This window comes from Taudactylus pleione, unplaced genomic scaffold, assembly GCF_031769625.1.
Source record: "Taudactylus pleione unplaced genomic scaffold, aTauple2 ptg001724l, whole genome shotgun sequence".
NCBI lineage: Eukaryota > Metazoa > Chordata > Amphibia > Anura > Myobatrachidae > Taudactylus > Taudactylus pleione.
The window spans coordinates 921442-1065620 of NW_028286121.1; the positions used below are offsets into that span (position 1 = coordinate 921442).

General features: G+C 47.7%; 5 protein-coding genes across 9 annotated transcripts; 2 read left to right on the forward strand and 3 right to left on the reverse strand.

Annotated features, from left to right (window-relative positions):
- Positions 1-2023: 2023 nt before the first annotated feature.
- LOC148439523 (uncharacterized) lies at positions 2024-12655 on the reverse strand. Of its 2 annotated transcripts, none has more exons than XM_088464635.1 (23): positions 12555-12655; positions 12027-12085; positions 10240-10332; positions 10016-10143; positions 9776-9922; positions 9140-9196; positions 8146-8295; positions 7956-8052; positions 7514-7731; positions 6883-7039; positions 6522-6730; positions 5511-5628; positions 5230-5435; positions 4837-4951; positions 4578-4747; positions 4130-4227; positions 3925-4028; positions 3737-3787; positions 3214-3394; positions 2590-2689; positions 2405-2495; positions 2236-2328; positions 2024-2157 (listed from the first exon to the last, which is right to left on the reverse strand). In XM_088464635.1, the coding sequence occupies exons 1-23, from the start codon at positions 12587-12589 to the stop codon at positions 2048-2050; spliced, it is 2787 nt and encodes a 928-aa protein (XP_088320761.1). In that variant the 5' UTR covers positions 12590-12655; the 3' UTR covers positions 2024-2047. The 2 variants fall into 2 exon arrangements, with proteins under 2 accessions (XP_088320761.1, XP_088320760.1); XM_088464634.1 differs by having other exon boundaries at positions 2024-2160.
- Positions 12656-16956: 4301 nt separating this feature from the next.
- On the forward strand, positions 16957-30645 carry RANGRF (RAN guanine nucleotide release factor). 2 transcript variants are annotated; one of them, XM_088464637.1, is made up of 5 exons: positions 16957-17045; positions 18210-18326; positions 19309-19465; positions 28927-29021; positions 30141-30645. In XM_088464637.1, exons 1-5 carry the CDS (start codon positions 17029-17031, stop codon positions 30259-30261), a joined length of 507 nt encoding a protein of 168 aa, XP_088320763.1. In that variant the 5' UTR covers positions 16957-17028; the 3' UTR covers positions 30262-30645. The 2 variants fall into 2 exon arrangements, with proteins under 2 accessions (XP_088320763.1, XP_088320762.1); XM_088464636.1 differs by lacking the exon at positions 16957-17045 and adding an exon at positions 17161-17310.
- A 16941-nt stretch (positions 30646-47586) lies between these two features.
- Positions 47587-89342, reverse strand: LOC148439525 (uncharacterized). 3 transcript variants are annotated; one of them, XM_088464644.1, is made up of 9 exons: positions 89061-89342; positions 84436-84570; positions 75329-75469; positions 69186-69296; positions 66468-66578; positions 64265-64375; positions 53404-53517; positions 49577-49644; positions 47587-47831 (listed from the first exon to the last, which is right to left on the reverse strand). In XM_088464644.1, exons 1-9 carry the CDS (start codon positions 89098-89100, stop codon positions 47790-47792), a joined length of 873 nt encoding a protein of 290 aa, XP_088320770.1. In that variant the 5' UTR covers positions 89101-89342; the 3' UTR covers positions 47587-47789. The 3 variants fall into 3 exon arrangements, with proteins under 3 accessions (XP_088320770.1, XP_088320771.1, XP_088320772.1); XM_088464645.1 differs by lacking the exon at positions 89061-89342 and adding an exon at positions 88867-88923; XM_088464646.1 differs by lacking the exon at positions 84436-84570 and having other exon boundaries at positions 89061-89337.
- On the forward strand, positions 89202-104057 carry SLC25A11 (solute carrier family 25 member 11). Its single transcript, XM_088464647.1, has 8 exons — positions 89202-89383; positions 93458-93610; positions 94689-94895; positions 95271-95361; positions 100229-100319; positions 101174-101273; positions 102577-102628; positions 102842-104057. The coding sequence occupies exons 1-8, from the start codon at positions 89316-89318 to the stop codon at positions 102995-102997; spliced, it is 918 nt and encodes a 305-aa protein (XP_088320773.1). The 5' UTR covers positions 89202-89315; the 3' UTR covers positions 102998-104057.
- A 35-nt stretch (positions 104058-104092) lies between these two features.
- On the reverse strand, positions 104093-112224 carry GP1BA (glycoprotein Ib platelet subunit alpha). Its single transcript, XM_088464643.1, has 3 exons — positions 112215-112224; positions 108136-108647; positions 104093-106731 (listed from the first exon to the last, which is right to left on the reverse strand). The coding sequence occupies exons 2-3, from the start codon at positions 108625-108627 to the stop codon at positions 105430-105432; spliced, it is 1794 nt and encodes a 597-aa protein (XP_088320769.1). The 5' UTR covers positions 108628-108647; positions 112215-112224; the 3' UTR covers positions 104093-105429.
- Positions 112225-144179: the final 31955 nt, after the last annotated feature.

The window sequence follows — 144179 nt, forward strand, 5'->3', positions numbered from 1 at the left end:
GACCGAGCCTTCCAGTCTCCCACTGTAAGGAAGCAAATCCAAACAGGGTTGTCTTAACAGCAGTGTGGGCCCTGGGCAAGGCAATGCACTGGGGACCCTACCCGCTTATGGCAAAAAAGTAAACAGTCAATAAAATTAAACCCTCCTGCATGCCCATCAGACCTCCCACACATGCAGAGAGACTGTCCGACTGGTCTGAAGCCAGTGGATGAAGTGAGACTGATAAGTACTTGTCACGGTGTGGGGGGGAGGTTAGGTCAGAATACAGTGCACCGGCAGCCAGCTTATAAAAATATCAAATTTACTAACTGGCCACGGCTACAGGGGGTGGGTTGGCGGGCTCCTACAAGCTTAGGGCCCTTGGGCAAGTGCCCAATGGAAGAGAAGGCCCTGAATCCAAAGAAAGGGTGTAACAGTGATTTGATAAGCAGCATGGCAACCAACATAGGACTGTGTCCTGAAGGTCTAGGGATAGAGTTGTATGTATGAAGAGATTAGAGAAACCCAGGATAATAAGGAGTACATTATGCCTTGGCAGTGATCAGTTGGGATAAGCACAGGAGAAAGCTCTGGTGAGGGAACAGGATCACGATGAGATCAGAAGAGGAAGAGAATTTTGTTGGATCAAATAAATTAAGTGTCAGAGGGCTCAGGGAAGGCATTGAGCAGGCACAAACTTGTTTATTCCTTCAAGGAGAACCCAACATAAGATTTTATGCATAAATCTAGTACATTGCATGGGACGGGTGAGGAGATTGAAATGTATTACAGCTACAGATGTCATGTACATCATAAGTGGTAAGGTTATGACCAAATCAAGATGGGAAGGGGCACGCTAGTCTGTATAGACTTGTATTATGGTCATGTTGGGGGGGAGCATCCCAATGGTAATGGGTTTGGCTTTAAAGATGAAGTTAGTATACTGAGCAAGTATCGGTATGTTACCCCTGACAAGACCCCAGCATCGGGATTCTGACAGCCAGAAACCCAACTGTTTGTATTTCATACTGATTCTATTGGAGGGGGTGTAGTGCCCTGTGTCTGTATACAGTGTAATATAATTGTATTATGGTCATTGTGGGGGGGGGGGGGGGGGGAGGGTGTAGTGTTCTACATCCCTATACTGTAGAATGCATTATGGTCAGGACATATATTACAGGCTGCATCTGACCTGAAATGTTCCCATATAGGGCTGTCACTGACAGAAACTTTCCCATAGCTACCTCCAAGTTCACAAGCTGCAAGATTGGGTATTTAAAGTAGGGGGAGCCACAGGGCTGCACAGCTGTATTAAAGGAGGGGAGCTCAGGGGCAAGTTACTCTGGGCCCGTGTATCCTTTAATCAGTTGATTTTGCTGGGGCAGTCCTGATTTTTATAATTACTGCCCCCCCCCTCCTTGGGCTGCATTGTCTTGTGGGGAGGAGAGTCCCTCATCTGCTGTGCACATAAGGGAGGAGACCACCCAGCAGCATAAAGATCTGCAGTTCTGTACTAGTAGTCTTCAGAATTTGTTCACATTTAAGTCACCAAAATTACTCACTGACCACATGGGTGAGTAGAAGTCATGTCATATACCTGAGCTGGGAGTGGGTTTGGGAAGTATGCCAGAATCCATTAGCCAGCCCCCAGGCTAGTAGGACCTGGGGTGGGAATTTTGCAGAAGGCTAGGTACTGCTGTCAGACCCACAGTTCTGGGCAGTAGAAATCCCCCACTGTGTGGATTGATGTGCCAAGACTTTTTTTATGTAGTTTGACACCTTGGTTCAGGGGTAGAGCTACTAACAGTGCACCTGCTAGGTGGTCTGGAGGATGTAGAGCTTTTCAAAATGTTAGTGAGTAATGACTACACAAGTGGAGCCAGTTTCACTTAGGACTGTGAGGAGACTTGGAACACATGCACTGTTGGTAGCTCTTAAGGGCCAGGTTTGGCTACCCTGCCTTAGTAACTTTAAAACACATGTTCCCCAGGCACCAGCCGACAGACCTTGTGAGCCCATTCAGAGTCATTAAAGACAACGACCATTAGAAAACACAATTAAGTTTTATTTAATTTACAAATAAGCGGACAGTGAGAAAGACTGCGCCAACAGTAAGAGCGGCAATTACTGCGAGTCCAAGCCCCAGGGCCCAACTCCACGTAGACCGAGAGCGCCCTCCTGCTAGGGAAAAAGAGTGGAGAATTAGTCACCTGAACACTGCTGCCTCTGCTGGAGATAAGACAGTATTACACTTACCAACATGCAAGTTGACTACTCCATTGTTTTGGGCAACCACATGCATAGGACCTGCAGACACCACCTCAGATAACACGGGAACAGTTCTTTGATCTGTAGGAGAGCAGATTGTAAGCCTGGTGCACCAGTTTATAAGCCCAGCCCATAGAGCATCATGAACCGCACTCACCCATCTCTTGCTTGGTTTGGTTGCATGCTTGGCAGCATCTTTCCAATTCTAATCCAGAGTCACAAAGCAAGACCTTACAGTGTATGTACAGCTGGGAAGGAGAGAATGTTAGGGCTTCCCAACACCTTTCACCTCCCCCCCCCCCCCCCCCCCATTCCAGCATTACATGTGCACCCTGCCCTTACCTGACCATCCAGGGCTCTTACAGGAGTCACCAGGAAGCGAGGAGACAAGCCCAGCAAGGTCTGGACTTCAGTGGAAAAGGTCCCTGCTGCAGCAGCAAGTCTACAGACAGGCAAGAAATACCATCAGTAACATTACAAGAGCTATAGCCAGGAAAGTGGAGTCTAGTTTCAAATGTGATCATTTATAGACCAATTCACTTCAGCGATAGGTTCTAAATCACTTAGATCAACCAGGTCCTCAAGTCCATTTTTCAGGCGCTTCCCTTGTTAGGGAGGTGGCCAACAAGTTAAAGAAAGCAACCCCCCACCTCAGTGATATGGTCCTCCAATACCAGCAGTTACAGCAACTCTACCACTGTATGCACCAGTCAAGTATTACCATAAAGTATGGGTTGGAGATTTAAGTTAAGACTTGTTGCCAAGGAGCTCTACCAGTACACTCCTTTGGGACTGCACATGTTCTAGACATTACATGTTATGTCAAGACCACCAACCATGTCCACTCTTTAATCACCCCCTCCCAAAAAAACCTATGATGATACCATCCACACAAGACCCCTGCCAGATTTGTAGTGAGTCATGTACAGCTACAATGCAGGCTCAGTCATGTGACTCTCCACCTACCCATCCACAATCAGGTCCCAACGAGAGATACTCTCCTGGCCATTGTAGGTTGTAGCCCAGCAGTCCTGCAGCTTGAACATGTACGCCGGGCTCTGCACATCTGCCTGGAAGTGTAGGTCACCCGCTGGTTGGACAGAAACCGGGTAGTCACCAGGCTGGTAAAATGAGGCGAATGTATCATCTGGAAGAAATAGGCAACTGGTCAGATCAATGAAGGAGAGATGCATGGGATATACTCAGTCTTTGATCTGGTATTTTCACGGATCAGTTGGCTAGTTTCCCAGTGCTTTTGATCAATGGTTGTCACCACCATCTTCAGATAAAGATGAACTATGACAGGTGGACACTTATTAATTCCCACAAGAACGCACCCGCAACTGCAGAAGGTTTGGATCACAGGCTTACAGCACAGCTCGGAAGCTATTAACTGCACATTACTCATGCAGCAAATCCAATGCAAGGTCCATGAGCATAATCCCAGTGCCATCTGAGCAAGGAAGCCATTTAAGTGTTCTGCTCTTACCTTTAGCTACTCTTAGCTCTGCAAGTGTGGTCCTGGCTCTTCTCTGCAAGACTGAAAATAAATAAATGTAAGCCAGTTTCAAGTATTCATAGAACACAACTGTACAGTACTCCCATATGGGTGGTAGTCTAACATGCAATATTGTTTTAGAAAACACATTGCCAAGTATGTCCTATTTCAATAGTCACCTTTTATTGGCGTTTCCGAGAGTCCGTAGGATGCAGGTGCAGTCTTGTACACAATTCCAATCCAGTGGGTGTCCCGTATCGGGTATCTGCAACGCATAGTCAGCCTAGAACAAGGTAAGGAGGTGTTCATGAGCCAGTGCTTTACCCATGTGTCAGGAAAGGGGAGAGGGGCAGGGGAGGGGGGTAGGGGGGAGTGAAGCATCACCTGTATGTGGAATCACGGGAAATTATTGGTTGTCCTGGCAGCAGCACCTGACGATCAAATGTCACCTCATTCTCATACACCAGGTAATCACTGTCAAACTGGGGAGATAGAACAGATAGCGTTTGCTACTGGCACCCATGAGCCTATAATGGTGGCACTCTAGACCTACCCAAGTCAGTTTACCAGCAACGACTAAGCAAAGCCATAGAGGCAGCTTGCCCACACCAAACTTAATGAAGCCAGTGTAAAATAAACCTAGCCTCTACATCAAGTGTTGCCCAGATGTGCACCAGGATTGGTCACAATTAGCACCTATGCTATAGACCCAATGCATTTGCAAGCCTGGGGTCATGTTGTGGCTAACTATTAGCAGAGTCCCACCACCACTGATGCCCAGTGAGAGGTTACAGAGCTGTAGGCAGTAGCATGACAGAACCCAAGCATTCACCTGGCGGGTGGTCCCACACTGGTAGGCTGCAAACTTGAAGAGGGCTCTAGTCTCTGTAGCCTCCTGTGGGGTGCAGGCAGGGTCCTTCAAGTGGGCTTTACGGGCATCAAAGCTAGGTTTCGTAACCGAACTGTCAACAATGACGATCATAGATCCATTTAAGAGACAGACTGCGAGAGAGAAAAAAACATAACGTAATGATCAGCAGGGGTTGAATTTGGGTGCATTGGCATTGTGTCTGCTATGGAGAGCAACTCACCTGGAGACACTGGAGGGAAGGTGCAGTGGACAGAGAAGGAGCTCCTTACTTCAAGAGTCTTGTTGTCTCGCAAGCTGAGGTCTAACCTCACTACAAACGAGTCAAGTGTGGCAACCTGGGAAAACAGATCATAGTGCTCTGGGTTATCTCACCAGTGTCTGGGACAGCAGCCTACCCTTCCCCCTCAAGCATACATGCCACTAGAAACAAACTTGGCTGGTTCAACACAAATGGTGATGTACAGTTTTATCTGTACATAATGAGCAGATTTAACATTCAGATAAAGTGTCACTCCTTATGGGTCTATTCTTAGCTCACAGACAAGAGTATCCTAGTAACACATTAGCCCTTTTATTTAAGAGTTAGAGAATAGCATTATCTGCTCATGATTACCTCATAGACAAGGCCAACAGCCCTGTTGGGCACCTCCAGGTAGAAGGATTTGGCAGAGTCCCTCACAGTAATGTTCTGAGATGCCACCAGAGAGTCACTTAGAGGAAGGTTCCTGATATATGGAATCCAGTAGAGGTCCATATTACCACGCATCATGTTAATAATTAAACTGTTCCTGCTGCAGTCACCCGTGAAAGAGGGGGGCACTGATGGGAGACAGGAACAAGTCAGGGAGAGACCAAATGCCCACAAAGCCCCACACAGACAGGTCCATTACCTACCGACATCTTCCAGCACATGTTCTACCACATTGGAGTATGAGAATTCCTTGTTCTTTGTTACAAGAAACATGATGTATGTCACATGGAGAATGTATTTTCTCAGGTTGCCACCAAGATACTTTAGGAAGGGATAGAGACAATTAAATAAAATTCAGACATAATAGTGCAATAAATCAATCAAGGAAGTATTTCTAGAAGCAGAATTTACTGACCAGTATGTACGAGTGTAGCTGCATGACAGCCATAAAGGGACACGAGTACTAGTCCCTATGACCATCAAGGAATAATCATCCCACATGGCTTGGGATTAGTAGTTTGCGCCAGTGGTTCCCAAACTTGTTCCTAAAGGAGTCTTAACTGTCAAGGCTTTGATATCCATGATTAAGCACAGGTGACTTAATTAGCACTTCGATCAGATTCTACACCATTTGTGCAGGAACAGATCTCTCCAAAACCTGGGCTGTTCGGTAAACACTGGTTTGTGCCATAATGAAGCTGTGCCTAGCAACTTGTCCCAAGATTAGGTGTAATGTTTAGTGATTAAGAAACATCACTTTCAAATGTAACCAACAAAGGCAAACTACCCTCATTAAAATAAAGGTCTTGCTCGATTTTCTATAACATGACCTAAATACCTGGGGGTTTTGCCTGCACACCAACCCAGTTATAGACTTGTGTAAAAAGGGGTTACAGAAAACCCTAGCCTCAGTCTCCTGGTTCTGAGCCAGGATAAAGGTGAGGTTTATGTGTAAGAGGGGTACAATGGTGGGCACCTATCCTGGTGGCCTACATTCTTTATGAGAGGCCTTGACCAAGGTCTGAACATGTGAAATGGAGACGGTAGTGAGTGCAACACAGAAGCTGTGGGTTTCAGCCACTTCTATATGCTTCATGACAGTCACCTATGTTCCAACTAGGGTGTTTGCAGAGAGGCACAAGCCTGCATAGGGCAAAGTCTCCAATTTAGGGTGCATTTACAATATATGCCTGCACTAAAATCTGTGGTCTTACCTGCTGCTCTACAACGGGGTCGGAGAAGGGCACAGTCAAGTAAAACACATTGGTGTTGTTGGGATTGGTCACACGTGTAGTACTCATCTGTCTGGGTCCCAAATCGCTGAGGGCCAACAGCACTTGGTAGATGACAAAAGACTTTAGGTCCACACTCTGATAGAAGTTCCCCAGGGACACATTGAAATAACGGTTCTCTTTGATGGTGTCTAAAGGGACAGAAGAATGTTCAGATTCTTACAGGATGACTTGGCAACAAGTCCATCATCTACTCATTTCTAAGAATAGGACCTTCTCCCCTCCCAAATCAGTAACACTCTTCCCTCAGTCTACACTCCTGTGCCAAAGAGTTAGGACTCACGGTCCAGAAAGGTGAGAGGTATCTTCTTCACTGGGGCAGCAATTTGCTTGTAGGCGGTGTGGGTCGTGGAATCATCCTTTTCAACTCCCAGCCATTGCCGCTGTAGCAGGAGGTGTATATTGTAGGTAGTCATGTAGGAGCCATTGACAATATCGCTCTGAGAAACCAAGAGAGAACTTTAGAAACTGAGTTGTTTTTTTTTTATGTCACGCTCATACTATAGCTTCTGTTTAGCACATGGGAAGTGGTGTGGGCTTAGATCCTTAAACACTGTATACAGGTGTTCTGAGTATAGACTCATCCAACTTGAATCTTACCCAACCTCATAGCAGATGTTTATCAAAAGTTGTTCTGCAAGTACAGGTTGTCAAGCAACATCTGGCACTATCACCAGTATTAACTATTTGGTATGCTGAACAGCCAGCATCTACACAGACAAACAAGAACTACAGAGTAAGTGGTACAGCAAGCACAGAATTCACCTAAACATACTGCATCAAGAGGATTTGATAGACCCCCTTGCATGTTGGAAGACTGTTGGTACCAGGACATTGTTTATGACCATTTGCCAATGCACCTGCTTAGGGTAACCATACAGCAAAGTATTCTGCCGAATTGTATCTGCACTGACCTCCATATAACCGCCAGGAGCACCATATGGCACAGTCACTTCCACCGTGGTTGAGTCACTGCGCAAGATGTACGTATTCTCCTCAACTTCAGTATCATTTAAGAGACTTGTATTAACCCCCATGGCGAACTGGCTGTTTGTGATGTTCTCATTGATCAGAGGGCTGAGGATGGCAGGGGACAGCCAGGAGAGTGCCTTCTCTGTAAACACTGGAGGGTCTGCCGGAGAGAGTACAACCCTGACTTGTGGAAGAATTGGCAAGTGGAGAAGTTGCCCACAGCAGCCCCATTTTGGAAGAGTGACTGGTAGATGGCGATGGGTTTCCGTGGGCAACTTCTCCACTTTAGAAGTTTGATGCATTGCCCCACTTGTTTGTACATATGCCATCCCCATGATTTGTAGAGAGCCATTAATTACAAGCATGATATGGCTGAACACTTACCATTGGGGCAGGCAATGGTGGTGTCCACGAAGAGACGGCGTAGAGTTTGCCTATACAACATACTACTTGAAATCAAATCGAGGTGAAAGTTTCCAAGCTGTAAAGACCATAAGATTGTTTTAAAGGTTTGCACACATGGCAGAGACCACCCGCCCCGACTTCGCAACTGTCCCATTAACGGCCAACTCACCGCAAAGATTTGAGTCTCAGAGGTATTATAGGGAGCTCTTAACACCACCCTGGTCAGAGTCTCTTTGACACCATAACCTTTGTTGATGGCTTCAATTGGAGTAAAGGCTTTGTTAGACAGCCACACTTGCCAGTTCTGGGAGATGCTCTCCTGAATGGGGGAGAAAAAAAAAATAAATAAAAAAAAATGATAAAGGCTCTGAAAATGAACCCATGGGAGTAAAGCCTGCAGACAAGGGTCCCTTCCAGTCACTAAGCCTTTAGCAGATTGTGAATTATTTTTAGATTAGGGGGAACATACATGTTCTACAGAACACTTGACCATGAAGTTCATCAGGTAGTGGTAAAGCTGGCATCCCCTGTATTTAGAGAAAGAAACTTCCCTCCTCCCTTCACCTAAACCCCCCCCCAGATTTACAGAAACATATGAACCTGAGCGTTCATGTGGGTATAACAGTGCAGTATTAAGTGCTGGAAATTTGGTGAGCTTTGATCAGGGTTGTGTGGAAAAGGCAGACAGGGGAGGCAGTGCCTCACCCACCATACACTTTAATCCAGAGTTTTGACCAATTCAAATTTGAAGATATTTATAGTCTCTACACTTTTATATATTTTTTTTTTATTGTAAAAACTGAAGAGTATGCCAAAGTATAACAGGAAAGGCCCTGCCTCACCTGACCGCACTTCACTGGCCTCTAGAACTACACTAGTGGGGCAACTGACTGCAACATGCCACATTCAATGGCCAGTTTGTGACACCAGCCTGCTTTCCACCCCTCTAATGAAACAGTCCTGGGGCAGTGTTACATCCCACAAACACTGCGAGTTGATCGGTGTTAATCATAGTTAACTGAAGTCCTCTCCCATGACGGCCAATGCTCAGACTGGAACATAGTTATGCTCTTTACTGGCCAATGGGTCTATAATTGGTTGGCTGGATCATGACTTTCTGGACACATTTTATGGTTCCCTCCATTGTGCAGTTCATCACTTACCACAGAAGTATAGATGGTCTTCAGGAGGTCAGATGAAATCATTCTCTTGACAGACACCTAGTATGAACCACAATGCTGTTTAGGCAACTCCCTTCTAGACATTAGATCCAAGCATCCAGTCAGTCTACAAGGGCATAATGGACCACCACCCTCCAAGCATGCAATAAGATTAAGAGGCCCTGAAGCAAAGCCAGACTGAACATTTTGTTAGGAGGGGGGGGGGGATTATGGAGATAAACATTCAACTTAACCTTGGCCAATTAGAGTGCATGGAAGATAAACTTGCAAGACAGAATTTATCAGTCATTAGGATAGAAGTGTAGACATGTGTAAAGCTTGGTAATATTTCAGGCCTCAGACGGCTACCCTTGTGAAGACCCAGTGTTAGTCTTTTCACACTAGCCCAAGCTGTAGGACTGACGTTGTTAGATTCCCCACCATGGTGGCCCAGGAGAGGTCAGTCACTCCAGGCACAAGGGTGCCAGTTTCTCACATCTGCTGCTGGAGCTCCTGAACCCATATACACCAACAGCCATTGTGATGGGTATCTCACAGAATGTGTTTGCATCGAGTCAAGTTGTCTAGATACTCCATACCACCACATGACATCCAACCGAGAGGTTGTTCTGAACTCACCTCCATGTAGTTTTCCTCACATATGATCTCCCTCTCATCCCAGGGGTCACTAGGACTAATACTGCAGGACATGGACACCGGATAGACAACAATCGTACCAGCAGCATTAACCTTGAACTGCATTGTGATAGCATAAGTCTTGTCCTCCTGCGGAGATCATTCTGATGTTAACCACAGAAAAAGGGAGGGGGGGGGGGGTGTGTGTGGAGGAAGATAAAAAAGTAGCAGAGGGATACATACAGTGTTCTTAATCCAGCAGCCAAGAAAAGATATCCTGATTTCCACATTGTCATATACATCATTGGTGATTGTGTAGCCACACTGGGCTGCCCTTCCTTCAGTCATTCTATCCATTTTGCCAGTGTCAGCTGTGATAGATGAAGTTAGATGCATCAAATTTAGGCACCTTTTAAGACATTTGTTTGTTTTTTTTGGTTCCTAGTATCTGGATGCCATCTACTTACTCAACACATCCAGCTCCCATGGACTTGACCCAAAGAAATCTTGGTCCACCCAGAGCCAGAAGATGCGCTCCAGACAGGCAGTCTTCAGCACGCCTGCAGAAAATAATGGTGGTCAGTCTCCCGTGATGCTAGAGTAGAGACCAACCCAAGGGTCCTCCTGAGCGCTTTAAGACTGTCACTAATGTAATCCTTTGACCTCTTCCTTAACCCAGTAATTAGTTACCAGGAGGGTCCTCTAGAGGGAGCCATCCCAAGTGAGCCACTCCAGCACACAAAAATAAAATACACACTAAGGGGTTTATGCATCAAGCAGTGAGAAGTGTGGATAGGAGTACCAGTGTAGAAGTTGCCCATAGCAACAAGTCAGCTCCTATATATTTTATAGACTACTTGATAAATACTACTTCACGGTCAAATGGAATGGTTGCTATGGGCAACTTCCCCATGCTTGATACATAAACCTATGTTACACAAGCTGACCCACATGGTAGACAACATCCACCATGTAGGAACATTTGTCACCTTCTACTCCAGGAAGTAGAGTACCAGACTGATCATGGCTTTACTCTGACAAGAAGTCCCTACAGGTTATAAGAGACCCCCATACTGCCAGCAGTCCAAAGTCTGGTTTTAAATCCAGTTTGTGGTGAGGGAGGAAATCTGAGTTACTATTGAGCAATGGCCCAATCAGATTCTAGTTTGGTGGTAAAACCAGTAGGGCAGCAGAAGTTAAAGTTACCCTTGACCCAACAAAACTTAGCTAGTGAGAATACCCTCACATCACCACATGTAATAGCTGTTACTGTACTGAGTCAATAGAAATGGACTTCAAAGACCAGGCCCACCCCATGAGAACGGCAGTGAAGTCTGCCCATAGTGTCAGTTCTCATTGGCACCATTTCTATATGCCAAGGGCACCACAAGTACAAATACCTCCACAGCAACCCCTAAGCTGAGCTCTTGGAAAGGGGGGGGGGGGGTGTAAGCCCACCTGAAGTAACAGTTTAACCTGAGGTAGCCAGAGAGAAGTCACATTGACTTCTTGCACCTCACCCACAGCTTGTGTGCTATTAATGAACAGTTCTTATGGCTTCAATGTCACCGATTAGGTCTGGAAGCAGTGGTCTTCTGCTCAAGTTGGTTCACTCCCAAGTAGTGTGGCCTGTCCTAGTCAAGCTGCTCTGTTAAGGGTCTATTTACTAAGGCTTAGTAAAATGGATCCCCTAGACCAAAGATGGGGGCTCCCCAGGCCCAGGGGCCATATAAGGCCCATGGAATCATTTGGTCTGGCCCTTGGTGCTTTTTTTCTGCTAGCCTCATCTGGCTAGCAGGGTTCCTAGAATGGCACTCTGCACACAAAATCTATGCAGCAGTGCCACCTGGAGCATCCTTAGGACACTTCAGAGTCATAGCTCCCTGGAGCATCCTCAGGATGCTCCAGGCTTTGCTGTAATCAACAATTACAGCCCTGCCCCCATGTGGGGACACACACACACAAAGTTCCCCCACCCCTGCCCTAGACCAAAGAGAATTAGCTCTGCACTCTGACAGGCACCTCTAGTACAGATATTGTAGGTCAAATAGCTGAAACTTCGGGCAGCCCACTGTAATATCACTAACCCAAACCTCTAGATACTGGGGAGGGGGCCAGACAAGACATGCTCCCTATACATTCACCATATTTAGCTCAGTTATACCATAACATACATTAGTCCTATATAGTAGTGGGCTAACAAGTATTTAGGCAGGTATAGTACACAGTCAAAAGAGAGTTAGGAGAGACTTACCAGTGGGGAAAGAGGCCGCTTGTACAAGGTACGGGCCCACCGCACACAGGAGCATAGCTCTGAAGTCAGGAGAGAAGATCTAGATTTTAGTACAATTAGACCCAGACTGAACGGGGCAAGAGCCCCAGGTCCCACAACCTAACCATTCTCCCAGCACCAGTTATATGTCAAATAACAATTTAACTCACAAAACAATCCCCCCCCCCCCACCCTTAAAACATTAGGGCTGATAGAAGTAGAGTGCAATTAAGAATCAATATTTAACTAACCCCAACAACTAGTTGATGTCACCCCTTAGTGTCTGTTACACTTTGCCCAACTACCCACATTAAAGAACCTGGGCATGGACACAAGGTGGCATTACTCAGATTACAGATTAGGCAGCTATAACAGCAGGAAAGGCATGCTAGCACTTGTAGTACCACAACAGGTGGGGAGCCACAGGCTGCTTACTTGTGGTGCATAAAAGTTATAAAGATAAAAACAGAACATACTATTTAAAAAAAAAAACCCCTCCAAATTACTTACCCAGTGAGGAGCGTACACATGGTTCCAGTGCCCATTCAGGCAACAATGCTCCACTCAGACTAGCAGAAACACAGAGAGTGCAGACATACTCCACGTCTGCTAGGTCGCTTTATATAGCAGGGTCTACAGGCTCACCTGAGGCCAATTACCCACTAATTAGGGACAATTATACCTCCTCCCGCTCACTCATTTTCTCTATCTATCTATCTATCTATCTATCTATCTATCTATCTATCTATCTATCTATCTATCTATCCATTCCAAAAGATCCCTAAATTGGGAGAACATGTATATTTTTATCTATCGATGATTGCAGGATACAGCCACCATCGCTGGGGATCGCAGGTGCGGGGAAGCTCGCTACCGCACTATTATGAAGAAGCGCTGGCCGTCCTCCTATGCTATAGCAGATGCAGTACAGAGGAAAAATTAAAGCTTTTTTTTTTATTCAAATAGTTTTTTTTTAAGTTAAAATTATGTATAATTTTTATGTTTTAATGATTATTTTTATTTGGAAGGAATCTGTATCTGGAAACTCTAGACAGGGCTACACATTTGGCGCGTGCTGTGAAGGGTCCCCAGCTGGCCGGAAATGCGATAATCCACTGAAATGTTATTGTTTTATAAATAGCCCTGAAAAATCTGTTTTTATCGTTGTCATCTTGGAAATAGCACGTGGGCCTTTTCAGGGGCATTTGGTAATAGACCCCTTGGGATTGTAATCATCGGTAAGCGTAGGCAGATAATGGGTGTAATAAAGACTGCGGTAAATCAGACAATTTATTGATCCAAGTCAGTGACTAGAGCATTGGGACATGCTCCCACAGGAATGTAGTGAGTGACACCACACTATCCTGTACCTGCCAACACCGGGACTGGGGTGTGGCACAGTGGGACATGGCAGCACCCCTGCAATTTTAATACCGGCAGTGTAACACCTCCTAACCCCACGTTCCTCCTTTTCCCTATCACAGTACAGTCTTCCAAAATGGGGACTGTCCAGCTAAAAGCTGGGTGGCAGTCAGTATTGCTGTTGGCACCAGAAGCCTAAATCCAACATGGGCCCGATCTGTGTGGAGTTTGTATATTCTCCTCGTGACTGTGGAGGAGATGTATCAATCCTTAGAGAGGCATAGAGTGGAGAATTTGCTCATTGCAACAAGTCCGTTTCTAGCTATCATTTCTCTAGCACCATCTATAAAATGAGAGTAATGGTGCATACACACGATCAGATTTTTCCTTCAGATATGAACGATAACGATTTAAAAATCGTTCAGTCGTTCATATCTGAAGGAAAATCGTTCATATCTGACATGCCTGAACGATGGACGATCAACGATGCGCGTTCCCGTTTGTCAGATAACGATATCTGACATCTGATGGGTTTGCAGTCAGACTTGGACGATTCCATTCATTTTAATGCAGTCAAAAATTGTTCAATCGTTCAAATCGTTCAAAACTTTGGTCAAATCGTTCAAATCGTTCAAATCGTTTAGTCGTTCAGTCGTTCATCTGACAAATCTGACAAGTCTGACAAATCTGACCGTGTGTACGCTCCATAATGGTGCATACACACGATCAGATTTTTTCTTCAGATATGGACGATAACGATTTAAAAATCGTTCAGTCGTTCATATCTGAAGGAAAATCGTTCATATCTGACATGCCTGAACGATGGACGATCAACGATGCGCGTTCCCGTTTGTCAGATAACGATATCTGACATCTGATGGGTTTGCAGTCAGACTTGGACGATTCCATTCATTTTAATGCAGTCAAAAATCGTTCAATCGTTCAAATCGTTCAAATCGTTCAAAACTTTGGACAAATCGTTCAAATCGTTCAGATCGTTTAATCGTTCAATCGTTCATCTGACAAATCTGACAAGTCTGACAAATCTGACCGTGTGTACGCTCCATTATGGTGCATACACACGATCAGATTTTTTCTTCAGATATGGACGATAACGATTTAAAAATCGTTCAGTCGTTCATATCTGATGAAAAATCGTTCATATCTGACATGCCTGAACGATGGACGATCAACGATGCGCGTTCCCGTTTGTCAGATAACGATATCTGACATCTGATGGGTTTGCAGTCAGATTTGGACGATTCCATTCATTTTAATGCAGTTAAAAATCGTTCAATCGTTCAAATCGTTCAAATCGTTCAAAACTTTGGTCAAATCGTCCAAATCGTTCAAATCGTTTAATCGTTCAGTCGTTCATCTGACAAATCTGACAAGTCTGACAAATCTGACCGTGTGTACGCTCCATTAAGCTGCATACACACGTAATGGAGCGTACACACGGTCAGATTTGTCAGACTTGTCAGATTTGTCAGATGAACGACTGAACGATTAAACGATTTGAACGATTTGGACGATTTGACCAAAGTTTTGAACGATTTGAACGATTTGAACGATTGAACGATTTTTAACTGCATTAAAATGAATGGAATCGTCCAAGTCTGACTGCAAACCCATCAGATGTCAGATATCGTTATCTGACAAACGGGAACGCGCATCGTTGATCGTCCATCGTTCAGGCATGTCAGATATGAACGATTTTCCTTCAGATATGAACGACTGAACGATTTTTAAATCGTTATCGTCCATATCTGAAGAAAAAATCTGATCGTGTGTATGCACCATAAAGATTTTCTGTCCAACCATCCAACTAGTTGATTGGTTGGAATGAAAATCTGGTAACGTATGGGAGTAACTGATGATCAGCAATTTGCTCCTAAATACCAGAAAACAGATGAAAATGGTCGGTCAGACAAGTTTGTTAAATGTTTGATCTAAACAATTTGTTCAAACAAGTTTTTGTCCATTTTCCGGCGTTTGGGAGCAAATTGCTGATTGTCATTTGCTGTCATACCTTACCAGATTTTCATTCCAACCAATCAACTAGTTGGCTGGTTGGACAGATAATCTTTACGTGTGTACTGTAACCAGTAGCGGCTCCAGGCACGGGCAAGCCGGTCCGTCGCCCGGAGCACCACTGCATCCGGAGGGCGCAGGAAACGCCCACCAGGTAGAGGAAATATTTAAGCTCAGGAGGAGGGAAGGGGCGGCAACTCCATACAGCGCTGGGCGCAGCGCAGCCTAGCGCCGGCCCTGACCGTAACCCAACTTTAGAAACTCTGCCCCTCCCCCGTGTTGGTTTCTTTCTGGTTTTCTAGTTTCCCACCACACACCAAAGCCATACTGGTAGGTTAAGCATCTTAAAAAATGAACCCTCTGTTGCCTTTGTGTGTCTGTGTGGTATAGATTTAGATTGTCAGCTTCCCTGTGGCAGGAACTGATGTGAGTTATGAATACATACTCGCCTACTCCCCCCCGGTATGTAATTTTGGGGAAACTCCTGAATTTTGTGGCGCTCCCTTGCTCTCCTAGAAGTGTAGGCCAGTCTCCCCGATCACAACATACAGCGTAGCGCAGGGCTGCGATGGCGCCATCTGCACCTCACCCCTGGGGACCCACACTTTTCGGGATCCCCTGGATTTGTGCCCCCAGGCAGTCGGCTGAAAATATTATCTGTACAGCGATGCACTATATAAATGCAGGGTGATAGGGGGAGGAACCTGCCCGCTACCCAACATCAATGGAACTACCTGGCAGTGGCTAATGTGCTGGTGCCATGCTATGGCATGTCACCATGGTAACAGTCCTTTAAGGATGCACACTAGCGCAGGCCTGGCCAACCTGTGGCTCGCCAGCTGTTGCAAAACTACAAGTCCCAGCATGCACTGCCACAATTTTGGCATTCCCCAATTGCAAAACTGTGGCAGGGCATGCTGGGACTTGTAGTTTCGCAAACAGCCAGAGAGCCACAGGTTGGCCAGGCCTACGTGACTAGCGGCATGGAATCAATGGGGAATATAATGTAACAGCAGCAGTCTTCCTGCGACATAAACCATGTGACCCACAATGATGTCACTTATAATATATAGGGTATGTCTATTTTCCGCTTAAGTCCAGGGTCTGACCTGAGATTTGGAACACAGGGGAAGATGTACTAAGCTCTGGGAAGTTATAAAAGTAGAGAGTGATAAACGACCAACCAATCAGCTCCTGTCACTTTTCAAACACAGCTTGTTATAATGACAGTTAGGAGCTGAGTGGCTGGTACTTTATCATTGCTGTGACAGCTGCAGACAATGCACTTAATTGTGCCCATTCCACAGCTCATGGTGCTTTGATCAATAAAAGCCCAATACTGAAGGCAGATCATTCTGACTTGATCTATTATTATTTTTATTATTATCTGGTATTATACTTATTATTATCTAGTGTCCCCGGTGTTATTTCAGAGTGACTTATAGCCCCCCTCCCCCCCCCCCCACTCCATTTAGGGCTTTGAAGACCAACAAGCCATTAACAAAGATGGCCGCCCAACAGCAGTAACAGGGCCGAGGTGCGCCTGCGCAGCGCCCTCACTTAAGATGGCGCCCACCTAGGCGCATGGATGACCTCAACAATTTGGTAGGGAGCAGAAACGTGATCATGGTTTTGTGCATGCTGGGAGATGTAGTCTTTGTGCTGGGCTGTACGCCCGGAGCATGCTGGGAGTTGTTGGCACATGGCCCTGATGGTAATGTCTAAATCCCCTTCACGGAGAGGACCCTTGCTGATGGTGCACACACTGACACTGCAGTCATCCTCAGAGCATGGAGTACGGTGCTGTGCAGCAGCCGCTATTCGGGGGTGCCCTGTCCGCAGCCATACCCCCCTCCTGCCAGGATGTCAGGTGGGAGGATTAGATTGCCAGCATTACCAGTAATATGTCCCTGATACTGTTACACTCTTCCCTCTTGTGGTGGGATTAGATTGCTAGCTCCTGTGCTCACCAGTAATACATATCAGGCACTGGTGTAGTCCTCCTAGTTTTTGCAAGGAATAGATTGCCAGCTCCTGAGGTCACCAGTGATATTTCTCTGCTGACACTGGTATAGCCGTCTATCATCATGTGCTGGGATTAGATTGCCAGCTCCTGTGGTCACCAGTAATATATATCAGACACTGGTGTAGTCCTCTGTCATGTGCTGGGATTAGATGGCCAGCTCTTGTGGTCACAGTAATGTACTATCTGACCCTAGTGCTGGGATTAGATGGCCAGCTCTTGTGGTCACAGTAATTTGTACTATCTGACCCTAGTGCTGGGATTAGATGGCCAGCTCTTGTGGTCACAGTAATCTGTAATCACAGACACTAGTGCTGGGATTAGATGGCCAGCTCTTGTGGTCACAGTAATCTGTAATCACAGACACTAGTATAGTAATTTATCATGTGCTGGAATTAAATGGCCAGCTCTTGTGGTCACCGTAATAAATCTGTAATATTTGACCCTAGTGCTGAGATTAGATTGCCAGCTCTTGTGGTCACAGTAATACATCTGTAATCTCTGATACTAGTATAGTACTCTATCATGTGCTGGGATTAGATGGCCAGCTCCTGTACTATAAATTGAATCTCTGCACTGCTATAGTCCTCTGTCATGTGCTGGGATTAAGTTGCCAGAATTTGTGCCCACCAGTAATATGTAATCTCTCGTTTAGCTACTGGGCTACCTTCACTCTCTGTCACCCCCTCCCCACTATCCTGCAACCCCCACCTCATTTTAGTGACTGCCCTGTCCCCCCCCCACAGTGACCTGCGGGAGATCCCGGACAATCAGGAGGTGTTCATCCACAGGAGCACCGACCAGAGCATCATCGTGGAACTTCTGGAATATCAAGAGGGGATGTCGGACCCTGATGCTGCCCGGTGAGGGGTACATGTGGATATATAAGACGGAGGGGATAGGAGGAGGTACACATGGATATATGGGATGGGGAGGGGTACACATGGATATATGGGATGGGGAGGGCTACACATGGATATATGGGATGGGGAGGAGGTACACATGGATATATGGGGAGGGGTACACATGGATATACGGGATAGGAGGAGGTACACATGGATATACGGGATAGGAGGTGTACGCTTGGATATATGGGTTGGGGAGGGGTACACCTGGATATACGGGATAGGAGGAGGTACACATGGATATATGGGATGGGGAGGGGGTACACATGGATATATGGGATGGGGAGGGGGGTACACATGGATATATGGGATGGGGAGGGGGGTACACATGGATATATGGGATGAGGAGGGGTACACATGGATATACGGGATGGGGAGGAGGTACACATGGATATATGGGATGGGGGGGGGTACACATGGATATATGGGATGGGGGGGGGTACACATGGATATATGGGATGAGGAGGGGTACACATGGATATATGGGATATGGAGGAGGTACACATGGATATATGGGATATGGAGGAGGTACACATGGATATACGGGATGAGGAGGGGTACACATGGATATACGGGATGAGGAGGGGTACACATGGATATACGGGATGGGGAGGGGTACACATGGATATACGGGATGGGGAGAGGTACACATGGATATACGGGATGGGGAGGGGTACACATGGATATACGGGATGGGGAGGGGTACACATGGATATACGGGATGGGGAGGGGTACACATGGATATACGGGATGGGGAGAGGTACACATGGATATACGGGATGGGGAGGGGTACACATGGATATACGGGATGGGGAGGGGTACACATGGATATACGGGATGGGGAGGGGGGTACACATGGATATACGGGATGGGGAGGGGGGTACACATGGATGTATGGGATGGGGAGGGGTACTGACTGTTTCATCTGTCCCTGGGATAGGTACCACTTTGAAGATGTAGCTGCGAGTAACGATGCCCAGGGGAGGGCAGAGATCGTGAGTGTGGAGCCCCTCCCACTGGCACAGCTCTCTCTCACCAGCTGCAGTAGTGCATGGGCACTCACCGGCCACCAACTAGTAGCCAAATTCAATGAACTGGTAAGTGGCCTTCTAGTACTTACTATTGCTGCCTGGGATAGTGTAATGCCAACAAGCGCTACACTAAGACATGTATATTCTAATGGTAGCAGTGGTATTAAAGGGGCGCTATCCATAAAACTGTATATCATGATAATAGTGCTCAGTAATACTGTACACCAGCAGTAATAGTAACAGCATTAATAAGCCACTAGTGATAATAGTGCCCGGTAATATACCAGCAGTAATACTAATGATATTAATAAGCCACCAGTGCCCGGTAATATACCAGCAGTAATAGTAACAGCATTAATAAGCCACTAGTGATAATAGTGCCCAGTAATATACCAGCAGTGATACTAATGATATTAATAAGCCACCAGTGCCCAGTAATATACCAGCAGTAATAGTAACAGCATTAATAAGCCAATAGTGATAGTAGTGCCCGGTAATATACCAGCAGTGATACTAATGATATTAATAAGCCACCAGTGCCCAGTAATATACCAGCAGTAATAGTAACAGCATTAATAAGCCACTAGTGATAATAGTGCCCGGTAATATACCAGCAGTAATAGTAACAGCATTAATAAGCCACTAGTGATAATAGTGCCCAGTAATATACCAGCAGTGATACTAATGATATTAATAAGCCACCAGTGCCCAGTAATATACCAGCAGTAATAGTAACAGCATTAATAAGCCACTAGTGATAATAGTGCCCGGTAATATACCAGCAGTAATAGTAACAGCATTAATAAGCCACTAGTGATAGTAGTGCCCGGTAATATACCAGCAGTAATAGTAATGACATTAATAAGCCACTAGTGATAATAGTGCCCGGTAATATACCAGCAGTAATAGTAATGATATAAGTAAGCCACTAGTGATAATAGTGCCCGGTAATATACCAGCAGCAATAGTAATGACATTAATAAGCCACTAGTGATAATAGTGCCCGGTAATATACCAGCAGTGATAGTAATGACATTAATAAGCCACTAGTGATAATAGTGCCCGGTAATATACCAGCAGTAATAGTGATGACATTAATAAGCCACTAGTGATAATAGTGCCCGGTAATATACCAGCAGTAATAGTAATGATATTAATAAGCCACTAGTGATAATAGTGCCCGGTAATATACCAGCAGTAATAGTAATGATATAAGTAAGCCACTAGTGATAATAGTGCCCGGTAATATACCAGCAGCAATAGTAATGACATTAATAAGCCACTAGTGATAATAGTGCCCAGTAATATACCAGCAGTGATAGTAATGATATTAATAAGCCACTAGTGATAATAGTGCCCGGTAAAATACCAGCAGTAATAGTATTGACATTAATAAGCCACTAGTGATAATAGTGCCCGGTAATATACCAGCAGTAATAGTAATGACATGAATAAGCCACTAGTGATAATAGTGCCCGGTAATATACCAGCAGTAATAGTATTGACATTAATAAGCCACTAGTGATAATAGTGCCCGGTAATATACCAGCAGTAATAGTAATGACATGAATAAGCCACTAGTGATAATAGTGCCCGGTAATATACCAGCAGTAATAGTAATGACATTAATAAGCCACTAGTGATAATAGTACCCGGTAAAATACCAGCAGTAATAGTAATGATATTAATAAGCCACTAGTGATAATAGTGCCCGGTAATATACCAGCAGTAATAGTAATGATATAAGTAAGCCACTAGTGATAATAGTGCCCGGTAATATACCAGCAGTGATAGTAATGACATTAATAAGCCACTAGTGATAATAGTGCCCGGTAATATACCAGCAGTAATAGTAATGACATTAATAAGCCACTAGTGATAATAGTGCCCGGTAATATACCAGCAGTAATAGTAATGACATTAATAAGCCACTAGTGATAATAGTGCCCGGTAATATACCTGCAGTGATAGTAATGATATTAATAAGCCACTAGTGATAATAGTGCCCGGTAATATACCAGCAGTAATAGTAATGACATTAATAAGCCACTAGTGATAATAGTGCCCGGTAATATACCAGCAGTAATAGTAATGACATTAATAAGCCACTAGTGATAATAGTGCCCGGTAATATACCAGCAGTGATAGTAATGACATTAATAAGCCACTAGTGATAATCGTGCCCGGTAATATACCAGCAGTAATAGTAATGACATGAATAAGCACTAGTGATAGTAGTGCCCGGTAATATACCAGCAGTGATAGTAATGACATTAATAAGCCACAAATGATAATAGTGCCCGGTAATATACCAGCAGTAATGATAATGACATTAATAAGCACTAGTGATAATAGTGCCCGGTAATATACCAGCAGTAATAGTAATGACATTAATAAGCCACTAGTGATAATAGTGCCCGGTAATATACCAGCAGTAATAGTAATGACATTAATAAGCCACTACGGATAATAGTGCCCGCTAATATACCAGCAGTGATAGTAATGACATTAATAAGCCACCAGTGCCCGGTAATATACCAGCAGTGATAGTAATGACATTAATAAGCCACTAGTGATAATAGTGCCCGGTAATATACCAGCAGTAATAGTAATGACATTAATAAGCCACTAGTGATAATAGTGCCCGGTAATATACCAGCAGTAATAGTAATGACATTAATAAGCCACTAGTGATAATAGTGCCCGGTAATATACCAGCAGTAATGATAATGACATTAATAAGCTACTAGTGATAATAGTGCCCGGTAATATACCAGCAGTAATAGTAATGACATGAATAAGCACTAGTGATAATAGTGCCCGGTAATATACCAGCAGTAATAGTAATGACATTAATAAGCCACTAGTGATAATAGTGCCCGGTAATATACCAGCAGTAATAGTAATGACATGAATAAGCCACTAGTGATAATAGTGCCCGGTAATATACCAGCAGTAATAGTAATGACATTAATAAGCCACTAGTGATAATAGTGCCCGGTAATATACCAGCAGTAATAGTAATGATATTAATAAGCCACTAGTGATAATAGTGCCCGGTAATATACCAGCAGTAATAGTAATGACATTAATAAGCCACTAGTGATAATAGTGCCCGGTAATATACCAGCAGTAATAGTAATGACATTAATAAGCCACTAGTGATAATAGTGCCCGGTAATATACCAGCAGTAATAGTAATGATATTAATAAGCCACTAGTGATAATCGTGCCCGGTAATATACCAGCAGTAATAGTAATGACATTAATAAGCCACTAGTGATAATAGTGCCCGGTAATATACCAGCAGTAATAGTAATGACATTAATAAGCCACTAGTGATAATAGTGCCCGGTAATATACCAGCAGTAATAGTAATGACATTAATAAACCACTAGTGATAATAGTGCCCGGTAATATACCAGCAGTGATAGTAATGACATGAATAAGCACTAGTGATAATAGTGCCCGGTAATATACCAGCAGTGATAGTAATGACATGAATAAGCACTAGTGATAATAGTGCCCGGTAATATACCAGCAGTAGTAATAGAGATTATATAATATTCTGCAGTGTCACTAGAGCATCATAGTACGTCTCTCGTACGTCCCATAGTTATAGGTTAGTTATCTGAGAATAATATAATTAATTGTGCAGGTAGAGGGCAGTAATAGAAACACAACTGGGCTGTGTGTATATACATGAGTGTACAGCGTATTACACCTAGGCTGTGTGTGTGTGTATATATACATGAGTGTACAGCATATTACACCTGGGCTGTGTGTGTGTATATACATGAGTGTACAGCGTATTACACCTGGGCTGTGTGTGTATATACATGAGTGTACAGCGTATTACACCTGGGCTGTGTGTGCGTATATACATGTGTACAGCATATTACACCTGGGCTGTGTGTGTGTATATATACATGAGTGTACAGCATATTACACCTGGTCTGTGTGTATATATACATGAGTGTACAGCATATTACACCTGGGCTGTGTGTGTATATACATGAGTGTACAGCGTATTACACCTGGGCTGTGTGTGTGTATATATACATGAGTGTACAGCGTATTACACCTGGGCTGTGTGTGTGTATATACATGAGTGTACAGCGTATTACACCTGGGCTGTGTGTGTGTATATACATGAGTGTACAGCATATTACACCTGGGCTGTGTATGTGTATATACATGAGTGTACAGCGTATTACACCTGGGCTGTGTGTGTGTATATACATGTGTACAGCATATTACACCTGGGCTGTGTGTGTATATACATGAGTGTACAGCGTATTACACCTGGGCTGTGTGTATATACATGTGTACAGCGTATTACACCTGGGCTGTGTGTGTGTGTATATACATGTGTACAGCATATTACACCTGGGCTGTGTGTGTGTATATACATGAGTGTACAGCGTATTACACCTGGGCTGTGTGTGTGTGTGTATATACATGAGTGTACAGCATATTACACCTGGGCTGTGTGTATATACATGAGTGTACAGCATATTACACCTGGGCTGTGTGTGTGTGTATATACATGAGTGTACAGCGTATTACACCTGGGCTGTGTGTGTGTGTATATACATGAGTGTATAGCATATTACACCTGGGCTGTGTGTGTATATACATGAGTGTACAGCGTATTACACCTGGGCTGTGTGTGTGTGTATATACATGAGTGTACAGCGTATTACACCTGGGCTGTGTGTGTGTGTGTGTATATACATGAGTGTACAGCATATTACACCTGGGCTGTGTGTGTGTGTATATACTAGGGATGTGCAGGCTCGGATAGGTTCGAGTTTGCACGTGGAGTTCGGATTTTTCCCTCCAAAAAAACGGAACTCAGAACGAGGCAAAACGTCATCTTACATGGACGAACATCATCATTCCTGGACAAAAGACCAGGAATGATGATGTTCGTCCATGTAAGATGACGTTTTGCCTCGTTCTGAGTTCCGTTTTTTTGGAGGGAAAAATCCGAACTCCACGTGCAAACTCGAACCTATCCGAGCCTGCACATCCCTATATATACATGAGTGTACAGCGTATTACACCTGGGCTGTGTGTGTGTGCGTATATACATGTGTACAGCATATTACACCTGGTCTGTGTGTGTGTATATATACATGAGTGTACAGCGTATTACACCTGGTCTGTGTGTGTGTGTGTATATACATGAGTGTACAGCATATTACACCTGGTCTGTGTGTGTGTATATATACATGAGTGTACAGCATATTACACCTGGGCTGTGTGTGTATATACATGTGTGTATAGCGTATTACACCTGGGCTGTGTGTATATAGATACACGAGTGTACAGCGTATTACACCTGGGCTGTGTGTGTGTATATACATGTGTACAGCATATTACACCTGGGCTGTGTGTGTGTATATACATGTGTACAGCATATTACACCTGGGCTGTGTGTGTATATACATGAGTGTACAGCATATTACACCTGGGCTGTGTGTGTATATACATGAGTGTACAGCATATTACACCTGGGCTGTGTGTGTGTGTATGTACATGAGTGTACAGCATATTACACCTGGGCTGTGTGTGTATATATGAGTGTACAGCGTATTACACCTGGGCTGTGTGTGTGTGTGTGTATATACATGAGTGTACAGCGTATTACACCTGGGCTGTGTGTATATACATGAGTGTACAGCGTATTACACCTGGGCTGTGTGTGTGTGTGTGTGTGTATATACATGTGTACAGCATATTACACCTGGGCTGTGTGTGTGTATATACATGAGTGTACAGCGTATTACACCTGGGCTGTGTGTGTATATACATGAGTGTACAGCATATTACACCTGGGCTGTGTGTGTATATATGAGTGTACAGCATATTACACCTGGGCTGTGTGTGTGTATATACATGAGTGTACAGCATATTACACCTGGGCTGTGTGTGTGTGTATATACATGAGTGTACAGCGTATTACACCTGGGCTGTGTGTGTGTGTATATACATGAGTGTACAGCGTATTACACCTGGGCTGTGTGTGTATATACATGAGTGTACAGCATATTACACCTGGGCTGTGTGTGTGTGTATATACATGAGTGTACAGCATATTACACCTGGGCTGTGTGTGTGTATATACATGACTGTACAGCATATTACACCTGGGCTGTGTGTGTATATATGAGTGTATAGCGTATTACACCTGGGCTGTGTGTGTGTGTGTGTGTGTATATACATGAGTGTACAGCGTATTACACCTGCTCTGTGTGTGTGTATATATACATGAGTGTACAGCGTATTACACCTGGGCTGTATGTGTGTATATGAGTGTACAGCATATTACACCTGGGCTGTGTGTGTGTGTATATACATGAGTGTACAGCGTATTACACCTGGGCTGTGTGTGTGTATATACATGAGTGTACAGCGTATTACACCTGGGCTGTGTGTGTATATACATGAGTGTACAGCATATTACACCTGGGCTGTGTGTGTGTGTATATACATGAGTGTACAGCATATTACACCTGGGCTGTGTGTGTGTGTATATACATGAGTGTACAGCGTATTACACCTGGTCTGTGTGTGTGTGTATATACATGAATGTACAGCGTATTACACCTGGGCTGTGTGTGTGTATATACATGAGTGTACAGCGTATTACACCTGGGCTGTGTGTGTGTGTGTATATACATGAGTGTACAGCATATTACACCTGGGCTGTGTGTGTGTATATATAAATGAGTGTACAGCATATTACACCTGGGCTGTGTGTGTGTATATACATGAGTGTACAGCATATTACACCTGGGCTGTGTGTGTATATATGAGTGTACAGCATATTACACCTGGGCTGTGTGTGTGTATATACATGAGTGTACAGCGTATTACACCTGGTCTGTGTGTGTGTGTGTATATACATGAGTGTACAGCATATTACACCTGGTCTGTGTGTGTGTATATATACATGAGTGTACAGCATATTACACCTGGGCTGTGTGTGTATATACATGTGTGTATAGCGTATTACACCTGGGCTGTGTGTATATAGATACACGAGTGTACAGCGTATTACACCTGGGCTGTGTGTGTGTATATACATGTGTACAGCATATTACACCTGGGCTGTGTGTGTGTATATACATGTGTACAGCATATTACACCTGGGCTGTGTGTGTATATACATGAGTGTACAGCATATTACACCTCGGCTGTGTGTGTATATACATGAGTGTACAGCATATTACACCTGGGCTGTGTGTGTGTGTATGTACATGAGTGTACAGCATATTACACCTGGGCTGTGTGTGTGTGTATATACATGAGTGTACAGCGTATTACACCTGGGCTGTGTGTGTGTGTGTGTATATACATGAGTGTACAGCGTATTACACCTGGGCTGTGTGTATATACATGAGTGTACAGCGTATTACACCTGGGCTGTGTGTGTGTGTGTGTGTGTATATACATGTGTACAGCATATTACACCTGGGCTGTGTGTGTGTATATACATGAGTGTACAGCGTATTACACCTGGGCTGTGTGTGTATATACATGAGTGTACAGCATATTACACCTGGGCTGTGTGTGTATATATGAGTGTACAGCATATTACACCTGGGCTGTGTGTGTGTATATACATGAGTGTACAGCATATTACACCTGGGCTGTGTGTGTGTGTATATACATGAGTGTACAGCGTATTACACCTGGGCTGTGTGTGTGTGTATATACATGAGTGTACAGCGTATTACACCTGGGCTGTGTGTGTATATACATGAGTGTACAGCATATTACACCTGGGCTGTGTGTGTGTGTATATACATGAGTGTACAGCATATTACACCTGGGCTGTGTGTGTGTATATACATGACTGTACAGCATATTACACCTGGGCTGTGTGTGTATATATGAGTGTATAGCGTATTACACCTGGGCTGTGTGTGTGTGTGTGTGTGTATATACATGAGTGTACAGCGTATTACACCTGCTCTGTGTGTGTGTATATATACATGAGTGTACAGCGTATTACACCTGGGCTGTATGTGTGTATATGAGTGTACAGCATATTACACCTGGGCTGTGTGTGTGTGTATATACATGAGTGTACAGCGTATTACACCTGGGCTGTGTGTGTGTATATACATGAGTGTACAGCGTATTACACCTGGGCTGTGTGTGTATATACATGAGTGTACAGCATATTACACCTGGGCTGTGTGTGTGTGTATATACATGAGTGTACAGCATATTACACCTGGGCTGTGTGTGTGTGTATATACATGAGTGTACAGCGTATTACACCTGGTCTGTGTGTGTGTGTATATACATGAATGTACAGCGTATTACACCTGGGCTGTGTGTGTGTATATACATGAGTGTACAGCGTATTACACCTGGGCTGTGTGTGTGTGTGTGTATATACATGAGTGTACAGCATATTACACCTGGGCTGTGTGTGTGTATATATAAATGAGTGTACAGCATATTACACCTGGGCTGTGTGTGTGTATATACATGAGTGTACAGCGTATTACACCTGGGCTGTGTGTGTGTATATACATGTGTACAGCATATTACACCTGGGCTGTGTGTGTGTGTATATACATGAATGTACAGCGTATTACACCTGGGCTGTGTGTGTATATACATGAATGTACAGCGTATTACACCTGGGCTGTGTGTGTGTGTATATACATGAGTGTACAGCGTATTACACCTGGGCTGTGTGTGTGTATATACATCAGTGTACAGCGTATTACACCTGGGCTGTGTGTGTGTATGTACATGTGTACAGCATATTACACCTGGGCTGTGTGTGTATATACATGAATGTACAGCATATTACACCTGGGCTGTGTGTGTGTGTGTGTGTATATACATGAGTGTACAGCGTATTACACCTGGGCTGTGTGTGTATGTACATGAATGTACAGCATATTACACCTGGGCTGTGTGTGTGTGTATATACATGAATGTACAGCATATTACACCTGGGCTGTGTGTGTGTGTATATACATGAGTGTACAGCATATTACACCTGGGCTGTGTGTGTTATATGAAGCTTATGCTGGGAATAAACTCTACAATTGTGGCGTATTGAGGCTAGATAGGACAGATCTGTATTACAGCTGGGCTGTGTGTGTTGTATATGAGTGTACAGCGTATTACACCTGGGCTGTGTGTGTGTTATGAAGCTTTTGCTGGGAATAAACTCTACAATTATCGGGCCGATCTGCCCAATATCTGCGGATTTCCCCGATAATTGTAGTGTGTCCGGCCGACCGATGCTCATATATAGATAAGTCAGGCATGTCGGATCATCCAGTATGCCTGTCCGATGTGATATCCTGTAAGTTAAATGTCGCCCGCATCGGGCAGTATACACCCAGCCGCGGCTGACTGACATTTCCCCTGTTCCTTCACAGTGTATGCCTCAGATATCTGCAGGCTGTCAGGTCGGTCTGACAGGCATTTTATCTGGCAGTGTATGCCCAGCATTATATTTATTTGTTGTTTTTTATTTTGCTCAGGCTGAAAATACAGTCACAATATACATGGCTTTATTCCGTATACCTCAGCATTCCACAGACCTGCTGGTGACCTTCAATGATCCTGTAGCCATTGAGTAAGTAAAATACATATTGAAGCTATGAGTCTGCCTCCCCCCCCCCCCTGCAGGGTGACACAGACAGAAGGGAGCTATGAGTCTGTCCCTCCTCCTGCAGGGTGTCACAGTGACACAGACAGGAGAGAGCTATAAGCCTGTCCCTCACCCTGTAGGGCAGGGGTGGCCAAACTCTGTCCTCGAGATCTGCCAACAGTTCACGTTTTCCAGGTCTCCTCACGGAATCGCAAGTGAAATAATTAGCTCCACCTGTGGATCTTTCAAAATGTGTCAGTGAGTAATGACTACACCTGTGCACCTGCTGGGTTACCTGGAAAACGTGAACTGTTGGTAGATCTCGAGGACCGAGGTTGGCCACCCCTGCTATAGGGTAACACAGTGACATAGACAGAAGGGAGCTATGAGTCTGCTTCTCCCCCTGCAGTGTGACACAGACAGAAGGGAGCTATGAGCCTGTCCCTCCCCCTGCAGGGTGACACAGACAGAAGGGAGCTATGAGCCTTTCCCTCCCCCTGTACGGTGACACAGACAGAAGGGAGCTATGAGCCTGTCCCTCCCCCTGCAGGGTGACACAGACAGAAGGGAGCTATGAGCCTGTCCCTCCTCCTACAGGGTGACAAAGACAGAAGGGAGCTATGAGGCTGTCCCTCCCCCTGCAGGGTGAGACAGACAGAAGGGAGCTATGAGCCTATCCCTCCCCCTGCAGGGTGACACAGAAAGGAACTATTAAGTCTGCCACACATCTCGTAGGGTGGTAAACTATAGGGCATGTTATAGCTCCTTTTTGTCCCCATATCAGACAGTAAACAGCTTAAGACCTTAAGATGGTTGATCTCTATGGAGAGAGTTTGGTTCAGTGCACTTGACTGGAAGTGGAGGACTCTGCACAAATGGGAGAGAGTACAGTGCATAAGGGATTCTATTTCCACAACCCCACCCCTCTCTTCCATCATACCATTTGGTATATGTCAGTGTGATTTGCACCAGCACCTCTCCACAGAGATCTGTATGTGAGTTTCCTTTTCTTATTCTGTTCACCATCCGGCTTTGTGAGGTTAGAAGGACATTAAGATGCCCATGTGCACAAAGCAGTAAAATCTTTCCCATCTTGTCTCCTAGTCCAGCCAGCAGTAGCGCCGTTAGTGAGACGTCAGAGACCCCTTCTTCTCCGTGGACACATGACGACTTCAACCATCTGCTATGCAGCTTCCAACTGCACGACCCTGGCATCTTTGGCTGAGGCAATGTGGCGTTCCCTATCAACCACATCTAAATGATTACAGACAATTGGTCTTTTTTTTTTTTTCTTTTTAAGATGCTATGAGCCCCAGCCAACAATTATATATTGGCCCCACAGAGTTTTCTTATTTTTATTGAATTGTTTAGAAAATGTGGGTACAGCTATGGGCACCACAGTTGCCCCAAATTCTGAAAAATGTTCATAGCCTTTTTGTAGAACTTGTTGTTGGCATGGAAGAGCCAGAGATTCAGGGTGAACTTGGTAGCATGGCACTTTTAAAGATGACATCTTGTTTGTCTGCACAGGAAATAAAGACTATCTAGACAACTTTTGCACTTATCCAATTATGGATACCATGAATAAAGAATTTCCATTTAAACTTAATATGTTAAAGGTTAATTTCCTGGGCTTTACTATTACCAATACATGCACAATCGGAGTTCTGTAATACCCGTTTTTTTACTACCTACTGAAAATCCATAAGGATCGCACCAATTCATCAGGCAGACCCATAATAGTGGGCATTGGGTCAATCACTTCAAATCACTTTGAATACATTAATAAATTCCTACAACCTCTAGCAAAGGACCAAAAGAGCTCAGGTACACTACCAAAATGCTGAAAATATTGGCACAATAGAGTGATAAATGGGATATAAGCTAATGACCTCCCTATACTCCGTTCTAGATCACCAAGCCGGATGTAAAAGGGTGAGCCAAATTCTAGAAAAAGAATCAGGATTGCAGGAAGATAATAGTAAATTCATTATGGATTCTATTCTTTATATTCCCTCGCACAACTATTTCATGTTTAAATGCAGATTTGTGGTACCGCAATGGGTTAAAAATTTGCACCATGGTACTTGACTCTTTGAGTTAGCATGGGAGAACTACTCTGTATGGAACAACAACCCATATAAAGACTACATTCTTACTATGGGCCAGATACATAGACGCTGTCATCTGTATCTGGAGCGGAGAGATGGCGGCCTGAAGACATTTATTAAATACATAAATAAATAAAAACCCTTTTAACTTGGAATTCACCACTAGTTTCAGTGATGAAATAGTTGAATTTCTGGATTTGGAAACATACATTGAAGAGGGCACAATTCAAACAAAGACCTTCATAAAACAGGTTGATAATTAGAACTTGATTCCATCATCTAGTAACCATCATTGAAAGAGGCTTGAAATGTCCCTAAAGGTCAATTCAAGAAGATCCGCAGAGATTGTTTGGACATGAAGAACTATGAGTCACAGGCTTCCAATCTAAAAGCAAGTTAATAAGGCCAATGAGGAAGTCGTGGAGTTACTACAAAAAAAGCGGAAAGCCATCCGAAGATAAAGAGCAAGAGGAAGTCATCTGTATTACACAGTTTAATAAACAATCAGAGGCCTAAGAACCATCAAGCTCTACTGGTCACTCCTGTTATAAGGTGAAAATTTGAAGAGTATACTACCGGAGAATCAGAGAATAGTTTATCAGAAAGCAGATGATCTAAAAATTAGATTGGCCCCAAGTGCTTTTGAGACCAGATGTTGGGAAGAAAGAAGGCACTTGGCTGAAGGAGAGGGAACCAGGTTTGTACTACTGCCTCAGGTGCCTAACGTGTAGAATGATAGGACGCCACAGTACCAAAACCATCTCCACCTTCCCATCCCTTAGTCCAAAACAAGTATCCAGAATAAAAGAGAAAAATGACATGCAACACTATGGGGGCTGTTTACATGTTGGAGTGCCCATGTGGGCTCCAGTATATAGGCCTCATCACAACAAAAGCCTGAGTACAAGATAGTCTGAACATACTAGAAGTATAAAGAAGACTGGAAAAGCACAGCGTGTCCAACCATTCATAATGGAGATCCCCAATTCCTGATATTCATTGACTTTCAGAAAGTACCTAAACATTGGAGAGGAGGAAACCATGTAGCCCAAATATCTAAGGAGGAAGCCAAATGGATCTATAACCTCAAGACCCTGCACCCTCTAAACTGGACTTCAAGTTAGGATTCTTCCTGGTCAGTCAAACAGATCTCTACTAAATCCATCGTGAACACGTTTTATATTTCTTTCCAAGCTACTGATACATTGTCATATCCCTCCTATGATGCACTTATCCTAAAATACTCTCCTCCTACACCAATTTTTTAGGCATTCTTATGCATTAATAAGTACCAGCTATATGACCACATCAATATATAGTGATTTTCATGATAATTGGAGCTAAATTAGAATAATAAAAATAGGATAGGTACCTTATTGCCCTCGTGATACTAGGGAAAGAAAAGTCCATAGCGTCTACAGGAGCTATCTTAACTAAATCCCAAGATATTGCTGCCCAATTCCAGGAATATTATGAGAACGTAATCCGTTCCTCCCCCAATAGATCCTATAGTTCAAGAGGGTTTCCTAACAGAAGATGTGTTACTAGGCTTAACCTTGGAACAGAGGGAAGCATTGGCAGGTGATATTACATTACAGGTGGTGAATATGGCTATATCGCGCCTTCCTAATGGTAAATCTCCGTGCCCGGACGGTCTTTCGGGAAACTATTACCGCATGTTACAGCCTCATCTTGCTTCAACATTATTGGAACTGTATTGGGTGATTCAAACCAGAGGTTCTCCTTACCCTGCTTTCAATTAAGCATAGGCTCTCCTATCAGAACCTGACACAGACCCTAATCTATTATCCTCATACAGTCCTATCAGTCTACTGAATGTAGACTTTAAGCTTCTACCTAAAATCATGGCGATGCGTCTCCAAACTATACTTCCTTCTATTTTAAGTGAACATCATTTAGGCTTTATATAAGGTAGACATGCAATAAAGGACATACCTACAGCAGTAGCAGCAATAGTGGCTTCTCATGTTTCTCCCACGCAGAATATGGTATTAAGCCTAGATGCTCACCAGGCTTTTGACTTGGTGCTGTGGCCACATTTATTTAAGGTGTTGGAGGCGTTTGGCTTTGGGGCAGGGTTCATAGATTTGGTACACTATTTTTACAACAACCCCTCCACCACTTTACTAATTAATGGGATTATAGGACCTCCTTTTTTTTTCTGGAGAGGGGTACCCGTCAGGGTTACCCTCTGTTTCCTTTACTATATAATCTAGCGTTGGACCCCCTACTGAGAACACTCCAAAACTGGGCAGTCTTTCGGGGCATAGGGGTAGGCTGCAAGAAAATAAAACTGTCTGCGTTTGCCGATGATTTCCTTCTATATATATATCTAATCCTGATCAGTCTCTTACTCAAATATTTAATAAGATTTATTTGGCTCTATCTCAGGTTTCCGTGTTAATATGGAAAAATCTACCGCAATGATACTCTACGGTAAGAATATATGTCCTTCCTGGGCTGCTAGGTTTCCTTTACAATGGGCCAAAACTCATATACCATATCTGGGAATAGTTCTGCCCCGGAGATTTATATAGGCTTAATATAGGTCAGGCTATACGCAGCCTTAGCAATGATGTAAAGGGTGAGGAACCCTTACCACTGTCCTTCCTAGGGAGAGCCAATTTACTTAAAATGGTGGCAGTGCCTCGCCTACTATATCCTCTACAGTCACTCCCTATAATCTTGACTAAAGCGGATGTACAATTGATAAATGCCATGTTTCATAAATTCATTCGAAAGGGGGGCCGTTCGCGAATTGCCGTACGAAAACTTTGTCAGCCAAAATCAAATGGAGGCATTAATTTCCCAGACATAGTAACTTACAATCACGCGGCCCTCTTAAGGCATTTGCGTGACTGGCTTCATAAAACTTCTGTCACACTAACACTTCATTGGAACAGGAATGTGTGGACGACACGGATCTAATTTGTTTTCTCCATCTACATGACCAGGAAATACCAGATAATCTGAAACTGAATCCTCTTTTGTGGATGACCAGGAAAGTCTGTCGCATCCTCAGACACAAAGTGGGCTTAAATGCTTTCCACTCCCTTTACTTACCCTTACTCTGAAACTCAAATTTTCTGGACGGTATGGCTCCTCACCCCTTCACTTTGTGGAGACTAGCGGGGATATGCAATATTGGATCTTTTGGTATCCACAGAAAACAAACTCTTACTTAGCTATACAGAAGTTTCATCAAAATTTGCCATGGTTAGGCCTTATCCTTATTAGCTTTCTTACAAAACCGTTTTTACGTAACACATTTAATTTGGTAATTTTTCGGATGGGGATTGGTAAAGTACTTTGGATTGCTTTTTAAAGCAACCTGAACCTAACCACAAGGCGTTATCTGTCCATTACACATTTCTGAGGGACATTTTGGACCATACTAAGATTACTGGGGGTATGGCTGGATGGTTGACCCACTTCCCTACTTTAACTATGTCAACACTGGAAAAGGCCTTTTTGTTTTCCAGGAAAATGCTACCATCCAGCATGTACACCAAACTTTTCCTCAATGTATATCAATACCTATCTATCCCCACTCCGATGTTTCCGAATGGGGACTTCGGAGAGTCATGCTTGTCCAAAATGTCATTAGAAGAGGGCTGATACATATCATTGCCTCTGGGCCTGCCCCATAATCCAATATTTTTGACACCTTATTCACCGCTATTTAGAAGCGAAACTTGGACGTTTTGTGCCTTTTTCCCCGGAATGGGCAGTCTTGGGTATATTTGATTCCAATATACGAATGACTGTCAAGTAGGAAACTTTTATTAGCTATCAGTGCCGCTGGTAGGAAAACCTTTTTTTGCAGGGCTGGATACAGTACTACTCAAATACCTCTATTCCTGAACAAACTTTATTTTCTATTCAAGATGGACTGGGTGGAGACCCTTCTATACAAAGAAAGGGAGTTGTATATAGATGGTCTCCCACTCACAACTAGGAAACCGATCCATTATAGCTTTAATAATACCACGTGGTATCTTACCAAGTTAATGACCCAAGACCCACCTATTTCCTTAACTTAATCGATAAGGAATTCAATAGATTCATTCCCAAGGCTCCTAGAGTTTTGGAATCGCGGCTGCTTCTGATTATTTTTTTGCTCTTTTTTTTAAATTTGTTTTATTTGTATGTTGACAGTCTGTATGTTACATTATGTATTTCACGTCAGTTATTCTCACACTAACCATATTATCTATTCTTGTCTATGTGTGATTTTCTAATGTGACTACATTTATTCAGACACTATAGTATATTGTATTTGCTATATATATTTTGTTATATTTGTTAATATTTATTTTATGATGTCTCAATAAAAAAAAAATTGTTAAAAAAAAAAAAAAAAGTCCATAGCCACTCTGAGACGGTCTCTATGCCAAGTCCACCTTTGAGATACTTATATAATGGACATGTGTTTTCATAATGTACGTCCGCTGGAGATTAACGTGTTCTGGTACCACTGTGGTACACAAATGACTAATGTCTGTAGTAATAATGTAGGTCTGCTAGGGAAACCTATTTAGAAATTAGTTTTTTTCTGCCTAACCCCAGACTCTGCAAATGCGGGACCCTGAATATGATGATCTAACTATATTATTTATGTACATTTAGGTCTATAGGTCTATATCGCTACACACCAATTGTTGGAACACTGGAGCCTGCTCACGCCTATCATATGGTAATGGCCGCCAGTGAACCTTTATATGCCCCAGCCGACGGGTTTCATCTCAATTGGGCCAAACTATACTAATCCGCTAATAGGGTAACTAATCGGTGCTTGTTCTGAAGCCTCCTAACCTTTATTAAGGTCCTTGGCTAGTAAGAGGAGAAATACTGATACAACCAATCACCGCGTGTGCGATTAGGACACCTTTATCGGGATCTCTGTATGAGATTGGTATCAATAGGAGATTGAACACGCAAACAAGGGGTCCCACAGCATACCATTCATTCAGAATATCCCAGAGGTCACAGAACAGTATTAGTTACCTAATGTATGTAATTATGCCTGAAATACACTGTGGACTATACCCAGAGACTAAGGGGCACATTTACTAAAGGTCGATTTAAATCTATTAAAATTACACTTCTACTAACAGACAATTCTTTATATTGAGTTTTAATGTGTGATTTAGCTCCTAAAATACTACATCATTGTTGATCAATTCATAATCGATAAAGTCGACGTTTAGTAAATTTACCCCTTAGGGCTGGATTCTATCACCGGCGATGTTATCGCCGATTTTTTGGCGATATTATCGCACCTGCGATAATTAATTACCGATTTTTCATTGAAAAATGGAGAAAACTTTTCTCCATTTTGAGAAATGAAGAAAAATTAGCAAAATCCCTATTTTGGGGTAAAAGTGTGGGGATTTCTTTCAGAACACTTTGGACAGCCCCACTAATGATACTTTAGCGATTTTTTTATTCTGTAAGTTGCGTAGTTTCTCAAAAAACGACCACTGAAATTTCGGTCAAAATATATTTTTCTTTTTTTTCATGACAAATGCGTTTCATGTATTGGGGCTGGTATTTTGGATGGTCATAAGGATACGTCAAGTGTTTTAAACAACGCACCTGGCTGGCGCAGGCAATTTTTTTGCGGTTTTAAAAAAAACTACGGTACCTGCGCCAGCCACGTGCGATGAATAAAAATCTTGTTGCATCCTTACGCATTTTTCACGAAACAATAATACTTTTTGACCGAAATTTCAGCGATCGTTTTTTCTCCAAAGTACGCAACTTACGAAATGTTTTTTTTTGCTAAAGTATCATTAGGGGGGCTGTCCAAAGGGTTCTCAAAGAAATCCCCACATTTTTTTATTTTTTTTATAAACTCTTTTTCTTGAGCAAATCACAAAGAAAACAGTACATTCCAATATTCAAAAAAATAAGGTGCAGCACATAACATAGTTTTATAATGGAAACTGTACTATTTCAGAACAATAATATAATCTAATAGAAGATTTTCTCGTTATAAGAAAATAAAGAAAATAGATGCAAGAAAAAAAACTTGCAGCAACGGCGTGGCAAACCGTTTAAGAATAGAGGAAAGAAAGAGAGAAAAGGAGAAGAAAGACAAAGGAGAGTAAAAGAAAAAGAGGATGGGTGGACTCCGTATGGAGTCACTCTTTTACAATCTAAACATAATAAAGAAAAAAATATAAAAGGAAAATTTAGTTGTTAAATGGGGAAGTAACATTCTGGTATGTCAGCCAAGGGGACCAGATTTTATCAAAGGTTTTGGATGTATTACGTAATAAAGCTGTCATGTATTCCATCTTGTATATATACCAGATACGTGATAATATTGCCTGCATTGGAGAGGGGTAAGGATTTTTCCAGTCCGCTGCAATTTGACAAGTCATAACAGATACTATGTGTCGGAATAACCTATTCTGAGACCGGGACAGAGAAGGCAGACTCAAGGGAAGTAGAAAATGCTGAGGGTCATAGGGAATCGTAATCTCAAAAAGGTGCGAGAGGAGATCAATAACCTCCTGCCAAATACTAGCTAATTTGGGACAAGACCACCAGATGTGTAAAAAGCTGCCCTCTCCACTGCAACCCCTCCAGCATCTATCTGAAGCATCGGGAAACATTACTTGCAGCCGCGATGGAACATAATACCATCGGTAAAGCAGTTTATAAATATTTTCCTTAATTTTTACGCAAATAGAACTGGTGGCAGCGTTGTCCCAGATCTCCGTCCAATCCTCAGCATCTATAGAGTGTCCCAAATCTCGTTCCCACGCTAACTCATGAGGGTCCCGATTGGAGCTTACTTCCCCTAGTAAGGAGTAAATAGTCGAAATAAGACCTCTAGTGGGGGGTCGTCTCCAACATAAGGACTCAAAAGAAGTCAAAGATCTGCTAATCAGAGTCGAGCTAATTTTGGAATGGAAGTGTCTAATTTGTAGGAACCTAAAAAATTCTTTGGATGGAACTGCCACTCTATCCCGGATTTCAGAAAATTGGGGAAAATTAGTATCTATAGTAATATCATTCACATAATAAATATTGCTCGAAGACCAGGCTGTAAAAGATGATTTGCATAGTCCAGGAGGAAAAATTGGATTATGAAGTAGTGGTATCAAAGGGGACGGGGCTGGAGCTAACTTAAAACATCTATTGGCTAAATCCCAAACTGCTAAAGAGCGAGAGATTACTGGGTGAGAAGAAACCGTCCGGGGGCGATGAATCTTAGATAGCCACAAGAGGGAGGATACAGTGGCCAGTCCCAGCTCCTCGGCCTCAATAGCCACCCAGACCTTTCCTGCAGAGAAGTTACACCACTGAGCACAATGAGAGAGCTGCGCAGTGTAATAATATTTTTTTAAATCGGGAATACCCAGCCCCCCACCCCTAGAAGGCCGCTGAAGCAACTTTAGTCTAATCCTCGGGCGTTTCCGGTTCCATATGAAATATGAGGTTTGGTACTGGAGGAATTTGAAAACGTATGGAGGGATGTAGATCGGAAGGGTCTGAAATAAATACAAGAGCCGAGGGAGAACGCTCATCTTAACTGAATGTATTCTACCTATCCAAGAAATAAAATAGTTGGACCAGTCATGCAGATCAGACTTAACACAATCTAGAAGGCGGGGAAAATTTGCCTGAAACAGCTGATGATGGTGATAAGTTAAGAAAACACCAAGATATTTAATCTTTTTTTTATACCAGGTACAAGGAAGCAAGGCCTCTAGGTTTGCTTTAGGGTAACAGGGATATAGAAATCAAGAACTTCAGTCATGGTGACATTAATTTTATAACCCGAATGTTGGGAATATGAATTTATTTCCTCTAAAAGTGAATTTAGGGATTGGGCTGGGTCAGTGAGAGAAACTAAAATATCGTCGGCATATAATGCTATTTTATATTCAGAGGGGCCCGTGGATATTCCCGAGATAGCTCTATTACACCGGATCCTTGCCGCCAAGGGTTCCATAATAAGAGCAAATATTAAGGGAGAGAGGGGACAACCCTGCCGAGTACCGTTAGTGATCCCAAAACTGGCGGAGTAGACACCATTAACCGAAACTCGTGCTGTGGGGGAACGGTAAAGTGCTGCAACGCCATCTAAAAATTTGCCTGAAAAACCCATTTTGTCTAGGACAGCAAATATGAAGGGCCAGGAAATGCGGTCGAAGGCCTTCTCCGCGTCTAGAGCTAAAATCAGAGAAGGAAGTTTCCTTTTATGAATAGAGTGTATCAGGTCAATGGCCCGTCTAGTGTTGTCCGATGCCTGACGTCCAGGTATAAACCCGACCTGATACGGATGTATCAAATAAGAGAGCAAAGGAGCTAACCGAGTCGCTAAGATTAAATTTTCAGGTCGACGTTTAATAATGAAATCGGTCTATAGTTAATACAATGAGTAGGATCACGATCAGGTTTAGGAATCACTACAATGTCGTCCCAAGTTGTATCAGGAGCAAAAGAAGCACCCTCCAAAATGTCATTAAATAGAGATGTAAGATGTGGGGCAAGATCCTTTGTAAACAGTTTATAATATTGGGCTGTAAACCCATCAGGGCCTGGGGCAGCAGAGGAACGTATTGATCTAATAGCAGCTATTGTTTCTTCATCTGAGATACGGTCATTGAGCATAGATAGTTGGGATTCTGAGAGCCTGGGTAGGGAAGTAGAGGACAAATATGAGCCCCCTCGGCTCCAGCAGAAGTGGGATAGGAAGAATCTGATAAATTATAAAGGGAACTATAAAAGGTTCGAAAGTCCTCAGCCATAACTTCAGGATCATAGGTAAAAGAACCAGAAGACGGAGAGTGTAATTTGTCTATCGCACCTAATGCTTGTCTGCGACGCAGTTTATTGGCTAATAAAGAATCGATTTTGTCAGATTTGTCATAAAAGCGTTGACGAAGTTTTTGCAAAATAAGCGCAGCACGGTGAGACAGAAGGGCATTAAGCTGACCTCGTAGTTTCTCAATTTGGGTTAGCACGGAGGCGCTAGGGGATGTTTTATGTTGAATCAATAGTACTGAGATTTGTGACTCAAGGGACTGAATTTCTTGTGCAGCCGCTTTCCTAACCGCTGAGGTTTTAGAAATGAGAAAACCCCGTATAGTAGCCTTATGGGCTTCCCAGAGGACACTAGAGGTAATATCAGGAGAGGTATTCTCCTCAAAGTAGCGGGTCATTGCTAATTTTATTTCTAGCAGAGCGGGGGGATGTTGTAAAAGGGAGTCATCAAGACGCCAGTTACGCTTTCCACGAGGAGAGCGATGTACATCTAAAAGAATATAAACACCTGCATGGTCTGTCCATGTAAAGGGGGAAATACCAGCTTCCGTAACTAGGGAGGTAATAGTGGAGGAAATGTGGATCATATCTATCCTGGAATAATGTTGGTGTGGAGCTGAAAAATGAGTATAGTCCTTGCTGTGAGGATGTTTAAGACGCCAGGTATCACAAAGGCCATAATGTTTAAGGGAAGCCAGGAGAGTACGAGAAGCCCTAGGAAGAGACATCCCAGAGGAGTTTGAAGGTGGGTTCGATCTGTCTAACAGGGGGTCAATAATGGTGTTGAAATCCCCACACAGAATAATATGGCCCTGCGCAACTCTGCTAATACGCCTGAACAAAGAATCAAAGAATTGGGGCTGGTCTTGATTAGGAGCGTACACTGACACCAGAGTGAAAATCTCAGTACGGAGAGTACCGATCACTATAAGAAATCGACCCTCTGGGTCTGTCACAGTTTTAATGTGGACAAAAGGGATATTACGCCTAATTAAAATGGCTACCCCACGTTTTTTACAATTCGCTGAAGCAAAGAAGGTCTGGGCAAACCACCTACCTCGGAGCTGAGAGTGCGGGCCCATAAGATGCGTCTCTTGCAAAAATGCAACATCGGCTTTCTCCCTCCTACAAGCCCCCATGAGAATGGTACGTTTCTTAGGAGAATTAAGTCCGTTTACATTAATGGATAACAATTTAAGAGACATGGAAGAAGATATAAAGAAGTGCTACAGACATAACACACACATATAATAAATCAAAAAATTTGGTCCAAATAGAGCCACCCTTAGGGACAGAAAGAGAAAAAAAGGGGGAAGAAAAACAGAAGAGAGCCACAGAGAAAAAAAGGCACACAAAAAAAGAAAGAAACAGAGAACCCATTTGGGTAACAACCCTGGTAAATTGGGTCCAAAGCTAGGACCGCAATAATATCAATCAACATAACATTAATAAAAAATATTAAAGGGAGCATGGGGGGTAGTGAAAGGACCATACATTAGAATCAGGACTGCCTGGACCCTTAAATATAAGATCAGCTATAACCAAATCAAACAAAAATCCCTGTAATACAGGGATCATAAACCTGTGTCAATATATAGGGAAAGAAAAAAAAAAAAAGGGAGGGGGGGGAAAGAAACATTATCTAAACATCGTAATATTCATACACATAATAACTACGTTTGTCGCAGAGAACCAAGAGGGCAGGACTTTTCCTCCCAGCAAACTTCAAAAAAAACATTGTAGGGAGCTCAAACCCTATTATAAAAAGAATATACACCAGGGAGTGACGAAACAGTTCAAGTGGGGTCACAGTCCTTAGTATGGTGTCGGGACACCCTGGTCCAGTCCGGTGAAGGAGGTTGGGAGCGTTGAGGTTTGGAAGAGGGAGCAGCAGTTACCGGATCTGAAGTCGGCGTCGGAAGATTAAGCTTGGCTAATAAATCTAGACCTTGAGTAAGGGTCTTGACACTATGCACAGTGTTGTTTGCTGAAACCTGAAGCATAAAGGGGAATCCCCAGCGATATCGGATTTGATGCTGCCGTAGAATCTTAGTGACTGGCTGAAGATCCCGCCGCTTCTGAATAGTAGAGGGAGCCAGGTCCTGGAAGATTTGTAACTGCATATCTTGGAATGGTATCACTGGAGAGTCTCGAGTAGCTAACAAGATCCGCTCCTTTGAACGAAAATAGTGCAGGCGAACTATGACGTCTCTAGGAGGTTGAGTAGGAGAGCTCTTCGCTCGGAGTGCTCTATGGGCTCTATCACACAAACAATCTTCAATTGTAAGAGCTGGGACTAAGTGTTGAAAAAAGTCCTTTAGAAATGATGGTAAGGAGGGACCAAGGACTGATTCTGCTATATCACGGATACGTAAATTGTTGCGACGAGATCGATTCTCTTGGTCCTCTTGTCTTTCTTTGAGTGTCTCCACCTCGTCATGAAGTCTAGAGAGTTTTTTATCAAGACGGATTTGGGAACGGCATAAGTCGTCCGATTTAGATTCCAGCGCATCCGTTCTGTTGCCAAGGGATGTCAGTTCTGATTTAAATTCCGTTATAGCTTTTGACAGTTCTTGCTTGAAAGCAGTCTGAACTCCCTCCAACAAACCAGTCATAACCGCCTGAATTTGAGGATCAATACCAGCTTCGGATGAGCATGGGGAGGAGGGGGATTCTGGGGGTAGTGACGAACTCTGAGAACCCTTGGATTTAGATCCGAAGAAATTCGTAGAGGATGGTGGAGGTTTCTTACCTCTCTGCGACATAGTGATATAATAGTAATAAAAATTAAAGAGAACTATGGTATGAAAAGTGAGACACAGGGCTCTGCAAGAATAATCCAGGCAAGTTGGGTGACAATATTAAACGAACATCTTTAACTCCAGAGATGCACCATCCAGGAGAATCTTGACCTCAGACAAAAGAGTGTGGGAGGCTGACAGAAAATATAATAGCAAATGGAGGTACACTGATTGTGGCTGCAATTGGATTTTGATGTAATTATCACAAAAGACCACAGGAGGGAGCCAGCGTAGAGTAGTTGGCAAATGTCTACCAGCACAAAAAATAAAAAATGTCAGGGCAAGAGCAAGCTAGATAGCTGAGTTGGATTAAACCTGTTAGGCTAGAGAAAATGAGCTGGGTATATACAGGTAGTTATGCGGCAGCTCCAAACACAGAGAGGCATATATACACTTTCCTTACAATATATGTGGAGCACAGCACAACACCAGCAAAAATAGACTCAGTGTTTATTGGGTACAAAGAAGAGAAACACTGCAGAGTAGCAGCTATATGGCAGGAGCTGATCTGCAGGCTTGAACCTGCAGGGGTTAAAGCTTTAGCTCATAGGTTGGCAGCCTTTTAGCGGCTGAAATATAGAAGAGGGGCCAGGGAGCCACCTGCACTGTGGATGCACCCAGGCTGCGTCTGTACAGCCAGGGATATATGACAGGACAGAGCAGAGCTGTGTACTTAGCTTCTGGAGCGGGCACCGGCTCCCTCACCGCCTCCAGGCTGAGCAGGGGATTTCAAGATGGCGGCGGGCGCTCCCTTTCTGCTGACTCCAGCCAGCGCCAGACGCCCATACAGGTCCAGATGGAGGGCAAACGGATGGGTCCCTCTGGATGCCTCCGCAGCCGCGTCAACCCGGGGGATCTCAACAGAGGAAAGTCGCGATTCCGGCGGACTCGCGATCCGCGATCCGCCACAGAAGTTTAGGTCCCGGCTTCAAGGGGGAAAAATAGGCCACAGCCTGCAGGAAGGTAGGAGACCTTCCCCGGCTCCGTAGCTCTACCCCCGCGATGTCTACTGAAGCTGGGCTGTGACAGGGAGCTCGCAGGGGACACTGAGGCCAAGTTCAGCCAGGCAAAGGAGGTATTTTAATGCCTCTCTGCCGGGAGCCCCTAGCATGCACGGCTTTCCTAGAAGGCTGTCAAGCCACGCCCCCGAAATCCCCACATTTTTTACCCCAAAATAGGGGTTTTTCAATTTTTTTTTCGCCTGCCCTAGACAGGAGAAATGCTTTCTCTACTATTTAGGCCAAAAGTTGTCCGTTTATTTGCCGTCGTTGGCGAAATCAGCTGCATAATCGACCGATCGGGGGTTCATCGGTCGACCGATTTTTGCCAACGACGATAATATCGCGGGTGTGATAATATCACCGGTACTTGAATCTGGCCCTAAGTGAGAGAATTAGAGCCTGATTCAGACCCGTTCGCTATCTGCGTACGCTCGCTAGATGCGTATGCAAATTTATCAAAGTGACACCACGGGAAGCGAACGCTCGCCAAGGCATAAGCATGCCCACCATGTCTTATCGAGCGGCCACTTTGTGTATGCGTACGCCCAATCGCACAGGCAGAGCCGCCCACCAGCACCACATCATCTCCAGGAAGTATATTAAAACACTGGTACATCGAGCACCATCGGAGGCAAACGCAGTGCTTGAGGTAGCTTTATCCTACCGCAATCATTGTGAGGAAATCAGTGTAAAAAAAGGCAAGTGACGTGTGCTATGACGCTGCCTGTTAATTATGCACGCCTCTAAAACGGCGTTGAAACACTCAGGCACGCCTGCGTTCGTATCTCCAACCCCCCATTATTAGTGTCCTACCCCTGTTACCACCCACAAACGGCCTCTCCTGTCACTCATTACCCTGGGCTGCCTTTGCTGGGCGAGTGAGAGGGTAGCGATCGCAGTGTGTAGTTCGCGCACGCGCAGAACGAAGCGTGCGCATGCACGTAAACAGAACATAGGGCCGCTTGCAAACGCACAGCGCAATCAAGCGGCTCTGAATCAGGCCCTTAGTCCCCTATTGTGCCAGTGAATAACTTGACATATTAGTCAGTTACATGTTCTATTCATACAATGTATCTTTTAGTAGCGGTGTACTTGGTCTGCAGCAGTAGGTGGTTCTTGTCAAAGTAACAAAGTGCCATGAATGGCAGGACCCAAGGTTTCCCAGCAGAACATTTCCCCGAGCATCACACTGCCACCGCCAGCTTGCCTCATTCCCATAGTGCGTCCTGGTGCCATCTCTTCCCCCAGGTAATAGACAGACACGCACCCGGCCGTCCACATGATTCATCAGACCAGGACACCTACTTCCATTGCTCCATGGTGCTGCCCAGTGTAGGTGCATTCAGCGGTGGACAGCGGTCGGGAAGGATCTGATAGGTGTATGGCTGCACAGCTCCATAAGCAGCAAGCTGCGATGTACTGTGTTCTGACACCTTCCTATCATAGCCAGCATTACCCCTTTCCAGCAGTTTGTGCTATAGTCGTTCCTCTGGGGGATTGGACCAGGTGGGCTAGCCTTCACTCCCTATGTGCATCAGTGGGCCTTGGGCACCTATAACCCTGTCACTGGTACACTGGTTGTCCTTCCTTGGACCACTTTTGGTAGGTACTAACCACTGCATACCGGGAACACCCCACAAGACCTGTTGTTTTGGAGGGGATGCGGTCAATATCCTGACCGTGGAGATTACGGCGGTCAGAATGCCGATACCGGATTTCCCAACATTAGTCAGAATACTGGCACCAGCCTCCCGACCGCTGGAATCCCGAAGGTAAGTAGTGGGGTTGGGTTTAGGGTGCGAACGCCGGCATTCCGTACATACGGTATATATATATATATATACACACATACACACACACACACACACATATATATATATATATATATACACACATATATATATATACACACATACAGTCAGGTCCATAAATATTGGGACATTGACCGAATTTTCAGATTTTGGCCTCTATTCACCACCACAATGGTTTTGAAATGAAACAAACAAGATGTGCTTTACCTGCAGACTTTCAGATTTAATTTGAGGGTAATTACATCCAAATCGGGTGAACGGTGTAGGAATTACAACGGTTTCAATATGTGCCTCTCACTTTTTAAGGGGCCAAAAGTAATGGGACTATCAACTCAAAAGCTATTTCATGGACAGGTGTGGGCTATTCCCTCGTTACTTCATTATCAATTAAGCAGGTAAAAGGTCTGGAGTTGATTCTAGGTGTGACATTTGCATTTGGAATCAGTTGATGTCGACTCTCAATATGAGATCCAAAGAGCTGTCACTATCAGTGAAGCAAGCCATCATTAGGCTGAAAAATCAAAACAAACCCATCAGAGAGAGAGCAAAAACATTAGGTGTGGCCAAATCAACTGTTTGGAACATTCTTAAAAAGAAAGAACGCACCGGAGAGATCAGCAACACCGGAAGACCACGGAAAACAACTGTAGTGGATGACAGAAGAATTATTTCCCTGGTGAAGAAAAACCCCTTCACAACAGTTGGCCAAATCAAGAACACTCTCCAGGAGGTAGCTGTATATGTGTCAAAGTCAACAATCAAGAGAAGACTTCACAAGAGTGAATATAGAGGGTTCACCACAAGATGCAAACCATTGGTGAGCCACAAAAACAGGAAGACCACATTACAGTTTGCCAAACAACATCTAAAAAAGCCATTACAGTTCTGAAACAACATCCTATGGACAGATGAGACAAAGATCAACTTGTACCAGAGTGATGGGAAGAGAAGAGTACGGAGAAGGAAATGAACTGCTCATGATCCAAAACATACCACCTCATCAGTGAAGCATGGTGGTGGTAGTTTCATGGCGTGGGAATGTATGGCTGCCAATGGAACTGGTTCCCTTGTATTTATTGATGATGTGACTGCTGACAAAAGCAGCAGAATGAATTCTGAAGTGTTTCGGGCAATATTATATGCTCATATTCAGTCAAATGCTTCAGAACCTATTGGACGGCGCTTCACAGTGCAGATGGACAATGACCCGAAGCATACTGCAAAAGCAACCAAAGAGTTTTTTAAGGCTAAAAAGTGGAATGTTATGCAATGGCCAAGTCAATCCCCTGACCTGAATCCAATTGAGCATGCATTTCACTTGATGAAGACAAAACTGAAGGGAAAATGCCCCCAGAACAAGCAGGAACTGAAGACATTTGCAGTAGAGGCCTGGCAGAGCATCACCAGGGATGAAACCCAGCGTCTGGTGATGTCTATGTGTTCCAGACTTCAGGCTGTAATTGCCTGCAAAGGATTTGCAACAAAGTATTAAAAAGTGAAAGTTAGATTTAGGATTGTTTAGTTTGTCTCATTACTTTTGGCCCCTTAAAAAGTGGGAGGCACATATAGAAACCATTCTAATTCCTACACCGTTCACCTGATTTGGATGTAATTACCCTCAAATTAAATCTGAAAGTCTGCAGTTAAATCACATCTTGTTTGTTTCATTTCAAAGCCATTGTGGTGGTGAATAGAGGCCAAAATATGAAAATTCTGTCAATGTCCCAATATTTATGGACCTGACTATATATATATATATATATATATATATATATATATATATATACACACACACACATATATATACACATATATATATATACATATATATATATATATATACACATACAAATATACATGTAAAGACATATATGTATATACAGAAAATAAATACACACAATCCATCACATACTGCTTTTTCTTCATTATAAAATATAAATATTCTGCTCTCTGTTAGTGATCTGCCGGAGACACCAGGATTATAGCGGAACTAAACGTGAAACTTATTTTTATTGCGACATAGAAGAAAAGCACCAGCAGGATCTCATCGCACCCTGTAGTATGAGGCGCCGGGCCCTACAGCCTGCCTTTTCCTATGTGTGCAGCGGTGGCCGGTGTCACATAGAGCGATGGAAAGGACTGCACCCTTCACTCCTAGGAGACGAGGGCAAGGATTATAGATACGTCCAGGTTCCCACAGAAAACCACTACGGGGTTCATGTCTTTAAGCCGCTTCTGTCACTGGGATGTCTTGATCTGGTGCTTCCTGTTTCCCAAAGGTAACACACGGCACGTGCAGATGGAAGAAACAAGAGGAGGTTAATTAATTAAATAATAATAATAATAATAATAATAATAATAATAATAAAAAAAACACTGAATCCAAACAATAAAAAAAATATTAATATGAGCTCAAAAGATCAAATAGCACTGAATAAATAGCACAGCCAATTATACTCCCTGTAACAGCACTGTCCATGGTCATAAAGTAATGAATAGTGCTGTTGTTACATAGGAGACTGCAAGAAATGTTATCACAGTTGATTTGTAAGGTACAAGCCGCGGTGCTACGCAGCACCAGGCAGTGGGGAAAACAGGGACATACAAGGTAGACAAAATATATGTAGACATGAAAAGAAAGGGTGAGGAGGGCCCTGCTCACGAGAGAGAGTATGATGTCATTGGAATAGAGCCCAATTCATACAAAGGGAGCAGGCGCGGCTGAGGGTGGAGATTGGGACAGCTGTAGGGAGATCTGTCTTGCTGCAGTATTTAGGATGCAAAGAAGCGGGTATACATGGATTAAGGAAATACCAGGCAGGAGGAGGTTACACTAGTCCAGGAGGGAGATGATGAGAGAATGGGGAAGTGAGTTTTAAAACAGATCACACAAGAAAGTACTTTGGGGGGCGATTCAGACCCGGACGCAATACAGCCGTCAGGGGCAGGGTATGCAAATTCTGCGATCGCACGGCCAGGCATAAGGACGCCAACTATGTCTTAGAGAGCGACGGCAGAGTGAGCGCACGCCGGTGTAAAGATGCCCACCTTTCTCTCTTAGCACACGTCATCTCCAGGAAGTGTATGATTAATCAGAACCATCGAGAGCCATCGGAGCTGCTCGCAGCCCTTGAGGTAGACCCTACCCCACTGCAAGCACTGCGATCACTGCAGGCTGAAATACAACCAAGTGACGAGTACAATGACGCCTCCATGCTAATTATGCACACCCATAAAACGCAGTTTTGACGCCCAGACACGCCTGCATTCACAGCACCACTCCCCCGTTCACAAGCACCTTCCCCTGTTACCACCCACAAACGGCGCTATCTGTCACTCAAAGTAGCGCTCAGTCTGTATACTACGAGCGCACAATTCCCGGACGCAGTGAGTGGCTCACACATATTTGCGCATGCGCAGACGGGGGCGACAATCGCCCGTAGTGAGCGATCGCGGCTTAGCGTCCGGGTGTGAATCAGGCCCTTTGTCTTTGCTGGACTGCTCTGTAATCATGCTTGTCACCACTAGTACCACTCATAACCTCTAGGTGTCGCTATTTTTTAAGGCCATCAATGAAGTTGTTTAGTCAGTGACTAAAAGCTGCTCATGGATAACATAATATAAAAAAGGGAAACATTACATTATAAAAACATCAACACTTGTCCAAGATTTATATTTTCTTCATAAGACTTGAAAGAAAATACTATATAATATATACATATAATGACAACTGAACACCTGTCGTTATATCATACCCAGTGTCTTTTCTTACACACAATATTGTACTTTGTGACGGCTACTCTTGAAGTGGAAAAAAGAGACCAATGTGTAAACCCAAAGTCACTGACTTGATGGACAGACAAATCAGCTGCGTCTCTACAAAAGCTGCTTCTCTCAGAAGAGATGGCCGCCAATGTCCATGGCCCAGGCCCCAGAGTGGCTGATGGGTAATGCAGTCTGACCAGTGGTATTAGTACAAACCCTTCTCAGTAGAGGTCTCACCGCACTGACCTGAGCTTGTTCTCCCTGCTTCTGAGTCACAATGGCGTCTACTGGCAGAAGTCCTTCAATTCCAGTGTCTAAGGAGATGGAACATTATTATTACATGTGGTATATAAGCGGGTATGTACAGATGTGGGGTGAGGGATATGGTGGTAAATGCAGATGTGACTGCAAAGGGCACGATAGAGATTTAAGGGAGGCAGAGATACACAGGGGATGGTCCCATACAGGTGAGAAGGAGGTTACACAGGGGAGGTGCCCATACAGGGGAGAGGGAGGAGGAGACAGAGGGGGAGCTTACACAGGGGAGGTGCCCATACAGGGGAGAGGGAGGAGGAGACAGAGGAGGAGCTTACACAGGGGAGGTGCCCATACAGGGGAGAGGGAGGGAGGAGAAGGATACACAGAGGAGGAGGTTACACAGGGGAGGTGCCCATACAGGGGATAGGGAGGAGGAGCATTCACAAGGGAGGGGCACATACAGGGCAGAGGGATGGAAGGAGGGGCACATGCAGAGGAGAGGGATGGAAGGAGGGGCACATGCAGAGGAGAGGGACGGAAGGAGGGGCACATGCAGAGGAGAGGGATGGAAGGAGGGGCACATGCAGAGGAGAGGGATGGAAGGAGGGGCACATGCAGGGGAGAGGGATCGAAGGAGGGGCACATGTAGGGGAGATGGATGGATGGAGGGGCACATGCAGAGCAGAGGGATGGATGAGAGGCACATGCAGAGCAGAGGGATGGATGAGAGGCACATGCAGGGGAGAGGGATGGATGAGAGGCACATGCAGGGGAGAGGGATGGATGAGAGGCACATGCAGGGGAGAGGGATGGAAGGAGGGGCACATGCAGAGGAGAGGGATGGAAGGAGGGGCACATGTAGGGGAGAGGGATGGAAGAAGGGGCACATGTAGGGGAGACGGATGGAAGGAGGGGCACATGTAGAGGAGAAGGATGGAAGGAGGGGCACATGTAGGGGAGAGGGATGGAAGGAGGGGCACATGTAGGGGAGAGGGATGGAAGGAGGGGAACATGTAGGGGGGAGGGATGGAAGGAGGGGCACATGTAGGGGAGAGGGATGGGAGGGGCACATGCAGGGGAGAGGGATGGAAGGAGGGGCACATGTAGGGGAGAGGGATGGAAGGAGGGGCACATGTAGGGGAGAGGGATGGAAGGAGGGGCACATGTAGGGGGGAGGGATGGAAGGAGGGGCACATGTAGGGGAGAGGGATGGGAGGGGCACATGCAGGGGAGAGGGATGGAAGGAGGGGCACATGCAGAGGAGAGGGATGGAAGGAGGGGCACATGCAGAGGAGAGGGATGGAAGGAGGGGCACATGTAGGGGAGAGGGATGGAAGGAGGGGCACATGCAGGGGAGAGGGATCGAAGGAGGGGCACATGTAGGGGAGATGGATGGATGGAGGGGCACATGCAGAGCAGAGGGATGGATGAGAGGCACATGCAGAGCAGAGGGATGGATGAGAGGCACATGCAGGGGAGAGGGATGGATGAGAGGCACATGCAGGGGAGAGGGATGGATGAGAGGCACATGCAGGGGAGAGGGATGGAAGGGGCACATGCAGAGGAGAGGGATGGAAGGAGGGGCACATGTAGGGGAGAGGGATGGAAGAAGGGGCACATGTAGGGGAGACGGATGGAAGGAGGGGCACATGTAGGGGAGAGGGATGGAAGGAGGGGCACATGTAGGGGAGAGGGATGGAAGGAGGGGCACATGTAGGGGAGAGGGATGGAAGGAGGGGCACATGCAGGGGAGAGGGATGGAAGGAGGGGCACATGCAGAGGAGAGGGATGGAAGGAGGGGCACATGCAGAGGAGAGGGATGGAAGGAGGGGCACATGTAGGGGAGAGGGATGGAAGGAGGGGCACATGCAGGAGAGAGGGATGGAAGGAGGGGCACATGTAGAGGAGAGGGATGGAAGGAGGGGCACATGCAGGGGAGAGGGATGGAAGGAGGGGCACATGTAGGGGAGAGGGATGGAAGGAGAGGCACATAAGGGCAGAGGGATGGAAGGAGGGGCACATGTAGGAGAGAGGGATGGAAGGAGGGGCACATGCAGAGGAGAGGGATGGAAGGAGGGGCACATGTAGGGGATAGGGATGGAAGGAGGGGCACATGTAGGGGAGAGGGATGGAAGGAGGGGCACATGTAGGGGGGAGGGATGGAAGGAGGGGCACATGTAGGGGAGAGGGATGGGAGGGGCACATGCAGGGGAGAGGGATGGAAGGAGGGGCACATGCAGAGGAGAGGGATGGAAGGAGGGGCACATGCAGAGGAGAGGGATGGAAGGAGGGGCACATGTAGGGGAGAGGGATGGAAGGAGGGGCACATGCAGGGGAGAGGGATGGAAGAAGGGGCACATGCAGGGGAGAGGGATAGAAGGAGGGGCACATGTAAGGGAGAGGGATGGAAGGAGGGGCACATGTAGGGGAGGGGGATGGAAGGAGGGGCACATGTAGAGGAGAGGGATGGAAGGAGGGGCACATGTAGAGATGAGGGATGGAAGGAGGGGCACATGTAGAGGAGAGGGATGGAAGGAGGGGCACATGTAGGGGAGAGGGATGGAAGGAGGGGCATATGCAGGGGAGAGGGATGGAAGGAGGGGCACATGCAGAGGAGAGGGATGGAAGGAGGGGCACATGCAGGGAGAGGGATGGAAGGAGGGGCACAGACAGGGCAGAAGGATGGAAGGAGGGGCACATGTAGGGGGGAGGGATGGAAGGAGGGGCACATGCAGGGACAGGGATGGAAGGAGGAGCACATGTAGAGGAGAGGGATGGAAGGAGGGGCACATGCAGAGGAGAGGGATGGAAGGAGGGGCACATGTAGGGGAGAGGGATAGAAGGAGGGGCACATGTAGGGGAGAGGGATGGAAGTAGGGGCACATGTAGGGGAGAGGGATGGAAGGAGGGACACATGCAGAGGAGAGGGATGGAAGGGGGGGCACATGTAGGGGGGAGGGATGGAAGGAGGAGCACAGGTAGAGGAGAGGGATGGAAGGAGGGGCATATGCAGAGGAGAGGGATGGAAGGAGGGGCACAAGCAGGGGATAGGGATGGAAGGAGAGGCACATAAGGGCAGAGGGATGGAAGGAGGGGCACATGTAGGGGAGAGGGATGGAAGAAGGGGCACATGTAGGGGGGAGGGATGGAAGGAGGGGCACATGTAGGGGAGAGGGATGGAAGGAGGGGCACATGTAGGGGGGAGGGATGGAAGGAGGAGCACATGTAGAGGAGAGGGATGGAAGGAGGGGCACATACAGGGCAGAGGGATGGAAGGAGGGGCACATGCAGGGGAGAGGGGTGGAAGGAGAGGCACATAAGGGCAGAGGGATGGAAGGAGGGACACATGTAGGGGAGAGGGATGGAAGGAGGGGCATATGCAGAGGAGAGGGATGGAAGGAGGGGCACATGTAGGGGAGAGGGATGGAAGGAGGGGCACATGTAGGGGAGAGGGATGGAAGGAGGGCCACATGTAGGGGGGAGGGATGGAAGGAGGGGCACATGCAGAGGAGAGGGATGGAAGGAGGGGCACATGCAGAGAAGAGGGATGGAAGGAGGGACACATGCAGAGGAGAGGGATGTAAGGAGGGGCTCATGCAGAGGAGAGGGATGGAAGGAGGGGCACATGTAGAGGAGAGGGATGGAAGGAGGGGCACATGTAGGGGAGAGGGATGGAAGGAGGGGCACATGCAGAGGAGAGGGATGGAAGGAGGGGCACATGCAGGGAAAGGGACGTAATTACAAGATGAGAGTTTCACCCAAGTGCAGCAGAAGCAGAGAGGCTGATGGGTAATGCTGTCAGACCTGATACAAACCATTAGTAATAGTTGAATCCTTCTCAGCAGTGATCACATTGCTGGGAGCTGGTCCCTGTCTTCCTGTCTCTGAGCCACTGCTAGTTCCAGTAATAATACTTTGAAGTAACGCCTCTAAAACAGGAGAAACAATCTTACTTGGAGTATGCAGGTAGGAGGGAGGCAGGAGGTGGCTACACAGAGGAGGGGCACAAGCAGGGGAGATGGAGGAGCTTACACAGAGGAGGAGCTCATGCAGGGTAGATGGAAGGAAGGGGGATGGACAAGGATGGGAGACATGCAAGGGAAAACTAGAGCAGAGGAGTATACACAGAGCAATGACATGCTGGAGAGAGGGAGGGAGGAGGGGGATACACAGGGAAGAGGAAGGGAGGGAAGAGGGGGATACACAGGGGAGAGGCACATGCAGGGTAAATGGAGGGAGGAGGAGGGTATACACGGGAGAGGAAAGAGGATATAAAGGGGAGGGGCACATACAAGAGATAGGGAGGAAGGAGGAGGATACAGAAGGGAGGCGCATGCAGGGGAGAGGAAGGGATGAGGAGGATACACAAGGGAGGCGCATGCAGGGGAGAGGAAGGGATGAGGAGGATACACAGGAGAGGCGCATGCAGGGGAGAGAAAGGGATGAGGAGGATACACAGGAGACACATGCAGGGGAGAGGAAGGGATGAGGAGGATACACAGGGGAGAGGCACATGCAGGGGAGAGGAAGGGATGAGGAGGATACACAGAGGAGAGGCACATGCAGGGGAGAGGAAGGGATGAGGAGGATACACAGGGGAGAGGCACATGCAGGGGAGAGGAAGGGGTGAAGAGGATACACAGGGGAGGGGCACATGCAGGGGAGAGGAAGGGATGAGGAGGATACACAGAGGAGAGGCACATGGAGGGGAGAGGAAGGGATGAGGATACACAGGGGAGGGGCACATGCAGGGGAGAGGAAGTGATGAGGAGGATACTCAGACGAGAGGCACATGCAGGGGAGAGGAAGGGATAAGGAGGATACACAGGGGAGAGGCACATGCACGGGAGAGGAAGGGATGAGGAGGATACACAGGGGAGAGGCACATGCAGGTGAGAGGAAGGGATGAGGAGGATACACAGGGGAGAGGCACATGCAGGGGAGAGGAAGGTATGAGGAGGATACACGAGGGAGGGGCACATGCAGGGGAGAGGAAGGGATGAGGAGGATACACAGGGGAGAGGCACATGCAGGGGAGATGAAGGGATGAGGATACACAGGGGAGGGGCACATGCAGGGGAGAGGAAGGCATATGGAGGATACACAGGGGAGAGCAAGGGATGAGGAAGATACACAGGGGAGAGGTACATGCAGGGGAAAGGAAGGGATGAGGAGGATACACAGGGGAGAGGCACATGGAGGGGAGAGGAAGGGATGAGGAGGATACACAGGGGAGAGGTACATGCAGGGGAGAGGAAGGGATGAGGAGGATACACAGGGGAGAGGTACATGCAGGGGAGAGGAAGGGATGAGGAGGATACACAGAGGAGGGGCACATGCAGGGGAGAGGATGGGATGAGGAGGATACACAGAGGAGGGGCACATGCAGGGGAGAGGAAGGGATGAGGAGGATACACAGAGGAGAGGCACATGCAGGGGAGAAGTAGAGATGAATAGGATACACAGGGGAGGGGCACATGCAGGGGAGAGGAAGGCATAAGGAGGATACACAGGGGAGAGTAAGGGATGAGGAAGATACACAGAGGAGGGGCACATGAAGGGGAGAGGAAGGGATGAGGAGGATACACAGGGGAGGGGCACATGAAGGATAGTGGAAGGGATGAGAAGGATACACAGGGGAGGGGCACATGCAGGGGAGAGGAAGGGATGAGGATACACAGGGGAGGGGCACATGCAGGGGAGAGGGAGGGATGAGGAGGATACACAGGGGAGGTGCACATGCAGGTGAGAGGAAGGGATGAGGAGGATACACAGGGGAGGGGCACATGCAGGGGAGAGGAATGGATGAGATGGATAAATAGAGGAGGGGCACATGCAGGGGACAGGAACGGATGAGGAGGATACACAGAGGAGGGGCACATACAGGGGAGAGGAAGGGATGAGGAGGATACACAGAGGAGGGGCACATGCAGGGGAGAGAAAGGGATGAGGAGGATACACAGAGGAGAGGCACATGCAGGGGAGAGGAAGGCATAAGGAGGAGACACTGGGGAGCGGCACATGCAGGGGAGAGGAAGGGATGAGGAGGATACACATAGGAGGGGCACATGCAGGGGAGAGGAAGGGATGAGGAGGATACACTAAGGAGGAGCACATGCAGGGGATAGGAAGGGATGAGGAGGATACACAGGGGAGAGGCACATGCAGGGGAGAGGAAGGGATGAGGAGGATACACAACGGGAGGGGCACATGTAGGGGAGAGGAAGGGATGAGGACGATACACAGGGGAGAGGCACATGCAGGTGAGCAGAAGGGATGAGGAGGATACACAGGGGAGAGGCACATGCAGGGGAGAGGAAGGGATGAGGAGGATACACAGGGGAGAGGCACATGCAGGTGAGAGGAAGGGATAAGGAGGATACACAGAGGAGAGGCACATGCAGGGGAGAGGAAGGGATGAGGAGAATACACAGGGGAGAGGCACATGCAGGTGAGAGGAAGGGATGAGGAGCATACACAGGGGAGAGGCACATGCAGGGGAGAGGAAGGGATGAGGAGGATACACAGGGGGAGGGGCACATGCAGGGGAGAGGAAGGGATGAGGAGGATATACAGGGGAGGGGCACATGCAGGGGAGAGGAAGGCATAAGGAGGATACACAGGGGAGAGTAAGGGATGAGGAAGATACACAGAGGAGAGGCACATGCAGGGGAGAGGAAGGCATGAGGAGGGTACACAGGGGAGAGGCACATGCATGTGAGAGGAAGGGATGAGAAGGATAAACAGAGGAGGGGCACATGAAGGGGAGAGGAAGGGATGAGGAGGATACACAGGGGAGGGGCACATGAAGGGGAGAGGAAGGGATGAGGAGGATACACAGGGGAGGGGCACATGCAGGGGAGAGGAAGGGATGAGGAGGATACACAGGGGAGGGGCACATGCAGGGGAGAGGGAGGGATGAGGAGGATACACAGGGGAGGGGCACATGCAGGTGAGAGGAAGGGATGAGGAGGATACACAGGGGAGGGGCACATGCAGGGGAGAGGAAGGGATGAGGAGGATACATAGAAGAGGGGCACATGCAGGGGAGAGGAAGGGATGAGGAGGATACACAGAGGAGGGGCACATACAGGGGAGAGGAAGGGATGAGGAGGATACACAGAGGAGGGGCACATGCAGGGGAGAGGAAGGGATGAGGAGGATACACAGAGGAGAGGCACATGCAGGGGAGAGGAAGGCATAAGGAGGATACACAGGGGAGAGGCACATGCAGGTGAGAGGAAGAGATGAGAAGGATAAACAGAGGAGGGGCACAAGAAGGGGAGAGGAAGGGATGAGGAAGAAACACAGGGGAGAGGCACATGCAGGTGAGAGGAAGGGATAAGGAGGATACACAGAGGAGAGGCACATGCAGGGGAGAGGAAGGCATGAGGAGGGTACACAGGGGAGAGGCACATGCAAGTGAGAGGAAGGGATGAGAAGGATAAACAGAGGAGGGGCACATGAAGGGGAGAGGAAGGGATGAGGAGGATACACAGGGGAGGGGCAAATGAAGGGGAGAGGAAGGGATGAGGAGGATACACAGGGGAGGGGCACATGCAGGGGAGAGGAAGGGATGAGGAGGATACACAGGGGAGGGGCACATGCAGGGGAGAGGGAGGGATGAGGAGGATACACAGGGGAGGGGCACATGCAGGTGAGAAGAAGGGATGAGGAGGATACACAGGGGAGGGGCACATGCAGGGGAGAGGAAGGGATGAGGAGGATACATAGAGGAGGGGCACATGCAGGGGAGAGGAAGGGATGAGGAGGATACACAGAGGAGGGGCACATACAGGGGAGAGGAAGGGATGAGGAGGATACACAGAGGAGGGGCACATACAGGGGAGAGGAAGGGATGAGGAGGAAACACAGGGGAGAGTAAGGGATGAAGAAGATACACAGAGGAGAGGCACTTGCAGGGGAGAGGAAGGCATGAGGAGGGTACACAGGGGAGAGGCACATGCAGGTGAGAGGAAGGGATGAGAAGGATAAACAGAGGAGGGGCACATGAAGGGGAGAGGAAGGGATGAGAAGGATACACAGAGGAGGGGCACATGCAGGGGAGAGGAAGGGATGAGGAGGATACACAGAGGACAGGCACATGCAGGGGAGAGGAAGGCATAATGAGGATACACTGGGGAGCGGCACATGCAGGTGAGAGGAAGGGATGAGGAGGATACACAGAGGAGGGGCACATGCAGGGGAGAGGAAGGGATGAGGAGGATACACAGAGGAGGAGCACATGCAGGGGAGAGGAAGGGATGAGGAGGATACACAGGGGAGAGGCACATGCAGGGGAGAGGAAGGGATGAGGAGGATACACAGCGGGAGGGGAACATGTAGGGGAGAGGAAGGGATGAGGACGATACACAGGGGAGAGGCACATGCAGGGGAGAGGAAGGGATGAGGAGGATACACAGAGGAGGGGCACATACAGGGGAGAGGAAGGGATAAGGAGGATACACAGAGGAGGGGCACATACAGGGGAGAGGAAGGGATGAGGAGGAAACACAGGGGAGAGTAAGGGATGAAGAAGATACACAGAGGAGAGGCACTTGCAGGGGAGAGGAAGGCATGAGGAGGGTACACAGGGGAGAGGCACATGCAGGTGAGAGGAAGGGATGAGAAGGATAAACAGAGGAGGGGCACATGAAGGGGAGAGGAAGGGATGAGAAGGATACACAGAGGAGGGGCACATGCAGGGGAGAGGAAGGGATGAGGAGGATACACAGAGGACAGGCACATGCAGGGGAGAGGAAGGCATAATGAGGATACACTGGGGAGCGGCACATGCAGGTGAGAGGAAGGGATGAGGAGGATACACAGAGGGGCACATGCAGGGGAGAGGAAGGGATGAGGAGGATACACAGAGGAGGAGCACATGCAGGGGAGAGGAAGGGATGAGGAGGATACACAGGGGAGAGGCACATGCAGGGGAGAGGAAGGGATGAGGAGGATACACAGCGGGAGGGGAACATGTAGGGGAGAGGAAGGGATGAGGACGATACACAGGGGAGAGGCACATGCAGGTGAGCGGAAGGGATGAGGAGGATACACAGGGGAGAGGCACATGCAGGGGAGAGGAAGGGATGAGGAGGATACACAGGGGGAGGGGCACATGCAGGGGAGAGGAAGGGATGAGGAGGATACACGAGGGAGGGGCACAGGCAGGGGAGAGGAAGGGATGAGGAGGATACACAGGGGAGAGGCACATGCAGGGGAGAGAAAGGGATGAGGAGGATACACAGGGGAGGGGCACATGCAGGGGAGAGGATGGCATAAGGAGGATACACAGGGGAGAGTAAGGGATGAGGAAGATACACAGAGGAGAGGCACATGCAGGGGAGAGGAAGGCATGAGGAGGGTACACAGGGGAGAGGCACATGCAGGTGAGAGGAAGGGATGAGAAGGATAAACAGAGGAGGGGCACATGAAGGGGAGAGGAAGGGATGAGGAGGATACACAGGGGAGGGGCACATGAAGGGGAGAGGAAGGGATGAGGGGGATACACAGGGGAGGGGCACATGCAGGGGAGAGGAAGGGATGAGGAGGATACACAGGGGAGGGGCACATGCAGGGGAGAGGGAGGGATGAGGAGGATACACAGGGGAGGGGCACATGCAGGGGATAGGAAGGCATATGGAGGATACACAGGGGAGAGTAAGGGATGAGGAAGATACACAGAGGAGAGGCACATGCAGGGGAGAGGAAGTGATGAGGAGGATACACAGGGAAGAGGTACATGCAGGGGAAAGGAAGGGATGAGGAGGATACACAGGGGAGAGGCACATGGAGGGGAGAGGAAGGGATGAGGAGGATACACAGGGGAGAGGTACATGCAGGGGAGAGGAAGGGATGAGGAGGATACACAAGGGAGAGGTACATGCAGGGGAGAGGAAGGGATGAGGAGGATACACAGAGGAGGGGCACATGCAGGGGAGAGGATGGGATGAGGAGGATACACAGAGGAGGGGCACATGCAGGGGAGAGGAAGGGATGAGGAGGATACACAGAGGAGAGGCACATGCAGGGGAGAAGTAGAGATGAATAGGATACACAGGGGAGGGGCACATGCAGGGGAGAGGAAGGCATAAGGAGGATACACAGGGGAGAGTAAGGGATGAGGAAGATACACAGAGGAGAGGCACATGCAGGTGAGAGGAAGGGATGAGAAGGATAAACAGAGGAGGGGCACATGAAGGGGAGAGGAAGGCATGAGGAGGATACACAGGGGAGGGGCACATGAAGGATAGTGGAAGGGATGAGAAGGATACACAGGGGAGGGGCACATGCAGGGGAGAGGAAGGGATAAGGAGGATACACAGAGGAGAGGCACATGCAGGGGAGAGGAAGGCATAAGGAGGATACACTGGGGAGCGGCACATGCAGGGGAGAGGAAGGGATGAGGAGGATACACATAGGAGGGGCACATGAAGGATAGTGGAAGGGATGAGAAGGATACACAGGGGAGGGGCACATGCAGGGGAGAGGAAGGGATAAGGAGGATACACAGAGGAGAGGCACATGCAGGGGAGAGGAAGGCATAAGGAGGATACACTGGGGAGCGGCACATGCAGGGGAGAGGAAGGGATGAGGAGGATACACATAGGAGGGGCACATGCAGGGGAGAGGAAGGGATGAGGAGGATACACTAAGGAGGAGCACATGCAGGGGATAGGAAGGGATGAGGAGGAAACACAGGGGAGAGGCACATGCAGGGGAGAGGAAGGGATGAGGAGGATACACAACGGGAGGGGCACATGTAGGGGAGAGGAAGGGATGAGGACGATACACAGGGGAGAGGCACATGCAGGTGAGCAGAAGGGATGAGGAGGATACACAGGGGAGAGGCACATGCAGGGGAGAGGAAGGGATGAGGAGGATACACAGGGGAGAGGCACATGCAGGTGAGAGGAAGGGATAAGGAGGATACACAGAGGAGAGGCACATGCAGGGGAGAGGAAGGGATGAGGAGAATACACAGGGGAGAGGCACATGCAGGTGAGAGGAAGGGATGAGGAGCATACACAGGGGAGAGGCACATGCAGGGGAGAGGAAGGGATGAGGAGGATATACAGGGGGAGGGGCACATGCAGGGGAGAGGAAGGGATGAGGAGGATACACAGGGGAGGGGCACATGCAGGGGAGAGGAAGGCATAAGGAGGATACACAGGGGAGAGTAAGGGATGAGGAAGATACACAGAGGAGAGGCACATGCAGGGGAGAGGAAGGCATGAGGAGGGTACACAGGGGAGAGGCACATGCATGTGAGAGGAAGGGATGAGAAGGATAAACAGAGGAGGGGCACATGAAGGGGAGAGGAAGGGATGAGGAGGATACACAGGGGAGGGGCACATGAAGGGGAGAGGAAGGGATGAGGAGGATACACAGGGGAGGGGCACATGCAGGGGAGAGGAAGGGATGAGGAGGATACACAGGGGAGGGGCACATGCAGGGGAGAGGGAGGGATGAGGAGGATACACAGGGGAGGGGCACATGCAGGTGAGAGGAAGGGATGAGGAGGATACACAGGGGAGGGGCACATGCAGGGGAGAGGAAGGGATGAGGAGGATACATAGAGGAGGGGCACATGCAGGGGAGAGGAAGGGATGAGGAGGATACACAGAGGAGGGGCACATACAGGGGAGAGGAAGGGATGAGGAGGATACACAGAGGAGGGGCACATGCAGGGGAGAGGAAGGGATGAGGAGGATACAAAGAGGAGAGGCACATGCAGGGGAGAGGAAGGCATAAGGAGGATACACAGGGGAGAGGCACATGCAGGTGAGAGGAAGAGATGAGAAGGATAAACAGAGGAGGGGCACAAGAAGGGGAGAGGAAGGGATGAGGAAGAAACACAGGGGAGAGGCACATGCAGGTGAGAGGAAGGGATAAGGAGGATACACAGAGGAGAGGCACATGCAGGGGAGAGGAAGGGATGAGGAGAATACACAGGGGAGAGGCACATGCAGGTGAGAGGAAGGGATGAGGAGCATACACAGGGGAGAGGCACATGCAGGGGAGAGGAAGGGATGAGGAGGATACACAGGGGGAGGGGCACATGCAGGGGAGAGGAAGGGATGAGGAGGATACACAGGGGAGGGGCACATGCAGGGGAGAGGAAGGCATAAGGAGGATACACAGGGGAGAGTAAGGGATGAGGAAGATACACAGAGGAGAGGCACATGCAGGGGAGAGGAAGGCATAAGGAGGATACACAGGGGAGAGGCACATGCAGGTGAGAGGAAGGGATGAGAAGGATAAACAGAGGAGGGGCACAAGAAGGGGAGAGGAAGGGATGAGGAGGAAACACAGGGGAGTGGCACATGAAGGGGAGAGGAAGGGATGAGAAGGATACACAGGGGAGGGGCACATGCAGGGGAGAGGAAGGGATGAGGAGGATACACAGTGGAGGGGCACATGCAGGGGAGAGGGAGGGATGAGGAGGATACACAGGGGAGGGGCACATGCAGGTGAGAGGAAGGGATGAGGAGGATACACAGGGGAGGGGCACATACAGGGGAGAGGAAGGGATGAGAAGGATACATAGAGGAGGGGCACATGCAGGGGACAGGAAGGGATGAGGAGGATACACAGAGGAGGGGCACATACAGGGGAGAGGAAGGGATGAGGAGGAAACACAGGGGAGAGTAAGGGATGAGGAAGATACACAGAGGAGAGGCACTTGCAGGGGAGAGGAAGGCATGAGGAGGGTACACAGGGGAGAGGCACATGCAGGTGAGAGGAAGGGATGAGAAGGATAAACAGAGGAGGGGCACATGAAGGGGAGAGGAAGGGATGAGAAGGATACACAGAGGAGGGGCACATGCAGGGGAGAGGAAGGGATGAGGAGGATACACAGAGGAGAGGCACATGCAGGGGAGAGGAAGGCATAATGAGGATACACTGGGGAGCGGCACATGCAGGTGAGAGGAAGGGATGAGGAGGATACACAGAGGAGGGGCACATGCAGGGGAGAGGAAGGGATGAGGAGGATACACAGAGGAGGAGCACATGCAGGGGAGAGGAAGGGATGAGGAGGATACACAGGGGAGAGGCACATGCAGGGGAGAGGAAGGGATGAGGAGGATACACAGCGGGAGGGGAACATGTAGGGGAGAGGAAGGGATGAGGACGATACACAGGGGAGAGGCACATGCAGGTGAGCGGAAGGGATGAGGAGGATACACAGGGGAGAGGCACATGCAGGGGAGAGGAAGGGATGAGGAGGATACACAGGGGAGAGGCACATGCAGGTGAGAGGAAGGGATAAGGAGGATACACAGGGGAGAGGCACATGCAGGGGAGAGGAAGGGATGAGGAGGATACACAGGGGAGAGGCACATGCAGGTGAGAGGAAGGGATGAGGAGGATACACAGGGGAGAGGCACATGCAGGGGAGAGGAAGGGATGAGGAAGATACACAGGGGGAGGGGCACATGTAGGGGAGAGGAAGGGATGAGGAGGATACACGAGGGAGGGGCACAGGCAGGGGAGAGGAAGGGATGAGGAGGATACACAGGAGAGAGGCACATGCAGGGGAGAGGAAGGGATGAGGAGGATACACAGGGGAGGGGCACATGCAGGGGAGAGGATGGCATAAGGAGGATACACAGGGGAGAGTAAGGGATGAGGAAGATACACAGAGGAGAGGCACATGCAGGGGAGAGGAAGGCATGAGGAGGGTACACAGGGGAGAGGCACATGCAGGTGAGAGGAAGGGATGAGAAGGATAAACAGAGGAGGGGCACATGCAGGGGAGAGGGAGGGATGAGGAGGATACACAGGGGAGGGGCACATGCAGGTGGGAGGAAGGGATGAGGAGGATACACAGGGGAGGGGCACATGCAGGGGAGAGGAAGGGATGAGGAGGATACATAGAGGAAGGGCACATGCTGGGGAGAGGAAGGGATGAGGATACACAGAGGAGGGGCACATACAGGGGAGAGGAAGGGATGAGGAAGATACACAGAGGAGGGGCACATGCAGGGGAGAGGAAGGGAAGAGGAGGATACACAGGGGAGGGGCACATGCAGGGGAGAGGAACGTATGGGGAGGATACACGGGGGGGCACATACAGCGGAGAGGAAGTGATGAGGATACACAGAGGAGGGGCACATGCAGGTGAGAGGAAGGGATGAGGAGGATACACAGAGGTGGGGCACATGCAGGGGAGAGGAAGGGATGGGGAGGATACACGGGGGGGCACATACAGCGGAGAGGAAGTGATGAGGATACACAGAGGAGAGGCACATGCAGGTGAGAGGAAAGGATGAGGAGGATACACAGAGGAGGGGCACATGCAGGGGAGAGGAAGGGATGAGGAGGATACACAGTGGAGGGGCACATGCAGGGGAGAGGAAGGGATGGGGAGGATACACGGGGGGGAACATGCAGGTGAGAGGAAGTGAAGAGGAGGATACACATAGGAGGGGCACATGCAGGGGAGAGGAAGGGATGGGGAGGATACACAGAGGAGGGGCACATGCAGGTGAGAGGAAGGGATGAGGATACACAGAGGAGGGGCACATGCAGGTGAGAGGAAAGGATGAGGAGGATACACAGAGGAGGGGCACATGCAGGGGAGAGGGAGGTAATAACAAGATGAGAGTTTCACGAAGTGCTTCAGAAGCAGAGAGGCTGATGGGTAATGCTGTCTGACCTGATACAAACCATTTGTTTTATTTGAATCTCCAGTAGTGATCACATTGCTGGGAGCTGGGATCGGTTTCCCTATCTCTGAGCCACTGCCAGTCCCATTCAGAATATCTTGTTTTACAGCCTCTAAAACAGGAGAAAAAATGATTGCTTAGACTCAGAAGATGCAGGTAGGAGGGAGGTAGGTGGTGGATACACAGAGAAAGGGCACATGCAAAAGAGAGGGAGGGTACATAGAAGAGGTTCATGTAGGGGAGAGGGGAGGAAGGAGGGAGATAAAAAAAATGGGGGACATGTAAGGGAAAACTAGAGCCGAAGGGGATACGAAAAGGAAAGGCACATGCAGGGGAGAGAGAGGGAGGAGGGGCACATGTAGGGGAGAGGGATGGAAGGAGGGGCACATGCAGAGTAGAGGGATGGAAGGAGGGGCACATGCAGGGAGAGGGATGGAAGGAGGGGCACATGCAGAGGAGAGGGATGGAAGGAGGGGCACATGCAGGGGAGAGGGATGGAAGGAGGGGCACATGTAGAGGAGAGGGATGGAAGGAGGGGCACATGCAGAGGAGAGCGATGGAAGGAGGGGCACATGTAGGGGAGAGGGATGGAAGGAGGGGCACATGCAGGGGAGAGGGATGGAAGGAGGGGCACATGTAGAGGAGAGGGATGGAAGGAGGGGCACATGCAGTGAGAGGGATGGAAGGAGGGGCATATGTAGGGCAGAGGGATGGAAGGAGGGGCACATGCAGGGAGAGCGATGGAAGGAGGGGCACATGCAGGGAGAGGGATGGAAGGAGGGGCACATGCAGAGGAGAGGGATGGAAGGAGGGGCACATGCAGGGAGAGGGTTGGAAGGAGGGGCACTTGTAGGGGAGAGGGATGGAAGGAGGAGCACATGCAGGGGAGAGGGATGGAAGGAGGGGCACATGTAGGGGAGAGGGATGGAAGGAGGGGCACATGTATGGGAGAGGGATGGAAGGAGGGGCACATGCAGGGAGAGGGATGGTGGGAGGGGCACATGTAGGGGAGAGGGATGGAAGGAGGGGCACATGCAGAGTAGAGGGATGGAAGGAGGGGCACATGCAGGGAGAGGGATGGAAGGAGGGGCACATGCAGAGGAGAGGGATGGAAGGAGGGGCACATGCAGGGGAGAGGGATGGAAGGAGGGGCACATGTAGAGGAGAGGGATGGAAGGAGGGGCACATGCAGAGGAGAGCGATGGAAGGAGGGGCACATGTAGGGGAGAGGGATGGAAGGAGGGGCACATGCAGGGGAGAGGGATGGAAGGAGGGGCACATGTAGAGGAGAGGGATGGAAGGAGGGGCACATGCAGTGAGAGGGATGGAAGGAGGGGCATATGTAGGGCAGAGGGATGGAAGGAGGGGCACATGCAGGGAGAGCGATGGAAGGAGGGGCACATGCAGAGTAGAGGGATGGAAGGAGGGGCACATGCAGGGAGAGGGATGGAAGGAGGGGCACATGCAGAGGAGAGGGATGGAAGGAGGGGCACATGCAGGGGAGAGGGATGGAAGGAGGGGCACATGTAGAGGAGAGGGATGGAAGGAGGGGCACATGCAGAGGAGAGCGATGGAAGGAGGGGCACATGTAGGGGAGAGGGATGGAAGGAGGGGCACATGCAGGGGAGAGGGATGGAAGGAGGGGCACATGTAGAGGAGAGGGATGGAAGGAGGGGCACATGCAGTGAGAGGGATGGAAGGGGGGGCATATGTAGGGCAGAGGGATGGAAGGAGGGGCACATGCAGGGAGAGCGATGGAAGGAGGGGCACATGCAGGGAGAGGGATGGAAGGAGGGGCACATGCAGAGGAGAGGGATGGAAGGAGGGGCACATGCAGGGAGAGGGTTGGAAGGAGGGGCACTTGTAGGGGAGAGGGATGGAAGGAGGAGCACATGCAGGGGAGAGGGATGGAAGGAGGGGCACATGTAGGGGAGAGGGATGGAAGGAGGGGCACATGTATGGGAGAGGGATGGAAGGAGGGGCACATGCAGGGAGAGGGATGGTGGGAGGGGCACATGTAGGGGAGAGGGATGGAAGGAGGGGCACATGTAGGGGAGAGGGATGGAAGGAGGGACACATGTAGAGGAGAGGGATGGAAGGAGGGGCACATGCAGGGAGAGGGAGGTAATAACAAGATGACAGTTTCACGAAGTGCAGCAGAAGCAGAGAGGCTGATGGGTAATGCTGTCTGACCTGATACAAACCATTTGTTTTATTTGAATCTCCAGTAGTGATCACATTGCTGGGAGCTGGGATCGGTTTCCCTATCTCTGAGCCACTGCCAGTCCCATTCAGAATATCTTGTTTTACAGCCTCTAAAACAGGAGAAAAAAAATGATTGCTTAGAGCAGGGATGGGGATCCTCAGGCACGGGGGCCGTATAAGGTCCCCGGAATCAGAGCCGCCATCAGGGGGGGACTGCCGGGAATCCAGTCCCGGGCCCGGAGAGAGATGGGGCCCGGGCAGCAGCGGTGCGCAATGCACTGGGTGGCTGACAGTCACAGGAGACAGAGCATAGGCTGCGCTTGAATTAAATATTGAGCCGTCCGTGAGCCAATCACAGCTCGCGGAACAGCAGCCAATCAGGAACGGCCGCTCCTGATTGGCTGCCGTTCCGCGAGCTGAGCTGTGATTGGCTCGCGGCTGGCTCCATATTCCAAATGCCGTGACGCCGATGCTCTGACTCTACCTCCTGCCCGGTGTATTCTGCACCCATGCCACCCAGGACCCCTCTCTTTCTAAACAAGGTATGCTACCCCTGCCTTACTCCCCCACCCCAGTCCAGCCAGCCTTCCTGCTGCTTGCCTCCCTCCCACCCAGTTCAGCCAGCCCTCTAGTCTGGCCAGTCTGCCATCCCTGTGCCCAACACCAATCCAGCCAGCCAGCCAGCCACCCACCCTGTCTTCCCTGCCCCAGTCCAGTCAGCCTTCCCTGCTCTCCACCCACAGTCCACCCAGCATTCCCTTTGCCCCCCCCAGTCCAGCCAGCGTTTCTTGAGACCCCCTCAGTCCAGCTAGCCTTCCCTGCTCCCCACCCCCTGTCCATCTAGCATTCCCTGTGCCCCCCCCAATCCAGCCTGCTTTCCCTGTCCCCCTAAGTCCAGCCAGTATTCTTGTATAGGCAGCCTGCCTTCCCTGTACTCCCCACACAGTATATACAGCATTCCCTGTGCCCCCCTAGTCCAGCCAGTGAGCCTGCCCACCTCCCCAGTACAGCCAGCCTTCTAGTCCAGGCACCTGGAGTGTCCTTTGGTGGTTCAGATGGTCACATCGCTGCCCTTACAGCTGACCGGAAAATCCTCAGGATGCCCCAGGCATTGCTTTAATCACCGGTGATTGTGGCCCTGCCCCCCGTGTGATGTGATCAGGCCCGTGAATAATGTTATATATATCAAAATGGCCCCTGGCAGAAAAAAGGAGGGAGGTAGAAGGTGGATACACAGAGAAAGGGCACATTCAAGAGAGAGGGAAGGAACACAGAAGGGGTTCATGTAGGGGAGAGGGGATTAAGGAGGGACATTACAAAAAGGATGGGGGACATGTAAGGGAAAACTAGAGCAGAAGAAAGGCACATGCAGGGGAGAGAGAGGGAGGAGGGGGATATACACGGGAGGGGCACGTGCAGAAGAACGGAAAGGAGAATATACAGGTGAGAGAGAGGGAGGAGGATTCACAGGGGAGGGGCAAATGCAGATGAGAGGGAGGGAAAAAGACACATAAGGGAGGGGCACATGCAAATGAGAGGGAGGAAGGAGGAGGATACACAGAGAGGGGCACATACAGAGGGAGGGAGGAGGAGTGTACATGGAAGGGGCACATACAGAAGGTGGAGGTGGACACACAGAGGGGCACATGCAGGGGAGAGGAGCGGATGAGGAGGATACACAGGGGAGGGGCACATGTAGGGGAGAGGAAGGGATGAGGAGGATACACATGGGAGAGGCACATGCAGGGGAGAGGAAGGGGTGAGGAGGATACACAGGGGAGAGGCACATGCAGGGGAGAGGGATGGAAGGAGGGGCACATGCAGGGGAGGGGGATGGAAGGAGGGGCACATGTAGGGGAGAGGGATGGAAGGAGGGGGACATGCATTGAGAGGGATGGAAGGAGGGGCACATGCAGAGGAGAGGGATGGAAGGAGGGGCACATGCAGAGGAGAGGGATGGAAGGAGGGGCACATGTAGGGGAGAGGGATGGAAGGAGGGGCACATGCAGAGGAGAGGGATGGAAGGAGGGGCACTTGTAGGGGAGAGGGATGGAAGGAGGGGCACATGCAGAGGAGAGGGATGGAAGGAGGGGCACATGCAGAGGAGAGGGATGGAAGGAGGAGCACATGTAGGGGAGAGGGATGGAAGGAGTAGCACATGCAGAGGAGAGGGATGGAAGGAGGAGCACATGTAGGGGAGAGGGATGGAAGGAGGGGCACATACAGGGCAGAGGGATGGAAGGAGGGGCACATGTAGAGGAGAGGGATGGAAGGAGGGGCACATGCAGAGGAGAGGGATGGAAGGAGGGGCACATGTAGGTGAGAGGGATGGAAGGAGGGGCACATGCAGGGAGAGGGATGGAAGGAGAGGCACATACAGGGCAGAGGGTTGGAAGGAGGGGCACATGCAGAGGAGAGGGATGGAAGGAGGGGCACATGTAGGGGAGAGGGATGGAAGGAGGGGCACATGTAGGGGAGAGGGATGGAAGGAGGGGCACATGCAGGGAAAGGGATGGTGAGAGGGGCACATGTAGGGGAGAGGGATGGAAGGAGGGGCACATGTAGGGGAGAGGGATGGAAGGAGGGACACATGTAGAGGAGAGGGATGGAAGGAGGGGCACATGCAGGGAGAGGGAGATAATAACAAGATGAGAGTTTCACGAAGTGCAGCAGAAGCAGAGAGGCTGATGGGTAATGCTGTCTGACCTGATACAAACCATTTGTTTTATTTGAATCCCCAGTAGTGATCACATTGCTGGGAGCTGGGATCGGTCTCCCTATCGCTGAGCCACTGCCAGTCCCATTCAGAATATCTTGTTTTACAGCCTCTAAAACAGGAGAAAAAAAATGATTGCTTAGAGCAGGGATGGGGATCCTCAGGCACGGGGGCCGTATAAGGTCCCCGGAATCATTTGGTCTGCCCCTCTGAGATGTTTTCTGCTATCCTCATCTGGCTAGCAGAGTGCCTAGGATGGCACACTGCAGCCAGGATATATGCAGCAGTGCCACCTGGAGTGTCCTTTGGTGGCTTCAGATGGTCACATCGCTGCCCTTACAGCTGACCGGAAAATCCTCAGGATGCCCCAGGCATTGCTTTAATCACCGGTGATTGTGGCCCTGCCCCTCCATGTGATGTGATCAGGCCTGTGAATAATGTCAAAATGGCCCCTGGCAGAAAAAAGGAGGGAGGTAGAAGGTGGATACACAGAGAAAGGGCACATTCAAAAGAGAGGGAGGGAACACAGAAGGGGTTCATGTAGGGGAGAGGGGAGGAAGGAGGGACATTACAAAAAGGATGGGGGACATGTAAGGGAAAACTAGAGCAGAAGAAAGGCACATGCAGGGGAGAGAGAGGGAGGAGGGGGATATACACGGGAGGGGCACATGCAGAAGAACGGAAAGGAGAATATACAGGTGAGAGAGAGGGAGGAGGATTCACAGGGGAGGGGCAAATGCAGATGAGTGGGAGGGAAAAAGACACATAAGGGAGGGGCACATGCAAATGAGAGGGAGGAAGGAGGAGGATACACAGAGAGGGGCACATACAGAGGGAGGGAGGAGGAGTGTACATGGAAGGGGCACATACAGAAGGTGGAGGTGGATACACAGAGGGGCACATGCAGGGGAGAGGAACGGATGAGGAGGATACACATGGGAGAGGCACATGCAGGGGAGAGGAAGGGGTGAGGAGGATACACAGGGGAGAGGCACATGCAGGGGAGAGGAAGGGATGAGGAGGATACACAGGGGAGGGGCACATGCAGGGGAGAGGAAGGGATGAGGAGGATACACAGGGGAGGGGCACATGCAGGGGATGGAAGGGGTGAGGAGGATACACAGAGGAGAGGCACATGTAGGGGAGAGGAAGGGATGAGGAGGATACACAGAAGAGAGGCACATGCAGGGGAGAGGAAGGGATAAGGAAGATACACAGGGAAGAGGCACATGCAGGGGAGAGGAAGGGATGAGGAGGATACACAGGGGAGGTGCACATGCAGGGGAGAAGAAGGGGTGAGGAGGATACACAGGGGAGGGGCACATGCAGGGGAGAGGAAGGGATGAGGAGGATACACAGGGGAGGGGCACATGCACGGGAGAGGAAGGGATGAGGAGGATACACAGAGGAGGGGCACATACAGGGGAGAGGAAGGGATGAGGAGGATACACATAGGAGGGGCACATGCAGGGGAGTGGAAGGGATGAGGAGGATAAACAGGGGAGGGGCACATGCAGGGGAGAGGAAGGGATGAGGAGGATACACAGAGGAGAGGCACATGCAGGGGAGAGGAAGGGATGAGGAGGATACACAGGGGAGAGGCACATGCAGGGGAGAAGAAAGGATGAGGAGGATACACAGGGGAGGGGCAAATGCAGGGGAGAGGAAGGGATGAGGAGGATACACAGGGGAGGGGCACATGCAGGGGAGAGGAAGGGATGAGGAGGATACACACGGGAGGGGCACATGCAGGGGAGAGGAAGGGATGAGGAGGATACACAGAGGAGGAGCACATGCAGGGGAGAGGAAGGGATGAGGAGGATACACAGAGGAGGGGCACATGCAGGGGAGAGGAAGGGATGAGGAGGATACACAGAGGAGGGGCACATGCTGGTGAGAGGAAGGGATGAGGAGGATACACAGAGGAGAGGCACATGCAGGGGAGAGGAAGGGATGAGGAGGATACACAGAGGAGGGGCACATGCAGGTGAGAAGAAGGGATGAGGAGGATACACAGAGGAGAGGCACATGCAGGGGAGAGGAAGGGATGAGGAGGATACACAGAGGAGGGGCACATGCAGGGGAGAGGAAGTGATGAGGAGGATACACAGAGGAGAGGCACATGCAGGGGAGAGGAAGGGATGAGGAGGATACACAGGGGAGGGGCACATGCAGGGGAGAGGAAGGGATGAGGAGGATACACAGGGGAGGGGCACATGCAGGGGACAGGAAGGGATGAGGAGGATACACAGGGGAGGGGCACATGCATGGGAGAGGAAGGGATGAGGAGGATACACAGGGGAGGGGCACATGCAGGGGAGAGGAAGGGATGAGGAGGATACACAGAGGAGAGGCACATGTAGGGGAGAGGAAGGGATGAGAAGGATACAGAGAGTAGAGGCACATGCAGGGGAGAGGAAGGGATAAGGAGGATACATAGGGGAGAGGCACATGCAGGGGAGAGGAAGGGATGAGGAGGATACACAGAGGAGTGGCACATGCAGGTGAGAGGAAGGGATGAGGAGGATAAACAGAGGAGGGGCACATGCAGGGGAGAGGAAGGGATAAGGAGGATACACAGAGGAGAGGCACATGCAGGGGAGAGGAAGCGATGAGGAGGATACACAGAGGAGAGGCACATGCAGGTCAGAGGAAGGGATGAGAAGGATACACAGAGGAGAGGCAAATGCAGGGGAGAGGAAGGGATGAGGAGGATACACAGAGGAGAGGCACATGCAGGGGAGAGGAAGGGATGAGGAGGATACACAGGGGAGAGGCACATGCAGGGGAGAGGAAGGGATGAGGAGGATACACAGGAGAGAGGCACATGCAGGGGAGAGGAAGGGATGATGAGGATACACAGGGGAGGGGCACATGCAGGGGAGAGTAAGGGATGAGGAGGATACACGAGGGAGGGGCATATGCAGGGGAGAGGAAGGGATGAGGAGGATACACAGGGGAGAGTCACATGCTGGGGAGAGTAAGGCATAAGGAGGATACACAGGGGAGAGGAAGGGATGAGGAGGATACACAGAGGAGAGGCACATGCAGAGGAGAGGAAGGCATAAGGAGGATACACAGGGGAGAGTAAGGGATGAGGAGGATACACAGGGGAGAGGCACATGCAGGGGAGTGGAAGGGATGAGGAGGATACACAGAGGAGGGGAACATGCAGGGGAGAGGAAGGGATGAGGAGGATACACAGAGGAGGCACATGCAGGGGAGAGGAAGGGATGAGGAGGATACACAGAGGAGGGGAACATGCAGGGGAGAGGAAGGGATGAGGAGGATACACAGGGGAGGCACATGCAGGGGAGAGGAAGGGATGAGGAGAACACACAGAGGAGAGGCACATGCAGGGGAGAGGAAGGGATGAGGAGGATACACAGGGGAGAGGCACATGCAGGGGAGAGGAAGGGATGAGGAGGATACACAGGGGAGAGGCACATGCAGGTAAGAGGAAGGCATGAGGAGGATACACAGAGGAGAGGCACATGCAGGGGAGAAGAAGGGATGAGGAGGATACACAGAGGAGGGGCACATGCAGGGGACAGGAAGGGATGAGGAGGATACACAGAGGAGGCTCATGCAGGGGAGAGGAAGGGATGAGGAGGATACACAGGGGAGGAGCACATACAGGGGAGAGGAAGGGATGAGGAGGATACACAGAGGAGGGGCACATACAGGGGAGAGGAAGGGATGAGGAGGATACACAGAGGAGAGGCACATGCAGGGGAGTGGAAGGGATGAGGAGGATACACAGGGGAGAGGCACATGCAGGGGAGTGGAAGGGATGAGGAGGATACACAGGGGAGGAGCACATACAGGGGACAGGAAGGGATGAGGAGGATACACAGAGGAGAGGCACATGCAGGGGAGTGGAAGGGATGAGGAGGATACACAGTGGAGAGGCACATGCAGGGGAGAGGAAGGGATGAGGAGGATACACAGGGGGAGGAGCACATGCAGGGGAGAGGAAGGGATGAGGAGGATACACAGGGGAGAGGCACATGCAGGGGAGAGGAAGGGATGAGGAGGATACACAGGGGAGGAGCACATACAGGGGAGAGGAAGGGATGAGGAGGATACACAGAGGAGAGGCACATGCAGGGGAGTGGAAGGGATGAGGAGGATACACAGGGGAGAGGCACATGCAGGGGAGAGGAAGGGATGAGGAGGATACACAGAGGAGGGGCACATGCAGGGGAGAGGGACGTCATTTCAAAATGAAGGTTCCACTCAAGCGCTGCAGAAGCAGAGAGGCTGATGGGTAATGCTGTCTGATGTGATACAAACCATTTGTTTTATTTGAATTATCAGCAGTGATCACATTGTTGGGAGCTGGGCTCGGTCTCCCTATCTCTGAGCCACTAACTTTTCCATTCAGAACAACTTGAATTAAAAGGCCTCATTTATCAATGAGTTTTACCGCTCACAACAAGTGATAAAACTCGCTGTGTATAATAAAAGGTGCTCCAGCCAATCATCTCCCAACTGTCATTTTTCAAATAGATGACAGTTGGGAGCTGATTGGCTGGAGCAACATTATCATACGCAACGAGTTTTATCACTTGTTGTGATAAAACCCGTTGATAAATGAGGCCCATTGTTTCTAAAACAGGAGAAAAAACATTATTGTTTGGAGAGGGAGAAGGAGGAGACACAGGGGAGCGACACATGCAGAGGAGAGGGAGGAAGGAGGAGAATGCACAGGGAAGGGTCAGATGCAAGGTAGTGGAAGGAGGAGGATGCACGCAGGAGAGAGAGCAGTCAGGGGAGAGGTTGGAAGAAGAACTTGAAGAGGAGACAGAGGAAGGAGGAGGATCCACAGGGGAGGGATCATAGTCAGGGGAGATGGAGGAAGCAGGAGAATGCAGTGCACAGGGGAGGGGCAAGGGAGGAAGGAGGAGAAAGTATAGAGGGAGCAGGGCACATGCAGACGAGAGGGAGGAAGGAGATGGATGCACACGGGGAGGGGCACATGAGAAGAGAGGGAGGAGAGGAGGAAGGTGCACAGGGGATGGAGCTCAGTCAGGGGAGATGAAGGAAGGAGGAGAATGCATAGAGGAGAGGCACATGCAGAGGAAAGGGTCAAATGTGGAGAATGTACAGGGAAGGGGCGGATACAGAGGAGAGGAAGGAGGATGCACACAGGGGGGAGAGCAGTCAGGGGAGAGGGAGGAAGGAAGAAAACATAAACGTTTGAGGAAGTAGACATAAGGACCTACTATAGGGTATGCAGCTGGTCAGGAGAGAGGAGAACACAGAGGGGAGGCCATCACTGACATCTAGTAGAGAGGAGAGCAGATAGGAGACAGGAGGGTATACAGCTGGTGTCAGGAGAGAGGAGATCTCAGAGGGGTGGTAGTGAGACCATCACTGAGATCTAGTAGAGAGGAGAGCAGATAGGAGACAGGAGGGTATACAGCTGGTGTCAGTAGAGAGGAGAACTCTAAGGGGAGGTAGTGAGGCCATCACTGAGATCTGGTAGAGAGGAGAGCAGATACGAGACAGGAGGGTATACAGCTGGAGTCAGGAGAGAGGAGAATTCAGAGGGGAGGCAGTGAGGCCATCAATGAGGTCTAGAGAGGAAAGCAGGTAGGAAACAGGAGGGTATACAGTTGGGGTTAGGAGAGAGGAGAACTCAGAAGGGAGGCAGTGAGGCCATCAATTAGGTCTAGTAGAGAGGAGAGCAGATAGGAGACAGGAGGGTATACAGCTGGAGTCAGGAGAGAGGATAACTCAGAGGGGAGGTTGTGAGGCCATCACTGACATCTAGTAGAGAGGAGAGCAGGTAGGAGACAGGAGGGTATACAGCTGGTGTCAGGAGAGAGGAGAACTCAGAGGGGAAGCAGTGAGGCCATAAATGAGGTCTAGTAGAGAGGAGAGCAGATAGGAGACAGGAGGGTATACAGCTGGAGTCAGGAGAGAGGAGAACTCATAGGGGAGGCAGTGAGGCCATCACTGAGGTCTAGTAGAGAGAAGAGCAGATCCATTAGCTATCACTTCACATTACACATTGCAGGGAATTATCGGTTCTAAAACCTGATAATTGATACATAAGCCTCATAGAGAGTAAGAAAAAGGCGCATCCACACATGCAGAGACACTGGCACACGTATACACACACGTATTGGCACATACCTCTTGTAGTCTCCATGACTCCTCTGCTGGGGTCCTCTGTGATGGCGGAGCATGGTGCTTCACAGGGTAAGGGGCTGGACAGGGCCTTGGCATGGAACACAACGGCCTTTACGATGAAAAGAGGGATGGCTGACGCGTAAGCTGCAATAGAAACAGTATATGTATTATCGGTACACTGCTGTAACCACGTCATATCTCAGCTATGGGCCACTGGGGAGCTAAATGCTGCTGAGAGACCAACACCGATTTTTCACTTTTCTGCTGTGGATTGAGCAACATTCAGCTCTGCGGTCACCTATGGGGCAGAATCGCACGGGCGGGAGATTGCAAATATACAGGTGTTACTAGTATATACAGGTTGAAACAAAATCTTGAAAACAAAATCAGGAATTGTTGCTGTTTGGTCATGGAGTCATGCTTACAATCAAGATACAGTAGTGTGAATTGTTGGGCTGTATTATATATTGGGGATTTGGGTCTGTACTACATACTGTGAATATGGTGCTGTATTATATACTGGGAATTTGGAAATGTAGTATATGCAGTGAATATGGGGCTGTATTATATACTATGTCGAAACTGGATTATTGGCTGAGACAAGATCAGTTTAAAATTGAAACGCAGCGACACCATCTTGCGACTGGCCGCAAGACGCCATTTTGCAAAATGGCCGCCTAAGCGCCATTTTAGATAAACTCACACTTTAGTACATGTGGCGATAATACTATTAGCATCATGCGAATGCATCTGTGACCATCGCCATAGGTTACGGCGATTCACCAAAAGCCTATTTCATTACTTTACGTATTATAAAGGATATATATTTCAGAAATGGCTTTACAGTATGCCAAAATTGCATTAGCTGAATAGAGCAAATGGCTACGTGACAACTAGCTTGTGTAGATAAGCTTCCTGGACAGTGTCTGCCCTCACTACAGGTGGTCTGGCTCGAATACACACCTTACATTAGCAAGCTTCCTGCAATGACATGACTTCAAAGACTAGAGCCTTGGTGGCTAACCTTGACACTCCAGATGTTGTGGAACTACATATCCCAGCATGCACTGCTACCATTTTGCTATTAGGGCATGCTAAAACTGTGGCAAGGCATGCTGGGATATGTAGTTCCACAACATCTGGAGTGTCAAGATTAGCCACCACTGGACTAGAGTGTTATCTTAGGTTTGTGTCATGTAGTTGGGCTATTTGCATTTACACAAGAGACTGGGAGAATAAAGGTTTTTTTCTTTTTAGCTTGGGAAAGGGGGGGGGGACTGCTGACAGAGTGGGCATGTGGAACTATCAAGCTCAGCAAGTCACACTGCTAGATGTTCACCATTTCTCATACACACATTAATACGTCTTTATATCAAACCCCGCATACTCACACACTACATATTCACACATAAGGTTTAATAAGCTTTAAAGTATAAGATTTAAGTTGGTTCAGTTAGTATAAATGCTGTGAAATAAAGATATTTGATAACTAAGGTTTTATACATGCTAAGAAAGCAGTGTTTGGTTTCGTACTGATGTGTACTCTTTCAACAGAATTCCGGTACTATCAGTGTGGAGATCGCATCATGCATTCTCAGCTTATGGACCGCAGAAACTTCAAGCAACAAAATGTATATTATATGAACAACTGTTAGGGGGCGGGAGGGCAGAGACCCCCAGTTGTTGGAGGCTGGGTTGAGTCTACTTGAACCAGCCTGTTAAACGCTCTGTAACAGATGCTTCCCCCATGGGAACCAATGGCATAAGCAAGAAACTTCTCTATTGTCCTGTCTATTCTGGGGGGTATAAACATGTGTGCTCAAACACTGGGTCTTTAGTCTTCTTGCTGAATGCTGATTGACGGAGGTTTTCTTTCTGAATGCCGGGATCTGGTCCAGAGCGCAGGCATATGTATATTGTACTTTGGGTCTGCATAATAGCGTGTAACTGACTGTACTTTTTACTTGAATAATACTTTGTGCTTTGGAACCACATGTTCTAAGTCTGGAGTCTCTATTTACTGTATGATTGTGTACGCAAATTAAGCGCCATCCTTAGAGGTTTATAGGTAGGATTTTAGAAGATACAGGCAGGGGTACATAGAGGTTCAATTTTAATATCGTCAACTGGGAATTTGGATCTGTAGTGTATGCAGTGAATATGGGGCTGTATTATATACTGGGAATTTGGGTCTGTACTACATACTGTGAATATGGTGCTATATTATATACTGGGAATTTGGGTCTGTAGTATATACAGTGAATATGGGGCTGTATTATATACTGGGAATTTGGGTCTGTAGTATATGCAGTAAATATGGGGCTGTATTATATACTGGGAATTTGAGGCTGTACTATATACAGTGAATATGGGGCTATATTATATACTGGGAATTTGGGTCTGTACTATATATAGTGAATATGGGGCTGTATTATATACTGTAAATTTGGGTCTGTACTATATACAGTGAATATGGGACTGTATTATATACCGGGAATTTGAGGCTGTACTATATACTGTGAATATGGGACTGTATTATATACTGGGAATTTGGAGATGTACTATATACTGGGAATTTGGAGCTGTATTATATACTGGGAACTTGGAGCTGTATCATATAGTAGTAATTTGGAGCTGTACTATATACTGGGAATTTGGAGCTGTGCTATCTACTGGGAATTTGGGATCTGTATTATATACTGGGTATTTGGAGATGTACTATATACTGGGAATTTGAAGATGTACTATATACTGGGAATTTAAAAACTGTGAATTTGGAGCTGTACTATATACTGGGAATTTGGAGCTGTATTATATACTGGGAACTTGGAGCTGTATTATATAGTGGTAATTTGGAGCTGTACTATATACTGGGAATTTGGAGCTGTACTATATACTTGGAATTTGGAGATGTACTATATACTGGGAATTTGGAGATGTACTACAGTATATACTAGGAATTTAGAGCTGTACTACATACTGGGAAATTAAATACTGGGAATTTGGAGCTGTACTATATACAGTGAATATGGGGCTGTATTATATACTGGGAATTGGGTCTGTACTATATATAGTTAATATGGGGCTGTATTATATACTGTAAATTTGGGTCTCTACTATATACAGTGAATATAGGGCTGTATTATATACTGGAAATGTGGGTCTGTACTATATACAGTGAATATGGGGCTGTATTATATACTGGGAATTTGAGGCTGTACTATATACTGTGAATATGGGGCTGTATTATATACTGGGAATTTGGAGATGTACTAAATACTTGGAATTTGGAGCTGTATTATATAATGGTAATTTGGAGCTGTACAATATACTGGTAATTTGGAGCTGTACTATATACTGGGAATTTGGAGCTGTACTATATACTGGGAATTTGAAGATGTACTATATACTGGGAATTTAAATATTGTGAATTTGGAGCTGTACTATATACTGGGAATTTAGAGCTGTATTATATACTGGGAACTTGGAGCTGTATTATATAATGGTGATTTGGAGCTGTACAATATAATGGGAATTTGGAGCTGTACTATATACTGGGAATTTGGAAATGTACTATATACTGGGAATTTGGAGATGTACTATATACTGGGAATTTGGAGCTGTACTATATACTGGGAATTTGGATATGTTCTATATACTGTGAAATTGAAGCTGTACTCTATACTGGGAATTTGGAGCTGTACTATATACTGGGAATTTAAATACTGTGAATATGGAGCTGTACTATATACTGGGAATTTGGAAATGTACTATATACTGGGAATTTGGAGATGTATTATATACTGGGAATTTGCAGATGTACTACATACTGTGAATTTAAATACTGGGAATTTGGAGCTGTACTATATGCTGGGAATATGGAGCTGTACTATATACTGGGAATTTGGAAAGGTACTATATACTGGGAAATTGAAGCTGTACTCTATACTGGGAATTTGGAGCTGTATTATATACTGGGAACTTGGAGCTGTATTATATACTGAGAATTTGGTGCTGTATTATATACTAGCAATTTGGGAGTAAAGTACACAATTGGAATTTGGGGCTGTATTACATTTCCATGCAGTGCACATCCTATATTAGTGAATTAGCACTAGAGACTTGTATCCACCCAAGGATTGTTATGATGCGGTTATATTGTGCGTAGAGGCGTAGGGAGCAGTGGTGGCATAAATCTGCGTCTATGTGCGTCTCAGACGGGCCCCGGTATTTTTGTTGCAGTATCCCGGCTCAGTAAGTGAGAAGTGGAGGAAGAGGTGACATATAGCTGCAGAGGAATTGGGTGCAGTGGCTGCACGCGTCAATGGTGGCTCAGACGGGATTCCGTGGGTCATTCCATTCAGGGCTGGGAGTAACATGAGTCACAGAAGACACGATTTGCGCCCGTCTCTACATCAGGCCGATTTCCAGTATTGCAGAAACCATTGCACTAAACAAATCTCACCTTATTCTGAATGGCCTTAGGAACCAGTCAGCACCTGTTCCGTACAGTACTTAGGGGGGCTCAGCACCAGTTTTATACGAAAATTAATTTCCGATAACCCTCCCCAATGCTGAGGTAAAAGATGACGGTGCCCAACTCCTGGCTTGGTGCCCGATGCGTCTATTGGAGATCGCCCATCCGTGACTATGTGCCGCTACAACGTCCCTCCCTTGTGTACATTAATGTGGCCAGGTGTGCAAGGACTAAGACACTGTCAGCATCTGTATACGCAGTCTGTGGGCCCCACAGGTGGATCCAGAGGTGGACGCATGGCTGACGTTTGCGCAGCTGAGCAATTGTTTGCTACTGCGCAGGCGCGAAAAGTACCGGCAGCCCCTGCGACGCGTGCGTACCACTGAGTGTACGCAGAGATGGCTGTTACGTGCCGCATCCCATTTAAGCTGGTGGCGTAAAACCCATGGGGGTCCCTGGGAGACGGCCTGAAGTGAATGCAAGCAGAGGGCGTTATGGGAGTGCAACGGGCGAGTCACCTGCTCTCAAACGCAGAGCCGCAGGCACAGAGGCCATGTTTACAGAAAGCTCAGGCGGAGGCGCTGCGCCAGCCATTGGAGCGTCGTAAGCGTCGATGATGATCGCAATGGAGCGCCGATGGTGGAGTGTTTCGGATTTGCACTGTCCATGGGTATTGAAAGTGGGCGTCTCAGGGCTTGAACTGTCCGGCGTACAATAGTACATAAGGGTAAGGCTGAAATAAGCATATTCTGAGTACCTCTACCTGATTTCACAAAGCAAATATCACTGGGTGTAACACCCAGGCATCCCGAAGGTAAGTATCGGGGTGTTAGGGGGAGGTTAGGGTGCAGGGTTGGGATTAGGAGGAGGGTTAGGGTTAGGCACCGGGTAGAGAGCGTTAGAATTGCGGTGCGGGGAGGGGGAGTTTAGGCTTAGGCACTAGGAGGGGTGGTTAGGTTTAGGCACTGGGGAGGGGGTGTTAGGTTTAGAGTGCAGGGAGGGGAAGTTTAGGCTTAGGCATTAGGGGAGAGGTTAGGGTTAGGGACCGGGAAGAGGGTGTTAGGTTTAGGCACTAGGGGGGAGGTTAGGGACCGGGGAGGGAGGGTTAGGGTAGGGGTTAGGAAAACACTTACCTGTCTTCCCTATGGGTGTCAGGATTCTGGCTGTCGGGATGTTGCTGTCGGTATTCTGACCAGGGGCTCGACAGCCGTCATACCAGTGGCGTAACTACGGGGGGTCGGGCGGGGAGCGTGCCCTGGGTGCCGTTGGACCGGCGGCACGGGGGGGGGGGGCGCCGCCGGCCACGGTACCGGCCCGACCACCCTAGTTAGCCAGTGTAGCGCCGACCGCAATGAGTGCGGTCAGCGCTACACATTTACACAGGACCGGCGCTAGGCTTCCAGCGCCGGTCCTGTGCTGCACGCCTGAGCCCGTTCCCTCCCCCTGAGTGCTTGCCCAATAGCGCTAGGAGGCGGGCTCAGGCTGTGCATAACACACGCATCGCCGCCAGCGCTGGCGGCGATGCGTGTGTTAAACAGCAGCCAATGAGAGTCAGATAGACTCTCATTGACTGCTGCAGCACCCACTGCAAGAGCCGGACTTCCGTCCGGCTCCTGCAGTGGGTAATGGGACTGACGTCATGACGTCTGTCCCATTATGCTGAGCGCGCCAACCCGGGAGGACTGGCGGGCGGCGGCGGCGGGAGCGGCGTCGCGGACTGGAGGAGCAGCAGCAGCGTGTATTCAGGTAAGTTTTTATATATATATTTTTAAAAACCTGTCAGCACTACTGGGGGCACAACGGGGGTGGCTACCACTGGGGGGACCTCTACTGGGGTGGGGGCACAACGGGGGTGGTGGTGGCTACTACTGGGGGCACCATTATTGGGAGGATCTCTACTGGGGGGGGCTATTACAGGGGGCACTTAATCAGGAGGGGGAACCTCAACTGGGGACCACTACTTGGGGTGGGGACTACTACTGGGGGCATTATAAAAGGGGCCTACTACTAGGGGCACTTCACTGGGGGGACCACAACTGGGGGCAATAACAGGAAGGACCACTACAGGGACCACTGGATAGGGGGGGTCACTACTGGGAGCATGCATCAGGGGGACCACTACTGGGGGCACTGCATGGGAGGGGGGGGGACTACTGCTGGGGGCACTATATTAGGGGCTTACTGCTAGGGGCACTGCGGGGACCACTACAGGGGGCACTAGATAGGGGGGATCACTACTGGGTGCCTGCATAAGGGGGACCACTACTGGGAAACCTGCATGGGGGGGACTACTACTGGGGGCACTATATAAAGGGCACTGCATAAGGGGATACCACTACTGGGTGCACTGCATTGTGGGGACTGCTACTGGGGGCACTGCATAAGGGGGAACACTACATAGGGCACTGCATTTGGGGGACCACTACTGGGGTACTGAGTAAGGGGAACTAATTGGGGGCTGTATAAGGGGGACCACTACTGGGGATACTGTATAAGGGGCACTACTATGGGCCTGCATAAGAGGGACCACAACTGCATACTGGGGGTACTGTATAAGGGGTACTACTGGGGTTAAGGTGCATATGGATAGGAATGTTCAACGTGAAAATAAAGGGGTGTGTCATGTTGACACGCCCCATTTTTAAGTGACCACGCCCATTTTTTTCCCCGCGCGCGCCTTCGCCGCGTGCACATATCGTGATGTTGAGAGGGAGGGGGCTCCCTTTTTAAATTTGCCCTGGGCTCCAAATACCCTAGTTATGCCACTGCTTCATACCCAACCCCCCCCGGAGTGCCCCATCACCACCTGAGCAGCGAGCACGTATAGAGCACCACTGAGTACATGTAACTATGAGCAAAGTCATGAAACAAAAACATCATCCCGGATGTAACCAGCGACTGTACCTTCATTAAAAAATCAATGAGCCGTAAAAACCACTTGACACCTGTGGGTACAGGAGTCAAGCGCTTCACGGAGAACTGCGGCAAAAACATTGTTATGAATCTGAATAACAAATAATTGATTACAGCAAATAACACATTATTTAGCATCACAAATATAAAAAAAATATATATTAATCGGACTTTGCCATCAAGTCTTGTGGCCAGTGCTATATACTCGTATTCCTGTCTTTAGACTGATGACTAGGCAGCTGTTGGTGTCAGATTTTGTATACCATGGTCAGAGGGACCTATGCTGCCTGATTGTATTGCTATAAGTTTGGTTGCCTGCAGCTGTTGCATGTACAGATGTCAGTCGTGCCAACAGCTCCTCTCGGCGCACCAGATCCCGGGCGTCTCGGTCGTGCCGAGTGCCTTTTTCCCTCAAAATGTGCATCTAATTTGCATAATTAAAAAAACACACAGAAGCAGCAATCCTACATTGCTAAGGTACACCGCTCAATGGGGTGTGCGACATTTCTACGTCTGTGTGCGACTGGGTCTGTGAGAAAAAGGCTCAGATGTAAGCGGCCGCTGCGGCTTTTTCTCACGCCAGGTTTCCACGTGCTTCATCTGCGACTTTGTATGTGTGTAAAACCAATTCCTGTGCCGTTAAAGTCGCAGTCCGGCGTCTCTAGCGCATTGTGAGAGGCGTTTCGCTGCGTCTGCGATGTGAATGAGCCGCAAAATGTAAAGAAAAATACGGATCGGTACTCCTCTCGGGGCGACTCAGTCCCGCCAGCTGGCGTGCGCCATATGGCGTATGGACACCCAGTAAGTGAGGACATATCTGTATGTTTGGAGGGTGTATACTCCAATAATATACTGGTAGATTAATTGGCTCCCAACAAAAAAAATGAACCCTAGTGTGTATGTGTGTGTGTTTATGATAGGGAATATAGGGCCTGATTCAGACCCGCTCGTGCGCGCTATGCGCTTGCAAGCGGGTCGATGGTGGCCCACTGCACATGCGCGAGACCCGGATAGCGACGGGCACTCCGTCGCTCCGGGTCTCGTACCAAAGGGGGCGTGCTGTTGATGTTGAGTGACAGCACGCCCCCTTTGGTGGGTGGGCCGGGGGAGTGGCTGCCCAAACGGAGGCGTTCCCATGTGAACGCCTCCGTTTGGGGGCAGCCCCACTGACATCACGAGTGATGTCAGTGGGAAAGATTTTGGCTCTGTTAGAGCCGAAATCTCTCTGGGGCTTCCGGCAACGAGACCCTACCACAAGGGTCTCGTCGCAAGCCCAATGGTCGCTATGGTCTTGACCATCGCGACCATCTTCCTGGCCACTCGCTATAGCTGTGGGTGGTCACCCACAGCTATGCGAGCGGCCAGGAGGCCGTTCTAAAAAAAAAAAAAAAAGACCGGCCCTGATTCAGAGCGAGCGCTCAGTCAGAGCGTCCGGCTCTGAATCAGGGCCATAGATTGTAAGCTCCACTGGGGCAGGGACTGATGCGAATGGCCGAATATTCTATGTACAGCACTACAGAATATGTGTGCGCTGTATAAATAACTGGTAATAAATAATAATAATAAATAAATCCCTCTGCTCCTCTGAGAATAGGGATTTCCTCCATTAATACTCCCACAGGTGAACAAGAGGCGGCTGATCCCTACACTTGCATAGCAGGAAACACAGCGGGGAAGGGGGCAGACAAGGAATCATGACACGAAATAAGGTATTTCTCACCTGTGCAGCACAGGAGCCCAGCGAGGAAGATCAGAGCAGCGTTCATGTCCCCGGGGCGCTGTGCGCAATGACACCAGGCGTGCTGGTTATATACACTATACAGTCTCCAGTCCTCTAACCAGGGAGCAGGGCGACCTACAGAGGAGAGTGTCAGCAATCGTCACCACCAAACAATAGGGACACAGGTGCGTCCTCCTAATTAGCCAATCTCTCAGCCCATAACAGAATAATAACAGATGACTTTTTCCTTCGTTACACCCGTACTGTATATACAAGGGATAAAACGGAAGTGAGCGCAGGAGAATAAAACAAACTCCTCCAGCACAACGCAATGGACCAACAAAAGAGACCTGCACCCTACATAATAATAATAATAATAAAATGCAGAGGACTCGAGGCCTAATTCCATCATTTACTCTAATGCAATCGCAACTGCATTCTCTCACGGATCCAGGGGCGTTTCTATAATGGGTGCACGGGCCCCCGGGTCCATGGGGGCCCCGCACCACATACACACTGCACCCATATTAGTTTAAACCTACCTGTCCGTGGTCCCGTGTCGGTTGTCAGCGCTGCTCAGAACACCCGAAAATGGCCGCCGCGGCCATTTTTCCGGTGTTTTGCGCATGCGCAGTAGACTCCGGGCACACTCTAGTGCCCGGAGTCTACTGCGCATTCACAAAACGCAGGGAAATGGCCGCCACGGAAACAATTGCTCGATCCGTGTAAATATCAGCATTGCGTAATTCTGGGATACGGTCAGTATCCCGACACAGGGGACGCCGGAACGCTGGCACAATGATGACTTTGCCGGGAATTGACAGTCACATGACTGCCGGGACCCAGAAGCTGCCACTGGAGGTGACGCTGCTGCCGAGACCAGGTAAGTGATCGCTGGGCTACCAACAGAGCCGTAAGAGCTCTTCTGGTAGCCCAGCTGGGCCAGAAAGAGCATTGGTGCCCCCTTTCCTCCATTTTCTAATAGGGACATAAGACGAGCGCCCGAAAAAAGGGGTGTGGCCTCGTGTGGAAGGGCCATGACCAATCTGATTTGTTCCGTGCAATGATGAAGAGGTACCGATCCGGTCGTACCCGTTATCTAGATATCACTGCCACATACAGTGTGAGTTCAATGGCTGATCATTGACTGAAGGCATAGAGAGACCTACTTTTAGTGTATATGCAGCAAATATTAGCATCGGGGAGATACGTGCAGCTGAACTCACCGACAAGGGTACTCGAGGTGCGCTGGTAACACCTGGGTTGGGAATCGGTGGCTGTACTCAGAGCTGCCATCAGAATTTGTAGGGCAGATAGCTCCATGTGTAAGGTGTCTGACTGCGTAAGGCACTTCCATGTGAGGTAAGGCTGAGGGTGGAGTTGAAGACGACACCAAGGCAACTGGCATGTACAGTATGAGGGGGGGTTAGCTTGATCTTGTCAACTATGGAAGGGTAGCGGCACGAGGAGGACAGTCTCAATAACAGCAGAGAAGGCAAAAAATCCACCCAATCATTCTACTTAGATAACTGGAGGCGCCCAACTCTACACTAAACGCTCACCAGGGCCTGGACACGGGGTGAGAATCCTGATCAGATAAAATGACAATGAGGATCCCGTGGAGGATAATTATGTTCTGAATGAGGAACAGATGCTGGTACCTTGGCAGAGAGAAGACCCTTGCGAGGAACACCATGGCCCATTTTGCTAAATCAATCAACAATGACCAAAATCGTATTAAACCTATTGGACATGGGCAACTCCATATTAAAATACATAGACGAGTGCGCCCATGGCCTGCTGGGGACCAGTAATGGCATCAATGAACCCGTTGGATGATTTTTCTGATCCTTATTTCTAGCACAAACCTTGCACCCCTTAATGTGTATGATGCCATCCTTTTTTTTTTGAAGATGGCCACACTGCCCTCCATGGTCCTGCGTCAGTGCTGTAAGACGGCAAGACTGGTAATTATAGGAATAGGGAAATGTAGGGTCATGCGTGTTGAATTAATTTGTATTGTACTTATGGGTGAATTTGAATTCTTTCCCTAATGGCTGTTTCTCTGGCTTAGTGTTTGGCGTTACACACCCTTTGGTGTTTTTTTAGTCTTTGGTCTTGCTCGTAGACCTTTTGCCTCCTCACTCTCCTTTAGGGTCCATGGGTATCTTTAGGGTCTATGGTCTTTTTTATTTCCATTTCGCGGTTAGAGGGCTGCGCGTATTTGTTTCTACTTTGATTGCTTCTGGTGGTTACGATTTTAGATTAAATCTAAGAAATGCTGAAGACAAATCTCTGCATCTGCTCATATTGTCTGTGTCAAATCCGTATCTATTTTCTGGGCTCCTCTTTTGTAGCCTTCTATCCCTAATTCTGCATAGCTCCTCCACTTTTATCTTTCCGGGACGGGCCTACTGAAAGTGAGCAATGACCTATTCTTTTCGGAATGCAACTAAGTACTGCCATTTCTCTATGTCAAACACACAGAGATTTCAGTTGGAAGGAAGGATTCATGACGGGGACATTGGATGTCTCATCACTCTACACCTTCACCCTCCAGGCACGGGCAAGCCGGTCTGTCGCCTGGAGAGCTACTGTTTCCGGAGGGCACAGGAAACGCCCACCTCTCCCAGCGCTATAGGACATATTTAAGCTCAGGGGGGAGGGAGCGGAGGAGGGAAGGGGCGGTAACATAGGACGGCGCTGGGCGCAGCCCAGCCTAGCACCGGCCCTGCTTGCACTCTCAAGGTGTGTAGCCTCAAAACAACCTCTAGCCCTTAGAGCAAGTGGATTTTGCAATTACAAGGGACAGCGATGGGAAACAAGTTTGCACCAGGCTATGACAAGCTACTGTTGGGGATGACAAGAACCGCAATTTATTAGCAGCAATCACTCTGTTGTAAACATGGCCCTCTAGAATCAATACAGTCTTGATTTGTTCTTCAGTTGGTTGGGTGAGCACACATTCCCCGGAATTGTATTTAGCATACATTAACCGAAACGACAACAATTTGTCATTCCCATCAGTCACCAGTCAGGAAAGGGCAGTGTTTCTCAATTTGGAGATTCACATTGAGGAGGGTGATATAATAAAAACCAATATTACATATTAACACCAAACTAAAACCATAATGCTCCAAAAAAAAAAAAAAGTTAGGGCCCCATTTATCAACGAGACATAACCCCTTTAGCACTCGCTAAATGGATTATCTCCTTTCAATATTTAACAAACAGCGGTTATCTAATATTACTGCTGTTTGTCACTGTGGGGTCTATGTACTAAGCAGTGATAAGAGACAGAGTGAAAAGTGATAAGAAAGTGATAAGGTGCCAGCCAATCAGCTCCCAACTGTCATCTCACAGGCTGTGTTTGAAAAATGACAATTGGGAGCTGATTGGCTGGCACCTTATCACAGACTTATCACATTTCACTCTGTCTCCTAACACTGCTTAGTACATAGACCCCTGTATCACTTAAGCCATCTATAGTTGTGGAGAGTAATACGGTCCCCATTGCCAGCAATGGGGACCCGGCAGCAGCCTTTCCAGCTTCAGCGAAGCCTTTCCGGGCACTGCCGGGTCCCAGCCAGGTGAAGGTGTCCTGCGTATAAACCCGTCATTGGCAGCGATGGGCTGCCAGAATTAGAGCAGAAAACGCTGCTGAGGAGAGGGATCGTGGCTGGACCGCGCCGGACCTCGCTGGAGAGGTAATGTTGAATACCAGTGGCAAATCCGTTAGTATCACTTTGATACTAAACGGAATATATGCCGCTGGTATTTAGGTACGTTCTTAAATGGGGCACTTAAAATCCAATAGGCCCACTTTGGAGAGAGATAAAGTGGACCAATCAGCGTCTGTCATTTATCTAGCATAGTCTATGAAATGTTAGAAGCTGATTGGTTGGTTTGGGCGACTTCACTTTAATCTCTTTCCAAGGCTTGGCTCATCTCCCCTTTAGAAGATCTTCCTGGGCACCATCTCAGTTCAGCTGCTGAACCAAGGGACCCCAAATATCACTGTTGCTTCCATCGCCTGGTGATCCTCGCGGCCGCTGAGGCGACAGCAGCTGCCGCCGAACATGAAGAACAACCATCCAGGGTCTGTCCCCATCAGGGGTTAATGAGAGCAAAGGATTATAGTGGGCTCTGACGTGGCGGACAGCAGCGAGAGCAACCATACAGCAGGGTCGTTTGCCCCAGGGCCGAGGGATAAAGGAGGCATGGTTACGATAAATGATGAAGGACAGTTATGGTGGCCAGCAGGTGATTGCTTTAAGATTTGCCATGTTTCCAACTTCTGCTGCTTCTTGGCATTATGAATAATAATAATAATAATAATAATAATAATAATAATAATAATAATAATAATAATGTAACTGTAATATATAAGAGCCATAGGTAGTGGAGTGACCCACTTACTTGAAGCCATACCTGTACATGTATTGGCAATGACAGGGGTATAAGGCTTCACCTACAGAAACCTTTGCAACTTCGACCTCTTTCCAGGATCCAACATGGCCGCCGCCGAGCCAAAGCTCCTGTCGTTTGCCCTGACTCAAGATGGCGGACCTCCCCCCCAATATTGTACACCTTTCTCAGGGTTTTGAGGCCGCCCTCTCTGTTACCTCCAATCAGGGACTCAGATATTCGCTGTGCTGTAGTCATGAACTGCGTTCCCAGAGTAGCCGGGTCGCCTTCTCCCTTATCCAACAAGGCGGCCGGAGCGTTGCCCTTTTGGACTATGGCCGCCGTGCGGCGTCCTGGTGACGTCACCAGCAGCAGCAGCAGCAGCAGCAGCAGCAGCAGCACGCCCCGCCCCCGGAGCGCACACACCTCCCGTGTCACCTTGGGGGTCTCCGCTGCTGTCAGACGGTAACAAGATGGCGGAGAGCGGCAAGCAGAGGACCTCCCCCAAGGCCATCAAGTTCCTCTTCGGGGGGCTGGCCGGGTAATGTCCCTAGTGCTATGTATTATGGGACCTGTGGGGGGCTTATGTCTCATCCTTACACCGCACTGTGTATATGATGTATGTATATAATATATAGTGATATGTTAGAGGAGGGTTTATGTGCTAAGGAATGAAGATCTATTACCAGTTTCTGTCCTTTATTAACTGACATTTATTAATTTTGCACCAGTGTACTTTGCATTGTATGTTGTGCGGCCCCTGGATTGGTCTCCCTGTGTCTGGCTGCCCCCCATTTGGGCTCCTTGGGTCTAGTGTGGCCCCCACTTGGTCTCCCTGTGTGTGATGTGGCCCCCTGATTGGTCTCTCTTTATGATACAGCACCTGGTAGAGACACACATTATGTAACACATGTAATATACATGTATGATACAGCACCTGGTAGAGGCATGAATTATAAATCACATGTAATACACGCATGTGATACAGCACCTGATAGAGGCACAAATTATATATCACATGTAATACACATGTATGATACAGCACCTGGTAGAGGCATGAATTATAAATCACATGTAATACACGCATGTGATACAGCACCTGATAGAAGCACACATTATATATCACATGTAATACACATGTATGATACAGCACCTGGTAGAGGAACACATTATATATCACATGTAATGCACATGTATGATATAGCACCTGGTAGAGGCATGAATTATAAATCACATGTAATACAGCACCTGGTAGAGACACACATTATATAACACATGTAATACACATGTATGATACAGCACCTGGTAGAGGCATGAATTATAAATCACATGTAATACACGCATGTGATACAGCACCTGATAGAGGCACACATTATATATCACATGTAATACACATGTATGATACAGCACCTGGTAGAGGAACACATTATATATCTCATGTAATGCACATGTATGATATAGCACCTGGAAGAGGCATGAATTATAAATCCCATGTAATACATGCATGTGATACAGCACCTGGTAGAGGCACACATATATCACATGTAATACACATGTATGATATAGCACCTGGTAGAGGAACACATATATCACATGTAATACACATGTATGATATAGCACCTGGTAGAGGCATGAATTATAAATCACATGTAATACACGCATGTGATACAGCACCTGGTAGAGGCATGAATTATAAATCACATGTAATACACGCATGTGATACAGCACCTGATAGAGGCACACTTTATATATCACATGTAATACACATGTATGATACAGCACCTGGTAGAGGCATGAATTATAAATCACATGTAATACAGCACCTGATAGAGGCACAAATTATATATCACATGTAATACACATGTATGATACAGCACCTGGTAGAGGCATGAATTATAAATCACATGTAATACACGCATGTGATACAGCACCTGATAGAAGCACACATTATATATCACATGTAATACACATGTATGATACAGCACCTGGTAGAGGAACACATTATATATCACATGTAATGCACATGTATGATATAGCACCTGGTAGAGGCATGAATTATAAATCACATGTAATACACATGTATGATACAGCACCTGGTAGAGGAACACATTATATATCACATGTAATGTACATGTATGATATAGCACCTGGTAGAGGCATGAATTATAAATCACATGTAATACAGCACCTGGTAGAGACACACATTATGTAACACATGTAATACACATGTATGATACAGCACCTGGTAGAGGCATGAATTATAAATCACATGTAATACACGCATGTGATACAGCACCTGATAGAGGCACACATTATATATCACATGTAATACACATGTATGATACAGCACCTGGTAGAGGAACACATTATATATCACATGTAATGCACATGTATGATATAGCACCTGGTAGAGGCATGAATTATAAATCACATGTAATACACGCATGTGATACAGCACCTGATAGAGGCACACATTATATATCACATGTAATACACATGTATGATACAGCACCTGGTAGAGGAACACATTATATATCACATGTAATGCACATGTATGATATAGCACCTGGTAGAGGCATGAATTATAAATCACATGTAATACACGCATGTGATACAGCACCTGATAGAGGCACACATTATATATCACATGTAATACACATGTATGATACAGCACCTGGTAGAGGAAAACATTATATATCACATGTAATACACATGTATGATATAGCACCTGGTAGAGGCATGAATTATAAATCCCATGTAATACATGCATGTGATACAGCACCTGGTAGAGGCACACATTATATATCACATGTAATACACATGTATGATACAGCACCTGGTAGAGGAACACATTATATATCACATGTAATACACATGTATGATATAGCACCTGGTAGAGGCATGAATTATAAATCCCATGTAATACATGCATGTGATACAGCACCTGGTAGAGGCGCACATTATATATCACATGCAAGTTATACAGCACCTGGTAGAGACACACATTATGCAACACATGTAATACATGCATGTTATACACCACCTGGTAAAGACACACATTATGTAACACATGTAATACATGTATGTTATACAGCACCTGGTAGAGGCACACATTATGTAACACATGTAATACACGCAGGGCTCTCTGTAATATCACCAGCTGATGCCTATTCCCTGGGTACATGGTACAGAGGCTCTCATTCAGACCCGGTCGCAAGCGCTGAGCGCTCGCAACCGGGTCGATGTTAAGGCCCTGCGCACATGCAGTGGCCGCACTGCGCGTGTGCAAGCCCCGGAGCGAGAGAAATTCTCTCGCTCCGGAGCTCACTACAAAAGGGGCGGCTGTCGATGGTGATCGACAGCTCGCCCCGTTGTGTAGGCGGGGCGGTGGGGGGGTGGCTACACAAATTGAGGCGTTCCTAACGGAACGCCGTCCGTTTTGTTGGCGGCCGCACTGACATCAGCAGTGATGTCAGTGGGGAGCTTCCTGCTTGATCAGAGCAGGAATCTCCCTGGGGCTTGCGGTTGCCGAGACCCAACCTTAGGGTTTCGTCGCAAGCCGCGATGGTCTTGACCATCAACCTGGTCAGTCGCTAAAGCTGTGGGTGGTAACCCACAGCTTAGCTAGCGACCAGGAGGCCGCACTAAAACGTACAAGCGGCCGCTCTCATTCAGAACGAGCACTCGCTTCTTGCGACCGCCTCTAAATGAGGGCCAGAGTCCTCTCCCGCCACACGCACAGAAGTCTGGATGACCTGTCTGTTTGCTTATAATCATGGTTTTATTGTCAGTAATATGCGCTTACACTCACATGAACTCTGTGGATTGTAGACCTAACATACATCAGGCAATAAATCACGTGTGTAAGGATCTGGCGGAACAGGTTCTGAGCAGGGATATGGGGAGCAATGTCTGATACATGCAAGCTGACGCTGCCAGCATGGGAGGGGATGGGGTTAATGTCTGACAAAGGCACGCTGGCACTAACAAAGGGACGGGGTAATGTATGATAAATGCAAGCTGGCACTGCCAACTGGGAAGGGGTCGGGGTAATATGAGATTTAGTGGAGTTGGCACTACCATTTGATGAACGCTTCACCACAATTCCCAACCAGCCCCCCCCCCCCCCCCCATTAGGGCAGGGAGCATTCGGGCGTTTTAAAATCGAGCGGGGCGTGGCACCCTGCTAAAACTGCCTAGCGGGAAGCCTACTCATTGTATATTCTCATCCTTTTGAAATGCAGCACTGCGGCACTATTGTGTATGTACATAATGAGTGTGAGCAACATGGTTGGTGTAGTCAGCATTACTACCTCGCAGCACTGAGGTCTTAGGTTTGATTCCCAACAAGGTCTAATCTGTGTAGAGTTTGTATGCTTTCTCCGTGCTTGCTTTGGTTTCCCCCGGGTGCTCTGGTTTCTTTCTACACTCTCCCCATCCCCCCCCCCCCAGAACCAACCCCACCCCCCCCCCAAAGTGGTAGAAATATAGATTGTAAGCTCCACTGGGGCAGGGACTGATGTGAGTGACCTCCGTGCAGTGCTTCGCAACGTTTGTGTACTTACGTATAATACTTACCTGTTATATTCACAATTTCATGCTGTCTCACATCTAGGATGGGAGCCACGGTGTTCGTCCAGCCGCTGGATCTGGTGAAGAATCGCATGCAGCTGAGTGGAGAGGGGGCTAAGACCAAGGAGTACAAAACCAGCTTCCATGCGGTGGGCAGTATACTGAGGAATGAGGGTCTCCGAGGCATCTATACAGGGTGAGAAGGCAACTCCCATAACTCTCTTCTCTGCCACCCTGTAGGGACACACTCATAGCTCTCTTCTGTCTGTGTCTCTGTGTCACCCTGCAGGGGGAGGGACAGGCTCATAGCTCCCTTCTGTCTGTGTCACCCTGCAGGGGGAGGGACATGCTCATAGCTCCCTTATGTCTCTGTCACCCTGCAGGGGGAGGGACAGGCTCATTGCTCCCTTCTGTCTGTGTCACCCTGCAGGGGGAGGGACAGGCTCATAGCTCCCTTCTGTCTGTGTCACCCTGCAGGGGGAGGGATAGACTCATAGCTCCCTTCTGTCTGTGTCACCCTGCAGGGGGAGGGACAGGCTCATAGCTCCCTTCTGTCTGTGTCACCCTGCAGGGGGAGGGACAGACTCATAGCTCCCTTCTGTCTCTGTCACCCTGCAGGGGGAGGGACAGGCTCACAGCTCCCTTCTGTCTGTGTCACTGTGTCACCCTACAGGGGAAGGGACAGACTCATAGCTCTCTTCTGTCTGTGTAACTGCGTCACCCTGCAGGGGGAGGGACAGGCTCATAGCTCCCTTCTGTCTGTGTCACTGTGTCACCCTACAGGGGAAGGGACAGACTCATAGCTCTCTTCTGTCTGTGTAACTGCGTCACCCTGCAGGGGGAGGGACAGGCTCATAACTCCCTTCTGTCACCCTGCAGGGGGAGGGACAGTCTCATAGATTCCTTCTGTCTGTGTCACCCTGCAGGGGGAGGGACAGGCTCATAGCTCCCTTCTGTCTGTGTCACTGTGTCACCCTGCAGGGGGAGGGACAGGCTCATAGCTCCCTTCTGTCTCTGTCACCCTGCAGGGGGAGGGACAGGCTCATAGCTCCCTTCTGTCTGTGTCACCCTGCACGGGGAGGGACCGGCTCATAGCTGCCTTCTGACTGTGTCACCCTGCAGGGGGAGGGACAGGCTCATAGCTGCCTTCTGTCTGTCACTGTGTCACCCTGCAGTGGGAGGGACAGGCTCATAGCTCCCTTCTTTCTGTGTCACAGGGTGAGAATGTTTCTTTATTATCTCAGATTACATTATGATATTACTGTGTTACACAGGTTATCTGCCGGCCTTTTGCGGCAAGCGACCTACACGACGACGCGTCTTGGAATTTACACGATACTATTTGAGAAGTTGACCAAGCCAGATGGGACGCCCCCCAACTTCTTCATGAAAGCAGCAATAGGGATGACGGCCGGGGCCACGGGAGCCTTTGTGGGGACTCCGGCTGAGGTCGCCCTCATTAGAATGACGGCAGATGGAAGGTAAGGTGTGAGCACGCCCCCTAGTGGCCAGATCGCGCATTTCTGCCTGGATACCACATCCTCATTGGAGCGTGAAACCACCAGATCCACATTACAGCGTTTTTAATTTGTGCCGGACACTTAGCACAGTGATCCCAAATACTGACGGAAGACTTGTCCAGCAAGCGACCTGGTCAGCCCTATTGTACATGGCGTGCCCCATAAGCGCCTTTTTCCCACTTTCCTCTCTGTACTTTGAGGTTCCCTCTTGTCCCATTGTGCTTCAGTGATAGCAATCCATAACTAGAAATACAAGCAGCCATCGTTATACCGCTTGCTGGCCAATTACCCCTTATCGCTCTGGGTAACGTCACCCGAACTCTTGTCTCCTCCCAGGTTACCTGCCGACCAGAGAAGAGGCTATAGCAATGTCTTCAATGCACTAGTGAGAATGTCTAGAGAAGAAGGAATCACCACATTGTGGCGGGTGAGTCCATACTTACAGGTGGCAGCACCCGGTAATGTGTTGTGGGTTGTATGTACTGTTCTGTGTGTTCGTGACAGTATGTGACGTGTGACGGTCTCTCTCACTCAGTGCTGTATACCCACCATGGCCAGTGCTGTGTGTACGTGTGGTGAGGTGACAGTATGTGACGTGTGATTCTCTCTCTCACTCAGGGCTGTATACCCACCATGGCCAGTGCTGTATGTACGTGTGGTGAGGTGGCAGTATGTGACGTGTGATTCTCTCTCTCACTCAGGGCTGTATACCCACCATGGCCCGTGCTGTGTGTACGTGTGGTGAGGTGGCAGTATGTGACGTGTGACTGTCTCTCTCCCTCAGGGCTGTATACCCACCATGGCCAGTGCTGTGTGTACGTGTGGTGGCAGTATGTGACGTGTGACTGTCTCTCTCCCTCAGGGCTGTATACCCACCATGGCCCTTGCTGTGTGTACGTGTGGTGAGGTGGCAGTATGTGACGTGTGACTGTCTCTCTCCCTCAGGGCTGTATACCCACCATGGCCCGTGCTGTGTGTACGTGTGGTGAGGTGGCAGTATGTGACGTGTGACAGACTCTCTCCCTCAGGGCTGTATACCCACCATGGCCAGTGCTGTGTGTACGTGTGGTGGCAGTATGTGACGTGTGACGGTCTCTCTCCCTCAGGGCTGTATACCCACCATGGCCCGTGCTGTGTGTACGTGTGGTGAGGTGACAGTATGTGACGTGTGACGGTCTCTCTCACTCAGTGCTGTATACCCACCATGGCCAGTGCTGTGTGTACGTGTGGTGAGGTGACAGTATGTGACGTGTGATTCTCTCTCTCACTCAGTGCTGTATACCCACCATGGCCAGTGCTGTGTGTACGTGTGGTGAGGTGGCAGTATGTGACGTGTGACGGTCTCTCTCACTCAGTGCTGTATACCCACCATGGCCCGTGCTGTGTGTACGTGTGGTGAGGTGGCAGTATGTGACGTGTGACTGTCTCTCTCCCTCAGGGCTGTATACCCACCATGGCCAGTGCTGTGTGTACGTGTGGTGGCAGTATGTGACGTGTGACTGTCTCTCTCCCTCAGGGCTGTATACCCACCATGGCCCTTGCTGTGTGTACGTGTGGTGAGGTGGCAGTATGTGACGTGTGACTGTCTCTCTCCCTCAGGGCTGTATACCCACCATGGCCAGTGCTGTGTGTACGTGTGTTGAGGTGGCAGTATGTGACGTGTGACTGTCTCTCTCCCTCAGGGCTGTATACCCACCATGGCCAGTGCTGTGTGTACGTGTGGTGAGGTGACAGTATGTGACGTGTGACTGTCTCTCTCCCTCAGGGCTGTATACCCACCATGGCCCTTGCTGTGTGTACGTGTGGTGAGGTGGCAATATGTGACGTGTGCCTGTCTCTCTCCCTCAGGGCTGTATACTCACCATGGCCCGTGCTGTGTGTACGTGTGGTGAGGTGGCAGTATGTGACATGTGACTGTCTCTCTCCCTCAGGGCTGTATACTCACCATGGCCAGTGCTGTGTGTACGTGTGGTGAGGTGGCAGTATGTGACGTGTGACTGTCTCTCTCCCTCAGGGCTGTATACTCACCATGGCTCGTGCTGTGTGTACGTGTGGTGAGGTGGCAGTACGTGACGTGTGACTGTCTCTCTCCCTCAGGGCTGTATACCCACCATGGCCCGTGCTGTGTGTACGTGTGGTGAGGTGGCAGTATGTGACGTGTGCCTGTCTCTCTCCCTCAGGGCTGTATACCCACCATGGCCCGTGCTGTGTGTACGTGTGGTGAGGTGGCAGTATGTGACGTGTGACTGTCTCTCTCCCTCAGGGCTGTATACCCACCATGGCCAGTGCTGTGTGTACGTGTGGTGGCAGTATGTGACGTGTGACTGTCTCTCTCCCTCAGGGCTGTATACCCACCATGGCCAGTGCTGTGTGTACGTGTGGTGAGGTGACAGTATGTGACGTGTGACTGTCTCTCTCCCTCAGGGCTGTATACCCACCATGGCCCTTGCTGTGTGTACGTGTGGTGAGGTGGCAATATGTGACGTGTGCCTGTCTCTCTCCCTCAGGGCTGTATACTCACCATGGCCCGTGCTGTGTGTACGTGTGGTGAGGTGGCAGTATGTGACATGTGACTGTCTCTCTCCCTCAGGGCTGTATACTCACCATGGCCAGTGCTGTGTGTACGTGTGGTGAGGTGGCAGTATGTGACGTGTGACTGTCTCTCTCCCTCAGGGCTGTATACTCACCATGGCTCGTGCTGTGTGTACGTGTGGTGAGGTGGCAGTACGTGACGTGTGACTGTCTCTCTCCCTCAGGGCTGTATACCCACCATGGCCCGTGCTGTGTGTACGTGTGGTGAGGTGGCAGTATGTGACGTGTGCCTGTCTCTCTCCCTCAGGGCTGTATACCCACCATGGCCCTTGCTGTGTGTACGTGTAGTGAGGTGACAGTATGTGACGTGTGACGGTCTCTCTCCCTCAGGGCTGTATACCCACCATGGCCCGTGCTGTGTGTACGTGTGGTGAGGTGGCAGTATGTGACGTGTGACTGTCTCTCTCCCTCAGGGCTGTATACCCACCATGGCCAGTGCTGTGTGTACGTGTGGTGGCAGTATGTGACGTGTGACTGTCTCTCTCCCTCAGGGCTGTATACCCACCATGGCCTGTGCTGTGTGTACGTGTGTTGAGGTGGCAGTATGTGACGTGTGACTGTCTCTCTCCCTCAGGGCTGTATACCCACCATGGCCTGTGCTGTGTGTACGTGTGTTGAGGTGGCAGTATGTGACGTGTGACTGTCTCTCTCCCTCAGGGCTGTATACCCACCATGGCCCGTGCTGTGTGTACGTGTGGTGAGGTGGCAGTATGTGACGTGTGACTGTCTCTCTCCCTCAGGGCTGTATACCCACCATGGCCAGTGCTGTGTGTACGTGTGGTGGCAGTATGTGACGTGTGACTGTCTCTCTCCCTCAGGGCTGTATACCCACCATGGCCCGTGCTGTGTGTACGTGTGGTGAGGTGGCAGTATGTGACGTGTGACTGTCTCTCTCCCTCAGGGCTGTATACCCACCATGGCCAGTGCTGTGTGTACGTGTGGTGGCAGTATGTGACGTGTGACTGTCTCTCTCCCTCAGGGCTGTATACCCACCATGGCCTGTGCTGTGTGTACGTGTGTTGAGGTGGCAGTATGTGACGTGTGACTGTCTCTCTCCCTCAGGGCTGTATACCCACCATGGCCCGTGCTGTGTGTACGTGTGGTGAGGTGGCAGTATGTGACGTGTGACTGTCTCTCTCCCTCAGGGCTGTATACCCACCATGGCCAGTGCTGTGTGTACGTGTGGTGGCAGTATGTGACGTGTGACTGTCTCTCTCCCTCAGGGCTGTATACCCACCATGGCCAGTGCTGTGTGTACGTGTGGTGAGGTGACAGTATGTGACGTGTGACTGTCTCTCTCCCTCAGGGCTGTATACCCACCATGGCCCTTGCTGTGTGTACGTGTGGTGAGGTGGCAATATGTGACGTGTGCCTGTCTCTCTCCCTCAGGGCTGTATACTCACCATGGCCCGTGCTGTGTGTACGTGTGGTGAGGTGGCAGTATGTGACATGTGACTGTCTCTCTCCCTCAGGGCTGTATACTCACCATGGCCAGTGCTGTGTGTACGTGTGGTGAGGTGGCAGTATGTGACGTGTGACTGTCTCTCTCCCTCAGGGCTGTATACTCACCATGGCTCGTGCTGTGTGTACGTGTGGTGAGGTGGCAGTACGTGACGTGTGACTGTCTCTCTCCCTCAGGGCTGTATACCCACCATGGCCCGTGCTGTGTGTACGTGTGGTGAGGTGGCAGTATGTGACGTGTGCCTGTCTCTCTCCCTCAGGGCTGTATACCCACCATGGCCCTTGCTGTGTGTACGTGTAGTGAGGTGACAGTATGTGACGTGTGACGGTCTCTCTCCCTCAGGGCTGTATACCCACCATGGCCCGTGCTGTGTGTACGTGTGGTGAGGTGGCAGTATGTGACGTGTGACTGTCTCTCTCCCTCAGGGCTGTATACCCACCATGGCCAGTGCTGTGTGTACGTGTGGTGGCAGTATGTGACGTGTGACTGTCTCTCTCCCTCAGGGCTGTATACCCACCATGGCCTGTGCTGTGTGTACGTGTGTTGAGGTGGCAGTATGTGACGTGTGACTGTCTCTCTCCCTCAGGGCTGTATACCCACCATGGCCTGTGCTGTGTGTACGTGTGTTGAGGTGGCAGTATGTGACGTGTGACTGTCTCTCTCCCTCAGGGCTGTATACCCACCATGGCCCGTGCTGTGTGTACGTGTGGTGAGGTGGCAGTATGTGACGTGTGACTGTCTCTCTCCCTCAGGGCTGTATACCCACCATGGCCAGTGCTGTGTGTACGTGTGGTGGCAGTATGTGACGTGTGACTGTCTCTCTCCCTCAGGGCTGTATACCCACCATGGCCCGTGCTGTGTGTACGTGTGGTGAGGTGGCAGTATGTGACGTGTGACTGTCTCTCTCCCTCAGGGCTGTATACCCACCATGGCCAGTGCTGTGTGTACGTGTGGTGGCAGTATGTGACGTGTGACTGTCTCTCTCCCTCAGGGCTGTATACCCACCATGGCCTGTGCTGTGTGTACGTGTGTTGAGGTGGCAGTATGTGACGTGTGACTGTCTCTCTCCCTCAGGGCTGTATACCCACCATGGCCAGTGCTGTGTGTACGTGTGGTGAGGTGGCAGTATGTGACGTGTGATTCTCTCTCTCACTCAGGGCTGTATACCCACCATGGCCAGTGCTGTGTGTACGTGTGGTGAGGTGGCAGTATGTGACGTGTGACTGTCTTTCTCCCTCAGGGCTGTATACCCACCATGGCTCGTGCTGTAGTTGTGAACGCTGCCCAGCTGGCATCTTATTCTCAGTCCAAGCAGTTTCTTTTGGATTCAGGTGAGTTTTAATTAAACACTAACAGGGTGATAAACTTCTGCATGTTATAATGTCATAGTCTGTGACCCCTGCTTTTACTTGTTGGGTGAGTATTATCATTACATAGCGCTGTGTCTGCTCAGAAATTATATACTGTCCTACCTATCATTCAGTATAAGGCTATTACAAGTCCTCTTCTGGTTTTAATGACTGAGTGATATGTATTGTGACCTATTACTTTCAATTATATTGTTATAAATGTAGATTATTATTATACAGCTGTGACATCATCACTTGCCTAATATTTATGAAGTACATCTGAATACTTATTAACTAAAGAGAGGGGTTTTTAGAAGTGGAGATGTTGCCCATAGCTACCAATCATATTCAGCTTCTATAAAGTGCTAGATAAGATTGGTTGCTATGGGCAACCCCTCCACGTCTATAAGCCCACACTTTAGTAAATATTCCCCCTTAATGTACAGTTTCCATTTGGAAACAATAACTTTATTTGTGTATTATGTGACAACAGAGGTCATCACCGCGCTACAGAATTGATGACCATTGTGTGACATCATCACTCCGCTAGTTTATGGTAGAAGCCCATCATCCGAAATGTCCGGATCGGGAATCCCCGAGCCATCTCCTCATTCATTACACCTAGGGCCTTAGTAGGATGGTTACACCTAGGGCATTAGTAGGATGGTTACACCTAGGGCATTAGTAGGATGGTTACACCTAGGGCCTTAGTAGGATGGTTACAGCTTAGTCCTTAGTAACAGAGATGCCGGGTTATCGGAGAGACAGAAGGGACAGTCTCTCCCCATGGAGGTCTCACCGCTCAGAGGGAATGACCTTTCTTCGTTGCCTTTTAGGTTATTTCCGGGATAACATCTTCTGTCACTTCTGCGCCAGTATGATCAGTGGTCTGGTCACCACCGCTGCCTCCATGCCTGTCGATATCGCAAAAACCAGGTAAGCTCCTATTCGCTGTCTGCCCTCGGCGTCCAGTGACCCGGACACGAGTTATCAGCCAGCAAGTCCTGCCGCACGCTGTCTATAAGTATTACTACTTCGGTTGTGTGTAGTTATTTTACTCTCAATCTTTCTGTTATTTAAAGTTTTACAAATGAATACAGATGATAATACGTCAACGGCGCCTCCAGCTCCCTAATGTCTGGACGCTCCTGTAGTGTTGTACGTAACAAACACGGGTCAGAGCCACACATTGCAAAACTATTCAGTCAGTTGGTAAAACAAAGAGGAAATCTTCTTCATTTGGTGATTTGTATGCACAGAAATGGTTCCTCCTCTTATTCCTGCTGTTTCTTCCTATCTCAGGTGTAGCGATTCCCTTAAATCTTACTCAAATCCTTTCTACATACAAGAGCGTAAAAAGCCTAAAAATGCTTCCAGCGCATTACGGTTTTTATTACAGCTTGGTAACCGATTACAACACTGTAAGCTTAAGCGCATGCAAATACACCTAGCGGAGTTCGGATAGAGCGAGCGCCTTATGGTATAGCCGGCAAGCTGTGTAACAGCCGGGGACCTTGGTTGTCCTCGGCCTCCGTCCTCTCACTGCTCTCTGGGTGGTAATAGAATAAGAGGAATGACCACCTTCACCTGCCGCTGATTCCTTTCCACCACACAGGTTTATGTCTAGGTACATAAGGACCACAGTTTTATTCAGGAGCCACAGACGTTAATTCTAAAGTGGGCTGACGCCATATAATCTATTATTGCTGTTCTATATTGTAAGGTATTTTGAAGCATCTATAAGTTGCAGCCACCTGCACCAGATAACACAAATGTCCTCCTGTCTGTCGGTAGGGGATAACGTAGTATCATCTGTAGGAGGAGGTGGTCTCCTGCGTTTGGATATGGCCGCCATTGCTGCGCTGTTTTAGGTCTGTCAGCTGGGATTATTTCATAATGAGCTATTAGTTATAGTGGTCAAATTTAAAGTCAGAAGCTGATCTCACTTTTGGTTTTAGTTTGTTTTTTTATGATTTAATCTGTGATTTTATAATGTTTTTTTATTTCTTTTTTTTATGATCTAATCTGTGATTTTATAATGGTTTTTTTTTTTTTTTAGTCTAATCTGTGATTTTGTTTTTTTTATTTGTTTTTTTTTTATCATCTAATCTGTGATTTTTAAAATGTTTTTTTAAGCTCTATTTAAGTTTCTTGTTGTTGGCCAGCAAAGGCTGGCTCCTGCATGTTATACGGCGCCTGGTGACACGCCATCGGGAGTAACCTCTCGTCCTCTCCGCAGGATACAGAACATGCGCATGATTGACGGCAAGCCGGAGTATAAGAGTGGATTGGTGAGTGATTGGGGGCGGGAGAGGACTGGTGGGACAGTGGCATCGTCCTGGGTATTACCAGCTGGTTTTGAGCTTGGCAGCAGGCATCATTGTGAATGATTTTTTTGCCCAGAGACCTCCGCCCATGTCGCGAGTGTGTTCACTAGCTGTTTCTGGTGCGTGCCTTGTGGCTGAGCGCTCTAACGCTGTCTCATTTCCCCGCCCTCTGCGCAGGATGTCCTGGTGAAGGTCGTTAGATATGAAGGGTTCTTCAGCCTCTGGAAGGGCTTCACCCCTTACTACGCCCGCCTGGGACCTCACACCGTGCTGACCTTCATCTTCCTGGAGCAGATGAACATATATTACAAGAAGTTCTTCCTGAGCGGATGACGAGACTCTTCCCGTATCTCTTAATCTGTCCTACAGACCCAAACCCTGGAGCCCCCTCCCCGCCAACCCCTCCCCCTGTTATCCAGCATAGGATGGCTTGTGTGACCCCCCTCAGATCTGACCTCCTTGTCCCATGTTGGCCCCTCTGGTTTGCGTTGTGTGTAATATCGGGGAGGGGGCCATATACACTTACATGTGTCTCGTTACTGTATTTGTATATGGACCTGCCCCCAGGGACTCGCAGGAGTTTCTCTCTGTAGGATTTAGCAGCAACATTTTTAAATGGTTTATTTTGGAAAGACTTCTCCAGCCAAAGTTATTATTCTTAATGATCTTTCCAACCAGGATCTTAAGTCGTTAGTTCATACTTTTTATTATCGTTTATAAATTCTATTCACGGACAGACAGGACGGTGCTCGGAGGTCTGGTACAGATAGTGCCGGTAGCTGGGATCCATTATATTTATAATTGTAGATATCCCACCCCCATAACTAGGTGTTGCCATGTGCTATCTCGGGGAAGGGGAGGGTGCGGGGGGCTTTTACACTACAGATTCCAGCTGACATAGACTTTTCTTTAGGGATAAGGTTGTGCTGCTGAAAGAGCCTCTTCTTCCACAGCGCCAGAGACGGACGGGCCTTCGGGAACGTTTCCTACGAGTGAGCGCTTTTACGCAGCATTACGGGGGGAGCGATGCTGAATCCGGATGAGGAGGGTAGAATACAACCTATATTGCATCACAACAAAGGTCCGGATCTAAGCCTCCCTGCGTGGGACGTATTATATCATGTGCGCTGGATTCCTGACTTAGCAGAAACCGCTCCCGTCTGTTTATATCATGTGTCGAAGGACTTAAATTGCAGCCGTCACTTACTCCTATAACAGAGAGTGAACGTGCCGCGATATTCCTCGTTATTCAGCCAGTCGGATCACTAGGAACCATGACATCACTGCGGCACAACCTGGATTGAGAGGTTACATCTGGATTCCACCCTTTAAGTGTCCACTGTCATGGTGTGTAGGTGACACGTGCAATTTAATAAAGCGCTTTATGAATTGACGCAGACTCCAATGACATTAATAACCGTTGTCTGAGTTTATTCAATCAATACATCCATTTTTTTTTTTAATCCAGATGAACACAATTAAGCAAGCTTGTTACCATGCGGACATACATTACACAAGTCACGTAACGTATAAAGTCACCTGTACATATGTATATTTTATTTACACGTACAGGGTGTATCTGACCACTTTAACGGCCTCACCCTCAGAGTGAAACGGTTTCTCGCTTATGGTGCAGCCCTGAGTACTGTCACTAGGGGCTGTGTGGGGGTGGTTCCTGTCTGGGTGCATGTCCTAGCTGCCTCCATTTTGGAGTGGACCAGGACCGCAGTCTAGCCCACTTTCAGTGATCATCACAGAGCCTAAAAATATTCAAAGCATAAAATGTGGTTTTGTCGCAAGTTACAGCCGAAATTCTTAAGCTGCATATATTATATATGGTGTCATAAAGTACCTTAGTAAGTACACTACCCCTAATTACTATAACCGGCAGTATGTGGAGCTTAAAGTGGACTTAGAAGTTGGGTATTGTTTGGATTTAAGCCAAATTAAAAGCATTGGTCCCTATCGGAACTGCTTCTGGACACAATTGACCTTGTGTATACGTAGAGCATGCTTTGGGGGCAGATTCAGGATGAATGCATCCCTTTGCGGTTGCTGGTATGTGTCTCTATGCAAATGCTACTACATCTGAGTTTAGTATTTACCCCCTTTTGATTGTGTTTAAAATGCAGTTGTGAACCAGCGCTGACAGGATCAAATGCAATTGCGCAATGCAGGCAGGCGATTGGCTCGGACAAATCATGTGACATAACTCATTCCAGTCTCCTGTGATCTTAGAGTGAAAGTACAGATAAATTACATACATGTCCCTATCTCCTTAATTACACGGCTGATCATTCAGGGAGGAAGGTGATTATTTTATTAGCTGTATATATGAAAATATCCCCTATGCTTTTTCTACAAAAAAAAAAAAAAAAACAACCCCTATGTAATAGCGTTGTATTGTACCCAAAATCTGTAAAAAAATAAAATAAAATGGGGAAAAAAACAAACTTTTTAAAAGTTTAATTTGTATTGCACACCTTTACGAGTCAGTGTTTCTTGAGAAATGGATGAAGATTTATACATTTGGTCATATCGCAGAGAGATGCAGGCGATTTTCCATCTGTCGTTAAAACTCATGAGATCCATCACTTAGAACATACATGAAAGTCATTCTGTTTCAGTAAGTGGATGCGATGAATTGCTTAACATTCCCAAAACGGGCAACGGCTGGCAAGCAGTTAATTGCCTCCGAAGGCGTGACTGAAAACCACGTGTAGTTCAGCTTGGCGGCATCACTATAGACCACACCCCCTGCAGGACTACAGAATGGCGGACGTGCATCTTATATTATGGTCCCCAGAATCGGCTTCAATCACTAACATTCTTGTCACCCCGTTGGATGACTGGTCTCTAAAGTGGGATTCGATAGTGTCATTCTGTACGCGCAAAATCTCTCCTTCGTCCACCGGTTCTCGGAAGCTGTAGCGGATCAGACGGATCTCGGGCAGCTCCTCTTTAAGCGCCTTGTAATGCGAGTAGAAAAAATTGTATGCCCACACCAGTATCCGCACTGATGCCACCACCTGCAGTAGGACAAGGAGTACGCACAAGGCATAGATAAGCAGATGTAGGATGCAGCAGTATTGAAGAATGGCATGGGCCAGCCACGACATGCCCACTGCCGCCGCCACTGTGGTTTCTCTTGCAGGAGGCATGGAGTGCAGAGATGGTTCTGGGGTTCCCATGAGGTCTCCTGTAGGCATCATAACTGTTTTGACCACGCTCGTAGGAATATCGCTGGTAGCTGCAATCGTCATCGGCGTGCTGGGTTTTCTCTTCGTCGTTGAGTGAAAATGAAAAGTTGGAGTTGACACCTCTGTGGTTATTCCAGTTGTCCCAACGTCAGAGGTAGTCATTGGAAGTGTTTGGTATGTTGTTGTGTTTGGAATGTGTGTGGTTCTTTCACTTGCTCTCAAAGCCCCTGATGTGCCCTCTGATGCTAACACTATAGTGGTCAATGGCTCTGTGATTGGTGTAGTTATGTCTCCAATCTCCATAACCATCGTTGATGTTTGCCGAACTGTCGTGGTTGGTACCGGTGTAGTTACTGACATCTTCCCAACCTCAGTGGTTGCCATCAAAGTTGTTGGCCATCGTTGTGTGGGGCTTGTGACCGTTGGCTCAGCCTCTGTGGTCTTTACAGTTGCCAACGTCGTCTTTGGTGGTTTGGGTATTAATTTGAAATCCATGTCACCTTTTCCTTTGACGTGGCATTGAGCCATGCTGTAATGCAAAAGTGGGGTCCCATCGAAACAGAGTACGCTTTCTGCCTCATTCACCGGGTGGCCATCAGAGAGTTGGTAGACCGAAAAGTCGTTATCTTCCACCCATTTCTTGAAGTATTCCAGAGCACAGTTGCAGTTCCACGGATTCTTGTCCAGGTACACATAGGCCAGGTTATCTATGCCGTCAAAGAAGCCATCGGGAATTTCCGTCAGTTTGTTGCCCGTCAAGTACAGTTTTTCAAGGTGCACAAGAGTGGAAATGAGTTCAGTGGGGACCACCCACAGCTTATTGTATGACAAGTCCAGGTGGGTCAACAATCGCAAGTCTTTGAAAACCTTAGAAAAGAAAATGGGAGAATAATTATTTAAAAAATATATATATATATTCAACAGAGTTCTTGTCATTTGCTATTAAGAAGCAATATTAAACAGTGATGTATAACAAGTGTGAAAAATATTGGTCTTCAAAGCTAAATTCAGTACAGATCTTGGTCTACAAATAGGAAGATAAAAACTGGGTTAGATCTTTTATGAAAACTACCCCATGAATGTAGCTTTGCTTTATATTATCGTGGAGGACATCTCATTGATCCCTATTTCATATAAACAATAAACAGGATAACTGCAACCTCTAGAGACATATTTTTGATGGTGCTGATTGTTGTGCTTTAATTGCCTACGTATAGTTACAGGGGAGCACTGGCATAGACCTCCAGGATGCATATAGTGTGTCGGGTAGCTGTCTTAGAGCCATATTCAATTTGAGCCGAGCCGCGATACTTTTCTGCGTCCCGGACTTTTTGCCTGTTTTGTAGGTGGAATAGTATCGCGTGCGTGCCTGCTTTACCTCGTGTTCAATTTGAAAGTATGCGAAAACGGGACCCGGCAAAACTTGAACAGGCGGAAAGTACTGTCAGATTTGGGGAAATCAGCCTGACATCCCCCAAATGATGCTCTGACATGGGGGTTTGCTATGGTACCCCCGATTTGGCTTGCAGAAGGTCTTTGGTGGTTTTAAAAGGGCTCAATAGCTGCTAAATAGCGTTTTTCTATACGTGGTGAAGAATAGTATTCTGGAGTACTTTTTCCAGAAAATAACTTATCCCAGCAAAATTGGGGTACTTGAAAATGGGGGTCAGCATATTTAAAAGTTGCTAAAGTGAAGTTGAAAAATCCACCTGTCGCAAGCACCTGCAATCAAAGAAACACCTGGGCCATACTTGGGGAACCCCCCAGAGTCATGTTCGCTAGTTTTTAACTTTGTCCCCCAACATTTTTTTTTTACGCCCCCAAATTCAAAGTAATTTTTTGGGGTTTTAAGTGATTTTTGTTAAATTTTTTGATGCGGTTTACCTTTGGGGGACTGTCTGAAGGCTGCACGGGGGTTCCTGCAACGTTGCACCCCAAAACCCCAATTCTGCACTTTTTTCCGCCTCCCATTCATAGGCGAAACTTTTCCGCCTATTACATTGCATTGACTTACCGCCTAGGCGAAAAGTATTTCAAATTGAATACAGAGTAAAAGCAAAACAGGCGAAAATGACGTCATGGGCGAAAAAGTATCGCGGATCCGCAGTTTTCGCCTCAAATTGAATACGGGCCTTAAGTGGTATGTCTTTTGGATTGGATTAGGAAATGCAACGGTAACATGGAGGTGTATCCTTTTTATATGCTGAGAAAAACATCTGGGGAAAACTCATAAAGAAAATAGACACAATTACTAAATATCCGTAGTCGCACCTCTGGAGATAAGCTGTCAATTTCGTTCTTCTGGAGTTCCAGCAACTTCAGGTGTTCCAGGCCTGCGAAGGTAGTGTCTGGAATTGTGGAGATGTGGTTGTTGGAGAGGACAAGGTGAGTTAAGCTTGAAAGTTGAGACAACTTTGGAACAGTCTTCAATGAATTGTTGGCCAAGTTGAGTTCTTCCAACAGTAAGGGCGAGTCCACCTTAAAGCTAGACAAAGCGTTGTCGGATAAGTCCAACTCCACCAGCTGTGCCATGCCCTTGAAGTTTGAGGTAAGGATGGACGTTAGGGCATTAAATTTCAAGATGAGGATGGCTGTGTCTTTAGGTATTTCAGTCAAGGGGATGGAGGTTAAGCCAAGCTGGACACAGGATGTTTCTTCCTTGTCTTTAATCAGGTTTTTCTCTGTGGTACACGATGGCTTGGAGTAGACTTCTCCTGTGGCCAACAGCAGACTGAGGAGCCCAAGACAAAGGACCGAACGCATGGCAGAGATGTCCGTGCAGGCTGTAAAAGATGGTTATAAGAAAAAAAAATTAAATTAAACAATGGGTTTAAAGTGGGTGTAAGGCAATTACATATGGAATCTATTAGTAAAATTAATTCCTGGAAGACCAATGCTACAGCCTGACACAACCGTGGTAGACCTCCACGCCTCTTGGCTGGCAACGCTAAGACAAAACGTGTTGCGCTGCTGGCAGAGGTGAGTTTCGCCAATCTGAGGCTTATCCTGGTATGGAAGCCCCAACGCTTCTGCTAGTTTGGTGGAGTCACCTTTTAAGTCTTGGGAGGCGACCTTTGGACTGATGATCCAGTTCAGTATTTATGGTGTTCTGTATGCCTAGAAGATGTTTGGGTGTGGATTAAAAGATAGACACCAGATGTTAGACAGTCAATAGGTCAACCGGGGCAAAAGGTCAACACATGAATTTGTTCTGGGTTGTTTTTTTTTTTAGCCCTAATCCTTACCTTATCCCTACCTCCTGGTGCCTAACCCTAACTGTCGGGGTAGGTGCCTGACCCTAACCGTCCCGGCTAGTGTCTCGCCCTCGGGTAAGTGCCTAACGCTAAAAAACAAAATCACGTGTTGACCATTTGTGTGTTGACCTTTTGTCCTTGTCGACCTTTTCTCTAACATCTGGTGTCTGTCTAGACATTGTTGACCTTTTTTATTTTTTATTTTTTTTAATTTACTGTCTGGCTATAGTCTGGAACCCAAGATGTTTATTATGAAAACTAGGAGCCTAGGCTTCATCATATCATCATTAGTAGTTTGTTAAATGGTTGGTGTGGGATATTTTGTTGCCGTGAGAATGTCGTTATGCTTAGCATGTCGACATTGACGTTGTTGCCTTTTGATCGTGTCGGCACTGATGAAATGTAGACATAATTAAAAAATGACGATCAAACGTCCCTGCTGATCTAGTGGTGACTTACCGGTTCTGGAGGCCCCGGCAGTGTCTTCCAGGTCTTGCAGTGATGTCCTGATTTGGCTTTTGTCTGATCCTGCTGGGCTATCAGTGGTGAGCATGTCTAACTCTCCCCTCCATCAAGTTCCTATCCCTAACAGTCCATCAGAATGCCGAGCTTTCACATGTCGACATCTGCAGAACGTCAACGTTTCAACACGTGCTGACATAAGTCGGCATTGTGGTGTCGGTTGTAAATGTCGGCTTTATAACATCTCAATTGTTGATGCTGTATGCATTCATTTTGAAAATCGGAGTCATGCTAATCTACATTAAATGACAAAAAAAACGGGATGCAGAGAGTAAGACTCCCAGGTTTAACCAACCGGCCATCTATCTGGTATTACGGCAGCTATTGCTGTACTGGGGGAAGCTGTGGTCCTGTGCATTGTATTTAGGACAAGACCTAAGTTGCTCCGAAAGCAGCTGTCTCCCCGAGTGTTTTCACTTATTTCAGCGGTGCTTGTGCGCCTGCATGACCGAAGAGTTCACACAGGCGCACAAATTCCCAGTGGAAGGAGCCGGACAGGGGCCGCGAGATTCGAGAGGATCCCTCTACGCAACCCATGACTTCATCTCATAGGTCCCGGCGCTGCAGATAAGCACTCTGGATGCTGCAGAAAGGTAGGTATAACTATATATGGGTGCAGGTTGTGTGGTGTGGGCCCCCCTGGACCTTCACCCATTATAGATACGCACCTGTATCCTACCCAATCACTTCTGTTCTGTACAGTCCACACATAACGTTACACATGGTCTCTCTACACTCACACAGCCTGCTGACCCCCGGCCCAACATTGCTGTGTGACTGATCGTACAGCCCAACAGGAGCCTCTGTAATCTGGCTGGGCCAATATGCGATATGTAGCACCTATCCTCGTGTATCACATGCCTATGTCACTATAGAGTGTAAGCCTGTGAGCAGGGCCCTCCTACCTCTATGTCTGTTATTAGTAAGTGTATATATATATGTATGTATGTGTGTGTGACACACAGTTGGCTATCTAACTGCACAGCTTTGTAATACGAGAGGTCTCTACCATACCACAAACCACACAGCAGAGTTCTAGAGCACAGCAGCTTCTGGCACCTTATCACTTGTATCACCCCAATGCAGCTCTAACTAATTTATATCCGGCCTATGTGTGTATGTATAATATATAATGTCCTCCCTGTATATAATAAAATATAGTTATATATAATATACAGTGTGTGTATATATATTACATACATATAGATGTCCAAACTATATATATTTATTTAATTTTTTCTTTATGAGTTATAGATACTGTATATAATTATATCTTATATAAAACAAGATTAGGAGCAATGATATAGTACATGAAACCTATGCGGTCGCTGTGTCATCCTATCTATGTGGCACTTGCTGAGTGAAATGGAATGTAGGCTCGTACGCTTGCTAACATGAGATGCGGTCAGCTCGGCCGGGGGGTAGTGACTCCTGTACTCCGGCCTATAACAGAAGTAAGTGCACCCAGGATACAACCGGAGCCGATAGTCCCTACACCATACAGTACATGGCCGTACGGTGTAATTAATAACTAATAAAGTTGCAGGAAACATTTATAATTACATTCAAACAAGAAGTAAGTACAACATTTTAGATATTTTTTTTTTTAAACCCGTTGCTGTTAATAGCTGACTTTGGGGCCTATTTGTGATCCCTTGTGGAACCGTGTTCAGCGATTGCCTGCGGGAACCTTCACCATCTTCAGATGGGTTTGGTTACCGGAGTCCCGCGCCTTTTTCTTTGGGAAAGGGGGTCTGGGTTGCTAAGAGGGATCCGGTCCCTGTGCCCACTGCATGCCCTCCGGCCGTGTGCAGACGGGAAATCGGGTCACGCATGTGCACTAACGCTGCCTGGTCGTTCCTGGTAGCGTAACAATCCCCGCAGCGGAGGAAGATTGAATTGCTCCGATATTTTAGAAACCACCAACTCGGCCCCTAGGAACCATGCAATATTACTGCGTACCGATCGCTCATTCCACTGTAATGATACGTATAGGCCATTGCATCAATATTAGCGTAAATGGGAGGGACTTAGATGCATCCAGCCAATCAGATGAGGCCGCCCGTCATCATAAGTATCAGCGTGAGAATTTTTGGGTGCCCATCCGCAGTAGAAAAAGTTCAAGTTGCAAATGGAAAAAAATAGTCACAAACGCGTGTACATCCACATGTAATAAAAGATCATATTTAAGTCCCAGTAATAACATCGGATGGAATTATAACCAACCCGGTCCCTAAAGGCGGCTGCCCTGTTACATCGTTCCGCAGTTCTAGCCATTGGTAACTGCTCACGAATTTTCATTTCGGAACAAATGAAATGAAAGGGTTCATTTACCCACTGACGTGTATAAGCCCGAAATTTAAAAGGGCGATACTTTTAACAGTAAAACACCCCACGCTTTGCTCTTAAAAAGCATTGCCCTTTGAAACTTCGGGCTTAAACATGCCGCCGCCTAGTAAATATACCTCGAAGTGTCAGCTCTGCTGGTTCTACACATTTCACTAAGCAAAATAACACAGAGGAGAATCATTAGAAATATTACACGTACAATACATAACATGTCTCTGCTCTCACCTCGCCCAGATGATGTGATACAAAGGGTCAGTGTGATCCGTGGCTGGTGCTCGTATAACGCCGCTGCTGGGACCTTATCTCAGGGACCCGGCTTCCTGGACCTAATATAACTTTGTGGCGAGATGAGTGATGTGACAGTGAGGACAGGGCTGGGTGTGCCCGGGGCAGCGAGTGTGCCATAGGGGCCCATTATCATTAAATATTTGCAGGCATATTACCCAAAAGACACGTTTTTGGGGGATACCCTCAAATATTATATATCCCCTAAATTACTATGGAGGGATCACAGCAGATATCACATTTCCAACAGCAGCCGCAACCCCCAAAGGTCTTTATGGGGGATGCGATGCTGTTGGACTTACCAAGCTCCAGGATGCAAAAAGCATTCCAGAGTTTGGGCCCTGCAGCTGATGCCATCTAAAGATGGCGTTGTGCCACGGCAGCCTACGGGTTACACATCTCAAAACTAACCAGGAGAGGGTTCCTTTGTAACCCTCCCAGCAATGGCCGCTGCACGTGAGCAGTAGTCCCAATAGAGGAGCGATGAGACCGCTGATGCGGAAACTTGTCTCCAAGCACATTGCAGGGTCCCTGCAGATTGTTCTTTACTACATTCTAGTATCGATTATAGATAAATGAGCCCCATGATGAGAGGAGGGGAATGGGGGCAGCAGGAAGCCACAGACTGAGAGTTACATAGTGGAAGGAGCAGAGTCCCCCAGCAGCACAGAGTATATCAGGAGAGGAATGATGTGTCAGTGAGGACAGGGCTGCATGTGACAGGGGCAGTGACATGATGTGAGGAGGGGAATGGAGGCAGCAGGAAGCCACAGACTGAGTTACATAGTGGAAGGAGCAGGGTCCCCCAGCAGCACAGAGTATATCAGGAGAGGAGTGATGTGTCAGGGAGGACAGGGCTGCATGTGACAGGGGTGGTGACATGATGTGAGGAGGGGAATGGAGGCAGCAGGAAGCCCCAGACTGAGAGTTACATAGTGGAAGGATCAGGGTCCCCCAGCAGCACAGAGTATATCAGGAGAGGAGTGATGTGTCAGTGAGGACAGGACTGCATGTGACAGGGGCAGTGACATGATGTGAGGAGGGGAATGGAGGCAGCAGGAAACCACAGACTGAGAGTTACATAGTGGAAGGAGCAGGGTCCCCCAGCAGCACAGAGTATATCAGGAGATGAGTGATGTGTTAGTGACGACAGGGCTGTATGTGACAGGAGCAGTGACATGATGTGTGGAGGGGAATGGAGGCAGCAGGAAGCCACAGACAGAGTTATATAGTGGAAGGATCAGGGTCCCCCAGCAGCACAGAGTATATCAGTAGAGGAGTGATGTGTCAGTGAGGACAGGACTGCATGTGACAGGGGCAGTGACATGATGTGAGGAGGGGAATGGAGGCAGCAGGAAGCCACAGACTGAGCGTTATATAGTGGAAGGATCAGGGTCCCCCAGCAGCACAGAGTATATCAGGAGAGGAGTGATGTGTCAGTGAGGACAGGACTGCATGTGACAGGGGTGGTGACATGATGTGAGGAGGGGAATGGAGGCAGCAGGAAGCACATAATAAGTGCCGATACCACTAAACCCTATAAAATTCCCCCACAACCTGTAAAGTGACAGGAGCTAACTGGTTGGTACTTTATCTATCCAATTTATCTCTCTCCAAGGCTTAGGGCCTGATTCAGTACGGATCGCAATATCGATTACGCACGCAGTCTCACTGCGATGATAAGCTAATCCTCTGCAATCGCTATGCCGTCGCAGCACTACACAAGGATGCCCAACTTACCTTACACACATCCATAATACTTAGCAAGACTACAAAAACATCAGTAACATGGAGTACCATCACAGCCTCACACACACTTACACAGGCTCTGACCTTACTCAGGAATTACTAACCTCATCACAGACAGTGATTACACAAGACTGAGACACCATCAGTAACATGGAGTACTATCACAGCCTCACACACACTTACACAGGCTCTGACCTTACTCAGGAATTACTAACCTCATCACACACAGTGATTACACAAGACTGAGAGACCATCAGTAACATGGAGTACCATCACATCCTCACACACACTTACACAGGCTCTGACCTTACTCAGGAATTACTAACCTCATCACACACAGTGATTACACAAGACTGAGAAACCATCAGTAACATGGAGTACCATCACAGCCTCACACACACTTACACAGGCTCTGACCTTACTCAGGAATTACTAACCTCATCACACGCAGTGACTACACAACACTGAGATACCATCAGTAACATGGAGTACCATCACATCCTCACACACACTTACACAGGCTCTGACCTTACTCAGGAATCACTAACCTCATCACACGCAGTGACTACACAACACTGAGACACCATCAGTAACATGGAGTACCATCACATCCTCACACACACTTACACAGGCTCTGACCTTACTCAGGAATTACTAACCCCATCACACACAGTGATTACACAAGACTGAGATACCATCAGTAACATGGAGTACCATCACATCCTCACACACACTTACACAGGCTCTGACCTTACTCAGGAATTACTAACCTCATCACACACAGTGATTACACAAGACTGAGAGACCATCAGTAACATGGAGTACCATCACATCCTCACACACACTTACACAGGCTCTGACCTTACTCAGGAATTACTAACCTCATCACACACAGTGATTACACAAGACTGAGAAACCATCAGTAACATGGAGTACCATCACAGCCTCACACACACTTACACAGGCTCTGACCTTACTCAGGAATTACTAACCTCATCACACGCAGTGACTACACAACACTGAGACACCATCAGTAACATGGAGTACCATCACATCCTCACACACACTTACACAGGCTCTGACCTTACTCAGGAATTACTAACCTCATCATACGCAGTGATTACATAAGACTGAGATAACATCAGTAACATGGAGTACCATCACATCCTCACACACACTTACACAGGCTCTGACCTTACTCAGGAATCACTAACCTCATCACACGCAGTGACTACACAACACTGAGACACCATCAGTAACATGGAGTACCATCACATCCTCACACACACTTACACAGGCTCTGACCTTACTCAGGAATTACTAACCTCATCATACGCAGTGATTACATAAGACTGAGATAACATCAGTAACATGGAGTACCATCACATCCTCACACACACTTACACAGGCTCTGACCTTACTCAGGAATTACTAACCCCATCACACACAGTGATTACACAAGACTGAGATACCATCAGTAACATGGAGTACCATCACAGCCTCACACACACTTACACAGGCTCTGACCTTACTCAGGAATTACTAACCCCATCACACACAGTGATTACACAAGACTGAGATACCATCAGTAACATGGAATACCATCACAGCCTCACACACACTTACACAGGCTCTGACCTTACTCAGGAATTACTAACCTCATCACACGCAGTGATTACACAACACTGAGAAACCATCTGTAACATGGAGTACAATCGCAGCCTCACACACACTTACACAGGCTCTGACCTTACTCAGGAATTACTAACCTCATCACACGCAGTGACTACACAAGACTGAGATACCATCAGTAACATGGAGTACCATCACAGCCTCACACACACTTACACAGGCTCTGACCTTACTCAGGAATTACTAACCTCATCACACACAGTGATTACACAAGACTGAGATACCATCAGTAACATGGAGTACCATCACATCCTCACACACACTTACACAGGCTCTGACCTTACTCAGGAATTACTAACCTCATCACACACAGTGATTACACAAGACTGAGACACCATCAGTAACATGGAGTACCATCACAGCCTCACACACACTTACACAGGCTCTGACCTTACTCAGGAATTACCTCATCACACACAGTGATTACACAAGACTGAGAGACCATCAGTAACATGGAGTACCATCACAGCCTCACACACACTTACACAGGCTCTGACCTTACTCAGGAATTACTAACCTCATCACACACAGTGATTACACAAGACTGAGATACCATCAGTAACATGGAGTACCATCACAGCCTCACACACACTTACACAGGCTCTGACCTTACTCAGTAGTTACTAACCTCATCACACGCAGTGATTACACAAGACTGAGAGACCATCAGTAACATGGAGTACCATCACAGCCTCACACACACTTACACAGGCTCTGACCTTACTCAGGAATTACTAACCTCATCACACGCAGTGATTACACAAGACTGAGATACCATCAGTAACATGGAGTACCATCACAGCCTCACACACACTTACACAGGCTCTGACCTTACTCAGGAATTACTAACCTCATCACACGCAGTGATTACACAAGACTGAGATACCATCAGTAACATGGACTACCATCACAGCCTCACACACACTTACACAGGCTCTGACCTTACTCAGGAATTACTAACCTCATCACACGCAGTGATTACACAAGACTGAGATACCATCAGTAACATGGAGTACCATCACAGTCTCACACACACTTACACATGCTCTGACCTTACTCAGGAATTACTAACCTCATCACACGCTGTGAGTACTCCTGCTGCATATGGCATCGGATAATTTATGCACGCTCCTGCTACGGTGTTCAAACGCTCTGGCACGCCTGCGTTTCACCAACCACCCCCCCTGTCACCACCCCCAAACGGTACTTCCTATCAATCGCTGCCATGGGTTTGCCTGGATTAGAGGACTAACAACCGAGACAGCTGTACTCCTGAGCTGTAGCTACTGTACATACCGTACAACACTTATGCTCTCTGGCCCTGATTCAGAGCCGGACGCTCTGACAGAGCGCTCGCTCCGCATCAGGGCAGTCCCTCTTAGTTTTTAGAGCGGCCTCCTGGCCGCTCTAAAAACTTGTGATGTCAGTGGGGCTGGCCCCAGATGGTAGGCGTTCCCATGGGAACGCGTCTGTCTGGGCAGCAACGCCCACCAAAGGGGGCGTGCTGTCACTCACCATCGACAGCACACCCCCTTTGGTGCGAGATCCGGCTCCCTTGTGCGCATGCGCACTGGTCCAACATCGACCCGCTTGCGAGCGCTCAGCGCTCGCGAGCGGGTCTGAATTAGGCCGTCTGTCACCTCAGCTAGATAGAGGTGCCTGTGAGATGTGAGAGGAGACTCCCTGCTGTACACACGTGGTAAGTCGCTCACTATGCCACACAATATTCAGGGCTTTATTAATCAAGCATTGATAACCCCCTTCCTCATATTTAACAATCACTGATTTCTCTTGTGGTCCCGCTATTTCCACAAGTTGCCACATCCCCATAGACCGCTAAGGAGAATGCAGGGTATGATCACTTTATCAAGCAGCAGGCGCTAATGTCACCATGAGATGGCGTCTCCTATACCCGGCCATGGGAGAGCCGCAAAGCTGGAGAGTCTTCGCTGGGTCACGTCCATGTCTAGGCGCAAATGTGGCCGCTGGCAGCGATTGCATAGGGCTTCCACTCCACCATCAGCGATAAATCGATCTCTTAAAGCAGGAATCCATTAGACGATATTCTCCATGTGCGATATCGTCTAGTGTTTCCCCGGCAGTGATGTAACGACATTGAGCACTCACAGTGAACGAGAAATCGTTCAGTGACATCACCCTCCCTCACCCCCGTACTCGCAGAACCTGACGATATCATCAGGTTGCCCCGCAAGAACGGGCGATGAAAGATGACGTTAACGACCAGCGGGAGCGCGCATCGCTGGTCGTCGACAGCATATCCACTGCTCGATATTGCGGAAGATGAACGATATCGTTACCGTTCAAATCGTCCGATTTATCCTGTGGTGGATATGCGCCTTTAGGAAGTAGTGACCTGAGTGAGGCATGAGGCACGATAGGCTGACTACCGGTTCAGCTCACCAAATGGCTGCCTCCACTCTCACAACTATTTCAGGACAATTCCTATAGATGGGTCACTGACTGCACTGACCAGCAGGGTTTAAGTGGTTTTTATTGGGTGCCCTAAACACTTCTTTAGACGTCCAGCAGGGGGCGCGCAGAAGATTTGAATCGCAGCCTCAGAGTCTACCTGTCAGTCCTGCTCATGCAACAAGTGGGGAGGGGGTGTGATGTCACCAGGGGGTATGCTGTGATGTCAGCTGTGGTGTGGAGAAGATCCTATTTCTATGGCTATTATAAGAACTCATTAACCTTGAAGATGACAAGATGGGGACCTGATAAGACGCTGGCTTCCTCTCGCCCATTCCTTCCCTCTGCCTAGAAGGCATTCCTCAGTCCATACCCCTGTCTCAGTTTGCCATGCCCTCCCCCCCCCCCCCTTCCCTTCCCTTGGCAGCTGCACACATCCATGTCAATCAACATGTGCAGTTAAATTTTGTGGTTCATGTACCGTTTTCCTTGCAAAAGGAAGCAGGGAGGGAAGAGCTAATCAGGTCAAGGCAGGTAAAATAATACACTTAACCTTCAGCGCCACCCACTGAAAGCGTTTCACTGACGCGGGTACGCCTATTAGGTTCTGTAGAGCTAATTTAACTTTCCGCGGTGATAATGAGGAAGTCTACCAGCAGCTCTATCTGGCTGCTTCTGATTGGATGATTACCCCGTCCTGCTGACAGAACCTAATGCAGTATCACATTACAGTACATACTTGTACCTGCCCTGTGCACAGACTGCTATGTAGCCTATACTATTCATGTGACCGCGGGCCCAAAGCACCTCTCCCCCCCCACCCGTTTTCCAGCCGCACACATGGTGCCACACTTATCTCACCAATGTCACTGTGTGCCCTGTGCCCAGACCTCTATGTAACCTATCCTATTCATGTGACATCGGGCCCAAAGCACCTCTCCCCCCACCCCTTACCGGCCGCACACATGGTGCCACACCTATCTCACCAATGTCACTGTGTGCCCTGTGCCCAGACTGCTATGCAGCCTATCCTATTCATGTGACTGCGGGCCCAAAGCACCTCTCCCCCCACCCCTTACCAGCCACACACATGGTGCCACACCTATCTCACCAATGTCACTGTGTGCCCTGTGCCCAGACCTCTATGTAACCTATCCTATTCATGTGACCGCAGGCCCAAAGCACCTCTCCCCCCCTACCCCTTACCAGCCGCACACATGGTGCCACACCTATCTCACCAATGTCACTGTGTGCCCTGTGCCCAGACCTCTATGTAACCTATCCTATTCATGTGACCGCGGGCCCAAAGCACCTCTCCCCCCACCCCTTACCGGCCGCACACATGGTGCCACACCTATCTCACCAATGTCACTGTGTGCCCTGTGCCCAGACTGCTATGCAGCCTATGCTATTCATGTGACCGCGGGCCCAAAGCACCTCTCCCCCCACCCCTTACCAGCCACACACATGGTGCCACACCTATCTCACCAATGTCACTGTGTGCCCTGTGCACAGACTACTATGTAGCCTATCCTATTCATGTGACCGCGGGTCCAAAGCACCTCTCCCCCACCTCTTACCGACCGCGTGCATGGTGCCACACCTATCTCACCAATGTCACTGTGTGCCCTGTGCACAGACTGCTATGTAGCCTATCCTATTCATGTGACTGCGGGTACAAAGCACCTCTCCCCCCACCCCTTACCGGCCGCACACATGGTGTCACATCTATCTCACCAATGTCACTGTGTGCCCTGTGCACAGACTGCTATGTAGCCTATCCTATTCATGTGACCACAGGCTCAAAGCCCCTCTTCCCCCCCCCCCCCCCCTTACCAGTCACACACAGGGTGCCACACCTATCTCACCAATGTCACTGTGTGCCCTGTGCACAGACTGCTATGTAGCCTATCCTATTCATGTGACCACAGGCCCAAAGCACCTCTCCTCCCACCCCTTACCAGTCACACACATGGTGCCACACCTATCTCACCAATATCACTGTGTGCCCTGTGCACAGACTGCTATGTAGCCTATCCTATTCATGTGACCACGGGCCCAAAGCACCTCTCCCCCCACCCCTTACCAGCCGCTCCCAGGGTGCCACACCTATCTCACCAATGTCACTGTGTGCCCTGTGCACAGACTGTTATGTAGCCTATCCTATTCATGTGACCGCAGGCCCAAAGCACCCCTCCCCCACCCCTTACCGGCCGCACACATGGTACCACACCTATCTCACCAATGTCACTGTGTGCCCTGTGCATAGACTGCTATTTAGCCTATCCTATTCATGTGACCACAGGCCCAAAGCACCTCTCCCCCACCCCTTACCAGCCGCACGCATGGTGCCATACCTAACTCACCAATGTCACTGTGTGCCCTGTGCACAGACTGCTATGTAGCCTATCCTATTCATGAGACCACTGGGCCTGATTCAGAGCCGGACGCTATTTGCGCTCGCTCGTCCAGAAAAAGGGGCTGGCTATTTAAATTAACCGTTCGCTCTTTGCGGTCTGTTCACGCCTCTATGTCGAACGAGCGAACAAAACATGCGAACGTAATTTTGAAAAAAAAACGCCCCCTGGCCGCTCGCATCATACGTCATGTCCGCTATTTATTAGATTAATCGAGTACATCGGACGGCGTATGAATTGCTCGCTATTCTTGTGGTTAGTTTTTCCTACCACAATCATGCGAGCAGTTCTGACTATAAAACAACCTAGTGACGTGGTCGATGACGCTGCTTTAGTAATTATGCACACCCTTAAAAAGCCCGTTTTTGACCGTTTGGCACGCCTGCGTTCGGATCTCCACTCCCCGTTTTCAAGCACCTTCCCCTGTTACCACCCACATACGCCTCATTCTGTCACTCAAAATAGCAGGCATTCGCGATTTAGCGAGCACACGATTTTCGACCGCACTGACTGGTTCGCGCATGCGTATTAAAATCCGTACGCATGCGCAGTTGTGCGAACATCGGAAAGAGCGGCCGCTTACGAGCGGCTCTGAATCAGGCCCACAGGCCCAAAGCACCTCTTCCCCACCCCTTACCGGCCGCACACATGATGCCACACCTATCTCACCAATGTCACTGTGTGCCCTGTGCACAGACTGCTATATAGCCTATCCTATTCATGTGACCACGGGCCCAAAGCACCTCTCCCCCCACCCCTTACCAGTCACACACAGGGTGCCACACCTATCTCACCAATGTCACTGTGTGCCCTGTGCACAGACTGCTATGTAGCCTATCCTATTCATGTGACCACAGGCCCAAAGCACCTCTCCTCCCACCCCTTACCAGCCACACACATGGTGCCACATCTATCTCACCAATGTCACTGTGTGCCCTGTGCACAGACTGCTATGTAGCCTATCCTATTCATGTGACCACAGGCCCAAAGCACCTCTCCCCCCACCCCTTACCGGCCGCACACATGGTGTCACATCTATCTCACCAATGTCACTGTGTGCCCTGTGCACAGACTGCTATGTAGCCTATCCTATTCATGTGACCACAGGCTCAAAGCCCCTCTTCCCCCCCCCCCCCCTTACCAGTCACACACAGGGTGCCACACCTATCTCACCAATGTCACTGTGTGCCCTGTGCACAGACTGCTATGTAGCCTATCCTATTCATGTGACCACAGGCCCAAAGCACCTCTCCTCCCACCCCTTACCAGTCACACACATGGTGCCACACCTATCTCACCAATATCACTGTGTGCCCTGTGCACAGACTGCTATGTAGCCTATCCTATTCATGTGACCACGGGCCCAAAGCACCTCTCCCCCCACCCCTTACCAGCCGCTCCCAGGGTGCCACACCTATCTCACCAATGTCACTGTGTGCCCTGTGCACAGACTGTTATGTAGCCTATCCTATTCATGTGACCGCAGGCCCAAAGCACCCCTCCCCCACCCCTTACCGGCCGCACACATGGTACCACACCTATCTCACCAATGTCACTGTGTGCCCTGTGCATAGACTGCTATTTAGCCTATCCTATTCATGTGACCACAGGCCCAAAGCACCTCTCCCCCACCCCTTACCAGCCGCACGCATGGTGCCATACCTAACTCACCAATGTCACTGTGTGCCCTGTGCACAGACTGCTATGTAGCCTATCCTATTCATGAGACCACTGGGCCTGATTCAGAGCCGGACGCTATTTGCGCTCGCTCGTCCAGAAAAAGGGGCTGGCTATTTAAATTAACCGTTCGCTCTTTGCGGTCTGTTCACGCCTCTATGTCGAACGAGCGAACAAAACATGCGAACGTAATTTTGAAAAAAAAACGCCCCCTGGCCGCTCGCATCATACGTCATGTCCGCTATTTATTAGATTAATCGAGTACATCGGACGGCGTATGAATTGCTCGCTATTCTTGTGGTTAGTTTTTCCTACCACAATCATGCGAGCAGTTCTGACTATAAAACAACCTAGTGACGTGGTCGATGACGCTGCTTTAGTAATTATGCACACCCTTAAAAAGCCCGTTTTGACCGTTTGGCACGCCTGCGTTCGGATCTCCACTCCCCGTTTTCAAGCACCTTCCCCTGTTACCACCCACATACGCCTCATTCTGTCACTCAAAATAGCAGGCATTCGCGATTTAGCGAGCACACGATTTTCAACCGCACTGACTGGTTCGCGCATGCGTATTAAAATCCGTACGCATGCGCAGTTGTGCGAACATCGGAAAGAGCGGCCGCTTACGAGCGGCTCTGAATCAGGCCCACAGGCCCAAAGCACCTCTTCCCCACCCCTTACCGGCCGCACACATGATGCCACACCTATCTCACCAATGTCACTGTGTGCCCTGTGCACAGACTGCTATATAGCCTATCCTATTCATGTGACCACGGGCCCAAAGCACCTCTCCCCCCACCCCTTACCAGTCACACACAGGGTGCCACACCTATCTCACCAATGTCACTGTGTGCCCTGTGCACAGACTGCTATGTAGCCTATCCTATTCATGTGACCACAGGCCCAAAGCACCTCTCCTCCCACCCCTTACCAGCCACACACATGGTGCCACATCTATCTCACCAATGTCACTGTGTGCCCTGTGCACAGACTGCTATGTAGCCTATCCTATTCATGTGACCACGGGCCCAAAGCACCTCTCCCCTCACCCCTTACCAGCCACACACATGGTGCCACATCTATCTCACCAATGTCACTGTGTGCCCTGTGCACAGACTGCTATGTAGCCTATCCTATTCATGTGACCACGGGCCCAAAGCACCTCTCCCCTCACCCCTTACCGGCCACGCACATGGTGCCACACCTATCTCACCAATGCCTCTGTGTGCCCTGTGCACAGACTGCTATTTAGCCTATCCTATTCAGGTGACCGCGGGTACAAAGCACCTCTCCTCCCACCCCTTACCAGCCACACACATGGTGCCACATCTATCTCACCAATGTCACTGTGTGCCCTGTGCACAGACTGCTATGTAGCCTATCCTATTCATGTGACCACGGGCCCAAAGCACCTCTCCCCTCACCCCTTACCAGCCACACACATGGTGTCACATCTATCTCACCAATGTCACTGTGTGCCCTGTGCACAGACTGCTATGTAGCCTATCCTATTCATGTGACCACAGGCTCAAAGCCCCTCTTCCCCCCCCCCCCTTACCAGTCACACACAGGGTGCCACACCTATCTCACCAATGTCACTGTGTGCCCTGTGCACAGACTGCTATGTAGCCTATCCTATTCATGTGACCACAGGCCCAAAGCACCTCTCCTCCCACCCCTTACCAGTCACACACATGGTGCCACACCTATCTCACCAATATCACTGTGTGCCCTGTGCACAGACTGCTATGTAGCCTATCCTATTCATGTGACCACGGGCCCAAAGCACCTCTCCCCCCACCCCTTACCAGCCGCTCCCAGGGTGCCACACCTATCTCACCAATGTCACTGTGTGCCCTGTGCACAGACTGTTATGTAGCCTATCCTATTCATGTGACCGCAGGCCCAAAGCACCCCTCCCCCACCCCTTACCGGCCGCACACATGGTACCACACCTATCTCACCAATGTCACTGTGTGCCCTGTGCATAGACTGCTATTTAGCCTATCCTATTCATGTGACCACAGGCCCAAAGCACCTCTCCCCCACCCCTTACCAGCCGCACGCATGGTGCCATACCTAACTCACCAATGTCACTGTGTGCCCTGTGCACAGACTGCTATGTAGCCTATCCTATTCATGAGACCACTGGGCCTGATTCAGAGCCGGACGCTATTTGCGCTCGCTCGTCCAGAAAAAGGGGCTGGCTATTTAAATTAACCGTTCGCTCTTTGCGGTCTGTTCACGCCTCTATGTCGAACGAGCGAACAAAACATGCGAACGTAATTTTGAAAAAAAAACGCCCCCTGGCCGCTCGCATCATACGTCATGTCCGCTATTTATTAGATTAATCGAGTACATCGGACGGCGTATGAATTGCTCGCTATTCTTGTGGTTAGTTTTTCCTACCACAATCATGCGAGCAGTTCTGACTATAAAACAACCTAGTGACGTGGTCGATGACGCTGCTTTAGTAATTATGCACACCCTTAAAAAGCCCGTTTTGACCGTTTGGCACGCCTGCGTTCGGATCTCCACTCCCCGTTTTCAAGCACCTTCCCCTGTTACCACCCACATACGCCTCATTCTGTCACTCAAAATAGCAGGCATTCGCGATTTAGCGAGCACACGATTTTCGACCGCACTGACTGGTTCGCGCATGCGTATTAAAATCCGTACGCATGCGCAGTTGTGCGAACATCGGAAAGAGCGGCCGCTTACGAGCGGCTCTGAATCAGGCCCACAGGCCCAAAGCACCTCTTCCCCACCCCTTACCGGCCGCACACATGATGCCACACCTATCTCACCAATGTCACTGTGTGCCCTGTGCACAGACTGCTATATAGCCTATCCTATTCATGTGACCACGGGCCCAAAGCACCTCTCCCCCCACCCCTTACCAGTCACACACAGGGTGCCACACCTATCTCACCAATGTCACTGTGTGCCCTGTGCACAGACTGCTATGTAGCCTATCCTATTCATGTGACCACAGGCCCAAAGCACCTCTCCTCCCACCCCTTACCAGCCACACACATGGTGCCACATCTATCTCACCAATGTCACTGTGTGCCCTGTGCACAGACTGCTATGTAGCCTATCCTATTCATGTGACCACGGGCCCAAAGCACCTCTCCCCTCACCCCTTACCAGCCACACACATGGTGCCACATCTATCTCACCAATGTCACTGTGTGCCCTGTGCACAGACTGCTATGTAGCCTATCCTATTCATGTGACCACGGGCCCAAAGCACCTCTCCCCTCACCCCTTACCGGCCACGCACATGGTGCCACACCTATCTCACCAATGCCTCTGTGTGCCCTGTGCACAGACTGCTATTTAGCCTGTCCTATTCAGGTGACCGCGGGTACAAAGCACCTCTCCTCCCACCCCTTACCAGCCACACACATGGTGCCACATCTATCTCACCAATGTCACTGTGTGCCCTGTGCACAGACTGCTATGTAGCCTATCCTATTCATGTGACCACGGGCCCAAAGCACCTCTCCCCTCACCCCTTACCAGCCACACACATGGTGTCACACCTATCTCACCAATGTCACTGTGTGCCCTGTGTACAGACTGCTATGTAGCCTATCCTATTCATGTGACCACAGGCCCAAAGCCCCTCTCCCCCCACCCCTTACCAGCCACACACATGGTGCAGCACATACAGTATCTCTTGCATTGATGATGTCAATACTTTTTGTTAATGCTCAGCTTTAAGTTGACGGATTTAGATGAAACAAAGTGCAGGTTACTTCTAGGAGTTTCCACTACACAATGATGTGGTTTTCATGAGAATCGGTTCAAGGTTCTCCTTATATTAGTGCGTGTATGTATATACAGTATATGTATATTTATAGTGACATGTGCATTGCCTGAAGTGTGATGTGTAGGGGGGGGTGGGCTGACATTGGACACGATATTGGTGACAGCTGTGCATTTCATGAGGGGTCGGGGGAATGTAAAAGAGAAATGTAATTCATGGGGGAGAGGGCAGTCTTTTCTTCCTAGTCTAGGAAATACTGTGTCCTGCGTGTTAGTAAATCCTTCCTTCACCCCCCAGTCTGCTAAACGTCCACTGAGCTGTTCCTGAGGCTGACAATCTAACCATGGTCTGGGGTCTCAGAATGTTGTTCCTGCTTCCCCTCCTGACCTGTGCGTCTTTCAATCTGCGATTTCGTACTGGACGCAGCTGCGAAAATATGCTAATAAATAGCAAAGATCACCCGAGCATAAAGACGCCCACTGCTGCCTTTTTACCTACGTGCGACAACGCATACAGGCTCTCATTCAGAGGCGGTTGCAAGAAGCGATCGCTCTCTCTGAATGTGGGCGGCCACTTCTTTTTTTTTTAGTGCGGCCTCCTGGTCGCTAGTATAGCTGTGGGTTACCACCCACTGCTTAGCGACCGACCAGGGTGATGGTCGCGATGGTCAAGACCATAGCGACCATCGGGGCTTGCGACGAGTCCCTAAGGTTGGGTCTCGGCAACAGCAAGCCCCAGGGAGCTTCCTGCTCTGATCGAGCAGGAAGCTCCCCAATGACATCACTGCTGATGTCAGTGCGGCCACCCACAAAACGGCAGGAATTCCGAACGCCTCCGTTTGTGAAACCACCCCCCCACGGCCCCGCCTACAAAACGGGGCGAGCTGTCGATCAACATCAACAGCCGCCCCTTTTGTAGAGAGCTCCGGAGCTTGCGCACGCGCAGTGCGGCCGCTGTGCGTGCGCAGTGCTAACCATCAACCCGGTTGCGAGCGCATCGGCGCTTGCAACTGGGTCTGAATGAGACCTACTGTACCTGCGTAAATATCGGTAACATCGAAGCACATCGGCAGCCATATTACCTTTGCGGTGGGTCTGACCTACCGCAGTCTTGGGCGCTCTTCTGACAAGCATGGAATAGCAGTGGCTAATTTATGCACGCCCACGTAACGGCGATCAAACGGACAGGCACGCTTGCGTTTTGCCGACCACCCTTCCGTCAACACCCCCAAACGTTCACTTCCTGCCAATCACTCTGCGATGGGTCTCCGTGGCCAACGTGATCGCAGAGCTGCCTTCACACACGTGCTCTGCGATGCAAACGCATGCGCAATGGCGAACAATCGCCCGATCTGCGTCAAAGTTGCATTAGCGTCCGTCTCTGAGCCACAGAAGCTGCAAGTCTTGTCGCACGCAGAGAGCTCTCATGTTGCGCATGCAATCGCAGTGACTAATTTATGCACATCCATGAGCGCCTGCGTTTCTCCGACCAATCCCCGTCACCACCTCCGAACGCTCACGGCCTGTCACTCACTGTGCGATGGATTCCTTTGTGCGTCCATAATCGTAGTGCAATCGCTGCACACATGCAGTGTGGCTTGTACGTGTGCGCAATGACAGACAATCGATCGACTGCGCGTGCAATCGCTATAGCATACGCTGCTGAATCAGGCCCTCTGTCCACTTATCTGTATAACATGGACTCACCTCACAGACAGGCTCCTACGATGTAATCTTAGCACCTCCCATCATGAATGGAAGAGTGAATGTAGATGCATGCAGATATTACTATATACTGACTGCGGAGAAAGAGGAACCTGCCCTTTAACAGTAACAGATCCACCAAATACACTGGATTATCAATATCATAATTGAAGGCCCCCATACATTTGGCGACGATTGTCCCAGTAAATCGCTAATGAATGTGCTTCCCCGATCGACGACTGCAATCAAAAAGTAATCGCAATCGCCAAATCAGGTTGTCCAAAATGTTGGGTTGATCCGATCAATCGGAGCTGTAGATTGCTAGTGTATGCTAACAATTAGCCGATTTTCCGACCGTTACAACTAATGCCCCCCCCATACACTAGCGACAGATTGTCGCGTTCCTGCGATCAAGAGATGCCGGGTTGCAGGACCGGTGAAATCCTACATGTTGGATTTCACTGATTTGCCGATCACGATCAAAATATGATCGTGACTTGCAAATCGGTGAAATTTAACATGGAGAATTTCACCAATCCTACAATGGATCGCGGAACATCGCTGCCCGCCGGTCGGCATTTCCCATCCCATCGCAGGATCACGCAATTTGTCGTTAGGTGTATGGGCCCCTTAAAAGATGAGCCTTTCAAGATTGGCAGATCTATCTTTCCTGAAAATGATCTCCAAATCACTGAGAAAGATCTGTAATACATGGGTGCAGATTGCTAGATTTGGAAATCCTTCAAATTGTTAAAATGTGATTGCTGATGTATGGGGCCTTTACATTCCTTACTTTTAAGTGCATTTACCTCTCTCACATTGCACTCAGGTGTCACTTATTCTATCACCGATAACCTATATCCGCAACACAAGGCCCTGTCCTATTACATTACAGACCTCTGCTGTGCTAAATCCTCAAATAACTAACTGCCTGCTCTCCTACACTATCTACTATATCACATATCCCTGCTCTCCTACACTATCTACTATATCACATATCCCTGCTCTCCTACACTATCTACTATATCACATATCCATGCTCTCCTACACCATCTACTATATCACATATCCATGCTTTCCTACACCATCTACTATATCACATATCCCTGCTCTCCTACACCATCTACTATATCACATATCCCTGCTCTCCTACACTATCTACTATATCACATCCCTGCTCTCCTACACTATCTACTATATCACATATCCCTGCTCTCCTACACCATCTACTATATCACATATCCCTGCTCTCCTACACCATGTACTATATCACATATCCTACATAATCTACTATGTCACATATCCCTGCTCTCCTACACCATCTACTATATCACATATCCTACACCATCTACTATATCACATATCCCTGCTCTCCTACATCATCTACTATATCACATATCCCTGCTCTCCTACATCATCTACTATATCACATATCCATGCTCTCCTACACTATCTACTATATCACATATCCCTGCTCTCCTACACTATCTACTATATCACATATCCATGCTCTCCTACACCATCTACTATATCACATATCCATGCTTTCCTACACCATCTACTATATCACATATCCCTGCTCTCCTACACCATCTACTATATCACATATCCCTGCTCTCCTACACTATCTACTATATCACATCCCTGCTCTCCTACACTATCTACTATATCACATATCCCTGCTCTCCTACACCATCTACTATATCACATATCCCTGCTCTCCTACACCATGTACTATATCACATATCCTACACCATCTACTATATCACATATCCCTGCTCTCCTACACCATCTACTATATCACATATCCTACACCATCTACTATATCACATATCCCTGCTCTCCTACATCATCTACTATATCACATATCCCTGCTCTCCTACATCATCTACTATATCACATATCCCTGCTCTCCTACATCATCTACTATATCACATATTCCTGCTCTCCTACACTATCTACTATATCACATATCCATGCTCTCCTACACCATCTACTATATCACATATCCCTGCTCTTCTACACCATCTACTATATCACATATCCCTGCTCTTCTACACTATCTACTATATCACATATCCCTGCTCTCCTACACCATCTACTATATCACATATCCCTACTCTCCTACACCATCTACTATATCACATATCACTGCTCTCCTACACTATCTACTATATCACATATCCCTGCCCTCCTACATTATCTACTATATCACATATCCCTGCTCTCCTACACCATCTACTATATCACATATCACTGCTCTCCTACACCATCTACTATATCACATATCCCTGCTCTCCTACACTATCTACTATATCACTATCCCTGCTCTCCTACACCATCTACTATATCACATAACCCTGCTCTCCTACACCATCTACTATATCACATATCCTACACCATCTACTATATCACATATCCCTGCTCTCCTACACCATCTACTATATCACATATCCCTGCTTTCCTACACTATCTACTATATCACATATCCCTGCTCTCCTATATCATCTACTATATCACATATCCCTGCTCTCCTACACTATCTACTATATCACATATCCCTGCTCTCCTACACTATCTACTATATCACATATCCCTGCTCTCCTACACCATGTACTATATCACATATCCTTGCTCTCCTACACCATCTACTATATCACATATCCCTGCTCTCCTACACCATCTACTATATCACATATCCATGCTCTCCTACACCATCTACTATATCACATATCCCTGCTCTCCTACACCATCTACTATATCACATATCCATGCTCTTCTACACCATCTACTATATCACATATCCCTGCTCTCCTACACCATGTACTATATCACATATCCCTGCTCTCCTACACCATGTACTATATCACATATCCATGCTCTCCTACACCATGTACTATATCACATATCCCTGCTCTCCTACACCATTTACTATATCACATATCCCTGCTATCCTACACCATCTACTATATCACATATCCCTGCTCTCCTACACTATATACTATATCACATATCCCTGCTCTCCTACACTATCTACTATATCACATACACTGCTCTCCTACACCATCTACTATATCACACATCCCTGCTCTCCAACACCATGTACTATATCACATATCCATGCTCTCCTACACCATCTACTATATCACATATCCCTGCTCTCCTACACTATCTACTATATCACATATCACTGCTCTCCTACACTATCTACTATATCACACATCCCTGCTCTCCTACACCATCTACTATATCAAATATCACTGCTCTCCTACACTATCTACTATATCACATCCCTGCTCTCCTACACCATCTACTATATCACATATCACTGCTCTCCTACACCATCTACTATATCACATATCCCTGCTCTCCTACACCGTCTACTATATCACATATCCCTGCTCTCCTACACTATCTACTATATCACATATCCCTGCTCTCCTACACCATCTACTATATCACATATCCCTGCTCTTCTACACCATCTACTATATCACATATCACTGCTCTCCTACACTATCTACTATATCACACATCCCTGCTCTCCTACACCATCTACTATATCACACATCCCTGCTCTCCTACACCATCTACTATATCACATATCCATGCTCTCCTACACCGTCTACTATATCACATATCCCTGCTCTCCTGCACCATGTACTATATCACATATCCCTGCTCTCCTACACCATCTACTATATCACATATCCCTGCTCTCCTACACCATCTACTATATCACATATCCATGCTCTCCTACATCATCTACTATATCACATATCCGTACTTTCCTACACCATCTACTATATCACATATCCCTGCTCTTCTACACTATCTACTATATCACATATCCCTGCTCTTCAACACTGTCTACTATATCACATATCCCTGCTCTTCTACACTGTCTACTATATCACATATCCCTGCTCTCCTACACCATCTACTATATCACATATCCCTGCTCTCCTACACCATCTACTATATCACATATCCCTGCTCTTCTACACCATCTACTATATCACATCACTGCTCTCCTACACTATCTACTATATCACATATCCCTGCTCTCCTATACCATGGACTATATCACATATCCTTGCTCTCCTACACCATCTACTATATCACATATCCCTGCTCTTCTACACTATCTACTATATCACATATCCCAGCTCTTCTACACCATCTACTATATCACTGCTCTCCTACACTATCTACTATATCACATATCCCTGCTCTCCTACACTATCTACTATATCACATATCCTACACCATCTACAATATCACATATCCCTGCTCTCCTACACTATCTACTATATCACTATCCCTGCTCTCCTACACTATCTACTATATCACATATCCCTGCTTTCCTACACTATCTACTATATCACACATCCCTGCACTCCTACACCATGTACTATATCACATATCCCTGCTCTCCTACACCATGTACTATATCACATATCCCTGCTCTCCTACACCATGTACTATATCACATATCCCTGCTCTCCTACACCATGTACTATATCACATATCCATGCTCTCCTACACCATCTACTATATCACATATCCCTGCTCTCCTACACTATCTACTATATCACATATCACTGCTCTCCTACACTATCTACTATATCACACATCCCTGCTCTCCTACACCATCTACTATATCACATATCACTGCTCTCCTACACTATCTACTATATCACATCCCTGCTCTCCTACACTATCTACTATATCACATATCCATGCTCTCCTACACCATCTACTATATCACATATCCATGCTTTCCTACACCATCTACTATATCACATATCCCTGCTCTCCTACACCATCTACTATATCACATATCCCTGCTCTCCTACACTATCTACTATATCACATCCCTGCTCTCCTACACTATCTACTATATCACATATCCCTGCTCTCCTACACCATCTACTATATCACATATCCCTGCTCTCCTACACCATGTACTATATCACATATCCTACACCATCTACTATATCACATATCCCTGCTCTCCTACACCATCTACTATATCACATATCCTACACCATCTACTATATCACATATCCCTGCTCTCCTACATCATCTACTATATCACATATCCCTGCTCTCCTACATCATCTACTATATCACATATCCCTGCTCTCCTACATCATCTACTATATCACATATTCCTGCTCTCCTACACTATCTACTATATCACATATCCATGCTCTCCTACACCATCTACTATATCACATATCCCTGCTCTTCTACACCATCTACTATATCACATATCCCTGCTCTTCTACACTATCTACTATATCACATATCCCTGCTCTCCTACACCATCTACTATATCACATATCCCTACTCTCCTACACCATCTACTATATCACATATCACTGCTCTCCTACACTATCTACTATATCACATATCCCTGCCCTCCTACATTATCTACTATATCACATATCCCTGCTCTCCTACACCATCTACTATATCACATATCACTGCTCTCCTACACCATCTACTATATCACATATCCCTGCTCTCCTACACTATCTACTATATCACTATCCCTGCTCTCCTACACCATCTACTATATCACATAACCCTGCTCTCCTACACCATCTACTATATCACATATCCTACACCATCTACTATATCACATATCCCTGCTCTCCTACACCATCTACTATATCACATATCCCTGCTTTCCTACACTATCTACTATATCACATATCCCTGCTCTCCTATATCATCTACTATATCACATATCCCTGCTCTCCTACACTATCTACTATATCACATATCCCTGCTCTCCTACACCATCTACTATATCACATATCCTACACCATCTACTATATCACATATCCCTGCTCTCCTACACCATCTACTATATCACATATCCCTGCTTTCCTACACCATCTACTATATCACATATCCCTGCTCTCCTACACCATCTACTATATCACATATCCATGCTCTCCTACACCATCTACTATATCACATATCCCTGCTCTCCTACACCATCTACTATATCACATATCCATGCTCTTCTACACCATCTACTATATCACATATCCCTGCTCTCCTACACCATGTACTATATCACATATCCCTGCTCTCCTACACCATGTACTATATCACATATCCATGCTCTCCTACACCATGTACTATATCACATATCCCTGCTCTCCTACACCATTTACTATATCACATATCCCTGCTATCCTACACCATCTACTATATCACATATCCCTGCTCTCCTACACTATATACTATATCACATATCCCTGCTCTCCTACACTATCTACTATATCACATACACTGCTCTCCTACACCATCTACTATATCACACATCCCTGCTCTCCAACACCATGTACTATATCACATATCCATGCTCTCCTACACCATCTACTATATCACATATCCCTGCTCTCCTACACTATCTACTATATCACATATCACTGCTCTCCTACACTATCTACTATATCACACATCCCTGCTCTCCTACACCATCTACTATATCACATATCACTGCTCTCCTACACTATCTACTATATCACATCCCTGCTCTCCTACACCATCTACTATATCACATATCACTGCTCTCCTACACCATCTACTATATCACATATCCCTGCTCTCCTACACCGTCTACTATATCACATATCCCTGCTCTCCTACACTATCTACTATATCACATATCCCTGCTCTCCTACACCATCTACTATATCACATATCCCTGCTCTTCTACACCATCTACTATTATCACATATCACTGCTCTCCTACACTATTTACTATATCACACATCCCTGCTCTCCTACACCATCTACTATATCACACATCCCTGCTCTCCTACACCATCTACTATATCACATATCCATGCTCTCCTACACCGTCTACTATATCACATATCCCTGCTCTCCTGCACCATGTACTATATCACATATCCCTGCTCTCCTACACCATCTACTATATCACATATCCCTGCTCTCCTACACCATCTACTATATCACATATCCATGCTCTCCTACATCATCTACTATATCACATATCCGTACTTTCCTACACCATCTACTATATCACATATCCCTGCTCTTCTACACTATCTACTATATCACATATCCCTGCTCTTCAACACTGTCTACTATATCACATATCCCTGCTCTTCTACACTGTCTACTATATCACATATCCCTGGTCTCCTACACCATCTACTATATCACATATCCCTGCTCTCCTACACCATCTACTATATCACATATCCCTGCTCTTCTACACCATCTACTATATCACATATCACTGCTCTCCTACACTATCTACTATATCACATATCCCTGCTCTCCTATACCATGGACTATATCACATATCCTTGCTCTCCTACACCATCTACTATATCACATATCCCTGCTCTTCTACACTATCTACTATATCACATATCCCAGCTCTTCTACACCATCTACTATATCACTGCTCTCCTACACTATCTACTATATCACATATCCCTGCTCTCCTACACTATCTACTATATCACATATCCTACACCATCTACAATATCACATATCCCTGCTCTCCTACACTATCTACTATATCACTATCCCTGCTCTCCTACACTATCTACTATATCACATATCCCTGCTTTCCTACACTATCTACTATATCACACATCCCTGCACTCCTACACCATGTACTATATCACATATCCCTGCTCTCCTACACCATGTACTATATCACATATCCCTGCTCTCCTACACCATGTACTATATCACATATCCCTGCTCTCCTACACCATGTACTATATCACATATCCATGCTCTCCTACACCATCTACTATATCACATATCCCTGCTCTCCTACACTATCTACTATATCACATATCACTGCTCTCCTACACTATCTACTATATCACACATCCCTGCTCTCCTACACCATCTACTATATCACATATCACTGCTCTCCTACACTATCTACTATATCACATCCCTGCTCTCCTACACCATCTACTATATCACATATCACTGCTCTCCTACACCATCTACTATATCACATATCCCTGCTCTCCTACACCATGTACTATATCACATATCCATGCTCTCCTACACCATCTACTATATCACATATCCCTGCTCTCCTACACTATCTACTATATCACATATCACTGCTCTCCTACACTATCTACTATATCACACATCCCTGCTCTCCTACACCATCTACTATATCACATATCACTGCTCTCCTACACTATCTACTATATCACATCCCTGCTCTCCTACACCATCTACTATATCACATATCACTGCTCTCCTACACCATCTACTATATCACATATCCCTGCTCTCCTACACCGTCTACTATATCACATATCCCTGCTCTCCTACACTATCTACTATATCACATATCCCTGCTCTCCTACACCATCTACTATATCACATATCCCTGCTCTTCTACACCATCTACTATATCACACGTCACTGCTCTCCTACACTATCTACTATATCACACATCCCTGCTCTCCTACACCATCTACTATATCACACATCCCTGCTCTCCTACACCATCTACTATATCACATATCCATGCTCTCCTACACCGTCTACTATATCACATATCCCTGCTCTCCTGCACCATGTACTATATCACATATCCCTGCTCTCCTACACCATCTACTATATCACATATCCCTGCTCTCCTACACCATCTACTATATCACATATCCATGCTCTCCTACATCATCTACTATATCACATATCCGTACTTTCCTACACCATCTACTATATCACATATCCCTGCTCTTCTACACTATCTACTATATCACATATCCCTGCTCTTCAACACTGTCTACTATATCACATATCCCTGCTCTTCTACACTGTCTACTATATCACATATCCCTGCTCTCCTACACCATCTACTATATCACATATCCCTGCTCTCCTACACCATCTACTATATCACATATCCCTGCTCTTCTACACCATCTACTATATCACATATCACTGCTCTCCTACACTATCTACTATATCACATATCCCTGCTCTCCTATACCATGGACTATATCACATATCCTTGCTCTCCTACACCATCTACTATATCACATATCCCTGCTCTTCTACACTATCTACTATATCACATATCCCAGCTCTTCTACACCATCTACTATATCACTGCTCTCCTACACTATCTACTATATCACATATCCCTGCTCTCCTACACTATCTACTATATCACATATCCTACACCATCTACAATATCACATATCCCTGCTCTCCTACACTATCTACTATATCACTATCCCTGCTCTCCTACACTATCTACTATATCACATATCCCTGCTTTCCTACACTATCTACTATATCACACATCCCTGCACTCCTACACCATGTACTATATCACATATCCCTGCTCTCCTACACCATGTACTATATCACATATCCCTGCTCTCCTACACCATGTACTATATCACATATCCCTGCTCTCCTACACCATGTACTATATCACATATCCCTGCACTCCTACACCATCTACTATATCACATATCCCTGCTCTTCTACACCATCTACTATATCACATATCACTGCTCTCCTACACTATCTACTATATCACATATCCCTGCTCTCCTACACTATCTACTATATCACATATCCTACACCATCTACTATATCACATATCCCTGCTCTCCTACACCATCTACTATATCACATATCCCTGCTCTCCTACACCATCTACTATATCACATATCCCTGCTCTCCTACACCGTCTACTATATCACATATCCATGCTCTCCTACACTATCTACTATATCACATATCCCTGCTCTCCTACACCATCTACTATATCACATATCCATGCTCTCCTACACCATCTACTATATCACACATCCCTGCTTTCCTACACTATCTCCTATATCACATATCCCTGCTCTCCTACACCATCTACTATATCACATATCCCTGCACTCCTACACCATCTACTATATCACATATCCCTGCTCTCCTACACCATCTACTATATCACACATCCCTGCTCTCCTACACCATGTACTATATCACATATCCATGCTCTCCTACATAATCTACTATATCACATATCCCTGCTTTCCTACACTATCTCCTATATCACATATCCCTGCTCTTCTACACCATCTACTATATCACATATCCCTGCTCTCCTACACTATCTACTATATCACATATCCCTGCTCTCCTACACCATCTACTATATCACATATCCCTGCTTTCCTACACTATCTACTATATCACATCCCTGCTCTCCTACACTATCTACTATATCACATATCCCTGCTCTCCTACACCATCTACTATATCACATATCCTACACCATCTACTATATCACATATCCCTGCTCTCCTACACCATGTACTATATCACATATCCTACACCATCTACTATATCACATATCCCTGCTCTCCTACACCATCTACTATATCACATATCCTACACCATCTACTATATCACATATCCCTGCTCTCCTACATCATCTACTATATCACATATCCCTGCTGTCCTACATCATCTACTATATCACATATCCCTGCTCTCCTACATCATCTACTATATCACATATTCCTGCTCTCCTACACTATCTACTATATCACATATCCATGCTCTCCTACACCATCTACTATATCACATATCCCTGCTCTTCTACACCATCTACTATATCACATATCCCTGCTCTTCTACACTATCTACTATATCACATATCCCTGCTCTCCTACACCATCTACTATATCACATATCCCTACTCTCCTACACCATCTACTATATCACATATCACTGCTCTCCTACACTATCTACTATATCACATATCCCTGCCCTCCTACATTATCTACTATATCACATATCCCTGCTCTCCTACACCATCTACTATATCACATATCACTGCTCTCCTACACCATCTACTATATCACATATCCCTGCTCTCCTACACTATCTACTATATCACTATCCCTGCTCTCCTACACAATCTACTATATCACATAACCCTGCTCTCCTACACCATCTACTATATCACATATCCTACACCAACTACTATATCACATATCCCTGCTCTCCTACACCATCTACTATATCACATATCCCTGCTTTCCTACACTATCTACTATATCACATATCCCTGCTCTCCTATATCATCTACTATATCACATATCCCTGCTCTCCTACACTATCTACTATATCACATATCCCTGCTCTCCTACACTATCTACTATATCACATATCCCTGCTCTCCTACACCATGTACTATATCACATATCCTTGCTCTCCTACACCATCTACTATATCACATATCCCTGCTCTCCTACACCATCTACTATATCACATATCCATGCTCTCCTACACCATCTACTATATCACATATCCCTGCTCTCCTACACCATCTACTATATCACATATCCATGCTCTTCTACACCATCTACTATATCACATATCCCTGCTCTCCTACACCATGTACTATATCACATATCCCTGCTCTCCTACACCATGTACTATATCACATATCCATGCTCTCCTACACCATGTACTATATCACATATCCCTGCTCTCCTACACCATTTACTATATCACATATCCCTGCTATCCTACACCATCTACTATATCACATATCCCTGCTCTCCTACACTATATACTATATCACATATCCCTGCTCTCCTACACTATCTACTATATCACATATCACTGCTCTCCTACACTATCTACTATATCACACATCCCTGCTCTCCTACACCATCTACTATATCACATATCACTGCTCTCCTACACTATCTACTATATCACATCCCTGCTCTCCTACACCATCTACTATATCACATATCACTGCTCTCCTACACCATCTACTATATCACATATCCCTGCTCTCCTACACCGTCTACTATATCACATATCCCTGCTCTCCTACACTATCTACTATATCACATATCCCTGCTCTCCTACACCATCTACTAAATCACATATCCCTGCTCTTCTACACCATCTACTATATCACATATCACTGCTCTCCTACACTATCTACTATATCACACATCCCTGCTCTCCTACACCATCTACTATATCACACATCCCTGCTCTCCTACACCATCTACTATATCACATATCCATGCTCTCCTACACCGTCTACTATATCACATATCCCTGCTCTCCTGCACCATGTACTATATCACATATCCCTGCTCTCCTACACCATCTACTATATCACATATCCCTGCTCTCCTACACCATCTACTATATCACATATCCATGCTCTCCTACATCATCTACTATATCACATATCCGTACTTTCCTACACCATCTACTATATCACATATCCCTGCTCTTCTACACTATCTACTATATCACATATCCCTGCTCTTCAACACTGTCTACTATATCACATATCCCTGCTCTTCTACACTGTCTACTATATCACATATCCCTGCTCTCCTACACCATCTACTATATCACATATCCCTGCTCTCCTACACCATCTACTATATCACATATCCCTGCTCTTCTACACCATCTACTATATCACATATCACTGCTCTCCTACACTATCTACTATATCACATATCCCTGCTCTCCTATACCATGGACTATATCACATATCCTTGCTCTCCTACACCATCTACTATATCACATATCCCTGCTCTTCTACACTATCTACTATATCACATATCCCAGCTCTTCTACACCATCTACTATATCACTGCTCTCCTACACTATCTACTATATCACATATCCCTGCTCTCCTACACTATCTACTATATCACATATCCTACACCATCTACAATATCACATATCCCTGCTCTCCTACACTATCTACTATATCACTATCCCTGCTCTCCTACACTATCTACTATATCACATATCCCTGCTTTCCTACACTATCTACTATATCACACATCCCTGCTCTCCTACACCATGTACTATATCACATATCCCTGCTCTCCTACACCATGTACTATATCACATATCCCTGCTCTCCTACACCATGTACTATATCACATATCCCTGCACTCCTACACCATCTACTATATCACATATCCCTGCTCTTCTACACCATCTACTATATCACATATCACTGCTCTCCTACACTATCTACTATATCACATATCCCTGCTCTCCTACACTATCTACTATATCACATATCCTACACCATCTACTATATCACATATCCCTGCTCTCCTACACCATCTACTATATCACATATCCCTGCTCTCCTACACCATCTACTATATCACATATCCCTGCTCTCCTACACCGTCTACTATATCACATATCCATGCTCTCCTACACTATCTACTATATCACATATCCCTGCACTCCTACACCATCTACTATATCACATATCCCTGCTCTCCTACACCATGTACTATATCACATATCCCTGCTCTCCTACACCATGTACTATATCACATATCCATGCTCTCCTACACCATGTACTATATCACATATCCCTGCTCTCCTACACCATTTACTATATCACATATCCCTGCTATCCTACACCATCTACTATATCACATATCCCTGCTCTCCTACACTATATACTATATCACATATCCCTGCTCTCCTACACTATCTACTATATCACATACACTGCTCTCCTACACCATCTACTATATCACACATCCCTGCTCTCCAACACCATGTACTATATCACATATCCATGCTCTCCTACACCATCTACTATATCACATATCCCTGCTCTCCTACACTATCTACTATATCACATATCACTGCTCTCCTACACTATCTACTATATCACACATCCCTGCTCTCCTACACCATCTACTATATCACATATCACTGCTCTCCTACACTATCTACTATATCACATCCCTGCTCTCCTACACCATCTACTATATCACATATCACTGCTCTCCTACACCATCTACTATATCACATATCCCTGCTCTCCTACACCGTCTACTATATCACATATCCCTGCTCTCCTACACTATCTACTATATCACATATCCCTGCTCTCCTACACCATCTACTATATCACATATCCCTGCTCTTCTACACCATCTATTATATCACATATCACTGCTCTCCTACACTATCTACTATATCACACATCCCTGCTCTCCTACACCATCTACTATATCACACATCCCTGCTCTCCTACACCATCTACTATATCACATATCCCTGCTCTCCTACACCGTCTACTATATCACATATCCCTGCCTCCTACACCATCTACTATATCACATATCCCTGCTCTCCTACACCATCTACTATATCACATATCACTGCTCTCCTACACCATCTACTATATCACATATCCATGCTCTCCTACATCATCTACTATATCACATATCCCTGCTCTCCTACACTATCTACTGTATCACATATCCCTGCTCTCCTACACTATCTACTGTATCACATATCCCTGCTCTCCTACACCATCTACTATATCACATATCCCTGCTCTCCTACACCATGTACTATATCACATATCCCTGCTCTCCTACACTATCTACTATATCACATATCCCTGCTCTCCTACATCATCTACTATATCACATCCCTGCTCTCCTAAACTATCTACTATATCACATATCCCTGCCTCCTACACCATCTACTATATCACATATCCCTGCTCTCCTACACCATGTACTATATCACATATCCCTGCTCTCCTACACCATCTACTATATCACATATCCCTGCTCTCCTACACCATGTACTATATCACATATCCCTGCTCTCCTACACTATATACTATATCACATATCCCTGCTTTCCTACACCATCTACTATATCACATATCCTACACTATCTACTATATCACATCCCTGCTCTCCTACACTATCTACTATACCACATATCCCTGCTCTCCTACACTATCTACTATATCACATCCCTGCTCTCCTACACCATCTACTATATCACATATCCCTGCTCTCCTACACCATCTACTATATCACATATCCCTACTCTCCTACACCATCTGCTATATCACATATCCCTGCTCTCCTACACCATCTACTATATCACACATCCCTGCTTTCCTACACTATCTCCTATATCACATATCCCTGCTCTCGTACACTATCTACTATATCACATATCCCTGCTCTCCTACACCGTCTACTATATCACATATCCCTGCTCTCCTACACCATCTACTATATCACACATCCTTGCTTTCCTACACTATCTCCTATATCACATATCCCTGCTCTCCTACACCATCTACTATATCACATATCCCTGCTCTCCTACACCGTCTACTATATCACATATCCAAGCTCTCCTACACTATCTACTATATCACATATCCCTGCTCTTCTACACCATGTACTATATCACATATCCCTGCTTTCCTACACCATCTACTATATCACATATCCCTGCTCTTCTACACCATCTACTATATCACATATCCCTGCTCTCCTACATCATCTACTATATCACATATCACTGCTCTCCTACACCATGTACTATATCACATATCCCTGCCCTCCTACACTATCTACTATATCACATATCCCTGCTCTCCTACACTGTCTACTATATCACATATCCCTGCTCTCCTACACTATTTACTATATCACATCCCTGCTCTCCTAAGCTATCTACTATTTCACATATCCCTGCCTCCTACACCATCTACTATATCACATATCCCTGCTCTCCTACACCATCTACTATATCACATATCACTGCTCTCCTACACCATCTACTATATCACATATCCCTGCTCTCCTACACCATGTACTATATCACATATCCCTGCTCTCCTACACTATCTACTGTATCACATATCCCTGCTCTCCTACACTATCTACTATATCACATATCCCTGCTCTCCTACACCATCTACTATATCACATATCCCTGCTCTCCTACACCATGTACTATATCACATATCCCTGCTCTCCTACACTATCTACTATATCACATATTCCTGCTCTCCTACATCATCTACTATATCACATCCCTGCTCTCCTAAACTATCTACTATATCACATATCCCTGCCTCCTACACCATCTACTATATCACATATCCCTGCTCTCCTACACCATGTACTATATCACATATCCCTGCTCTCCTACACCATCTACTATATCACATATCCCTGCTCTCCTACACCATGTACTATATCACATATCCCTGCTCTCCTACACTATCTACTATATCACATATCACTGCTCTCATACACCATGTACTATATCACATATCCCTGCTCTCCTACACTATCTACTATATCACATATCCCTGATCTCCTACACTATCTACTATATCACATATCCCTGCTCTCCTACACTATCTACTATATCACATATCCCTGCTCTCCTACACTATTTACTATATCACATCCCTGCTCTCCTAAACTATCTACTATATCACATATCCTACACCATCTACTATATCACATATCCCTGCTCTCCTACACCATCTACTATATCACATATCCCTGCTCTCCTACACCGTCTACTATATCACATATCCATGCTCTCCTAC

What these genes read in the sequence shown, in the direction of transcription:
- LOC148439523 (XM_088464634.1), bottom strand. Translation starts at nt 12,589, where the DNA reads ATGGGCACTGGAACCATGTGTACGCTCCTCACTGG. An exon ending in CTTCCCTCCAGTGTCTCCAG is followed by an intron (nt 4,748 to 4,836) that starts GTGAGTTGCTCT and finishes TCTCTCTCGCAG; the next exon opens with TCTGTCTCTTAAATGGATCT. An exon ending in AGTAGTCAACTTGCATGTTG is followed by an intron (nt 2,161 to 2,235) that starts GTAAGTGTAATA and finishes CTTTTTCCCTAG; the next exon opens with CAGGAGGGCGCTCTCGGTCT.
- RANGRF (XM_088464636.1), top strand. Translation starts at nt 17,231, where the DNA reads ATGGAGTACGGTGCTGTGCAGCAGCCGCTATTCGGGGGTGCCCTGTCC. An exon ending in TCGGACCCTGATGCTGCCCG is followed by an intron (nt 18,327 to 19,308) that starts GTGAGGGGTACA and finishes TCCCTGGGATAG; the next exon opens with GTACCACTTTGAAGATGTAG. An exon ending in AATGATCCTGTAGCCATTGA is followed by an intron (nt 29,022 to 30,140) that starts GTAAGTAAAATA and finishes CTTGTCTCCTAG; the next exon opens with TCCAGCCAGCAGTAGCGCCG.
- LOC148439525 (XM_088464644.1), bottom strand. Translation starts at nt 89,100, where the DNA reads ATGACTACAGCACAGCGAATATCTGAGTCCCTGATTGGAG. An exon ending in TGGGCTCCTGTGCTGCACAG is followed by an intron (nt 75,470 to 84,435) that starts GTGAGAAATACC and finishes TTTCTATTGCAG; the next exon opens with CTTACGCGTCAGCCATCCCT. An exon ending in AGATTCAAATAAAACAAATG is followed by an intron (nt 53,518 to 64,264) that starts GTTTGTATCAGG and finishes CTCCTGTTTTAG; the next exon opens with AGGCGTTACTTCAAAGTATT.
- SLC25A11 (XM_088464647.1), top strand. Translation starts at nt 89,316, where the DNA reads ATGGCGGAGAGCGGCAAGCAGAGGACCTCCCCCAAGGCCATCAAGTTC. An exon ending in CTCTTCGGGGGGCTGGCCGG is followed by an intron (nt 89,384 to 93,457) that starts GTAATGTCCCTA and finishes TCTCACATCTAG; the next exon opens with GATGGGAGCCACGGTGTTCG. An exon ending in CTCCGAGGCATCTATACAGG is followed by an intron (nt 93,611 to 94,688) that starts GTGAGAAGGCAA and finishes TGTGTTACACAG; the next exon opens with GTTATCTGCCGGCCTTTTGC.
- GP1BA (XM_088464643.1), bottom strand. Translation starts at nt 108,627, where the DNA reads ATGCGTTCGGTCCTTTGTCTTGGGCTCCTCAGTCTGCTGTTGGCCACA. An exon ending in TTGACAGCTTATCTCCAGAG is followed by an intron (nt 106,732 to 108,135) that starts GTGCGACTACGG and finishes TTCTTTTCTAAG; the next exon opens with GTTTTCAAAGACTTGCGATT.